This window comes from Crotalus tigris, unplaced genomic scaffold (assembly GCF_016545835.1).
Source record: "Crotalus tigris isolate CLP2741 ecotype Arizona unplaced genomic scaffold, ASM1654583v1 scf7180000019004.2909048, whole genome shotgun sequence".
NCBI classification, from domain to species: Eukaryota; Metazoa; Chordata; class Lepidosauria; order Squamata; family Viperidae; genus Crotalus; species Crotalus tigris.
The window spans coordinates 502,414-646,592 of NW_024097319.1; the positions used below are offsets into that span (position 1 = coordinate 502,414).

The following is a 144,179-nucleotide window of genomic DNA, read 5'->3' on the forward strand; positions in this document are numbered from 1 at the left end:
TAATGGATTTTTGTAGGGCAGCTATGTGGACTAATTCTTCTAGCTCACGGGTGTCAAACTCACCACATGACATGTCTCGATTTATTGCGACACTATTTGCATTGCCGGCAATGGGGCAATTGCCGGCAATGGGGTGGGCACAGCTTCAGTATGATGAAACTGGCCCGCGGGTCGGCAGTTTGACACCCCAGTTCTTGCTTGTCAGTCACTACCTAGCTTTCATTAACTGCACTGTTTGGCCAGCTTTGTAGCGTGCTATAAAAAATTCTTAGGAATAATAAAGTAATATATCACTCTCATGTCAGCTGCACTTACCAATAATCAAGCTCTTACACTTACTGTGAAGAATTGTCCTGCTGACCAGATTATGGACTCAGGTGGACCACCCAATTAAATAGGAAGGTCCCCAGGTGAAGAAAAAAAAATGTTTATAATTATGTTTATAAGCAAGAATCAATATGCTGACAACTGGAGCAGTAGTAGAGAATTAAGCTTTCACTGAAACATTCTTCTGCCTATTCCCTCAAGAATTCCTAGCCAAGAATATTTGTAGTACTTCTCAGTTCATATTATTTCTGAATAGTCATGTTTCCTTCATGCCTTGAGAATGAAAACTGTTCTAGCTGAGCATTAAAAAACAAACAAGTTATCCCTACAGTTTATCATACATTGCAGCATAGAGTGAAAAAATAGATTGTGATATAAACTTCCTTGTTCTAATTTTTAGGATTAAGATTAATGATTGTCAACTGTAAATATTTTAGAAGCAGTAAAATGAGGTAAGAAAATGGTCCTGTCATCAAGCCATGGACTCCCCTTGTCATATTCATACTCATCTTCAGAATATAAAGTTATTTGAGAACTCAACTCTTCATTTTACAAATAAATCTAATGGAGTTCAAACAACACACAAATCAGCTAAGCATGCTTTGCTCAGCCCTCTTTCCCTATCGTATGATGACCTTGTAAAGGTGACATCCTAAGGTAACAGCCTTCTCACAGAACATGCTGAACCTTAATCCCTTTTCAAACTGAAAGCAAATATGGGCTCCCTGCATCTGAATTATTCAAAACTTTAAATGCTTCAGAGTCCAGTATCTAATCATGGTACCTCCCAAGTTATAATCCTGTTATCTAAAGTGATCTATGTACAAACCTCAGTTTCAAACACAACAAAACTGGTCTGAGTGATAATGACAAATCACACTGGTGTTTCAGCATCAAATCAAATGGTGGCTTCCAACAAATCAAGTGTACTTTATGTTGCCAACCAGAAAATAAGTAAACATAGTCATTAAACATGAATCCCAGTGAATTACTACTATAAACAGATAATGATTCAACTGATTAAAAAGGTGATAGATATTTCTTCCACATATATGTGAAGGAAAAACCCCAGCCTTCTTGGGAGTAAGACTTACCAGAGAATATTTTCAGACTTACTGCTGGATGAGCATAAAGGCTTTAACAGGGAAAGGCAAGGGAAAAAGTGAAAGCAAGCTGATAACAAAGAGAAAACAACCAAAAGGAAGTGTTATATAAAAACTATTAAACTCTACCAACCGTTCATAAAGAGGCCCAGCCTTAAAGTAGCTGATTTCCCTGATGAGCTGAGCCATCTCTTCCAACAGAAATGCCAAGTAGAAAGCATAGGAGCCAGCTTCTATCAAGAAAACCTGCTGCTTAAATCTGGGGCTGGGATGGCATTCTAGATTGCCTACTTCGGAGGGTACAAGAAAAGGACAGATAGTAAATTGCTACTACTAACATGGCTTCTCTCTTTAGTTGGAAAATGTACTTTGACAGAAGCATCAGAGTGGGTTACACCAGTGGTTCTCAACCTGTGGGTCGGGACCCCATTTGGGGTCGAACGACCATTTCACGGGGGTCGCCAAACAACGCTGTCCGCCATTTTTCCCCCCTTTTCTTTGGCCATGCCCCTGGCACCCGGTGATGTATAAGTGGTTGGGGGTCACCACAACATGGGGAACTATATTATGGGGTCACGGCATTAGAAAGGTTGAGAACCACTGGGTTACACTGTTTTAAAGCCCTGCTCCTGACAACTTAAAGGGGCTGGTGTGAATTAATCACTCTCCTCCTTTGACATGTCCAACATTTGTCAAATTTGCAACTGTTTACTCCTGCCTATCTGCATAAAGAGGTAATGAAATTCTGTAGTTTAGTTATCTGGTTAGGGAAAATCTACATTTTTAAATATCTGTGCAAAGGAAACAAAAATTAATGTGTCAGCCTTATTTTTAAGAGAGGGATTCTCCAATGAAAAGCTCACTGTATAATGAATAATCACTCTTCCTTTTATTTCAATGTCATAACAGTACAGTCAAAAATGTCAAACAGATCCTATCAGGCATTTTAAAACAACCATAAAATGGTAGGAATGTACACGAAGGATTATTATACATATAACCATGATTTAACTAAATCAGACTATTTATAAAACCATAATGCACTAGAAATAAACTTCTTTTAAAAAGCATCCAATCCTCATTTTCTTTAGGGAAAAAGTATTGTTTGCTTGTCAGCTAAAAAATTTATCCATGCAAAGCATATATATGTGTATGTGTGTGCTGTGTTCTCAGGGATTTCCATTCTCAAGTATTGCAAGTACGGGAATTGGCTTAGTAAAGATGATAATTTCAATTTAATCTTATAATTCATAAATGTTTATTGGATTAAATAGAAATATTGTTTGTTTTTAGAATCTTAATAATATGGAATACATCTACTTCAATTCAATGAAGGGCCCAATCTTTCTGCTTAAAATTCCCTATCTTAAAACAAACATTATTAAGTTTTTCAAAGGCTTATTTGTAGAGAATGGAATCATCCAATCCTTCTCATCCGTATAACACCAATAGACAACTCAGCTCAGATATATCCAGAGTATTTGAACTATTTATAAATCAATAACTGAACATTGCACATCTACCAGGACTGTTTTAGAGTAAGTTACTTCCACAAGTTGGATTGGACAAAAGAGGAAAAACACAGCACAATTTGATAACAGATATTAAATCATTCATTTAATCAATGTACAGAGATAAATTTCAACTACAATGTATTTCTGGACTTAAAAAAGAAGGGTGGATTTGATTTTTGTAAGGAATGGCAGAACTGGGCATGGAGTGAAAATTATCTTTACTTCCCCCTTTTATTAGTATATTATTATTATTATTATCATTATTATCATTATTATTTTGTTAATCTTCAATTTGAAGATGGGACTGGTAAAAACTTAACAGTTCAAGTCCTAACCAGGGACCTAAGAACTGTTAAGGTAGCATCCGAGTATATAGGCCAGTGGTGGGGAACCTATGGCACGGATGCCAGAAGTGGCACTCGGAACCCTCTCTGTGGGCAAGTGCGCTGTTGCCCCAGCCCCGCCTTCCCCACGGCCCCCTCACCAGCAACCTCTCCGGAGGAAAATTGCTTCCGGGCACAGCCCACGCGGAGCAGCACAGCCAAGGACATGGCAGCCGGGCAGCAGGGACAAGACTCCGCCCTCATACCCTGTCATGCGCAGATGATGCTGTGAGGCATAGGCGGAGGGCGGAGCTGCCATGGCGCTGCAGGGCCGCCAGGGCGATCTGCGGTGGGCCGTGAAGGCAGTGGGTGGTCCTGCGGGCGGGCAGGGGTGGGGTGGGAGCAGGACTGGCACGGTGAGGGGCAGGGTGGGGGTAGGGCAGAGGGTGGGGCAGTTTTTGGGTACTTGGTCTCTAAAAGGGTCGCCATCACTGATATAGGCAGTTCCGATATTATTATTGTTGTTGTTGTTGTTGTTGTTTTCTCTGTTGCTTTGCAAGTACACTGAATGCTTCTATACTGGAGACAAATTCCTTGTGTGTTTAATCACACTTGGCCAAATAAAGTATTCAAAAAGGGGGAATCAAAATTCCTACTTAGCCACAAGCAAATTAAATTCAACTCCCCCCCCCCTTGAGGGTTGTTGACCCTTATCTAACTCTAACCAGGTGCTGACTATTAGTTGAGAAGATTCCTGGGCATAGGTTTTTAGCAATAAATCAGTTTAATTGGACCTTCATGTGTAGATCAGGTCTTTCACACCCCGCAAGTTTTAATGTTATGTAATTCAGATTTAATTTTTTTAAAAAAAATCTTTGCTTTTTGAATCCTCACTTGTCAACATTTAGAGCTAGAATCCACGAAAAAATTCCTTTCTTGAAAACTTTAACTGTTGTCCCTACAGAATGTTTGAGTTCAACATACACACACACACACATATAGTGTATATAAATGAATTCTGAATATTCTGCAGAAATATACACTGCCAACAAAATACTATGTAGAATTGTACGTACACACATCTCTTTAAAATAGAGGGTAAGATAACTGCTTCAAAGTTTATGACTTATAAGTTACCTGAATACATAATATAGTATTTTATTACATGCAAGAAAAGGGGAGAGGGCATAATGCAAAGCATTTTAAGTCCCATTTAGTTCAACAAAATATACTTAAGCCAGTGACCCTATACATTCACAGAAGAGCTTTGTGGAACTTTCTGCAAGCAAATACCTGATATCAGTATATAAACCTTTCAAATGAAACCCGTAATTAAGTCTGACTGGATTATGCAATACATTTGAAAACTAAGAATTCTGATTAACCATTTCTCACAATTAATTTAAGGTCAAAATGCTTCTGGGATTTTAAAGACAAATTTTATTTATAGCATTTTGTTTTCCAATAAATATAGTTTAGTGGTTATATCTTAGAATCTAAGTAATATAAAAAGAAAAAAAAATTCAACTGTTCTTTAAATAAATAAAAAGTAGAGTAAATCCACAGCAGAAGTATTTTGAATATCAGAAAAATGCCAAAGGGGATGTCAAAATAAACAATACAAAGGCATGTGCTATGTGAATATCCAACTACACAAAATATATATTAATGTTATTATTAATATATATTATTCATCATCCAACTACGAGCTAAAACAAAATGTATTAGATAGCAGGCATTGTCAAAATCAGATGTGTATTTCACTAATAGTTTTAGAATTACATTATACTACAAATATGTATTGTTTATGTTTATCAACAAAATATGAAAGAATTTACATCTGTAAAAATTGTAAGATAAGATTAGATAGATAGATAGATAAATAGATAGATAGATAGATAGATAGATAGATAGATAGATAGATAGATAGATAGATAGATCTGTATTCCAACAATGGTGTTATTCGTTGATAATTCAGAAAGAACCAACTAAAACCCTAGATGTAATCTAATACAGAATCTAAAATAACTTTAAGATGGCTTTAAAGCCAGTTTTTAGAAAAAACATTTCAAGATAATCTCTCTTGCTAAAATAAATGAGCTTTTTATTATGCTATAATGCAATCAACTTGTGGGACAATACCATCACTAAAAGCATTTGTCTGTTGAAAATGTGATTTTAATAGGTATTTATCTTACATAAGAGCACAATACATACACCATATTCTATATAGAAATCTCAGATGATACTAGCATAGGTATGATGGGAAAATTATGGATCTCAATACTGTCCCCTGAACCAGAAAACAGATATTATCCATGGCAACTGGCATTACATTACCACACTGAAAGCACAAAGATTAGAAGATAGGCAAGGCAAAGACATAGGGTAAGAAAAGGAAGCTTCCAGGAAGTGTGGGAGTGAGAAATGTGGTCATTGCCCCGTGGGTTTTTTTTTTTTTACATCTTAACATGATGGCTTTAAAAAATATATATCTATATTCGAAATTAAGAAATGGAACAAAAACATGGTAGTGTAAGGATTGCAGATAAAACCAGATTTAACAAAGCTAGCCGTAAAGATCTTAACCAATTTACCATAATGTAGGGTTTAATTCTATGCACAGGATCATTTTTAAAAGATGCAAATTATCTTTAAATGTATAGTCTGATACCTGGTAATACTTAACACAAGAAAACAAGTTACATACACACCCCAAACTGCTGTTTGTTTTGCTAGCTTCCTGCTTTAGTGATACTTAACACTGCATGTACATAACATCAATGATGCATCTAACCTATTTAAGTCTCTGATAAGCTATTACATTATCAAAGGCTTTTTAAAACCACTAAAACAAAAAATATTATGAACACTAGTAAGGCATTAATACAAGTTGAAAAAAAAATCCAAGATTATACTACAGCTTTTAAGTTGATGAAATCAAACAGTTTCAATCCAGCTTTGTTTTTTTTAAAAAAAGCGATTGTCACAATTGAAAAGGGTAAAAAGAACACATCAAAACAAACTGTACAAAGGCAAAGTAGAATAACAAAATATTTTACTAAAACATAAGATTTACAGAAGATTTTCCAGACAAGCCATACAAAATGGTCACAAGCTTTTTCTTGAAAGTAAGATTTTTTACACTTGACAGCAGAATCACAATATTATTAGTGAATGGATGTTTAATGTTCCCATTTTTTTCAAACAACCAAGCTACAGCTAAGTTAGACTTGGCTAGAATATAACTGGTTAGCTGCTTTAACCAATGCAATTAGCATCACCATAAAAAAGGGAGGAAGAGCCCACACAATTTGAACAAAAACCCCTGCAGCTAACCCTGACTACTTTCATTCACAGTGCTTACACTTAATTCATGATGGGAAAAAATCATTAAAAGCAGAGGTGTGCTACTGCTTTTAAACAATTTCACAAACAATCCTGATGATATTTCTAGCCTCTGCTCATGCAGAACAGGAGTGAATTAGGACAAGACACAGATTTGCTAATGTGCATTTAAATCACCAAAGAACTGATGTCTGGGTTTTTATTCTGTAAAGTTTTCTAAGACTCTGTCCATTACGTGAAAACAAAAAAAGGAAGAGGTCTTGGCAGAACAGGAAAAAGTGATGCACACTAATTTAGAGCACATTTTAAATATTATTCATGGCATATAGCCTAGTCCATGCTCTGGCTGTAAAAACAAAGGAAAAAAAAGATATATTAGTCAAAAAAGTAAGATAGTGAAATTTAAATATATTCCCTTTGTTCCAACCCGTTTATTTGATTTTGTGAAAATCTGTTACAGTATTTTATCACTATATTATCAGTGCTAAGAATAATCATATGTAATAAAAGATCTATGCCATGAGTTTCTTCTTTTATGAATTGATAGTGGCTTTTCCATATTCACATTAGGCATGTGATAACTACTACTGTCTGTTATACAGCATTTATCATAATTAGTTGTGGTAAGTGTACCTCATTTGTTACATTAATGCAGTACCATTTGAAAGAGTAATTTATCTATTTTTTTTTCTGGTATACATGTTTATTCAAGTATCCTTAACAAACTAGCTGGGAAGTACGCTTCAGCAATGGAGGCTAGGAAATAGGCAGAAATTATGCTGAACCAGATATTAGTCGTTTATTTAAAAAAGTTAACTGCTTGTATGCATATCTATAATGGAATGGAATGGAATGGAAAGGAAAGGAAAGGAAAGGAAAGGAAAGGAAAGGAAAGGAAAGGAAAGGAAAGGAAAGGAAAGGAAAGGAAAGGAAAGGAAAGGAAAGGGAAGGGAAGGGAAGGGAAGGAAAGGAAAAGAAAGGGAAGATGAAGTGTAGAGAGAGGACCTACTCTCTCCAAATCACGAGAGAGAGAGAGAGAGAGAGAGAGAGAGAGAGAGAGAGAGAGAGAGAGAGAGAGAAAGAGAGAGAGAGAGAGAGAGAGAGAGAGAGAGAGAGGTGAAAAGAGACAGATAGATAGATATCTTGAAGAAATACTGTTCTTAAGTGTGGGAGATTAAAAGTTAAATCCTTGCATACTTCATTGTCTGCTGTTTCCAAATAAAACCTTCAATGGCCATTAATGATTTTAACATAATTAACTCTGAAGACCTAACATTTGAAAGCCTTATACACTGGTCCCAATAGAAATTTTCTTCTTAATTATACCTTTCAAAGGTATAATTAAGGGTGGGCCTACTGAAATTGAGAAAAATACAGGATAAAATGTGTATCAAACCTGAAATTATTTTTTTTACATTTCTGAACCTCCCATCATCCCCCAGAGAAGCCTAGAATGAAGATACAAGACCTGTTTCTATGGCTTGGACTTCATTGGTCTTCCACTGCTCAGCTACATCATTTGCTAGTGGATCATCTGGGTTGGGTGCGCTTAACAAAGCCTGGATTGATAGCAGAACTGTACGGATCTGCAAAGCTGGAGACCATTTATCTGAGGAAGCAAGTGAGAGGGTACTACAGCAGCATTTCTAACAAAGACACTCTCTTTCTCCCACCCCTGCCATCTTAGGAAATCACTGAAATAATTTCTGAATATCTTCACAATGTGCTAAAAGAAGGTATCATTGTAATAATGATTCCAAAATGCTTACCTTTCAAAATATCTAAACATATTCTTCCCAATTTGTCTACATTAGGATGATAAATTTTGGTCATGAAACGTACTTTCGGAGCTGCCATTGGATATTCTTCTGGAAGGAATAGTTCAAGTTTAAATGTCCCACCCTCAAAGGGGGAATCCTGTGGCCCTGCAATGACCACATGAAAATAACGTGCATTGCTTTCATCTGGTTCTGCCTTTATGCCAGGAACAGGTTCTGCCAGCAAGCGCTGGGTTTCCTGAAAAAGAAGAAAACAAGACAGCAGTTATTGATAAGAGTTCATGCCTCGAAATGTCACATGATTCAAGGATAAATGCTGCCATTTCCTTATCTCTTCCCTCTTCCACTGGAAATGCAGGGTAGTCTGTTGGAATTACTGGTAAAATCTTGACTCAACTCATCTATCAAAGCTTTTATTTAGGCTTTCAAGGAAAGTGTCTGTAATGCTTTTGTCTTCCTTTGGGCCCAACTTTTTTTCTTATAAATTGAACATTTTTTTTCTATATATGAGATCTTCTGTTGCTGTAAACACCTGCTCAAATTGTCTTCAATCAACATTCTACATAAGATCTATGTAACCTTGCAGATCTTGCTTTGGATTCATCTGGGAGCATGAGACCAGTGACTCACTGAAACTTGAAAGCTTTGGAACTAATAACATGATTGTTTGCACACTAACCAGTTGTTGTTATTTTGGAAGTGAATTTTCTACCACACTAGATGAAATTGAAAAACACTAGTGGTGCTGCTCTGTTCTTACTCTCCTGATTAACAGAAGAAACAATCAGAACCATCTTCTAACAGGGTACTAAGAAAAGTATTTTTAACATCCATGGCTAAATATGAAGTTTTTAAAACAAGAACTATAGTTTGTTTTGACAAATCAGGCACCATTGTGTCATCAAATTACTTTCTTATGCCCTTTCAGATCTGTTTGAAAAACAAGTCTACCGAGAATTGAAAACATGTTTTATAAAATTTCCATTTGCTGGCATCTGTAAAATTTCAGATATACTTTGATAAAGCATAGAAATTGATTTTGCTAAACAAAATAAATAAAATTTGAACTGCTTATTTATGTAATAGTTTCTATACAGAGAGACTGCGTGTGACAATAAAAATTCAGTAGTGTTATCCAGTATAATGCTACCTCACTTACAGTATTATATTTTTCCATGCTTGTCTCTGAACCAACTCCATCTGTTCTGTGATTTACAAATGATTTCTTAGTTTGCAAAGTAAAACCACCTTTTATTACAAAAAGTTGATGTTTTAGTTTCTTTGCCCCAATTTGATTAGTAAAAACAGATCTTTATCTTACAATGAAGAAGGATCCCAAAATTTGCCTAGGTTTGATGTGTTTATTTTAAACCAAATGGATATTTTATCTTAAAATACCTGAATCCAGTTTTGTTTTTTAATATTGAAAGAAAGAGATCTACAGCCTCTTTGGTCATGGCAACTAGTTGAATACAGCACTTATACTTCCTACATAATTTATACAGTTACATATTACAAATATACTAAGTATATACAATACAATTCAACTTCTTAAAGAAGTACATTAAAATTAATAGGAATATGGCATAATTCAGATTCAGAGCTAGAAAGTCATCTCAGAATAGATATATCTGTCGATGCCTCCTTAAAGAAACTGCATGTCTTTCTGTGCCTATAGAGTAATTGTGTGATCCCATGGAAATACATATTTGAATTATAGAGCTACTCACATGGTACGACAAGGTGCACTGAGACAGATATGTCTCCCTAACTAAAATGTGCATTTTCCTGGGTTGCATGAATGTTATAATGCCCTAGGAAAAAATACATTTATAAGGAGATACTGATAAAATGTGGCATGGACACCCATGACCATTCTGAGGCCACATCACATCCTTAACAAATTACTTTAAATGCTCCAATTTTCTACTCTTTTTCACAGGCCCAAGAAGTTCTCACTGAGATGGTTTGTCTTTCCTTTTCTTCCCTTCTTTCTCCTTAACTTGTGCACAAGTTTTTAAGTTTACGCAATATGGATGGGTTCATAGGTTTCCTTAACTATGGTTTGTTACTAAGCCATTTCTGGCTTAGTTCTTGCAACATGCTGTATAAGAGTAAATAAACCTTATTTGGCTTAATACAGTGTCTGAATCAAGGCTTTGTGTCCTTTTCTTTTACTGAGTGCCATCAGAAACAAAAGTAATCCTCTTCTTTATTAGCTTTTACCTAAACAGACTAAACATTCTATTGAGTGTCTTGTCACCCCCTTATTATTCTCACAGTACTTTCTCAAGTCCAATCCTACGTGATTCAGAATACAAGCTATTTTTTATTTTTATTTAATAAATTTAATAAGTTAATAAAATTAATAAAAATTAATAAATAAAAAAACTCTTTTTATGACCCTGTAATCCCTTAATTTGGGATAGAGTTGGGGCAAATAACCAAAACAAAACTAATTTAAAAATCCTTACTCCAACAAATTTCAAAATGCTACAGAATGGACTCATTCAATACCTGGTCCAATGTCTGGAGAAGAAGGAAATTTTCAAAAAGTCTTATAATAGACCCAAATGGTCAAGGAATCCAAATCTCCCCCCCCCCCCCCAAAAAAAAAAGCTGCAAAGGAAAAGGCCTATCTCCTGGATTCCATCAGATGGCACTGTTTCATGGAGCACATAAAACATCTCTAGATTTTATATGACAGCAGATACAATCAAAGATAAAGGGATAAGCTGGTCCTTTGCCTAAAAGGGTTTTATAACCAGAACCCTAAATTGCATCCAGGAGCCTACTGGAAGCCAGTGCAGTTTGCAAAGTGAAGTTACATGAGTGCACCATGTGTCTCTGCCTATACTACTGCATTCTGGAACAGTTGTAACTTCTAAATAATATTCATGAGCAGCACGTTGCAAGAATTTAAATGGAAGGTCACCAAGGCACGAATGACCGTGGATATTAATCCAAACATATTTATTTCATTTATATGTCAGCCATCTCACTGTCAAGTGACTCTGGGCAGTACAATTGGTGCACAAAATGGATTTGTACAAAGGAGCTCCTTACCACAGCTACCTGTTCTGCAAGTAGAACAAAAAGCTCCACAAGGACCCACAAGTTGTGCACTGGTTTGTCTAGGGAATGTTAGTCCATTCTGAATTAAAGATGGAAGGGGGTGGGATCTTACAACCCAGATCGTGTTTTTCCTCATCCAGATCCCCATACATATTGTGACAACATCAGTTGATTGGCCCAGTACAGATATGTATACTTAAGTATCATCAGCATAATGATCATTCCTAATCCCATGCTGACAAATGACATTAAACAGTGGCTTGATATAGTGTAAAATATGGTCTAGAGCTAGACTTTTCTTTCCCCACCAACTGAAACTAGCCCAGATGGAGAACTGCCACAATAGCATGCTTCCCACTGCCAATCCTAAAACTAGTCCAGAAGATATAATTGATGTTTTCAAAAACTACTGAGAGATCCAGGAAAGCCTGGACAGATGCATTTTTCCATTCCAGTCTTTCCAAAAATCACCAACAAATGTGATCAATCTCAACTTGGTATCCAGGTCTGAATCTTTACTGAAAAGCAAGATTAACTTGCTTTCCCTAAGGTCCCCAGCCACCTTCTCCTTGCAACTCAGCTATCTTCTTAGCACTTTCCCTGTAAAAGGAAGATTACAGAGAGAACGAAAATTGTCCAGGACCATTAGACCAACCATGGTTCATTAAGGAAAAGGACTACTGCTTCTTGAAGAGTTGGCAGGACCCCTCCCTCCTTCCCTCAGAAATGGATTCACCATTACCTGAATCTAATTATATATTGTCTCCCAAGAGACCTTTACCAACTGGGAAGGACATGTATATACCAAGTGGCCTGGTCCATTTTTTCAGGACCAACAAGCTTGAAATCTTTGCAGATAACCAAGCCAGATCATGTCTCAGTGAATTCCACACAACTTGATATCTAGAGTTCAGCTCAGAGCAGATTGAAGTGACTTCATCTGATAGATGCCTCAAATAGTCCTCATAGTGGCCTTGCAGATGTTCCCTTAGCCCAGGAGTAGGCAACCTCGGTCTTTTATGACCCTTGGACTTCAATTCCCAGAATTCCTGAGTCAGCATAGCTGACTCATAAAAGTGCCAAGGTTGCCTACCCCTGCCTTAGCCCCTTACACAGATCAGTTCACTTTGAAGACCGCCAGCTCTGCAGATGCAGTAAAAGTGGAAAAATATTTTTTTGCCAGTCTTATCACAAGGTAATCCCTAATAAAGGTTTTTACCATGTAGTACTGTATTTACTTATTAACCAAATCTTTGGACATTAACAAAAATAACTTTTAGTTGCCCAATATAATCCCTTAGTCTCTTTTCACCACCATTTGTTACTTGAGCTCTTCTTTCCATGCCTCTTTGTAATTTTTAAAAGAGAGCTATTATTAGATCTCAGTCAGGAGTCAAGAACTTGATTATCAAACACTATCATACATGGTAGTCACAGTTCCAGATCTTACTTCCTGATCAATCATTAGCTCTTTTTATGTCTCCTTTTCTGTCAGATTCTTAGTTCTGCATACCTTTAGAGTCACTGAAGCATTTCCAGTTACTGGAGTTTCTCCTAATTCATTCAGAAAGTATCTGAAGACAATATTTTCTATTTATTGAAATATATGTGCACACATGTCAATCCTCATCTTATTCTGATTGCAGCAGAGATGTTTGAAGTGTCTTAAAACATATTTTGTCATATCTATATTATTTCATACTTAATTATTTAACAAATAATCTGATCAGAGATTGAAAATAAAAGTTAACAAACTACCTACAGATGTTTATTATCTCCAAATGTTAATGAAATGCAGTTCCCATTCTCTCTTAATATTGGTCATCCTAATTGAGCTTGTTAGGAACTGGAATTAAATAATATGTGGAAGGCATAATATAGCCTATCAATTTAAAATATAGTATCAGGTAAAACTATTATGTTAATTATGTTAATGAATCCAAAAATTCTAGATATCTATTTATAAAAATACTTCAAAAAGGATAAAGACACTTGAAGACCATTTCTTTAAAACTTCCAAAAATTTATAGAACCAGTTTTACAAATGCATTTTGTTACTTTATTAATGCAGACATTAAATTTCTGCCAGTGGTAGAAAACAAATGTACAAACTGTTACTGGTCCAGGAATGATAGTACTGCAGTGCACAGGCACAGTGAGAATATAGCAGTAAAAATCAGAAAAAAGTTTGTCATTATAAATATGCAAGAGTTCTAGAAAATTTTAACAAAACTATCAGACAATCAGACAATATGAAGTAGCCATCAGACCCATCCTAAAATCCCAATTAAAGAACTCAGTTATACAGCATATATTTGAACATACTGAATATAGGGCAAATGCACCCCTTCTTTGTATAATTAGTTCCAAACAACTCTGTTTTTTCCTACAATATTTAATGGAGAATTTGCTATCCTGTAGTTTAAATTCATTATTTTTTTGTCGGATCCATCCCAGTCTTCTACTACAAAGTATCATATTTTTTCAACCTCTTTTCACAGAACATTGTTCTAGTCCTCCAATTATTTTTTCTGTTGTCCTCTGAATCTGGTCTACTTTTTCTGAAACTATTTTACAGCACTGCAAACAATATAGCACATAGTACAGGGGGTTCTCAACTTATGGCCACAATTGAGCCCAAAATTTTTGTTAAGTTAGAAATTTATTGAGTTTTGCCCCATTTTAAGACTTTTGTTAACTGAATCACTGCAGTTGTTAAATTAGTAACACAGTTGTTAAGTGAATCTGGTTTTCCCATTGACTTTGCTTGTCAGATGGATGCAAAAGAGGATCACGTGACCCTGGGACACTGCAACTGTCATAAATGTGAGTCAGTTGTCAAGCATCTGAATGTAAATCACATGATCATGGAGATACTACAATTGTTATAAGTGTGGAAAATGGTCACAAGTCACTTTTTTCAGTGTCGTTGTAACTTCGAACCATCACTAAACAAACTGTTGTAAATCAAGGACTACCCATACTCAAAGCAGATCCAACCAATATAGAATAAAAAGAACTGTTATCCTGTAATTTGAAGACCATCATTCTATTAACCCAAAACCTGCATTTGCCTCTTTTGTAGACATGTCAAAACACCCACCAATATTCAGTTTGTAATTAATAATTATTCCAAGTGACCAGGTTAGATATTTCCCATTCTGTGTATTTCATTATTGTTTCCTAAGTGAAGAGTACTGCATTTATCTCTTCTGAATTTTATTTCTTGGATTTTTATTAAAGTTATTAGCTATCCCATTCACTGTTCAGTAACCTGCAAATAAAATATATTCCTTCATCTCCTCATCCAAGTCATTAATAAAAATGTTGAGAAATACTGGACTCTTAATACTTGTCAGCCCTTTGAGATAAGCCACTTCAGGGAATAAAACACCTCAGAGATTACAGGAATTCTATTTTACTGTTGCAGGGAATAACAGAATCTTGAAAGCTTGCAAGAGCTTCCCTCTAGCGCAGACATGTCAAACACAAGGCCCGGGGGCCGGATGCGGCCCGTGACATGGTTTCATGTGGCCCGCGAAGCCATCCTGGAAAGAGTGAGGGAATGGCCCTTGCTGCCTTGGCCCTGGCCTAGACTGCCCTGGAGCCAATGTACAATTTTGTAGTGGCCATCTATGCTGAAATGTATTCAATCTTAGCTCCACAAGGCCATCTGGAAACAGTGAGGAACCAGCCCCTGTCACATTGGCCTTGCCCCCTGGGCGCGCGCTGGGGAGGTGTCTCCCTTTGTGAGGAATGAAGAAATGTACCATTGCCTGGAAGTGGCCAGCAAATGGCCCTCACCTACTTCACATATCCGGCTTGATGGGCTCCGGGGGAGGGGTTTCAGCAGGCAGTGGGGCGCTGTCCTCACAGCGCCGAGGCTGAGCTAGCGGCACAAATTCAAAAATAAGCGTGCCGCCGCTCAGCCCCCAGCCTGCCTGATTTCAGCAGGCAGCAAGGTGCAAAGCCGGTGAGCTTCACACTGCTCAGCTCAGCCTCTCGGCACTGTGAGGGGAGCACCCTGCTGCCTGCCGAAACCGGGCAGGCTAGAGGTTGGGTGGCATCGCGCTTCTTTTCGGATTCGTGCTGCCTGGCTCAGCCTCTCGGGACTGTGAGGAGAGCGCCTCGCTGCCTGCCGAAACCAGGCAGGCTGGGGGCTGGATGGTATTGTGCAGGTAACATCGACTTTCACATTGCTCATGGCATTCCCTCCCCCAAAGCCCACCAAGCCCGATTTGTGAAGTAGGGGAGGACCATGTGCTGGCCACTTCCAGGTAATGATGCATTTCTTCATTCCTCATGAAGGGTGACACCTCCCCAGCTGTGTTTCTTGCCTGTTTTTCTCTCTCCCTCATCTCAAATATTTTCCCACCACTCTGTTCTAAGTAAGTAAGTAAGTAAGTAAGTAAGTAAGTAAGTAAGTAAGTAGAGGGAGGATCTGAGGGAAGTCCTGCCTTGGTCCTGCCCTACTGCCCTTTCACTCTTCCCTTGCCCCCTCCTCCTGGTCTATCCTGGGGGTCTCCCATCCTATTGCTAAAGAAGCTTTGGAAACAAAGCCAGGTCTCCTCCCATGGAGAGAGACTAGACCTCCCTCTGACTTTGTCCTCATACCTATCATGAGCAATCTGGCTAAGGAGAGCAAGCACAGCAGCAGAAGCCTTGAGGAGGAGGTAAGTGCAGCTGGGCACCCCCTTGGGGTAGTGGGGCTGGGTTTGGTGCTGCAGGTGCTTGAGGGCCGGGCTAGGCATTTGACCTCTGCTACCCAGGGCTCCGGGAAGCCCGCGGCACCATCCAGCCCCGCCTCACATGGCCTGAGAGGAACAGTGAGGCTCTTCCAGTGGCTCATGCCTTGGCGCTTGCCCTGGTCCCACCCCCTTCTGCCAGAGACCCTCAGATCTGTCCCACTCCTGCACAGGCCCCCACAGGCACCCTTGACGCAAACGATAGAGAACTGGCCACGCCCACCCAGTAGGCCACACCTACTCCAGCCACGCCCACCCAGTAGACTGCACCCACCCTGGCCACACCCACCCGACCCCTCGAGGACAACCGCAATGCTGATGTGGCCCTCAATGAAATTGAGTTTGATGCTCCTGCTCTAGCACTTCTTATATCAGACAGAATCAAGACAGAATTATTTCTATTTCTCACCCTCCTTCCTTTCCTATGACTGAAATGTCATTTATTTTCTTTTACTAATCATTCTAATGACCTATGGGTTCCTTGTCAAAACTATCTCTGCATTCTACACCATCTCACTGAAGAAGCACTGATGAGTATTCATGTTTGGCATGTCACTCAGCTCATACTCAGCTCAGCCAGTTAATAAAAAAAAAATAGGGATACATTGTCAAATGCTTTGTTGAAAGCATTCCAATAATCTACTGAAGGAAAAAATGAAATATCTGGCAAGACTAGTCCCTTGGAAAAAATCATGTAACTTCTGGTCATTATTATCGCTTAGTTTTCAAGATGTTTACAAACCAATTTCTTTATACTTTGCTCTTGAATTGTCCAGATCAAAACATAAAACTAATGTATTTGTTGGCTGGACCATTTTTTTACAGCAAACATGCAGTATTCCATCATCTCCTTTCTCCTCATTCTCAGTGTAGGGCATGAAAGATTTTGACACTACTTTTAGTTTTGGAATGGCAAGCCAGAAAGAGAATTGAGATAGAAACACTTGAGAAATGTAGCAGCAAATGTGAGCCAGTTTAAAGAACATATAAATATTGAGGGAACCCATGGTATATTGATACCGGTATCTTCCCTTTTCTTTCTTTTGCCAGGGTGAGCTAGATGCCTTGTTTCTACTAAACCTAAGAGCTTACATCTCCTGGGGAGCATTACTGCCAAGGGGAATTGAAATTATGCATTTTTGGTGGACTGACACAATTCCTCCTGTGCAAGATTGTTCTGATTTTTGAAGATTAGTCAAATGCAATCCTTGCAGATCATGATGGTAAGATGGGAATTATAGCCAAGATGGGACATTTAAAGAAATACACATGGCTATCTAAAATTCTGAATGTCTCTATTCTGATAGTTAATTGTGATTATTAATCCAATATCCGGTTTGTCCGGATGCCTCTTTAACTAAACCTACAATTTGAATGAAAAGGATACTTTCCCAACTACAATATAATACTAAATTCATCTTTGCATTGAAGGTTGGTCTAGACACAGAGATAATGATAATGTTTGGCTAGGTAACATACAACTTTTTCTTGGTGGAGAGCAATGTTTAAAGTTATGGCACTAAGGAATGTTACTTCATGCAGGGAGTTCCAAGCTGACTCGCATAAGAGTTCAATCAGGGCTCAGGTTATGACTTGAAATACTAGCTGAAAGCCCCACAACAGATACTTCTGGATAGCTGTTAATCTTAACAGGGATCACTCCCACTTAGGAATCTCTTGATGTAAGGATGATGCCAAGCAAGGTCCAATGCTTCCTGGTAATAGGACTACAGGAAAAGCTGATACTTATGCAAGATCCCAATTTATAGAAAGGTCAGGATCTGGGGAATGGAGACTGATACTGCTGATATTTTTGGCCTGTCTGCAGTTAGCTTACTATATGAGCAACTAGTATACACAAATAGAAATTCTTTAGAATGCTAGCATGGCTTAGATCAGCGGTTCTCAACCTGTGGGTCGCGACCCCTTTTGGGGTCGAATGACCCTTTCACAGGGGTCACCTAAGACCATCGGAAAACACATATTTCCGATGGTCTTAGGGGAGAAGCGGCACCTTCCGAGCGGGAGCTGGCACTCCGGCCACACCTCTCTCACGTGCGATAGGCTGCGCTGCGTGGAAAGGGGCTCCCGCGACTCCGCTGCTGCGATGGCTGGAGGGGCGGGCAGATCCCGGGGGGCGGTTGGGAGAGGGCAAGAGGTGCTGGGATGAGGATGGGGGGCTCCAGGTTGGCGGGTGTGAGAGGACAGCTGGTGGCTTCGAGGCACGCGGATCCTCTGCATGACTTCAGAGGCTCCAGAGATGCCGCCGCTTGGCTCTCCACCAGAGCCTCCCCCCTCCCCGGGCAATTGTGCGGAGCTGCTTGTGCATCCTTGGCAGCGCCTCCCCCTTCAATCTCCTTCCTTCTCCATCTCCTTCCTTTCCCCTTCAATCTTCCTTCCTTCCATCTCCATCCCTTCCCCTTTAATCTCCCTCTCCTTCCTTCCTTCCCTTCCCCCTTCAATCTCTTTCCTTCTCCATCTCCTTCCTTTTCTCTTCAATCTTCCTTCCTTCCTTCCTTCCTTCCATTCTAACTCCATCCCTTCCCCTTCAATCTCCCTCTCCTTCCTTCCTTCTTTCCTTTCCCCTTCAATCTCCTTCCTTTCCTCTTCAAACTTCCTTCCTTCCTTCCATCTCCATCCCTTCCCCTTCAATCTCTCTCCTTCCTTCCTTCTTTCCTTCCCACTTCAATCTCCTTCCATCTCCAACTCCATCCCTTCCCCTTCAATCTCCCTCTCCTTCCTTCCTTTTTCCTTCCCCCTTCAATCTCCTTTCTTCTCCATCTCCTTCCTTTCCCCTTCAATCTTCCTTCCTTCCTTCCTTCCATCTCCATCCCTTCCCCTTCAATCTCTCTCCTTCCTTCCTTCCCCCTTCAATCTTCCTTCTCCATCTCCTTCCTTTCCCCTTCAATCTTCCTTCCTTCCTTCCTTCTTTCTTTCCCCCTTCAATCTCCTTCCTTCTCCATCTCCTTCCTTTCCCCTTCAATCTTCCTTCCTTCCTTCCCCTTCCCTCCCTCCCAACATTTTTGCACAAAGAAGAGTAAGCTTCTCCATCGAGCATTGCTATATTGTTATTAATCACTATGCTTTAATTATGTTCAATTCGTAACAATGAAAATACACCCTGCATATCAGATATTTACATTCTGATTCATAACAGTAGCAAAATTACAGTTATGAAATAGCAACGAAAATAATTTTATGGTTGGGGGTCACAACACGAGGAACTGTATTAAGGGGTCGCAGCATTAGAAAGGTTGAGAACCACTGGCTTAGATAGTTTTGCTATTGTACCGCAGGTTAACAAAATGTCCACTCAATCTCCATGCATTTAGCTACAAAACTAGGTTTTGGGTAGATGAATCCTCTTGGGTGATCCCATTGCTAAAATGTGAAAGATTTTATAAGGTCCAAGTACCAGGGATTTGTGGACCAAAGAGTGCTATTCATATCAGCACCATTCTCAGATCTTACAACAGACTTACAAGCCTCAGGCTTAGTGGAACAAGGATTATGTCATAAGTGCTAAAGGAAATATGTTAGTCTAATCTCTAGAAAAGAAGCATGAAATAAATCACTCATTCTTAAGATTGGTGGCTGTCACTCAGAGATCCATTCCTTTTGGGAAGAGATATTTTTCTCCTCCAGTTGTTTCCAAGATTTATCTACGATAATACATAAAGTTTGGCCAGACCATCAGCAGCTCTTTTAGTACTTGGGACATAATTCACTTTCCACTAGAGATTCATTCAAAGTAAACAAGTACTGCCTGACTGAATTTAAATATATGCAAATTCAAACATTTATTAAATATTTTGGAAAGTAAAGTATGGGGGGAACCTAACAACAAAAAACAATAGATGCATATGTATGGTCCCCAATGTTTTTCAAGAAAAATCATATCAAGAAAAATATTTAATATTTGGCATTTCCTATTGCTTTTCATTCAATTAGGTATAGCATTCCCCTACAACAGATCTCATATCATGGCATCTTCCCTTTCTTTGTACATATTGTTTAAACCATTAAACCGGAGAGCAAAAATTATCATAATACTGCTATAATGCAGACTTTTGGTTAAAGTGTTGAGATAAATGACATTAAAAAAACAAGTATATTGAAGGACAGTTTAATTTAAATATTACACTTTAATATTATACAAAGTCTAATGTATTAAATGACATTTTCCTTCCTTTCTATAATTAGCTGCAGATTTGCATTATTAACTACAATGGCTAATAATTAAATATAACTCTGAAATGCCAATGTAGTATTTCCAAATAACACCTAAATATATGAATAGTTTGATCAAGCAAGACAAATCTACCAAAAAAATCCCAATCCTTTCTTCAACCCTGATGTTTTCTTCTCAGTTTGGATTAGAACTAATGTTTGAGATATTTATCTGCTTGATATTGAGATATTTATCTGCTAGATCATCTGCTTATTTTAACATTCCCTTTCCAAAATGGTCTACAACAGTGGTTCTCAACCTGTGGGTCAGGACCCCATTTGAGATCAAACAACCATTTCACAGGGGTCGCCAAACGCAGTCCGCCATTTTTTCCTCTTTTCCTTAGCTGTGCTATTCCTTTTTATTCTATTGGCTTTTGAAAGCCAATAGAATAGACTCTCTTGAATAGAGTCTAATTCTATTGGCTTTCAAAAGCCAATAGGAATTGTCCAGGCTGTCTCTGCCCTGCTGAGCCCACCAAAAGTCCCATTCTGCAAATGGTGCTGCACCAGTTGAGTAGTCCTCGACTTACGACCGGTTGAGTAGTCCTCGACTTACGACCGGTTGAGGGTCGCGGCATTAAAAAGGTTGAGAACCACTGGTCTACAAGAAAGCTACAGGAAGGACATTAGAGCAAATAGACTTTGCTTGATGTTGCTCCTTTAGTGATATTGATGATTATGAACTAGTTTTATAAGTTACCAGTTAAATCAAAACAAATTTACTGATTGTTGATAAACAAAGTTCCAGTTTCAGTTTTAATTGATGTTTTACTCCAATGAAGAGATATTTCATCACTAAAGCTGATCCTTCCCAGAAAATTCACTCTAAAATAGAAACTGATTGATTGTATCATCTTGGAGAACACCATAAGACTACAATGTGTTAAGGATTTTAATGTTATCGAAGTACATTATCATTTGTATATATGTGTGCATAGTTCCTATAACTCCCAATAACCACCAGTAAAATCATATTACTAAATTTCTAATTATATTTATCAAACAGCCATAGAGCAGAGGGAAAGGTGAAGAACTTCCACCAGACAAGGGTGGAAGTAACTTCTCATACATCTGCCTTGCTTCCTTGAGCATAATTGAGTCTTTAGGAAATATTCTGGCCCTATCCACCAGTGAAATGCATTTCCTTCAGCAGAATCACTTATACCCAACTTAGCTAGAGAAGTCATAAGTGCTCTATTAACACTGGAACAGATTTTCATATTCAACTACACAAATCAAAATGCTACAAATGACAAAATACATATAGAACTGACAATTTGTAAGTGGGTTTATTTTAAATCAAGTGCTTAACAGTTAATTCACCTTCATGGTTTTAAAACCATACATTAAACTATACATTACAGTCTGCAGAAAATGAATTATGCCACACATAGAGGCATCAAGAATCAGCCACAAGATGCCTGCATTGAAATGAAAATATTTTAGCCTTCTATCCAAATCTGCATTTACTCAAACAAAAATACAGAAGGTGGGGAAAGGAGCTGCAGGGCAATTTGGCAAGCGGTGGAAACACAATTTCTTAAGGAGGTATTCATGAGTCATCGCTAAACTGACCATCTCCTCGTGGGAAGGGAGAGCACGCTCGCTTCTCCCTGGATTAGCTGTTTGTCGGAAAGAAAAGAGCAGAATTATTTCGGCGGCGAATGTAGATAGTGTATATCAGAGTTCTGGGGAAGCAGTTCAGCTGAGCCGTTTCCACCCGCCTGCCAGTCCGGCCCGCCCCAGGTCATGATACCACCTCCTCTCTTCGGCCGCAGAATAAACGAAGGAGCGGGAAGGGCGGGGACTGAAGGGCGGGTGGCTCGCGCAGTAAAGGTCCGTAAGAGGGGACGACGGAGAAGGAGGGGAGTGCAGCCTCCCCGCCTGCAATTTCCATTCATTCCCGGCAGGCTGAAGTGCCGAGGCCTCGTCCGCGGCGCTCCTTGCATCCGTCACGCACCCATCGGCCGTCGCTCCTTTGCACATACGCTCACGCGAGCGCGCACCTCGAATGGCGGTGGCTGCTCCTGCCGCCGATCCCCCGCCCTCGCCCCCTGCAGCAGCGGCGCGGGCAAGCAGAGTGATACCACTGCCAGTCTCCCTCACCGGAAACGCCGCGCCCCCGAAGCATTTGCTCCAAGCTCTCCCGGTCACGAGCTAGACGTGGGGCCTACCTCCAGCTGCCGCAGGGAAGGAAGGGAGGAGAGGAAACAGACGAGAGGAGAACTAAAGCGAGTACCTTAATGATCCTGCGGGGCAACCCGGCCATCTTGTCTTATCAGGATATAGTCTCCGCTGGACCTCGACTCCGCTCGGGTCTTACGCGCTACCGGAAGAAGCCCGTGATTCACTTCCCGTAACGTCACCGCAGCACCTCCGGGGGCGAGCTGGGAAGTGTAGTGTCAACTGCTAACAAGAGAGGATGAATGAACTCAGTCGTTCCCTGAGGGAGAGGACTCAAGAAGGCGCGGCTGTTAGTCTCCCTTAAAGATGAGAACCATTGATGCGTCTTTGCTTGAGAGAAGGCCGTTCTGCATTCTGTTGCCTAAGTCAAAGCAGCAAAATTCCCATCAAGTGAGAGTTTCTTTGCCTGAAGATTAAACCATGGTTGTTTAACCGTTATTTGCTGAATCAATTAAAGTTGGCTGGATTCACACAAAAGAATAAAACACTAAACAACCACATAAAACTTAGCACTGCTGATTTTCTTTAGGACCTAAAGGGGTGTCAAACTGCCGGCCCGCGGGCCGGTTGCATCATACAGAAGGCTGCGCCCATCCCAGCTCCGGCAATGCAAAAAAAGTTACAATACGTCATGACACGTCACGTGACGCAGCGAGTTTGACACCCGGTGGACCACCACATAATCAAAAAATTAAAAAAAATACATAAACATTTTAATATGACTCATGGGAGAAAATATTAAATGTCTTTTTTAAACTTTTATTATGTTCACTACCAAATACACAGCATATTTATTTCCACTAGATCTACCTACAAGATAATATTGCATTGTTCTCCCTCAGTACACAGGTAGATCAATATTCTTATGCACCTAGTATTATCAGAGTTGGACAAAAGGAAGGCATGATCTTTTTGTCCTCATGTCCTCCATTCAGCAAGCACAGGCTTAAGATCAAATATTGTCAGGCCTTTTAAGTATCTCTTCCGCAGCATCTTTTCACTATGATACAATGCTTCCCTAATGAATGCTAATGGAAAGTTAACAAAGTTGGTGATTTTAATTTGTAGATTAGTGCTCTGGAGACAGCTTGCCCTATTGCCTAAAATTAATAAGACCTTAATTAGTTACAAGCTGAACACTTTTGATACTAATAGAAGAGAATATTTGTAGCTCAGGGTTGAACTGTGGAGTATCTTTTTTCGTTGTTTTCTTGCAGACATTCCATTACCCAACTAGGTAACATCAGTACTAGAAGGGAGTAAGGCTTCCCTCTATTTACATGCAAGACTTTTGCCTATTAATTGACTCTAGCATATTCTTGCAATTAAAAAACTGATGCTGGAAAAAGTAACTTCATACACGTGTAGGTCTAAAATAAATATTTCATTTTCACTATAACTTTCCACAGTTTTCCTCAATTTTGTTGTGGATGCCAAGAAAGTTAAATTGTGTTCCACCTACCATTTGTCCAGTTTTCCATATCCTTTCTTCAGATATCTGATAACTTTATGTACACTTCAGTGATCATGTAGATAAGTTGAAGGCCATCAGTTTAACTGTGCATAAAGACAAATCATATTAAATATCAGTGCTGTATCTCTCTTGCTGTAAAAGTCAGTACATAACTATTGCCATTCAACTGCATCCTAAACTTGCATCTTGAGGCAGCTGTCTCATAATGCCTATTGGTAATTTAATATTGTTCTCATATTGCACTTGTACTGAAAGCAAATTCTTTCATGCCTTCATATCTCAATGGCAACTCTATTTTGGGTGTCTCTTCTGAATCCAAGACTGGAATGATAATTATCTGATCATGAGGCTGCCTTAGAAATGGAGTCCTTCACAAATAACTTCCTAGTTTCCTACTCCCCCAGTAGCTGTAAAATGTTGGTATTATTATGAAAGATTATCCAGGAAGGTTGCTTTGTGATACTAATATTTAATACAATTCTATATTAAAAATTATAGTTGAATCCAAATAAATTTGAGAAAATGTGGGATATCTGTGTTTCTCTTTTGCTATAATCTTTTAAAATTACAAATCACTCCTTCCTATTCCAGTGTGATGTTCTCCTGAAAATGTCTCTTACACTACAGTGAGGTTTTAAAAACATTCTAGAAGATAACAGCAGCAAAACACTTCCACACGGCCATGTTAACATATCCATTAAATCAGTAGCAGCTGAAATTGAAGCAGATGTTATGTTTTCTCTACACAAACTTTTTTATGTAGAGAAGAAAAACTTTTGTCACATGGACTGAGAATTCTGGCATCTAATTCAGGTCTAGGATGGGGAAGGCTGAGCTATAGTCATATACATGCTGAAGGACATGCAAACAATGCCTTGCCTCAGCAGGAAGAAGCATCTGGCTGATTTTATGTGGGCTTGGAAACTAATTGGGTCAGGCCTGTTTAGTATTTGGATCATCAGGAAAAACTGGACTAAGGAGAAAGAACTTTCAGAAGAAGAAAGCAATAAATTATTTCTGTACTGTTGCCAAGAAATTGAAACAGCCATGTCCATAAAGCCACCAGGAGTACAGCTTTACCCAAAAGCAATGTTTAAAGAAAGTAATGTGCAATTCAGCAACCACATTATAAAACCATCACCTATGTATTATCCAAGGTGAAAAATCACCAATCTCTCTAACAATACTAGGAAAAGTAGAGCCTCCATTCTATAGTACCATATTTCCATTGCATTGATCACAATGTTGCAACTCTCTGCCTGAATGACTCAGCTCTGCCTTGTGCTAAGTAGACAGAAAGGACTGCCAGAAACAATAAATAGAAGATGTCAAAATCTGAAGGATGTTGGATGTGGGGCTGGGATCTTTGCCCCATCCTGTTTACAAGCCTGTTTGATCATAATTCTACCTTTATATTACAGATTTTGATCCCTCTATGGACATCACTACAAACAGTTCTTAACCTCTTAGCTTGTTAGTATTGATTATTTCATGACCATTGCTTGATTTAATTTGTCACAAGGTGTTGGAAATAGAAATAATGCAAAATGTTTTGAAGAATACAGGTAGTCTTTGACTTACAACCAATTGTTTAGTGATCATTGAAATTTACAACACTGAAAAAAGTGACTTCTGGCAATTTTTCACACTACTGCTGCAGCATTTCCATGGTCATGTGATGAAAATTCTGGCATGTATTTATGACAGTTGTACTATCAGGGTCATGTGATCACCGTTTGTAACCTTCCCATCTAGCCTCCGACAAGCAAAGTCAATGGGGGAAGCCAGATTCACCTAATGACTGCATGATTCACTTGACAACTGTGGCAAAAATGTTATAAAATGGGGCAAAACTCACTCAATAACTGCCTTACTCAGCAATGGAAATTTTGGGCTCAATTGTGGTTGTAAGTTGAGGACTACTTTTATTTTGAAGAAAATTGAAGGCAACAAGCAACTTTACATTGCTAGACAGATACAAAATGCACTTATAATTATAAATTTAAGATAAAATAGACAATATTTTAAAAAGCAATGATTTATTGTCCTCCTGCAGCCTTCACAGCTGTAGATGTATTGACAATTCTCAACAACTCTAGACAACTAGACTAGAATTGTGGTTCCATATATCTGCAGTGTTAGGATGCAGAAGGCTGTTCCATTCACTAACATTATCCATAAACTACTATACTGTAAAAAGCGCAAGCCATGATCTTGTTCTATCTTTTTGTATTCTCACCAAGAGAAAAGATATCCTCATCTGCAAAGTATTTAAAACATCTTAAAACACAGGTGTCAAACTCGCCACGTCACGTGACGTATTGTGACATATCGCGACTTTTTTTGCATTGCTGGCAATGGGGTGAAACTGGCCTGCGGGCCGGCAGTTTGATACCCCTGTCTTAAAAGGTTTATAAACCTAGAATAGAATTCTATACATGATCGTTTGAAAGTAATTTTTACTTAATTCATAACAAATTTCATGGTTAATGAATATGGGTTTGTAATAAAATGTTAGTGAAGTATAAGCTTTTAAGAAGTACAGACCATTTCCACTGATTTAATTTTATTATTTATCAAATTCAGATACCCAGAAAGCATAACTTGCCTAGTAATACTACCCCATGTGTAGAATAGACCTAATGATTTTTGCAAATCAGTTAAAGAACAGATGTCCTGTTAATAATTAAACACAGTAGGTGTGTATTTCTTTTCTAGGAAAAGGTTCTGTTTATTTATTTTCTAATGCATGAATATAAAACTCAGTGTCCTTGCATGTCACCAATATCAATTAGTCTGCATCAATATTCATGGGCCACTCTCACAGAGGTAATCAGTGAAGTCGGGCTAAAAGGGGCCTATTTCTTGCTTTGGTACTATTTCTCCATCCCTACGGACATCCTATTATTCTCTTTTTATTGTTTTAGCCTATCATGGATGATTTCTGATTTGTTCTAAATTCTAAAATAGGTTGTCTCCATATCTTTCCTAACTGTTTTAAAGATTTTTTTGGTCTATGTTTACATATTATAGTAGCATTGCTCTTTTATTCTGGGCTTCTCTTAGGCAGGGCTTTTCAACCAGTGGTACGGGTACCACCTGTGATACATTGGCACCTGGCAGGTAGTAACGAGCATCCTAGAAAAGTGATAGTGGGGGAGGGGAATGAGCTGGTGGCAGCACCGCACAAGCCTAAGCGAGAGATGGCTGGAGCTGCAGGGCTATCAGGGTTCAGCAGAAGCGCCAGGATCAGCACCAGGCTCCAGCTGGAACTCAGTGCAGATCCTGGTGCTTCTGCTGAACCCTGAAGAAGCACCAATCAGCTGGAAAGCAGCACTGATCCTGGTGCTTCTGCTGAGCCCAGAAGAAGCACCGATCAGCTGGAATGTTGCAGCATCTCCAGGGTCTTGTGATTTACATTCAGATGCTTGGCAACTGATTCATATTTATGACAGTCACAGTGTCCCAGGGTCATGTGAAGTGACCAAAACCTGCTGCAACCACCCAACAGAGGGGGAAATAAAAACCAAACACCCTCCCACCCCACCCCCGCTGCCAATCCTCAACAGAAATGCTCACAACAATGAAAACCTCAGACAGGAAGAAGAGCGCCACCTGGTGGGCAGGCAGGTGTCTTGCTTGGCTATGGCTTGGGGGGCACTTTTTTCAGTGCCATTGTAACTTCAAACAGTCACTAAGCAAACTGTTGTAAGTCGAGGACTACCTGTACTTTATCATTATTATTTTTTTTGGTCATCAAGTTTTTTACACCTTGCTGGTGTGAAATGTTGCCATATCCTAAAAGTGATACAATGGGTGAAAAGGTTGAAAAGCCCTGCTCTTAGGAACCAATGACACTGCAGGGAATTGTACTGGACAAGATCCTTTTTGGAAACTTGTCCACAATATTGGATGTGCCACTTTCCAATTTATTTCTCCTCTCCTCCCACCTAGTACTGCTTTTCTCTTTTCCTTTACACAACCGTTTCTGGATGTTCTCCTTCCATTCTGATATCTGACAGCACTGGAATATTAAGCCTGTATTTTGGCAAATAAATCTGAAAACAGCCAACCATTTCAGCCATTGAGTATTTTTAATGGCTCTGAATTTGGAGGACTTTTGCATTGTGGGTCCTAGGATATTCGTCTATGGTCCAACAGGTCAAAAAACAGACTTAAATTAAATGAACTCTGTCACTGATTTTCAGATTCTGTCCAGGTTTTCCCAAACTAATTTGGAGATGCTAAGGATGGACCCTTCAGATGCCTAGAATTTCTATATTTTACAATTGCACAATTGTAAAAGTCAAGAAATTGACTTACACTCTACCTTCCAGGGTAGGAAGGCTTTAAGCCTATCAAATATATATTTTTTGTTAGACCCTCCAGCCAAAACCAGTTATAGAACATTATCTATTTGGAATTAAAGAACAGGCAGTTAGGTCTCAACACAAGCCTATGTTATTGCTTTGCACTATCATTGACTTGAGCTCACACTTTTTTTCACATAAAATTAGTTTATAGGACCAAGTTATTAAGTGGTTTTCCCCCCAAGGAGAATTTGTGTTGAAAATATTCCTTGCTGATTTCACATATAGAATTAACCACTTGTTAAATGGTTCAGTAAACTATAGTTGATCTAGTTTACACACAATATAATTACCTCAAATTAGCCATTACAATTTTAGTCTAGCATATTCTAATGATCGAATTTATATGTATATGACTGTGTGTTATGTATACCAAAAACTGGAATCAATAAACTACTGTTAACTTTATCATGAATTAGTATCTTATGTGACTATAACCATAGTTTTCTATTATTCCTGTCAAATAACTGGAAATCAGAAACTTCACTAGTATACTAGAACTACCCAGAAATTTATTGGCAGTTTACTTTTTGAAGTTGTCCAGAGTTTCAGGTAGGAATCATTCCCAGTCCTATCCGATGACACCCGAGATTGAACTGTTCTTCTGTTTTCACACAACATACCATACAAAACATAGACTATGATTCTGAAAGAAGAAAGAAAGGAAAGTTTGCGTTGATAAACTATGAAAAAGAAACTAATCGGAAAGATTCCTGTACTAACAGCTATCATTACCAATTGGACAGCCTCCTCTTCCGAACTACATTTCCCAATGTCCTTTGGTGGATCTTGAGAGGTTCCCGGAAGTTGTTCTGAGAATTCGTCTATGTCAGAAAGATCCGGTGTCCTCTTTTTGGTAAGCTTTTCTGCGTTATTTGTTTTCCCCGGATTAGACTCTTGGCTGTGTGGCCACGTCCTCTTGCGCCCTGATATAGAAACTTTAGTTTATGCCGCTTAAATAGTGTAGTACTGGTTATCTGGTATTCTCCACGTGTTGACTGCAACTTCTACGCTTCTCATCCGAATCTCCCGTTCTATGGCACTCCTAGTCCAACACCGTTTACCACTCAGAGTGGCTGGGAGTCGAGCGGCATGTACATTAAATAAATTATTAGTTAGCACCACATTTGGTGGCTAGTTTATTTTTTTTACCCCGAATGATTGATAAATACCAGAATCAGGTAAAATCAGTAAAAGGAGAGCAGTAAGTCCTAGCAGACAGTTATTTCTGCTTTTCCTGCTGTTTAAGCCAACTTATTACAAAAGCTTCAAACTAATTGCATCAGAATTTACGATATAACTTATTATCGTAGACTTAATTGAATTTAAATATCAATGGAGAATTTAAATATCATTTTAAGTAAAATACTATAAAAGCCTATAATTCATATTATACCTGTTTGTGAATTTAATAGTTTAATTCTAGACCTGTTCATAGTGTTCCATTTCACAGCTCAAGACACAACTATGTTAGAGCATAGTTGTGCTCTAACAAAGCTAGTTATACTAGCTTTTCTAGTATAAATTTACCCAAGTTCCAAAACAGTGATACACCTTCTGCTTTCCAGACAGCGCTCACTTATAAGATTTAATTGATCCAGTCACTGTGACCAGCTGTTAGCAAGATTTGGAATGACACAGGTTTCTCACTTCTGCCTTGAGATCTTTCACTGAGAATTTCAAATGATACTAAATGGATGGCAATAAGAGTCAGGATTTTCACATTTCCCACAGATACTGTATGGAACTACTTTCCTAAACTACTTGTCTAATGATGCTTCTTTCTCTTTTCACGGTTGGCTTAAAATATTTTTTTGAACAAATTTTTGTCTGTTTTAAAATACTAAAGTAGCATTTTTTACTTTTATTATTTGATAATGCATTAATAACATTAGTTTGTTTAAATCACTTTAAAAGCCATATTGGAATAAAGATGCAGAGAGAGCCAGTTATGTAGTGGCTAAATGCTGGACTGTTAATAGATCTAGCTTCTAGTCCTCCCCTAGGCATAGCAACCAGCTGAATGATTTTGGGCCAGTCATCTCTCAGCCTAAGTAACAATGACAAATTGGCTGAAAAACAAAACTATATGTCACACCATGCATGTGTCACACCAAGAACTAGGCAAGCTCAATGTAAAACAAGTGCATCCTGCAGATAACTGGGACAAATATTAAGAACAAAGATGAATGCAGGAATTGGGGTGGGTGGATGGTAGAAATAAGTTGAAAAGTAATCAAGTTGTGTAAATTCTGCTTAGTTTGGGGGCTGGTGAAAGACTAGGGATTTGAGCACTATTTAAAGCCACACCATGGCAGCAATAGCTATTCAAGTAATATTTTGATAAAGAACAGATCTATTATTAATATTTTCTGACTATTATTTTCTTTTTTAACTTTTCTTTTATAGTTTGGTGTAGTAATTAAGATACTGGCCTTGAAAAGGGAGAGGGTGTCCCATCTTAGTCAGGAAAGCCGATTTGGTGACTTTGGGCCATTCATTCTTTCTCAGCCCAAGTGCAGTCACATAGGGTCATTATTGTGTGGAAAATAGGAGGAGGAAGGAATACTGTATTAGGTATGTTCACCACTTTGAAGTATTTATAAAAATAAAGGTAGGATAAAAATAAATAAAAATAGTTTTAATAGTTCTAATATATTTTTTAATAATTATCATATAATGGTTTCAGATAATGACTGTTTTATATTACTGTTTTACTGGATTCTTGTATGCACAAGTCACTTTTCATGAGATGAGCAGCTATATAAATTTGATTACTAAATAAAAGTTAAATTTATAGGGTAGGCACATGAATACTGCTATATTAAATGAGAGATAATAACTTTTGGCTGTTCATTACAAAAAGATTAAATAGAACTGTTTAAAATAAAGGGGAAAGAACAGGTCTTGCATGGTTTATATAACTTTTGGTTTCTCCTTATTTCTGCAATATCCTAATTCTACCTTGGAAATGTGCAGCTTTCAAGCAGTGCTTTTTAGCCGTAGCAATTTTCAGGTAGTGTATGTGGACTTCAGCTTCAGAATTCCACAATCAATATGGCCATTGATAGTAATTATGGAAACTGAAACCACATACCTAGAAATTTTGAAGGCTGGTTCAGAGGACTATGACTAATGAAGTCATAATCGCTAATGACTGTGAGTATGAAGAAGTTCCCATCTATGGAATTAAAATAATAAATTATCAGGCAGTGATTACACTTTGTATTGTTAACTGCTCCATAGTAATGCATGGAACAGCTATTGAAACACTGGAGAAATTGACTTGTTATTGACTTAACACATTTAAGCTAATGAGCTATCTTTCAAACAGGAATGAAGCCTGAATTGATTTCTTCAATTTCCACTCTCTAACCTATTACCCTGGCCACAGCCTCAAGGAAATCTGTTTTACATTTGGCAACTTTCATCAGGAAGCCTTTGCTAACTGGTAAGCATTATGCATTCTCTGTGTTACTAGCTAATTGGATACCAGAATACTGCTTCTTTATGGGCAGGAGAGTAGTGACCTTACATTTACAAATCAACAGCCCATTCCAATCTTTCTGAAAAATGAACATTGGCCATCTGATAAACCTCCATGTGGTGGCCTTCCTTTGCTCAAGAGACAAGACGTTACCTCCATAAAACTACGTTACTTGACTTGGGTAGGAACAGAAAGAATTTACTTTAACATAAATTTGATTAAGTCCTTTTCTGTATAGTAGTAGTATTCAGTTTATGCAAGAAGAAACAGTTCTACTATTTTTCTGATCTTTGCTTAGTTGTCAGTGTCTTTACAGGCAGTCCTTGACTTATGACCACTGATTTAACAACTGTTTGAAACTATGACAGTACTAAAAGAAGTGATTTACAACCAGTCCATCACAATCTCCCTGTGGTCACATGATCAACATTTGGGCATTTGGCAACTGGCATATATTTATGAAGCTTTCAATGTCCCATGGTTACACGATTACCATTTGCAACTTTTCCATGGGATTTCCACAAGTAAAATCAATAGGAGAAAGCCAGATTTGCTTAATGACTGTGTGATTCTCTAAATGATCACAGGTAAAAAGGTAAAATTAGGTATGATTCATTTATCAAACACTTTGCTTAGTGACAGAATTTCCAGTCCTAATTGTGATTGTAAGCTGAGGACTACCTATATTCATGGATAAGGAAATATAATGGCATTTTGGGTGATAAGAAATATAAATTCTCAGAACTACATCAGTAAAGAAGAACAAATAATGCAGCTTCAGTGGCAGCTGTTAGGTATAGCAGATGAACAGAAAAAGAGCCTTGTTGGTCTTTCTTTTTTTCAAAATATAGAGCTCAGTACTAATGAGTGCTATTGAATGACATACACTTAGATTCCCAATGTGTGTCATTTGTGTAGTCTTGCCTTAAATGTCCATGAACACGTACATCCCTTTCCCACCTCACCCTTTTTCTGTATGTTTAAATCAGCCCTCCTCTACTTGATGTCTCCAGTTCCCATTATCCCAAGGTACCAAAGTTGAGGATTATGAGAATTCCAATCCAAAATATTGGAGAACACCAAGTTTGATAAAATTGCCCTATAGAAGTCCTTTTTCTTTTTCTTTTGAAGCTGTAATTTGATTTACAATTTTTGTATAGTGAAACAACTGGATTTATGCCAGAATTAAAACCCCTAAATTTATCATCAATTCCTAGATTAGCACTACAATGTATAATCTTTGTGGTATTTTCATTCCCAGTGTTAAAAGAGACTGACAATCTAGTGTGTAATACTATTTAGCTCCTGTATTTGCAGATGCAGCCGTATTTCATGCCTGCCCCAAATCTACGTATTCACCACTTCCTGATGACTATAACTGGTTAAGTATTAACTATTCTATATGTTATCACTATTAATTTACCATGCTAACATTTGTAATAAATGGGCTGGTAATTGAGCATCGTAAGTGTGCCATCACAATATCCCCAGTACACTGCAACTCCCTTGTCTTATGTGTGGGTTGAAGACAAATGCAAAAACTGGTGTGTGCCTTTGTTTTAAACTAACCAGCCTGATATATTGATTAGGTTTAATTAATAATATATATTACTTTAATTTCTAAACAGGTAAGAATAGCAGCTTTTTCATAAAGGTTATTTAAATTGTGAAATAACTATTCACTAGGACTGCAAATCCTGCAGAAGAGTTATTCATAATATGTGGAAGAGCATACAAAGGACCTGTCTTTTTTGGTTCTGTAAACTGCTTCCAGCTGTTTCTATATGTACATTGTTCTTTAATTATGAAAGAGAAGTGCTATATGCAGTGTTTCTAGAAGTTGGTTTACAAAGAAATTGTCTAGCCTTTCTGCAAATTTATATATTAGGGGTAGAATGTAAGCAGATCTGATAGAGCCAGTATGGTCCACTTTTCAAGCTAACATACTATTATCATATCCCCTGAACTGAAATATATTTTATTCTGAGGCAACTTAGAATGTTGGGGAAAATTGGCTAGAAAACTGACACAAGTGCCAAAAAATCTTGAATAATCCTTCAAATGTTTTATACAACGTTTGATCTCCATTTTTAATTCTATTACTGTAGAAGTACTTTCACTAATTACTTTTCAACAAAAATATTGAATTTTCTTCTTGTTCTTTGTGTTATTTCCATTATATTGCAGGGTACACAATTTTGCATTTCACTCACCACTTCAGTCTGCAGCATCAGCAAGGCATATGCCTATGGCTGTCATGTCTTCACGCAGGCATTTCATCCATCCAACAGAAATATTGAATATGGCTGTTTAAAAATTTGTTATTTTATCTTTAGAGTACAAACAGCATTTATGTATGTACACATTTAGCTCCTATGCAGCTTATGTATTGCATGCTTGCTTGTTTTTTTTACCTTTATTAAAATATGTTATTGAATATATTTTGGCAACTTCTAGTCTTGTTAGTGTCTGTTAGTTAAATATTTTATAGCTTATGAGCATCATTCAAAATAATTACTGTTTAATATATTTTCCTTAAATTTTAATTAAAGTATTATCTCCAATGCCATCATTTTAAAAATGGTAGGAATATTGACATCTGCTTTATTTTTTAGCAAAGTTGAACTTGCTATGACATCAGATGGAAAGACAATTGTTTGCTATCACCCTTCAGTGGACATTCCGTATGAGCACACAAAAGTAAGTTACTGAAAATTGCATCTTCCTGAAATTTGTTACTAGTCCTAGGTAATCTTCCTCATATATATGTTGCTGGGTGTTATCCCTTAATAAGAATGTGATTTACAAGATAAGATCATAAAAGGTAAATAAATACAGGAGGTAGCAGAATTACATTACTGGATGACCTCAGATACTTTGAGCTACCTTCAAATAAAGGACATAAATACATTCAGGTCACATAGTGGGAAAATGATGCTCTGGAATTGGTAATATAAGTACTATTTAAAAGAAGGATAGTATTGGCGTTAATCTTAAATATTGTTTAAGATCATTTTAAAAGGTGCAAATGCTTTCATTGATTATGGATTACCTTGAGTACAGTTGTAAATGATAAGTTGTAGTTTGTTCCTTCTTTAAAGTTTGGAGTCAGTTATGCTAATATTGATTGGAATACCATTTAAAGAATAATATTTTTATTTCATACACAATTATCTTATGAATTCAGTGCCACAAAATATGTAATTATTGACTCCCATAGATTAAAGGGAGTAGGCAAAGAGAATAAGCAAGTCTTCCAGATTTAAAAGCAGCATATTATGGCTGCCCATTGTTGGAAACAGGATGCTAGGCTAGCTATAAACACTAAGAAAAGTTTTATAAAAAGCCCTTCTAGTAAGGTCTTACTAGAAAGGCTTTTTACAAAACTTTTCTTGGTGAATATTAGTGCTAATAATTTTGCTGTCTTGCATTCCTAGCCTCTGTTAACTGTACTACAGTGAAATAGTGCCAGCTCATCTGGATGTGCAGTGTTAGTAAATGGAATCTTTTTGGAGAAATAGACTTTTAGTTCTATTTCATAATTTGTATGATATGTACTTTGACAGCCCATTCCACAACTAGACCCAGTGACCTATAAAGAAGAAACACATGAACAAGTCCTGAAATCTAAATTAGAAGAAACAGAAGTCTACAAGAATGAGCCCACAATTGAGACACTTAGTAAAATGTTTTACACAACCAAACATCGCTGGTATCCTGTGGGACAGTAAGTATTTATGAAGGTATCAATTGTCAAATCAAAATGGAATGTAATTACAATACTTCAAGTTCTTTCTTGGTGCATTTATTGACTGATTAGGATTCAAGGATTCAACCCTTAGGTTTATACCTTCTTTGAAAATGATGGAGAAGAAGTGTTTGGAATTTGCATAAGCAGAGCATTTCTCTGCTATTCATTAAGACAGGCAGATTTTTTTTTCGTTTTTCTTTTTTTTTTTTTTTTTTTGTAAAAATTTTTATTTTCAACTTTACAATACATAACAATCTTACAAATACTTCAGATAAAAAATAAAACAAATTGATATACACCACATTCGGTCTTGCCCGCCCATTTCCCCCCAAACCGCATCCCACCTCAAACCAACTTACTTCTTTCCCTCTTTTTCTTCATTCACCCCCTCTCCTCCTTCACCTCAACCTTCCTACTTACTTCTCACCTTCTTCTCCTCCCTCTTGATGCAGTCTAGGGGAAATGCCCGAGCAGTTCCTCTCTCAAAATTAAAACAATATTATATACAATAAGACTATTTCTACTTTATCTGAACTACTTAAACTTCAACCCATCCACCCCCCTCTCCCCACCCCCTCCCCCCCGACTTCCCAGAGCAAAATACAGGATTATGCAAACATATTAAACATAATCTATTTAAGTTTACTAATTATACAATGAACAAAATCATAAAAACCCTTAACTCTCTTCAAACTTTAACATCATAAGTTTATAAACAAAATCATTATCATTTTTCTGTGTGAACCTGAAAAACCCACAGCACTCGTGCACTTACAGTTCCTCACATTTCTGACCCTCTGGTTACCCTATGGGTACATTAAGGAGGTTGAATGAGCTTCCATGGTGAATCTGAACTTAGATTTCTATGGTCTTAGTCCAGCACCTTAACCACTGCACCAAAATTGAAAATAACTGCACATGCATCTTGGATGAAAAGTATGTTACATTGGATCAAGAAATGTTCTTACCAAATGTCTAAATACTGGAAGAATTTGGGAACATCTTATTGCGAGCAGATATCAGCAATACCTCTAACATTTAGATTCAAGAGTTAATAAACTGTTTTTAGAAATTAAACCATGCCATTCAAAGATTTTTTTTTAAAAGGTGCAAAATTATTTGCCATTACTAAAGCAGTGTACCTTTCTTTGGATTCAGAAAGTCCAACTACTGTTCAGCATTTTCTAAAATATAGGAGGACTATGTCATGCAAATATTTTGCTTTTTATTTTCAGGTCTTGGAACTCTCTTAGGAATGTGATAAGTGAAAATGTGCATGCAGTTGTGCTTTTCTTCCTAAGAATTACTTTTGCCTAGGAATAGTTTCACTAGCAAATTTTGTGAGAAATATATTCTGGAGAACTTTTAGTTTTACATCTCTATTTTTCAAGCTTGGAACTAAGAACAAGTATTTATGATTGATTGCTTAATGGAGCATTTTGTTCCATAGCCACTAGGCCAATAAATTCCTGACAATGAAATTGCTTCCCAGTGGAAGTAGTGAAAAAGTATCACATGACTGGGGCCTGTACTTCTTTGGGAAGTTGGTATGCCTGTAGCCCAGTTGATTGCACATGAGATGCATTCTAAATGTCTTGGTGTCAATCAAATGCTCATAAAGGAGTATACAGCTTTGGATAAGACACAATTTGAGGAAGTTTCAGGGGTGTCATTGATTTCTATTAGGTGTAAGAAAGATCAAGGTGTTGAATAGGATGTATTCATTAATGTACTTTTATGCTTAGAATGATCAAGCTTCCTTTCAGACCCTCAGAACTAAGAAATACGTGGTGATTCATCCAGCAGATTTTTTTATTATTCATTACCTCTAGACAGAATCTTGCCAAACTAAACACTGTGCTATTCAATCCTATACTCAGGGAACTATTAGGGAAGGGCTCTCTTCACTCTCTTTCTCTCACACAAACTATCTGAATTGAGCTTTCTCTTACTCCTCTGGAATGTATACCCTCCCTTCTAGGAATCTGGATCAGTACAATTTACTACTATTCCCTTAGAATATGGTCCCACAGATTTTTTTTTAAAAAAGAAATAATATTGACATGGAAGTCTAACTTTAGCAACATAAGCAGAAAGACAGATAACAGAATTCCATTGTCTAGAAAGTCTAGAAATAACTAGGAAAATCTTGTTTCTTTTTTCCCACCAGACATTTCAGTGAAAGTGGGAATAGTGCTGGGTATGCTTTGGTGAACCTCTGCCCTTACGAATGTTCCAAGCAGGGTTCAGATTTTAAAAATATGTTGAATTCTTCTACAGCTGGGAGTTACTTTTGCCCTTGAGCCAAAACAGTAGATTTGTTGCATGATGAAAGAAACTGCACAAAAAAATGTTTAATTAGTGGATAAATAGAACATGTCTTTACTGTCTTCCTTTATAAAGATAATGTTTTCAAACATAATAACATTCTTAATCTCTTAAAAAACAAGTATTTAAATTATTTGGTGTCTGAGATACAAGCTTAATATATCTTCTGGTGTTTTTTTTTTTTTTTTTTTTCATTTAGGTATCACACTAGACGCAAGAAAACTAATACTCCCAAAGACCGATGAAATTACATTTGTCTTTATCATCATGGAAAACCACTTTCTATAGATGGAGGATTCATTTCTAACTAAAACCTTGTCAATTTCTCTAGATAATTTATAGAATCTTGGGATTCTGATTTATAAAATCTAAGGATATGCAAAAGAAAAGTTATATTCCCAAATATTGCTAGTTTAGTTGAATTGGTATGTGAACCACCAGAGGGCACCACTGTACAAGAATTCAGATTTACTACACTTTGGGGAAGGGGGGAATATGTGGCTGTGGGCATATGAGAGTGCATGTTAACAATATGCAGCCAAAACTAGAAATAAAAACTAAATAATAAACTTTATGAAAAGTATCTTGAGGACCTTCATTTCTTGTTACCCAATAGAAAAAATGTTGTGTCTCTATGAAAATAATGACCAGATTTTCCATTTCAGAAATTTTAGTAAAGATTGTCAGAATCAAAATGACAGAAAAAATGTACAGTATCAGTGTAGCCTGCTTTGGGGCACCAAATTAGTGTAAATTACACCAAATTAGTGTAAAAATTAATATAAATTAAAAGAATAGAAAGTAAAAGCCCTTTATTCTCCCTTTTTAAGAGATTCTTCAAAACTTTAAGAAGCCTCTTTTGTAAATTCAATATAGGAAAATTAACTATATTGGCTTATTGTTTCTATTTTGATTTATTGTTTCTATATCCCTTTTAATTATTAAAACAGCTGGTTACTTTTATATATCTAATGTAATATCTCTTTACATGTTGTTCTTGTAGCCCATCATTTGTAAATCCACTTTCAACTCTGTCAGGCAGAACTTGTTCCTCCTCCATAACCTTATTTAGGTACAGCCACTCCATAGAGGCAGATGTTTCTGTTGACACTATCAACATCGGAACCCTTTTTTTTTTAAAAAAAAAAAAAATACTTTCAATATGTCCAGCGTTAGAATATTTTCTTCCATTCTGTAATTCTACAGTCAATTTCATGCCTTCTTTTCATTATAATCGTGTTCCCTCGTGCCCAATTTTTAAAATTTTATTTATTTTTTTAGAAAATCAGGCATTTTTCCACAGGAAATTCTTTATAATTAATTCCAAAATCTTATTTCAAATTTATCTGGACCCTTAGTCCATTAGTAACTTTCTAATATCAAACTGTAATCACTCTTTTCCTACTTTTTCCCAAAAAAGTTTTTTTAAGTTCTCAAATTAGTAGCTAAAACTTTCTTTTGCTAAGGACTGAAGGTAATTAACTCACTGCATACTATCAAAATCATTAATACAAAGACTTAAAATAGCTGAAAAACAGTTAACAAACAATTTATGAAAGTCTAATTTAAAAGTATGCAAACTTAGTATCTTTTCGAAGATGCCAAACCCAGTTTGAGTAAATTAACTATTCCTTCATCTCCCAGATTTGAGTGATCTCAAATCCTTTCCTTGTCTTGGGCACAGTTGTTAAGTGAATCACTGCAGTGGATAAGTTAGTAACCCAGTTGTTAAGTGACTCTGGCTTCCCCATTGACTTTGCTTGTCAGAAGATCACAGAAAGTGATCACATGACCCTGGGATGTTGCAACCATCATAAATATGAACCAGTTGCCAAGCATCCAAATTTTGATCACGTGACCATGGGGATGCTGCAACAGTCGTAAGTGTGAAAAATGGTCATATGTCACTTTTTTCAGAGAGTTATAACTTTGAACGGTCACTAAACGAACTGTTGTAAATCAAGGACTACTTGTACAGGAAATTGCAAGAGAGATGTTTGTCCTTCAAACAACTCTTGAACTCCAGTGGCCTTGCAAGCATTTCTCATGCCCAGAGGGAGGAAGTGCCAGAAATCTGGTGGCAGGAGAAAACACAAAACTATTTCTGAGAAAGAAATGGTCTGACTTTCAAACACACTTTTCAGGATCTTGGAGCATGTGGAATACTTACCCAGACATCTGCTCCATTAAATTTGGTGCAGTTTGCTTTGGGGCAGACATCTATTTGACTGTCATATGAAAGAAGGATGGGCACAATTGTGGATTCCACACCCACTTTCAACTACCTCTACTTTGTTCCAGCTTTGAGTGCACATGTGATACTATACCAGGACTGAAGAAGCTTCTTAGATGAAAAGTAAAATGTCTTCAAGGAAAAAAAAAACCCAAGAAAGTCTAGTTGTCTTCTGAAAAGCACCTTTGGGACAACTGTGATCTGGATGACTAAGAATCTCCATAGATATTTTACTATACCAGGAGTCTCCAAAGGGTACAAGAAGCATTCTGATTAAAATGCCCCAATTAGCAGTAATTTTACCTATAGCATGATTTCAAAGTTGACTTTTCCTGAGCAGTTTTAATATTTCTAAACTAAAAATTGGCTTGAGGTCATCAGTTTTTACTTTCTAATCAAGCTCATGAAGCTGATTTAGGGCTCATATATTCTTGAAAGTAAAGGTGATCATAGAGATTGGGGCTAAGCTTTGCAGTATGTCAGATTGGCTTTTTAGAAAAATTAAAAATATAATAAGTTGATACAGAGCCTTGTGGCCTTAAGAGTCATGTTGTAAATTCCAGAATTAACTTGTAAACCATGGTTCAAACCATGTGGTTAAAAGGTTGTAAACCTTTCGAATTTTCAAAATTTCTGTATCAAATATTACCTAATATTGATCTGATCTTACATGATCTGTCTTCCAGTTACAGTAGTTAAATGCAACAAAAGTATTACAATAGTTTATTTATAAGAACATGTCACATTTTAATATTCAAAAAGGCTACAAACTTTTAAACACCACTGTACCATGCTAAGCCCATGCTGAATTATCTATGTGATCTGAATTATCAGAATTGTGTGAAAAGAGGCTCTGATTAAAAAGCGGACTGAGCAATAAGAAGTGTGAGAAAAGAGTAAAAGTGCCTCTCAGTCCAGCAGTCCAGCATCTGGCAGCTGTTTTTCATTAAACAAAAATATAGGGAGACGGTTATGTAACTTCTTACTTGACTGTCTCTTAACTCCTAACTTAGTAGCATGAAGTCTCAAAATAGCTTATATACCAAGCAACTGTCAAAACACAAAAGTTATTACATAATCATTATAAGATGATCCTTGCATAACACCTGTGCCAACAAGGAAAAGAAAGCAAAGCCAGGAAAACAAAATGCTGAAGTCATGGACGTGGAACATCCATCATCAACAAGAAATATACTTTGCCAACCTCTTTCAGTCAAAAGCTATTTGCACTCTTACACTAACACAGAAAGACTCTTTTGAATAATCTGATTTTGCAAACTAAAAAAAAAACCCCATGGAAAAAAACCCTAGCTCTTTAGTACAAGTTTTCCTGGAAAATAAGAGAAATCTAAACCCATGCAGCTGGAGTTACTAAAAGCATAATTCAATGGCAGAGAATGTAATTGAGTGCAACAGATTCCAAGAGCAGTCCCTGCTGAGAGATGAGAATCCCCTCCGGAATGCAGAAGAACTGCTGCTATTCAATGTTTGACTTTTTTCATTGTGTTAATCCATAATGTATTATGTGAACATAGTCATTGCTTAAGTATACATACAATCGTTACTGCAGCATGTGTGAACTTACCGCAGTCAATTCTGCAGACTATAACAGCTTCACTCCTCTTGTCCCTATCTGAACTGATGTACAGTAAGTGATAAACCCTGCAGCAGATTTGGCAAAAGAACTTTTAATCTCCTATGTATTTATCTGGGAGCCAATTGAACCAATTTACCCATCTTTAAGAAATCAAATATAAAATTGGATTCTGTCTTTTAGAAGGGGAAATAATATAGTCATCAAAGGAAATTCTGTCATTTGTTCTAAATGTATTTAATTTTTAAGAGTGCACTAAAATACTAGTTTTTCTTACATTAAATTATTATAAAGATAAATGAAACAAACAGTAGCCTTTCTTTATATACCAGAATGCATACAAATATGTAAAAGGCTTAGCAAATCTTCTCAGTTTCATTTTCTGAAGCATATTTACAATCGTTTGCCATAATTTGCAAGAAGCTTAAACCTGATTTTCCTGTTTCTCAATCCAGAGAAAAGACTGTTTAAGAGGAAGACGAGATGTAAATAAAATGAAATCACTTCTATGCTGTAATTAGCTAGGAAGAATTGGAGATACAGTAGTAATGCAGTTCTTGATACAAACATGCATTATTTGTGTGTCTGTATGGATTATTTATCCATGGATTAAATAAAAATTCATCTGAACATACTATGTGCTAAATTCTCCCTGAAAAAGTAAGCTTACACGGGATGTGTCGGTTGTTCCTACGCATGGAATGCCTGTTGCTACTGAAGGCTGGGGTATCATAAGCTATTGTATTTGGATAGGAAACAAATAACATCAATAATCCACAATTTACATATTAGATTACTGAAACGTGTCCAGTGAAGAGCTGCTTTTCAAGATGATTTGTGAACAAAAATTAGTTGAAGATCCATATAAGCATTTTACAATTGCACAAGTTCTTCATTATGGCTGAATTGGTAGCAGCACATAGCTAATCTTGACTGAGTCCTATTCTCCTGCAAAAAAAATGTAAGCAGAATCAGTATTTGAACTGGAGACTGTTAGGCAAAAACAAAAAAGCAAAACAAAAAAGCATCCTGGAAAAAAAACCATAGCAAACATTTTCCATATTACAGTTAAGAAGATTACATAGATATGTGCAGCTGGAGGGAATTTATTTTATTTTCTCATTGCAAAGTATGGGGCTCTTCCCCCGTGTCTTTCACAATCAGTATCATTGATTACTCTGATAAGTTCAAAACTGCAAAATCCTAATGCAAAATAAAGGAGATTGGAGAAAAAAGATCAGCAAAACCCAACACTTTCAAAGTTTTTTTTTGAAGTTTTCATTTGCTAAATATTTCAGCTTAGTTTATTTATATTCCCTTCTGATTGGGAAAGTCCCTGAAAAAAAACCCACAAAAACAACCCTTCTTAGGTCTACCTATGAAAATTTTTTAGCTGCTACTACTGTAATCTATTTCTAAAGTCAGTGAATTCACAAGGTGAGCAGGGGTCTTTTTTCCTTCTAACTTACCCAACTTCACCATATTTTAAATTAGCACAAAAACTAATTCCAATCTGCATGGGTGCCGTTATGTAAAACTTGGATCTCAAGAACTATGTTGGCTCAAATGGGGAGGGAGTGGCACGCAATACACATCCTGAATTCTCAGAATTGCTCAATTTCTGCCTGAATTCTTAGAATTGCTACTTTAAAAAATAAAAAAGAACTTTCCATCTAGTTGTCAGATATGTATAAAACTCTTATGGAAATATATACTAAACTAAACCAAATATAAAAGTAAGTAGGAACTCATTAATTTCCCCAAATATCACAATTTAGACTTTAAATTGGGAGGTGTCAATTGATGTTTACAGGTTGTTCATATTTTGAATTATATCCAGATGTAAATAAATTAATATGTCATTTAAGATCCATACATTTTGCACAATCATTAGCCAAAGTTTCATCTTCATAACAAAATATGTAAATTAAATTTCTAGTATCACTCCAGGAATGTTCATAGTTTATAGGTAGTCTTTTTCTTGCCTGAAGTAACTTTAATTGGACCAGCAAGTGCCAATCACCTGTTTGAAAAAACTAAAAAGAATCTCAACCCTTGTTTTGAGAAAATCTTAAATCTGGCAATTAGTAGTCATATTGATGGGTATGATTAGCAAAATAATGTCATCCCACACTTCCATTTTAGAAGGCATTGAACCAATGTCAACAAATGCTGCATACATAGTTCCAGCAACCATGCTTCCTCCATCTCAGCACAGTTAAAGAATTTAATGCTAACACAGATGTTCAGTTTGTAGATAGTCCTAGTTTAAACTCCATGCACTGTAGTTTAACAGGATTTCAGATAAGATAATTGGAATGTATTCATTAAATTATAAGATGGACTTATGACCAAAGTAAGAAATATAAAATGCATATTTGCTTTCAACATTCATACTTTTAAAAAGATAAATAGCAGCAAGTTAGAATAACAACTGAATAAGAGCACAAGAGTTTAATATTTCCCTCCCCTGCTTCAGTCCTGGTAAAAATTATTCATCTGGAGTTTTGTTTAAAAAAGTGAAGAGTGGATTCCCTTGACTATGTTTCCTTCACTCCTACCAATGCCACCAGCTGTCAGGAAAACATCCACCAACCATTCTCTTTAATATGAGATGGGATGGAACTAGATTGCAACTAGAACTGGGGGAGAGGCTAAGTTGGGCAGACTAGACTGTCAGTACTGGTCACCTGCTACGAAGGGTGATCCATATTTCCAAGCTGGGCACTGGCACAAAGAAAGAACTTGGCTCTACCTTCTGCCCAAAGCAAAGCAGCCCTAGAAGGCAGCAACCAAGGACTGGAGAAGGGGGAGTTACTCATACCAGCCTAACCTTACCAATGCATCTATTACAAAGCTGCCATGGCTGGTTGCCTCCTTAAAGAGAAAAATCCTTCTTTAGCACTAAAATAGTTAAGGAGACTTTAAAAGCCTTAAGTATAGGTTTTGTAGTGCTATAGGACAATTCTTATTTTAAAAAAACTTCTACTTCTTCGCCCAGAACATTTTTGGACTTTTTTATTTGTACACGTTTAAAAATATTTAGCTTTCACATTTATTCAAACATAAGGAGTAATAAAAAGAAAGAACTCCCCCAAATTGCTTTATCAACCCATTAAAAAAATCAGTAAAACTTATACAAAAGACCAAAATTGTTCAGGTAATAGTTTTCCTACAACATTCTATGGACTTTGATGAAGCAGGATAGAAAGGGTATTGACATTTTTGAACTTTGATGTTGGAGAAGATTCCTGAATATATCATGGATATTCAAGAAAGCAAACAAATTCATTCATTCATCACATTTATATGTTTTGTGCAAATACAAAAAAACCTAGTTATCTGGAACAGTTTATAATGCTGGGAAAGGTGGAAGGAAAGAGAAGAGGACAACCAACAACAAGGTGGATTGATTCAGTTACAGTGGGAATGGATTCACTGTTGGAAGCCCTGAAGGGACAGATCATCCCGGAGAAGATCTGTGTGGTCACTAAGGGTTGACGCTGACTTGATGGCATATTTTCAATCAATCAAAGTATATAGAGTATAAATTAAATCTGATTCTATGATAATATTTACAATACATGTATTATTAAATGCCTCAATCCTGCATCCAAAGTTTGGCTACTTAACAATGCAAGGTCTTAACTGAACTAGGCTTCTATTAAGAGACATGTATATAAAATTGCTGACTACATGTTTAGTAAAATGCTCATTAAAGCTTGTAGACACCACTTAGTTTAGGAAAATTCAGGTAAATAGAAGAATTGCTATTCTTTCAGAACTGAAGGCAAAGAATTTGTTGCCAATGATATCCACTTATACCAAGGTCTTTATTGTGTTGAAGAGTCTAAGTTTATAACAATACAGGAAGACAGAAGATCAAATTCAGAAAGTTTGAGAGACATTAACATTGTAACTCTGGACAAAATTGAATCACATTTACAGACCTGACACAATCTCAATATATCGAAGTATCAAGAACTGGATTTTCCAGTAGTTATTATGTTGGATTAACTGTTTTTCTCTACCTTTAAACACTTATGAAGAAGAAAACAGGACACAAATTATATTGCCATTATGCTTAACCCTATAATTGGTCTAATGTAATTTTGTTGCAAAATGATCCAGCCATCATTACACTGCATTATAATTCTATAATTAAATACGAGGAATAGCAGCTTTCTTAAAACTTTGAGTAAAGTATGGCTTGCCATCTTAAAATAATCCTTTGGGAATCTTTTTGTAACACTACATTAAGATTTGCTCTGTAATTGACTTAATATGGCCAGGGTTTAGGCTGGTAACTGGGGCATTCTTGACATATTACCTGGGACTCCTTTGGCTGGTATTTCCTGATGTCTTCTGCCACTTGTAGATTGGATCTTTGTCCTTCCGGACTCCTGTACATGGCCAGAGGGGAGGCAATTACCTAGATCCAAATAGTCAATACCTCACAGTACTGCAAAAGGGGTCCTGCCAGCACCTAAAAAAAGAGGGTGAGATATGCCTCTTCCTTAGGAGGCCCTTTTTAGACAGAGAGTTATTAAATAACTACTGACCTGTTTCCAATATTCCCTTTTTAGGAATGGTTGAGGTAGGGGACCAAAGAGGAAGCACCCTTTATGCAGTTTTTCAGTCATGTTTCAGGCCCAGACATGAATCTGAGAGGCAGTAAACACTCTAGATTACCTTTGTCGGAATCTGGACTTCTCACTGGCCTTCAGTATAAGTTTGACTTAGACATGAAAGAAGATGATCAGGGCTTTGAAGTTTTTGGTATATCTCATCCTGTTATTAACACTACCCATTTTGACTACCATAATGTGCTGTACTTCAAGTGTATTTAAGGATCACTCAAAAACTGCAAATAAACCAGCATGCACCAGCCTGTGTGCTCTCTAATTCCTCACATTGGGATTGAGAGCACATGACAGCTATGCACTGGCTTCCAGTAATTGTCCAGGTACAATTTAAAGTGCTGCTTTTGATCTATAAAGTCCTCTATGGCTTGGCACCAGATTACTTTCAGAATCATATTATCTAACTAGAATTGGCCCAATAAATAGAATGTGAGTGGTGCTGGTGTAGAAATTATGTGTGTTCCCTACTTTTACATGAAGGTGGCCAGGAAATGAGTGCTACTTCACAATGGCATTTTTGGCCCTTTGAGGTCTTCCAACTGATTGGTTCCCACCATTGCTTCTTCTGCAGTTTAAAACAGAACTGTTTTGTAGAGCCTTTCTTACTGACACTGTTTACTTTATATTTTTTTCACTGTGTTTTATTTTAATTAGGGCATTTTGTTTTTATATATCTATAAAATCTGTGAACGAGAGCCCATTTGGTGTAGTGGTTAAGGCATCAAGCTACAAATCATGAGACCATGAACTCTACTCCCACTTAAAGCTTGATATATAGTTGCATGTGTGTACACATGTGGCAGCATGTGTGTACATGCTGCCACATACCTATGGTGTGAAGGGGTTCGTGGTAAATGCAGGTTGCAGATAGCTGCAGATGGACTGATGCATACATCTCCTAAAACCCAACTGCAAATTGTGCATGTGGATTGATCCAACTTTGTTTTGTGCTGTTGGAGCGACCCCTAACTAGAACAAATATTCACAAATATATAAATGCTCTAGGACCGTGGTGGCGAACCTACGGCACACGTGCCACAGGCGGCACATGGAGCCATCTCCAGTGGCACGTGAGCCATTGCTGGGCCAAGCTGTTCCCTCCTCCTCTCCACACATGCGCAGCTTTCTGCGCATGCGCAGTCTGGAATAGGCGAGGCTATAAAAACAGGAACTTTCCGCAGAAGCAGCATTTGCTGCAGATGAGAGAGCGAGCATGAGTCAGAGTGGATAGTGAGCGAGCGAGCATGAGCCAACAGCAATACGTTTCAGCAGCCGGCCATGCAGAGAAGGAGGATGAGGGGCGGGGGGGGGCAGCAGACCGGTAGTGGGGGGAGGTGGGGGGGCTGCCTTGCCTTGTGTAAGCCGCCACTGGCGGCCAAGCAATAATGGCGGTTGGGAGGGGGGTTCCTTGCCTTCCCTCATCCACGTGTAAACTGGCGGCCGAGCCAAAATGGCGGCCAGGGGGGGTATTCCTTGCCTTCCCTCGGCCACATGTAAGGCAGCAGATATCATTCACGGCGGCTAGAGGGGTACTTGCCTTGTCCTCATGTAAGGCGGTGGTGGCTGCGGCCTGACACGGGCAGGTGGGATGGCGAGCGCATGCGGCATCTCCCATCTTCCGCCCAACCTTTGTGTGTCACACATCAAGTGTCAGACAGCACTGTGAAACCAACCACAAAAATGTTGCCCAACTTGGTGATAATGAAAGTTTCTTCAAGGTAAATTGAGGAGCTATCATTTCCAGCATCTTAGTTTTTCCAACTATCTTTCCAGAACGAATCATCTGATAGCTGCCAGTTTTAAAATTTCACTTGCATAGCATTGATGGGGATATTATCAAAACGGCCATGTTGTCTGGAAGTGATTCTCTTTTTCATGATTTCCCAAACAAGGATAAAATTATTCAACACATCTCTGAGATACCACTGAGCAGAAATACTGTTAAAGAGTCCAGCACATGGCAAGTGATGTTAGTCAGCAGCTCAACACTGACTTACAAAAGGCAGCCTGTTACTCCATGTACTTGGATGAAAGCACAGATACCAATAACCATGCAAGGCTGGCAGTAATTTTGTGTTATGCTGTTGGTGACATCATGAGAGAAGAGCTATTGAAACTGATGTCTTTGCCTGAAAGAACACAAGGTATAGATACCTACAATGCTGTGAAGGAAGCTTTTTTATCATAAGACATAAGACCAGAAAAGGTGGTTTCAATTACAAGTGATGGAGCACCTTCTATGGTGGGGGCAACATCTGGTTTCATACAGTTATTTCTTCAAGAAACAAAACATAAAGTAATTTAGTTCCATTGCATTATACACCAGGAAGTTCTTTGTGCCAAGGAAAGCAACAAAAAATTTGATGATGTCCTCAAAAACGTCACAAAAATAGTGAATTACATCATGGCTCACGCTCTGAATTGTCGACAATTTCAAGTGCTTCTTGAGGAGGTTCAGGCACAGTATGATTGTTTATTTATGTATAATAATGTCCGCTGGCTGAGTAGAGGGCGAGTCCTGGAGAGATTTGTGGCCTGTTTGGATGAAATTCAGATGTTTATGCATGAAAAAGAGCAAGAATATCCACAGCTCACTGATATGGCCTGCTTACCAACCTCATGTTTTTTACAGACTTTACACACTTCAATCTGCTCAACAAACAATTACAAGGTGCAGGGAAAACAGCAGAAAGAATGTTTTGTGATATCAAAACATTTGAGAGAAAACTGCAGGTTTTTGAAAGAGATCTTGAAAGTGGGCAGCTGAAATATTTTCCTAGTCTAAAAGTTCATTTAGAAAATTCTACATCATTTGCAGACAATCCTACAAGCCATCAGGAAATCTGCAAGGAATTTTCTAGCATTGTAGCAGCTGCAAAGGTAAATTTTAGTAACAGATTTTCACAGTTCCATAAGATGGAGACAACCCTGTGTTTTCTTACTTCTCCAGATAAAGCCAAATTTGAAGAACTTGATCTTTCCTGCTTAGAATGGTTAGATTTAGAAAATCTAGAAATGGAGCTACTGGGATTTCAGGAAAATACTATCTGGAAAAATAAATTCTGTGACCTGTGTGAAACACTAGAGAAAATGGAAGGGATGACAAAGGACACTCTTCTGTTTTAACTTTTTTTCCTTGTTCCTTTTTGGAGTTTTCATCCTGCTTTCGTGAGAGGGCAGCGTTTGGGAGGGGGTGTAGCTGCCCTTCTCCTCCAAGCCATCAGCTGAGCAAGACGCCCGCCTGCCCACACTCTTCCCCACCCGAGGCTTTCATTGAGGATTGGCGGGGGGGGGGGCTGTTTGGTTTTTATTCTCCTCCCATCTGCTGGGTGGTTGCAGCAGGTTTTGGTCTCTTCTGTCGTGCTTTGAGGTTATCCATGAAGCACATTTGTTTTGGGGAGGGATCCCCACTCTGGTTGCTAAGCTTGCTGAAACTCTCTTCCATCTCCTCACCGGAGCCCCCGTCTGCAACCAGCCCCTGCCCCAGCCTCACATTGCATTGCCCCACAGCAATGGCACCCCTGCCTTGCCCCTTGCCTTGCCTCATCTCACCCTGCAGGATGAGCTTCCTACCCACTGCCCCACCCGCCAGAGAACCCCTGGATCTCCCCCAATCCTGCCTGGCCCCCACAGGCATCCCTCCCCAGGAGCAACATCGAGGTGGCCATGTCCACCCTGGCCACGCCCACCCACGCTGCCATGACTACCATAGCCATGCCCAATTGGTGGCCACAACCCTGGCACCAGCAATGCGTAAGTGGGTTTCGGGTTGCAGTTTGGGCACTCGGTCTCTAAAAGGTTCGCCACCACTGCTCTAGGAAGAAAGCAATGGCAAACCACTTCTGAAAACCTTGTGAAGAAAACTGATAGTTGTCCAGGCAGTCTCTGAAAATCATATACAACTGAATGGTAGAAAAAAAAAATCTTTCAAGCATTTTAAGTCCTTAATTGGATTGCAACTAAATATAAATGTAATAAATAATAAACATCTGCAACAGCTAGCTGAAAATATTTTTAAACGAAATCAAAGAAAGTATTCTGAGAAATAAATATGTAAATGAAAACATAATCTGATCCTAATGAAAACAAAATCTGATCCTAAATATTTACTAAGACGTTCACATGTATTGAGCTCACATTGAGTTCATACTCAATAAGGACAATTTAATCTTACCAAACATTACTAATTTTTTTTCAAGATAAAGCAGAAGGATAATTAAAAGCAAAATAATCTCACACTAGAGAATTTAAATACAGTCACTTCTAACAGGCATACAGAAATTCAAATTCAGAACAAATTCTCAGAATAGTTCAAAGAATTACTGGGAAATATTTTAAAAGTACAGTTTATTTATTTAGAAAATGTTCAGCTTGCCCTCTTAATACATGAACATGCCCTCTTTTTATATCAAAGGACAAGAATAAAATAAAAATATAATTGAAAACATTAGTAAAATTATTGGAGACAAAAAGATAAATATAGCAGCCAATAAAACTAAATGTTTACAACAAAAAGCTTATCTAAATTAACATGTATTTGATGTTCATTTAAAAGAGCCAGACCCGGATCTGGTAAGCCTCAACTGGCAACTGCCTCCAAGAACCATGTCTTCAGGAAAACCACACAAGTGTTGATGTGTGCCAGACCATAAAAACTAGTGTGTATACACAAAGTGAGAGAGATTCCTTTAAGTATCTGCAGTGCAACTCACAAAGATCCTTAAATGTTCAATACTAATTACACACTACAATCAGCCCTACTGAAGATTGTGATTTTTTTATTAAACAAGGCAGAGAATTACTGTATAAAAATAAGAAACTTGAATTTTTCCTGCAAACAAAATGTTACATAGTGCAGTTTCCATACAATTAGTGGTACATGCTTTTTATAGGTTTAAATCCAAAAATCATACTAATGCTAATTAAAGCCATTGACATCAGTTTGTTAATCTAAGACAAAAAAATTAATGTATAATAATGAGCTAAAATAGCAATAGCATTTAGACATATACCACTTCACAGTGCTTTACAGCCCTCGGTAAGTGGTTTACAGAGTCAGCATATTGCCCCCAACAATCTGGGTCCTCATTTTACTAACCTCAGAATGATGAAAGACTGAATCAACCCTGAGCTGGTGACAATCCTGAACTGCGGGCAGCCGGCAGTCAGCAGAAGTAGCCTGCAGTACTGCATTCTAACCACTGCGCCACCACATAAATTTATGTGCAAATGTATAGATATGCCCTAGTCCTGGTATTGCCAATATGAAATCAGTCTACTTATGTACTGTATCCACCAGGCTCTCTGACCATCAGATTTCTTTTATATTTAGAAAAAAAAATCATTTTTTAAAAAGAAGAATTGTCATGCTCTGGCTTCATCTTTATTTTTAATCAGGCCTCTGGTTCTAAACGACAACAGAAACATTCTTAGAAACTGATAGGTCAGTGAAATGAAATCCAACTACTAACAAAAAAAAAACCCAAAACTTCCAGGTGCTCTGTTTCCAACCATTTTAGCTTAGCCTATTACACAAACTCATGCGGTCAATTTATCTTTCAGCATGTCATACAAACCTGTAACTGAATAAACCATTATCCTGTTAACCATGGCTAAGAGTATTCTGTAAATACGGCCACTACTTTTACTATGTTTAGAATAGAGGATCGTTATTGTTTCCTATAACTCTCTTAAATCATTTTCAGAACAAAATAGTTTTGGTCAGAAATATTAGGCAATATAATATTAATCTTGATCACTACCCAAGCCTGTTATTTTGGGTTATATAATTGATCCATTGTGTTTATGAGGATTTACTTGTACGGAGTAATCCAATAAATATGGGGCATTTAAAATGTTGCCCATTTTAATCCCTTATTATAACTGTATGCATTAACCCCATTCCTTCTTCTCTGGTCAAGAATAGCCAGGATCTCGGTTCGACCAACCTTCAAGGCTATTTCAGGCCTAATATTTTGCTTAGAAGCAACGCGCGGTCACATACTAATTTTAGGTGGTCCGGAAGCGGCTGAGGATGTAGGCAGTAAACCGCTCCCAGGCACTGACGGTAGGGCAGCATCGAAAGTCAAGAACTTCGTCCACCCTCCGCGGACAGGTCCCTTTGCCCCTCTTGTGCCCACCCCAGAAGCGGCACAAGCCCTTCTCGCGTTCTCTATCTCGGAGGAATAAGCGTCACAGATGCCGAGCGAGCCTTGCTTAGCAGCCCGTAAACAGCAGGAGTCGGCCGTGCATTCAGCAGCGTCGCTCCGTAAAGAAGCTCGGCGGAGGCGGTTTTCCCTGTTTTCCGGCGGCGAAGACGCCTTTTGTTTCTGCTCCTGCCCCGGCTCCCTCCGGGGAAGAAAGAGGTGGGGGGGGGGGAGAGAAGAGCCAGCGAGGAAGGAAGGAGCGGCTGCTGCAACACGGCGGCTCCATTTCAAGCAGAGGCGCGGGAGCCGGCGGTCACGTGACGCGATTCCTGGAAAGTTCTTGGAAAGCGGCCTTTGCATTTTTTACCGTTCCGCGAGTGAAAAAAAGCAAAGCAAAATAACCGCGGGGAGAGAAGACGGCCGAGCACCGAGCGAGGCACCCCGACGCTGCGTCCAGATCGCTTGCAATGTGTCCCGGGGGAGGGGGGGACTAAGGGGGGGCTCCACATAGTGTAAGCACGAGGAACCTGTCTCTTCCCCCCGCACCAAGTAGTAGGTCGCTTAGCCTCCCTGAAATGGAAAAGGAGCAAAGACAGGACAACGCTCGCCTCGCCATTATTAATCCCAGTCATGACATTCAACCGAGTCACCCCACTTTCTGAGTTGTTTCGGTATCGGCGCGCGCCAGGCAGCAAATCTCGCCTGCCGGCCGCGGCTCTTCGCTCCTGTTTACTAGGCGTCCACGCGTCACATGAATATTTCCTGCTGCGGGTTGGTAGGATAAGCTCTTGTAGGAGAGCATAACCTGAGCTGGCCGGGCCGGGGGCCACTCGCCCGGCCTTTCTCTCGCTCTCAAGCAGCTGATGCCGCGGTGGTCTCCCCCCCCTCTCTCCTTTGAAACAAAAGCAGGGCTGGTCGCCGTGGCGAGCCTCCCAACGGCCTCTCCGTTTAAAAAGCGCCGCGCTAAAGAGACCAGCATCCCGCCCTTCTGGGTTTTGCCGCGTTTGCTGGCGAGGCCGAAGGTAAGAGTTTGGCCGGGTACACACGATTCTTCGCCTCAGAGCTGCCCACCGATTATTTCCTAGACAGCAGCCGCTCTCGGTGTGCATAGAAAGGGAGGAGAAGGCGTGCACCTTGGAGGCAGCCGGTAAGCCATCCTCGAAATTCCTGGCCAGGTGGCGGCAGGGCGCTTTCCCGGCGGGTGCTGTTTCCCCTCGTGTGTAATGGGGAAGTCAGGACAATAAGAAGGAGGCAGAGAAAAACGGACGCCCTTCACCCACCCCAGCAACAAACGGGACGCCTTTCCGAGGGATGCTCCGTAAGTGAACGTTCGGAGTGGCGGATTTCGACGGAGCCTCTCGCCGGGCCCTGGTTCTCCTCTCTTGCAGAGCTGCAGGTCCCTGCGGGCGGCGGTCAGATGGGCTGGGGCAGCAGCCAGGAGCTCTGGTAAGGGTCCGGCACTCCGTACTTTCCTCCTCACGTCGTGGTCTCTGCCCCCAAATGACCCTGCGCTCGGCCGAATCCTCGGATGGCGCCGACAGGGCTGGGGCCGAGTGGGAAGCTGGAGGAGCCGCGGCGGAACCTGCTGAAAGGGAGCGCCTGGACTCTGCCATGCGGGAGTTGAGATGCGCGGGTAAGCCAAGCGCGGGGAATGAGAGCGTGGGAGTGGGCACCCGTGGTTAGATTGACCCGTGGGAGAAAAAAATAGCTTGTCTCCTCCCTGCATGCAGTGTTCGTAGGAACTGGAGTGATATTATTGTGTAGCATCATCAGCGCTGATGGAGTTGTGGGATGAGAAAGAAGACCCTCGCCATTAAGCCCTTGAGAGGTGGAGCCCTAAAAGCCGGCGCTCCGCAGAATCTGAAACTGGACGACAAGGTTGCAGTCACGACTCGAAATGATCGCGCTTCGAGGGTGGAAAGGCGGTGGGGCTGAGCCCAAAATTATTCCCTAAAACTAATGTGTTTACCTCCCTGGAAACCCCTGCAGAGTTAACTATTTTTCTACGTTATTCTTTGATGCTAGTTTTAAGTCGTTGCTTGCGTTTGGAAACTGCATTGGGTTTTCAACTTTTCTTTAATGATCATTCCGACTTAAAGTAACTCTCAGGAAGCAGGCAAAAAATCCTGTCTGATGGAATAAATAATAGTTTAAGGTTCTGGGAAATAAGAAGGAAGAAACAAGTCCTGTTGTTTCTCAGACCTGTATGTTGGAGCACTGTGCTGCAACTTCAATCCATCTTGAATTTCCACATTTCAGATTAGCCAACATAATTAGGTGTTCATTATCAGATACATTGTATAATCCTGAACTTGTTCTCCCACTAGTAGTAACACCTCAGAATTTAGAGACTAGTAAAATGCAGGGCAGAATTAGGAGTAAATCTCAAGCTACATAAGACTTCTAGGAAAGCATTTCTGTATTAATAAAAACAGGTCAATTTGTTTAGGATAGTGATCAGAAATTCTAATAAGAATTCTTTGAAAAATCTTTTAGCTTTATTCACCCTAGGCTTTTTATTTTACTTTTACTTTTTATATTACACTTTTAAAAAGATGTCCCTTTTTCACTACAGTTTTCCTATTTGGTCCTGTATTTAGTTCTGAGACTAAATTGGTACACTGCAAAACTATTACTTTTAGCTATTACTCCTGTATTATAACAAAAAATTATTCCAATTCTGCCAGGTGATCCTAGGAGTTGTATTTTAATGCATGTGGAGACAACCATCTTGGACAGGCTACTTCAGTTATTAAATGAAAGGGATGTTCTCTTATTCTTTGGGATTAAGAGAAAGTGTTGATTTTAGGATTTTTAGAATCTAAATTTTGCCTTGTTCTAATCTCATGTTTCACATATCTGCACTATATTTGATGGCTGAAGTGTTATAGGATTTTGTTTGTTTGTTTAGCACAGCTGTTAACAAAACAAGGCTATTGAAAAATGGGCAGTCTTAAATCCTGCTGATATACGTACAGCATTTTTGCAATACAACTAAGTATATTGGTTCAGAAATCAACCCTATGTAGTATAATGGTATTTATTCTTAAATAGATACATATCATATTCTATTTGCAAGGTATCTTTTCTGGCCTTCTGGGGCTGGTATTCAAAACAGAAAGTAAAAGTGAGAAACTGCATTAGTTATTCAAGGACACCCAGGAAGTAGTATTAGAATGTTAAGTGATTTGAATCATTTGAATGCATTTATTATGTTGACTTTTATCAAAATTCTCCAGTGCAGATAATTACGGGCACTGGACTATCCTCAGCTTCTAGTGGTATTCTATCTAAAATATGCTGAAGATTCTTAACTATTTTTGCTTTCTCTTCTATTAGGATGGTATTGGGGAAGCATGAGTGTTGCAGAAGCAAAGGGAAGATTACAAGAAACATCTGAAGGGACTTTCTTGGTCAGAGACAGCTCTCACTCAGAGTATTTACTTACTATTTCAGTCAAAACCTCAGTAGGTCCTACAAACTTACGAATAGAATTTCAAGGTGGTAAATTCAGTCTGGATTCTGTTATCTGCATTCGATCAAGACTCCAGCAATTTGACAGTGTGGTTCACCTAATTGAATATTATGTCCTTATGTGCAAGGATAGAAGAATGGTTTCTGAAATACCTTCCAATGGTACAGTCCATCTTTATTTGAACAAACCTCTCTATCATTCAACACTGTCTCTACAGCATCAGTGTAGAGTAGCAATAAACAGATATACAAGTAAAATCCAGGAACTTCCGTTACCAACAAGATTGAAGGAATTCTTAAAGGAATATCGATATCGGGTATAAGCATCTACTCAGCCTCATTTTAAGGAAACAGGACCTGAATACAATTTGTAAGAAATCAAAATCTTCAGCTGCATGAACGTATCATGTAGGTCACTGTGAAAATGGTATGTTATTGTGTATGTTTGTGGATTTTATAGAGGACTTGGATTTAATGTTCACTATTAAAACTTTGGTGCTCAGTAAGCTCCCTGATGCTATTAGAATTACAAGCTGGGGAAAAATGTGTTTCAGTGGGAAAAAGTGCCTATAAGAGAATGGTTCATTGCTCTTTGATACCTATGCACTCACTTTGTTCTTAATATAAATGAGGCAGTTCTGTATGGTTCTCTTACAGAGAGCCATCTTGTGAAATATTACTAAATCCCAATTCAAATGATGTGGCTGCCCTTCAAAATAACCTCTGAATAATGTGGACCAGTCAGTGATACCATGGGTACCTTAAAGTAATCTGTGGTGCTCATTCTGAGAGATATTGCATTCATCAGTATTTTGAAAGATTAAGAAAGATTTGCTGATTCCTAGTGAACATTTACAGTTGACTGCTCTCCTCATATCAGAAGGGCTAAGGGGAGGATAGGCATCTGGATTTCAGCAGCAAATGGCTAACAACTCTGCATTTAGGTCACTGTAAACTTTTTATGAAGTTACAAAGGGAACATATATTTTGGGCAATAAATTTCCAGCTAGCATAAAAGATTGGCATAGAAGAGGCTAGTGAGATTCACTGTCTGAGATTAGATCAGTCTAAAGCTCCTGATTATGTTTTTTGCACATTATTAATTATAATTTACATATTAATAAATAGCAAGCTTTTATTTCCTAATATTATAGCACTCGAGTGTTTTCTTATTAAAAACTTATCTAGCAGTTCTACCTGCTTATGAATACATGAAACTTTTTTTTTTTTTGTGCCTTCAAGTCCACGTTGACTCTTTGCAACTGCCTAGACAAATCTTGCAGTTTTCTTGGCAAGATTTTTGGGAAATGGTTTGCCACTGCCTGCTTCCTAGGGCTGAGAAAGAGAGAGAGAGACTGAGCAATGGTCACCAGTTGACTTCTTGCCTAAGATGAAACTGGAACTTACGGTCTTCTGATTTCTAGCCTGATGCCTTAACCACTACATCATACTGGTGCTCTTATGGAAGCTACAGAGCAAATTTATCCATTTTTATTCAGAATATGAGCTTAGTATTATAACAAAGTTCTATTTGAACAGTCAAAATGGGAGATTTCTAGGTAAGGTATAAGGCAGTCAATCATACATGTGCTCTGAACACTCTGGGCTGGAGAGCTGCAACAGTCTCCCTTATACACTTAGATCCCAAGACTACACAAGCCCCACCCCAAGCCTTCAATATGGTCTCCACAAAGCCTCCCTAAATAATAACTTTAATCTGAGAAAAATGGGAGTATGGTATACATGGGGAGTAACCATGTCAGATGTATGTGTTTAAATACAGTTTGTTTGGTCCTGATCCTACAGAGCTAACACATCTCTGAAAGGCCAGAAGCAGCCCAGGCTGCTAAATCATTCTTGATTTAAAAATAATTAAAAAATGATTAAAAGTAAATCTTACTTCAAAGTAGGGGTGAAAAAGCAAAGGTCACATTATCACTGTTAAAGGGACTCAGTGAATACATTAGGGCAGGGGTCCCCAACCCCCAGTCTGTGGACTGACACGGTCCACAGCATTCCAACAACCAGTCCATGCAAACAAGCGAAGCAGGCAGCATGCAAAACCATACCCCCCCCCCCCAGTCCGCGGAAAAACCTTTCTGCATGGAACTGGTCCCTGGTGCCCAAAAGGTTGGGAGCCACTGAATTAGGGTAAGGTACCACAGACTTTGTGGTATTTGTGTTACCACAGACTTTTTAGTCTAGATCCCTAACTTCAATAACAGGCTTCCCTTGAATGAGACTTTATAAATATCTAGACTGCAGTCTTGCAGTCATTTCAATCCAAAACAATAGCAAATATGACTAACTTCTACAATGTAGAATTTTTTAGTGTTCTTATTTCCTTGAAATGCAAGTAATTTTGCCTTTAAAAAAAAGACTATTCAAGCCTATAACTATCCAATTTCAGACTGTATTCAGTAAATCAAATTGTAGTGCGCTTATACTCTTAATGTGTTTCTGTGTTCAAATGGACTTTTCAAAATTGTACAAGCAATATTTGTACAATATTGTACAAGAGCAAAAATTATGGCACCAAGTGTATTCATACTGACATTTTAGCAGTTAAGTTTGATTAGTTTAGTGATAGGTAATAAAGTAGCTCTAAAAAACTAAAATTCTTCTCCTACACATTGCTTCAACACTCTTTTAATACTATCCAAGCTAATAGCCTCAACTACATCTTATGCCATAATCCCATATAATAATTATGCATTGTGCAAAAAAGGATTTCATTTATTCTGTGCTGAAGGACTTGAATTTTAATAAAATGAGTAAAGAAGAAAAATATCCTCTTTCTTTAATTCTTATATACCACTACACAAGTTCTCAGCAGTTGGTGGATGCAGTCATAGAAACTTTTTGAAACTTAATTTTAAAGTTAGTCTTTATTCTGTTTATTCAAATAAGAAAAAAAAACATCTGGGGATGCAAAGAGCCAGGCGCACATTAGGAGCTAAATTTAGGCAGGGCTACAATGATATTCATGTCTAGAAACTGAGGCCATGCTCACATGATTATTTGCAAAACTATCTTGTGTAGATACATTTGTTGCTGTGGGAACAACAAAAATGGAGATACGTAACGTTATTGAAATGTTTCTTTTACATCTATTCTCTCATTTCGATTTTGATATATTCAGAATAAATATGCTAAAATTATTTCACATGTTGCTGCACATTATATTTTGCTTGTAGGTGGCTGTGGTAGGAAAGTTAAGATGTCAGTACAATGAATGTGGGACCAATTTCCTCCGTTTCTTCTCTCACAAAGACAAAGAATCCAAATAAAATAAATTAATCCAAGAGAGGGAGAGAGAGAAGTTGAGATATGAAGTAAGCCTCTATAGCACACGTCATCTCTGGACCACTCATCAAACACTTTGATTTGGCTCAGTGAGCTGCAGTGGAATTCTGGGAACAGCAAATGGGTTGCTGGGATAGTGCAAGTGGCCTTTGGATTGCCCATTGATATAGCAATTTATTATCTCCTTATTATTGCAAAGTCTGTTCCTAATCTTTTGAATTGCATGTTGAATCAAAAGTGGAAGACTATCTCTTCATATTCTTGATTTTTATAATGCTGGGATGAAATATTTTGTAGTCTTATTCTGGTAGTAGTGAGTTAAAGGTACTGTGATAACTCCAGCACGTGGGGCTGACTGTCAAGCCATGTTAATCATTGGTGTACCATAATGTGTAGCCCTGCTCATATGTAGATTCAACTGCTATGGCTGATTAAATAGTGTTTTAAAATATCCTGGCTTAGTATTTGTGTGAACTATCTAAGTTTATTACCGTACTAGCTTGGTGTCATTATGCTGAAAACTTAATCCTTATCTTTATTTTACTACCACTGAGAGAGTCTATTGTAAGGTGTTGGATAAAATTAGATGTGTTTCTAAAGAGACACAGGCTTCGTTTTTGTTACCTTTGGGCTGAAATTGTGAATGGAAATCAATTGCAATCTAAACTTAGCTCTAACAGAATATACTAGAGTGCATATTTTTTGCAAATTATGCACCAACATAATTTAGTTTATGTTATAATCTAAAGCAGAGGTGTCAAACTGCCAGCCCGCGGGCCAGATGCGTCACAAGGAAACCGCGCCTACCCCATTGCCAGCAATGGGGAAAAAGCTCTGATACATCGTGCGACATCACGTGACATCAGGAGTTTGACATGTCTGATCTAAAGAATGAATTCAGAAAACATGCTTAATATTATAATTCTTTTATTTAATCAAAAGCATTATCTTCTAACTAATGTTTCTAAGCCTCTAATGAGGCTTTGAAACATTAAAGATGATCACCATTCAATATTTAGCATTCCAATAGTTAAACTATCTCTTGATAGTAGATTAGTTATGGTAAAATTTTTCCTCCAATTTGAAGGAACAACAATTCTAAATATGTACTGATGAAGCAAATATAATTCAATGCCATAAAATATATTTCCATACAATGTATATAAAATCAATCTATAAATGCCTTCATGTATTATACTAAAATACATTTTTGCTTAACTATGGTTATTATGATTTAAAAACATACAACTTACCTCGTAACTCAGTGTGACATTGAATTCAACCTATTTTATTTCAATTCTAAGATATTTAGTAAATATCCAATATTTATTATGTAACTACATTAAAAGAATCCTGAAAATTATTATATTTCAGTGCAGGAAGCAATATATCTTATTGTTAAATCAACTTATACATATTTCAAGTTATGCATAAATACTGATGAATAATTATTTCAGTTGTTGTATCTTGTGAAAATGCTTTTAGCTTGTTCTGTTAGATAAAATACTATATTAAAACACTTTGAAAAACTAGAAAAAATACCCTCTGGAATTCTGGATCCATTGGGTTCTAGATCCATTGGGTCCAATGGAAAATTCTATGGAAAGGTCCAGGACATTCATGACTTAAAGTGCACCAATGAAATGATTTTACCAAGCCAAAAGAAAGATGTCATCATCTTCCATCTTCAGAAAATGTCTCATCTTCTCTGAAGTGACAAATAGTCACTATCTAGGTGCATGGGGTCACAATTACTTGCAATAAACCTACAGTGGCCATGGAGGCCATTTATTCATAAAAATTATTGCAGTTCCATTCTCCAGGGCATGGAGATTGAAGTCCTGAATACTCTTAACAGTATCCAGGAGCTTCTATAAGGCTATTGCTATACCATCAGCAACCTTAGCTTGTCTCTGTAGAACAATTCTTCAGACATTCATACACAGTTATCTCTGGAGCAGTTTTCATCACTGCGAAAGTCTCATGCATGACCATGGCAATCCATTCTCATTGGCCTTGCCATCTCTGCTGCAACACTTGAACTGGTTATATATTCACTTGGGCTACACTCCTGTTACTGCTCAGCCATGTTTCAGATGTGCATTCTCATCTACTACCAAACCAGAGATAGATGCAATCTTATTGCTCACAGAGATGGCTTTATTAGCAGAAGCCAGAAAGCCTAACAAATTGGCCACCTATACCTAGGCTTGGGTCAAACAGCTTACAAATAGGGTTTGTACTATGGGTATCCAAACTTTTGGCTTGTCTTGGCCACATTGAGTGAAGACCATCTTGGGCCACATATAAAGTATATAATATAGTTAATGTATATAAATAATAAACTTCCTTTTTTTAATGATCTTATGGGGCTGCATGGAGTCCATGGGCTGCAGGTTGGACACACCTGGTCTATATCAATAATGCAAGCCCACTATCTCTTGCCCATCCTGGTGCTAAATTGAGCCCTCATTGTATTTTCTCCAGAGGCCAACAGTGGTTCCAACCATCACATACTTCACCAGCCTTTGCCACCATATGCAAGGCATATCTGTGCACCATGCCTGGTCTGAGTCATTCAACTACTTACTCAACACATTTCAATAAGCCAATTATTGCCACAAATTATGTAACAGTCTCTCCATTGACAAATCCAATTCATACTCCTTCCTTTCCTGGGACCTTCCAGATAATAGTATGCTAGATTCCCGATGCCCCACATATCTCTCATTCAATCTTCTTCTGGTCTCATCATGAAAATGTACTCAGTCTGGTTAGATCTTCAGCTTGTCTCATCTTCCCTAGCAGACTCAAAACTTCTGTCCCACTTAAATTGGGCATCATTGAGCAGTGTCATCCCTGGAAACATACAATCTTCTCTTGCTGCATCGAGTTAGCAAATGCTTCCTCCTGTGCTTCTTCAAAATGATTCCACTCATCCTATCAGGACACCTTGAAAGACCATATTCAAAACCCTACTCCCTCATGAATAAGTAGACTTTCTCTATAGCACTGACCTTTGGAACATCTTATCCTGAGAGCTGATCCTGACCAGATGGTATTTTGCAATGATATGAAAACTGTTTGATGCTGCCAAATCTTTAAAGCTTAATTCTGCAAGTTATTCTTGAATATCTTTTATAGGTTGGAGGTATGTTATTTTATTCTGTTGGGGGAGGATGGAAATTGTGAAGTTTTATTGTTACATTTTTGCATATTGGTGGTATGGAGAATGCAAAAATACTGCTAATATATAAATCATAAAATCATCATATGCTTTGCTAATGATTTATTTCTTAAGAGAGTTCTCCTTAACAATGAAGTTAATTTCTGGTTTTAAGAACCTGGCCAAATCATGATCCATTCTATTCTTGTAACCTTTCTAACTAAAAAAACTGAATTTGATCTCTTGAATAATACTTCTAAAGCTTCAGTTTGGAGTCACAAATACACTTCTCGCAGATGACTGCAGCCCATTATATCAACTGTTAGAAGAAAACATAATTTAGTGATAACCAGTGTAATGTGTATAGTATGGTCACACCTTAGTAGTGACCAGTGACTTGATTCTTCTTGAATTGCTATATTGCTGCAGCACAACTCGATAACCACAACAAAGCATGCAAAATTACTTTACTGCCATCTAGTTGTCATCCTGATTGTTGCACCACAATATTTTAGCCCTACATTCTTCTGGATTTATTCATATATTAATGTTGATTTAGCAATATATTTCATCAGTAAATATCAAAAATTAAATTTCAACTCATTTCAAATGCATGGTAATTGTAGAGAACTTCGGGAGGGTAGCAGCAGAAACCCTTTTTCCAACCTGAAGAAAGATAAAAACAATTTCCAGCTTCTCTGAGGATCACGCAATTACAATTCGTAGCATATTCCACGGAATTCTGGGAATTGTAGTTTCGACATATTTAGATTCCAGGCTTTTAGCACGTTTTTGGTCGTAATATGATTTTGAAATAAGCTTCTGTTCCTTTTCAACTTTTACCAGCAGCCTACGCATCTAATCACAGAAACAACCGTTCTAATTTCAGATTGCTCCACTCTTTCCTCTAAGAAGCTTGCATTCCTATCTTAAAGGCGAAGGGCAAAATGGCGGCAAAAGGATGCAAGAACTTCCGAGTCGAATCGTCGCGCAAGTTTGGTTCAAGCGCCCGCCTTTCTTCGAGGTCTCTCGCTTGTAAGAAATGTGGGAAAGGAGCACTTCCTGTTTAGCGATTTTCTCTCCAGGAAAAATGGTGCAGGAGGAGCAGTTCAGAATTACGCCTGGAGTTAATAAATAACATTTCCGCCTCATTTTGTAAGTATTTTAAAGAAACAGTTTTTTTGTTCTTTTTATTGTGCTGATTATATAATTCCCAACGGAGAGTTTTCAGAGCAGTTCGATTATTTTCTTAGGCTTTATATAAACCTTCTGCGACTTCATTTCTCTGCAGTTTTTCTTTCTGGGGCAATGTTCTGCAGTTTTTACTTTAAAAATGTTACTTTAAAGAATTACATTTTGCAAGTAATGGCTTTCAGTTGTGAGTAGACTATTATTGCTGCATGCATAATTTTTAAGAGAAAGAATAGCATTGTCTGAAAGCTGCTTATATGATCGTCCAAAATAAAATGATTTGAGCATAGTTGGATTCTGGATATAGGGTCTAAAAATAATTAAGACAAAATAAGGAAACCTGGAATTCTTCTCACTTTGTTAATAGAAGGGTTTGTGGGGAAAATATGTTATCCTGGAGTTCATGAAAAAAGATAAATCATGATTTATTCAATTTGCATGGCCTGCCATCTCATCTAAGTGACTCTGTGTGGCTTACAACAAGTTAAAAACAATCCAATAAAAACACATTAAAATCAATATACATACATACATATTTAAAAACAAAAAAATGCTACAAGAGATGTAAATATGTTGAACTTCTTGCATGATTACCCAGACCATTTAAATAGTCAGATCTGGCTTAATGCTTCTGCTATTTTTTCTCAGATTGCTTTTTTTTTTTTTTGTAATATTTTCTGCTGTTTGATATGTTGGTAATTGTAATTATTTTCTGGAACAGGTCCCCTTAGAGCTTCTATTTAATTTTGTCTTACAATCCTGCAGGTTTTGTTTGAATAGTTTTCCTAAAGTGGCTCACATCAATCTATGGAAAAGCAATGCTCAGTTGGATGGTATTAACATTGTGTCATAAAACTGAAAGTTTTGAGAAAATCAGGATTAAATTAAGGGGTCACTGTCAAAAAATGTCAATATTTCTTAGAAGACACTGAAGTGCTTCTTCTAAGGTGCTCCAAACTTGTTGCTACAATAATATAATTGTTGACTTAGGTTTCTGCCAGTAAAGAATATTAAACAGAATCTGTGCTAAAGATCTAGGTCAGGGGTGTCAAACTGCTGGCCTGCGGGCCAGATGCATCATAGCGAAACCGCACTTACCCCATTGCCGGCAGTGGCAAAAAAGTCACGATACGTTGTGACACGTCACGTGACATTGTGAGTTTGACACCCCTGGTCTAGGTGGACTGTGGAGCACAAAAGGATATATATATATATATATATATATATATATATATATATATATATATATATATATATATATTCTGAGGTATATATAGGTCTTTGGTTGTTCGGGTTTTCTCCCGCGTAAAATTGGAAGTGTCTTGGCGACGTTTCGACGAAGTCCCATTCGTCATCTTCAGGCTGGTGTTTTCAGCTTCGTGCTTCGAGGAGCACGAAGCATGAAGCTGAAAGCACCAGCCTGAAGATGACGAATGGGACTTCGTTGAAACGTCGGCAAGACACTTCCAATTTTACGCGGGAGAAAACCCGAACAACCAAAGACCTACATACAAACACCCGCGAAAACCTCAGAAAACATATATATATATATATATATATATACACATACATACATACACACACACATGCGCGTGCGCGCGGATATACAGTTAATAATCCAGTCCCACAAGATTTTATAAAAAATATATTTAAAAAGGATGTTTGCTATTTATATACATTAGCTATATTATATATTTTATATGCTGTCCAAGACAATTTCTCTTCATTCACTATAGCCCATCAAGTCAAAAGGTTGGACACACCTAGTTTATAGATTTAAAAATAAAGCTAGAAACAAATTAGAAGATGAAGCTTGTTCAGCTAGTTCCCGTCAAAATAATACTATATTTTAAATCAGGTGAATTTCTAGACATTTTTCAAAGAAAATTATGTTCAGAAATATTGAACTTGTTGCAATACTTTAAGAGAAAGGAGGAGCATGAGACAATAATTGGATTTACACACTGTACTAAGCTACTCAAGCTTTTAGAACAAATGGGCACATTTTGAAATCTGAGTATATTAAGAATCCTCTCACAAATAACTGATGGGCGTGGTCAAACCAATCAGCCATCTAAAGAAACAAACTGGTGTGGCTACTTCCCATTATTCCTTTAGTTCAATGTTTCTGCAACTTTAAGATGTGTACATTTCAACTTCCAGAATTCCTCAGGTAGCCATGCTCTTAAAATGTTCTCTATTTAGCTTTACTTTTTTCTTAAAGGCAGGTCCACTGGGGAAGTAGATAAACACTGGATTGCAGTTGACTCTTTATCATTTTTTTTAAATGCAAACATTACAAATTTGGGGGGATCTGTGTGTGACCCTAAAACACCCTTGGGATACATGTTTTAAGTGGAAGCTTTGTTTTGTAGCACAATAGCTTTACATTTTCTTTATATTAAAGTAAAATAAAAATAGGTGGAGCAGCTAAACAGCCCCATGCTGGCAACCTAACTGTTAAGCTTTCGGATGTTTAATTTATTTGCTGAATAAACTACAATCAACTAGACTTTACATTGTTCTGTTATAGAACCAAACAGATCACATGATTTTTGTAATTTGTAAATCTAGTCACTTCTCTTTGTTGGAAAGAGCATGTGTTGTACACACCAAAGCCATAGATGTGAGTCTTTAAAACTTACATTTGAACTGAAGAAATCATCTTAAAACATAAAGTGATAAATCATAATCAGCTTAAAGTGATAAATCATAATCAATGATGTCTTTGTATTTTTGATATGTCCTAATCTTTACAACAGCTACCAGTGGTGATGAAATATTAAAATACGGGTCTTCTGGGTCTTTTGCAATATGCCTTTCTCTCTCTCTCTCTCTCTCTCTCTCTCTCCCCTCCCCTCCCCTCCCCTCCCCTCTCCTCCCCTCCCCCCTCTCTCTCTCATACACACACATTTTACAAATGCCTATTGATAAGATTCCAAAGTGACGACTTCAGAGTTGGCCACTCACATATTTTTTTCTTTCTTAGGATGGATGCCAGAGACAAGCAGGTTCTGCGCTCCTTGCGCCTGGAGCTGTGTGCAGAGCTGCTGGTTGAGGGCCTTATCATTCAATATCTTTATCAAGAAGAAATTCTAACAGACAATCATGTGCAAGAAATAAGGGCCCAAGTTACTAATCAACGGAAAACTTTGGTGCTTCTTGACATCCTTCCAACAAGAGGGCCTAAGGCATTTGAAGCATTTCTAGAATCCTTACAAGAATTTCCATGGGTGAAAGAAAAACTTGAATCAAAGCGCAATGAAATTATGCTACTGACTCCTGCAGGTAAGATTTGTTTAAGTAATTAGTAGTTTGAGAATGTAGTTCTTATTATTATTAATAATAATAATTACATTAGAATTAATATCAGGTTATTTTTTTTTTAAAAAATGCACAAGTAGCAGCAGTGTTGATTTAATATCTGGTGTCTTACCTTCCCCCCCCCCCAAAACATGTTCAAGGTCTGCAACAAAAATTGTTCCTGATAAAATGTTCTTGAGATACAACATTGCCATGTTAGCTGTGCCTATCAATAACTACTTAAAGGAACCATATCATTTGTACACTCGTGGTAGTTGCATGGTCCTAGGGAATATATGTGTGTTGAGTTAGAGAGATGATAAAGAAATGGTAAGGTTTAATTCAAACATGCATTTCTTTGGACCATATAATTAACAAAAAGCATAATTTATTTAAGGATCTAGTGATAGGTACAGTAATCATAGCCACACCATTTATGAAGCCTCTTTCCTGCTTTGGATGCAGTTTGAATATTTGTAATATGTACTGGTTTGGTCCATAGTAATTATGCATCTTTCAAGGATGAATCTGAAAGGAGTTTTATGGTCCTTTATTTAATTTCTGCTTTGCAAATATGTTAATCTTGAGTATACATATTTTGAGTGATGAATTCCATAAGCCATGAATATAGTTTACGTACATGTCTTTCAGCAGAACAGGTCACCCACTTGGAATTCTATTAAGTGGACTGCTATGTGGATATTGTCTGTAGAGTTGTGGCGGTCTAAAATGAGTTGGTGAGACTTTATCTTTGCTGACATTTGTACAGGTCCTTGATGGTGAACGCCTCAAGTAGTGCCAGATTCAATCAGATCTTCTGAATGAAAAGTTAGTAAGAGTTGTTAGGAGATTCTGGATCAGTAGAGACAGGAATCAGAGGCCTTGAATTAATAATAACTGTGACTTTAGCCAAAATGGTACTCAAAATATCATAACTGAGCTGAGCGTACCTCTGTTTGACAACATAGAGACCAGGATATAGTGGGCAACACCAGTCAGACACTTTGAGGTCCCCTCTTCCTTTTCATATCTCCAACATTGGTTTGATACTCCCTTACACATTTTTGACAGTTTAGTCAGTATCATATATGCTATTAGTATATCATTTTATAGAAGTTCTCTCTTAAATAATGTTAATTTAACACCAGTTTCCCACATTTTCTGCCATATATTCATGTTGTCAATCAACGTTTACAGCTTGTAAAATTTTAATATAGGGCTGACTAGATATACTAACTGCATTTTGTTCACTCTTGTGTGGTTTTGCATTATTGTTGGCCATCGATGGTTAGGAGATAACAGCATTCTTTGATTTCTTTTTTGGTGATGCAAATTCTGCATATCCATTCTCAAATATATTTTCCATGAACTACCTTGTACAGGGATTACATTTAGAAATTCCTTCCTTCTTATTGATTCTCTTGTTCTATGGATGCTGTAGTAGAGCAGCGGTCCCCAACCTTTTTGTACCAGGGACCAGTTTCCAGGAAAACATTTTTTTTTTTTCACAGACTGGTGGCGGTGGGGATGTGTGCTTTCACGCACTATCTAGATTCCATGCATGCGCAGATGAAGCTTCACTCGCTTCTGTGGCCCAGTTCCCAACAGGCTGTGGAGCAGTACTGGCCCGCAGTCCAGGGTTTGGGGCCCCCTACTGTAAGGCAGAAGTTTTTAACTTGGACCATGGAGATTTCAAGGGGACTGTAATCTTAGATGGGGTAAAATTATATTCATTAAGCTCAGACTAATTTAGCTAGTCTTGTTATTGGTTTAATGGCTTAATAAAAACCTCATATTACATTTTTTATTTTTAGTTATTTTGGTTATTTGAGCATAGTTGGTTTCCCTAATTGATTTCCAATAGCTATACAGTCCATGTATTTTGTTTTAGATAAGTTTCTCTGAGAGTGGGTCTGTAGGTTTCAGCAGAGTCTCAAAGCACAAAAAGATTAAGGACCTCTATTGTAGAGAATGATTCTTCATGCTTGAGAGAAGCTATTGTAGGTGCAAGGTATGGTATGACAGAACTGCAGGGATACTTTCAGGATTTGGGAGAGAGTATCAAGAAATATACATGAGATGCTCCATAGATCGTAACAGAGTTTACCATTTTAAAAAACACAAAACAATGTGAAACAAGCTAATGTTTAGATGAGATGTTAAAGATGAGAGAGATTTGAGGGCAGGTTTTTTTGCATAGATATTCCATGAACAAGTTTTATATACTTGGCAATGAATTTTTACAGTGTAGGAGGAATTCTGGCTTTGTAAGCCATGCCATCTGTGTCTATACACATTGTTCTGTATGTTCTGACCTTGAAATGTGGTTTGTAGAATTCTGCTTAGCGGAAACATAATGCCACTATTGTAGTTATTTATATTCATCTCCTGATGCATTCAACCATGTTGCTTACAGTGCTCTGGTTGGTTGCAGATATATCCCAGTACAACTTAGTGATCAGTGTAAATCTTTACTATGTTATATTGAATGTACATGTCAATCCACATTAGCTCTATACTATCTTGAGCATTGCAAATCCAATTTGGAATAGTGTTTTCAGACAGCTGGGCCCTTTTTTTTCTGAGAATCAAGCTTACATAGTATATTCCTTATGTATAAATAATTTCATATAAGTCTCTGCTGAAGCATGTGAAAAAGAGACCAAATTTGTTTGTGTGCAATATAATGAGGGAAATGAAAGCATGAGCATGTGGGACTTAGAGCTGTTCAAAAACTTATAATGAAAGTTTCCACATTTCCCATTTCCCTCTATTCTTCTGAGCATTGATGATTGACTTATCAAAGGCATAATATTTTCATTCTGTGTTCAACTGTGGTGTTAACATGTATCAAATAGACAATACCATTTACAACCTGTGCAATTGCATTGTGTACCAGCTGAAGCTTCTGAATGCCATTAAGGGCAGCCACATGTAGAGTGCATTGCAGTAGTCCAAATGGGAGGTTGCAAGGGTAAGAGTGAGCATAGCCTTCTGATCCATAAATGGATGCATTTGGTGCACAACCCAGAAGTGTACAAAGGCCGTCTTCACCACACTTATCTCTTGCTCTACCACCAGGAGACATAGTCCAAAATGTTTCTCAGATTGTATACCAAATCTGTCTGGGGCAGTGCCATCCTATGCAGTATTAGAGGTGGAAAAACCTTGGTACCAGAAGGCCCAAACACTCAAAGTCACTCAGTCTTGCTTGGGTTGAGCTGAAGACCCTTGCGCCCATCCATGCCTCTACAGTCTTCAGGCATGGAGGTAGGGTGTCCACGGTATCACTCAGGCAGCCTTTGGTAGAGATATAAAACTGGATACCATTAACATATTGATGATACCTCACCCCAAAAGTCAGATGAGTCACATATATCTGTACTGACCCTGGTATCTGCAAACGGTTAGGAAATACTAGCATTCTTTGACTTCGTTCTTTAGTGAAACAGATTCTACATTCCCAATCGCAAATGCATTTTTCATGAAAGTTACAAAATTATCCTTCATCTCTTGCTTCTTCTCTACAGTGTAGTGAAGCAAACTGGGAGAGAACATGTTTCCTGTTGTGAGTAGTTGGCATCTAGGTAAATGAACATCCACCTACTGTTAGAATAATCTTTGAAGAACACTTATCCATTGTTCAACCATTATCTTACAATTGTTAGCTGCATAATAGTGTCTTTCATGAGATAGGAGGCCCATGCTTGTGCAGCTTCTGCTTCAGGAAGATCTTGGCAGCTCCTGCACTTCTTATAAACATATTTGATTACAGGCATTGCTCTGCATAGATAATCCTTGAATTACAAGTTACGTTGGTACTGAATGAATGGTACATATGCCCAGTCCCTGAAGTGACAGATGTTGCACCCCCCATGCTTACTGGATCAGGATTCAGATGCTTGGCAGCCTATTTATACTTATGACTAAAGGGGCACTTCAGCTCCCCCCAACCTTCTATCTCCCATCAACTCTTCCCTTTTTGGCTCCTGTACTCTGCTGCTCCTGCTGTCCCTCATTACACCGATCTCAGCTGACCTTTCCTGTCGTCTTGTTTCTGTTGCTGCTGAGGCATGCCAAGCCTGTCCCTTCACAAAACAGCTGAAGATGCGCACAGCAGTTTCTTCCTGAAGATGTGCACAGCAGTTTCATTATGAGACTGGGGAAGAAGGCTTCACGTGGCCAACAGTTGCCTTGCAAATGGCCAGGTCGCGCATGCCTCATCAGCAGTGGCAGCAAGAAGGTAGCGAAGATAAACTCAGGCAAAGGCAGGAGTGCAGGGTAGCAGGGGCCTTGGACTGGAGAATGGCTGCGGCTTTGCGATTCTTTGCTGGGTCATGTTTGGGGCTTCCTGGGGCAGTTTTAACTTTGCATCCTGTGGTTGGAACTTCCCTGGGTAACTGAGCCAGGCGGGGGCTTCTAGGAGCAGCTGTGGGGAATTACTTGCATGCAGCTTGCACTGAGCTTTCCAGGGACTCCTCTTCCCCCTTCTCCTGAGGCAGTGATGGCAAACCTTTTAGAGACTGAGTGCCCAAAATGGAACCCAAAACTCACTTATGCATCGTCGAGTGCTGGGTGGGTGTGGACCATTAGGTGGGCGTGGACAATTGGGTGGCCGTGGCTGCAGTGGTAACAGCAGACTGGGTGGGACTAAAAAGTTCAATCAATCAATTCTAACTTTGCAAGATCTTTTTTTTTCCCGCGAGAAGTTGAAATTGACTGATTGAACCTTTTTTTTTTTTTTTGCACACAGCAGCGGAGACCTAAAGCGAAAAGGTTTTATAACACCCAGCTGAAGGCCTAGGACTGAGGCAATGGCATGTGTGCCCACAGAGAGGGCTCTGAGTGCCGCTTCTGGCACCCGTGCCATAGGTTCGCCACCACTGCCCTGAGGCATCCTATGCTCCTAACTTTACTGCACTTCCCTTCACTCAGAGACTGAAAATCCTACTTAGATTTTGGCTCCTTCTGAGCCAGGGGTCTGGCTGAAAAAAACTCTTTGCCAAGGATTTAGCTCCATGCTTGATTGGGTCTGCTTGCATGGGGTCCTCTTGGCAGGTGACAGCGGCTTGCAACCTTCCATGCCGATTTTCCCATTTACTTTCTGTTAGCAGAAATTGCAAATGGTGATCACATGATTGTGAGGAGCTTGGTAAATGCAAAAAAATTGCCAAGCTCCACTATTATGACTGTGCTGGTGGTGGTGCAATGTTTTCCAAAGGCCAAAAGTGGTCTATGGTCCATAGAGTACCCTTTCTGATGCTGTTATAATTCCAGACCATCATTAAACAAATGGTCATAAGTCGAAGACTACTTGAATAGGTATGGAAATAATTGGAATATGCCCAACAGATGAGAGCGTTTCAATCCAACAAGAGATAACTTAAAGCTATATATTACAGACATTCTTTTGTTCTATTTTATTTAGATTATAACTGTTAAGACATATAAAGAGTAGTTACGTATTTCCATAACCTATGGCCCCAAAATCATTTTAATTTTCACTTAAGTTACATTGTCCAAAACTAGATGGTTAATTAAAGCATCAGTATTTCAGCTATGAGATTGCGTAGTTCCCTGCATTGTATACTTGGCTAAACAATAAAAGCAACAGAAAAAAATGTGTGATGCTCATAAAAATCTTGATTTCAGGTTAACAAGTAGGCTTCAGATTCAGAAAGACTCCAGTTATCAACAAAAGATTTCTAAGCAATTTCACCTCTGTTTGATCCATCTAGTGCAGTGGTTCTCAACCTTTTTAATGCCGTGACCCCCCAACCGGTCGTAGGTCGAGGACTACTCAACCAGTCGTAAGTCGAGGACTACTCAACTGGTGCAGCACTGTTTGCAGAATGGGACTTTTGGCAGGCTCAGCAGGGCAGAGACAGCCTGGACAATTCCTATTGGCTTTTGAAAGCCAATAGAATTAGACTCTATTCAAGAGAGTCTATTCTATTGGCTTTCAAAAGCCAATAGAATAAAAGGGAGTAGCACAGGTAAGGAAAAGGGGGGGAAAAATGGCGGACTGCGTTGTTTGGCGACCCCCATGAAATGGTCGTTCGACCCCAAATGGGGTCCCGACCCATAGGTTGAGAACCACTGATCTAGTGGATATGTTCACCATGTCATCATAAAAAGCAGTTTCATGCCTAGTGTTAGACAATCAGGCAGTAAGATGACTTCCTAAGTGAAGATTTATTTGGAGGAATACTGGCAAAGACATAATAGTCTGAAAGCCTCTGCATAATGTTTACAGTTTTTAAGAAAAGTTGTGGCTGTTGGCAGAAATATTTAATTCTTTCTAGGAACAGCAAGTTATAATAACTTGGATGTTTCTGTAAAATGATAACTGTGTGCTGTGGGGTGGAGTTAAGTTTCCTGTGGGATGTTTTCTTTCTATTTCTCTCCTTTTTTCTCCATTTGTTCTGCTCCTAAATACTACCTATACTGATGTGAGTTTAGATTTAATGCTGAGAAAAAAAGTGGATAGATCTATTCATGATGAATGTTCCCCCCTATATATACATATGTTGATATACAATCAATCATATAGGAGAGTAGGAATAGGAGTAGGAAAGCAGTTTTACCCCGTTCTTCTTTCCTGTTTTTGATTTTGGATTAGCTTATTCATAGAGCTATTTTTATCTGAAGGGGTATTCAGTCAGATTTGACAGATGATCTTTAGACAGATAATCTTAAATCAGAAGTAGGCAGCTTAGCATCTTCCAGATGTTTGTCACTACAGTATTGATCGTCAACCACAGCTGTCAGGGGATTTGGGAGATTACACTTCAGAGTTAGGTAGAGGACATTATTGCATATCCATGGCCTAAAACAAAGCATTTAAAAGCATGACTTGTGCCATATTTGAATGAACATATGATTCATAATGCACTAAATAATAAAGTTAGTATCTAATTGTTGTGAATATGGCCTGGTGCCAATCCCATACCAGGCTGGCTGTCCATACCCTTTCAGCTGGAAGGTTGGTATTAAGGCTGGGAAAAGAATGGGATTACTGTTTTCCCTGCAGTTTCTGATTATAGAAATGGCTTCACATTTTGTATTTTGACCTTTTGAATGTCAGAAGGACTGCACAGTTGCTGTGTGAGAGGCTAGTCTCTTTGGGCTCTGTGTGTCTCTATGGCTATGTGCTATGTGCACATGCTCATATATTGAAGCTCTTATATCTCTTTGAATAGGAACGGTGCATTATTTTTATTTGCTTTACTATAAATGCAAGTTATAAAGACTACATACTAAAGGCCTCCTTTTACGTATGACTCTGTCCTCTCAGTTCTCACTTTTTATCATCTTGGATTGATGGAATTTTATATTTTCTATTCTAAAAAGAAGTTGTTTTTCAGTGCCTATGATCTCTATTTGAGGTACATAAGGAGATAGTTCCCTGGGCAGGATTGCTGAAAATGTAGGTTACCAATTGCCATCCAGCACAGTGAGAGAAGGCTAAAGCAGAGTTTCTGTTGAAAGATTTGGAGGTCTTCTAGAATGCAGAGCAGATTCTGAAGAAAAGTCCTACATTCCTGCCATTTTCTTAATTTGCATAATCTTTTGATGAATTTAAAGAATGCATTGCATTGCAGCCTGAGAAATGCTTCTACAAAAATCACATCAAAATCACCTATTTTGTTATTGTAGATTCTTACATGACTAGAGTAGATAATAACTAATATTTTTACGTTTGATCACCTGAAGATTATTAGCTGAATTTGTTATAAGGAAACAAAGACTATGTCATATTTGCTTTCATATTTTAAACATTTAATTTAAATATATAAAATATTACATTTTTTAAACATCCAGCAACATAAGACTGCCTATTATTAAGCCAAATAAAAAGCAAGAACTAATAATATCCTACCAATGCAGGGGAGGAGTAGTGGGTGGTGGTGTTTATAGTAGAGTATGTTTGAGGAAGAGGGTGTATTTCCTGATAACAGGTTCAAACCTTCACACACAGTCATGCTGCCACCAACCTTGAACTCTGATTTGAGCGGCCTCCATGGATCAGGGATGACGTAGAAAGGCTTCTACAACTATGGGATGTGATGGGTGTATTCGCTTAATTCCTGGAGTTCTAATCTGGAGTTCAAGTGATGTTGATCAAATATGAGTTGTTTTTTTTTTTACCCATGCCAAGAACAGTAAAAATCATTTCTAATTCCTCTATACTGTATCTATTCAGTTTATATGTTTCCATAAAATCCATTTTCTTTGCAATTGCTTTTCTGTCTTTCACTTGTTCTTTTTTTACACAAGCAGTTGGAGACACAACAATATATTTTTGCTAAAATGTAATTTGACATACGGTCATCTGCTGTCCTTTTGGTGAAAATTGGAAGAGATTTATCCCTATTAGCTGCCAATTCTTCATTTTTGTTCTCTTTTACTGGATTACTACAGAAAATGGTTGAATACCCAGCATTATAAAAGTTGTAATATAATGCCAACCACTTTCTTTGACAGTCTAAATCCTTTTAGAGACCGAGTGCCCAAACTGCAGCCCAAACCCCACTTATTTATTGCAAAGTGCCAGGGCCGCATCAACATTCTGGTGCCCTCAGGGTGGGTGGGGTGTGGCCCACTGGGTGGGTGTTGCTGCGGTGGTCACGGCAGATGGGGTGGGCATGGCTGGGGTGAGTGTGACTACCTTGATGTTGCTCATGGGGGAACGCCTGTGGAGGCCGGGTAGGGTTGGGGGAGATATAGGGGGTTCTGTGGCGGGTGAGGCAGTGGGCAGGAGGCTTGTCCTTGGGGTGAGGCGAGGCAGAGGGCAGGACGGAGGTGCTATTGCCGCAGGGCAAGGCAAGGCAGGAACCGGGGGGGCTACTGTCTGACACCATCGGCCCCCGCATACAAAGACCAGTGAGCGCATGGGGATTGATGGTGTCTGTTAACAGCCACTGCCTGCCGCCCCCTCGACCGGCGCATTTTGGGACTCCGCAGCCTACTGCCAATACTGGGCCAGCCCTCCAGCAGCAGGTGGAGTAGGGGAGCGGGGAGGCACGTGATGCAGACTGCTGGACATGCCTACTTCGTCTCATCTGTTTTTGCTTGCAGGTGAAGAGCAGGTTGCTGCTGGTCATCTCCTTGGCCCCTTCTCAGATCTTGCCCGTGGCGCGCATGTGGTGCCTGTTCCCTTCGCACACCTGATGCACCTTGGCCCCGCCTTAGGCTGCCACCGCCAGCAGCTCACACAGGTCTATTAGGCTGCTGCCGCCACCCAAAGCACCTGGCCCGCACAGCACAAAGGAGGCGAAACAGCCGGCTAGCAAGTTTGAGTAGGTGTAGAGCACGCCCAGCAAGCCAAAGGCCACCCCGAGCGGGGAAAACTGGATCCTCATCGGCGCCATGGCCCCCCAGTCCCAGCTAGGATTGCATATCTCCCCCCATCTCTTCTGGGCCTGGGCGGCCATGACACCAATGGGGATCCTGCTTTCCCCTCTCAGAATGGCCTTTTGCCTGCTGGCTCTGGGCATGCTCTACCACCTCTATGCGGGTCTTCCTAGCCAACTTCTTTGTCTCCTTCGTGCTGGGCAGGCCTGCAGCTCTGGACGATGGCCTAATAGACCTGTGCAAGTGGCTGGTAGTCACTGTAGGTACCGAGGTGTGCGAGGGGAATGCGCTCCACCCACGGGCCAAGGGCAAGACCCTCGAGGGTGCTGAGATGATGACTAGTGGCGACCAGTTCTCTAACCAAAAAGAGATGGGACGGAGTAGGTGTGTCTGGCAGTCCACATCATGTGGTCTCCCGATTCCATGTGCTACTGGTGCCGCCACCGCTGCTCATGGAGCCCCTGCTGCCAGATGCTGTTGGCCCTGTGTGCGCGCCTTGGGGGCTGCTGGGCTGGCCAGAGCCAGGATGGCAGGGGCCAGTTCCTAGCCATCTCTGGGGCATCCTTGGGGGACCAACACTGCTTGCTTGCTCACTTCCTGCTTCCAAACGCCATATGCTCGTTACTCTGGCAAATTCTGCTGAGGTGACGGTGCATGTGCCCACAGAAAGGGCTCTGAGTGCCGCCTCTGGCACACGTGCTATAGGCTTGCCATCATTGGTCTAAATAAAACTTAGGTAAGATTGAGCAGTTTGGGCATGGTTTTAGTACTACAATTACGTATATTTCAGGGATATCCTTGGTGTTAAAATTTTGAATAGAATGAATAAATGGTTTTCCTGCCCAGAAGTGTTAATCTTTTGTTAACACCTGTAATACTAAAGTAACCTTTCTTTTATGGTTTGGAATCTTTTCCTCAATGATGATGGAGCAAAAAAACTATGTATTTCTTCATTGCCTCTTGACTACAATATTAGGTTTTTTTAAAGTGTGATTGTTTTCTACTTGTTCTGCAGCAGTTCTCCACAACCTTTCTTTTCTATACCTGCTGTATTTAGGTGAAAACTGAATTTTTTTTTTCTTTGTCAAACTCTGAAATAGTGAGACAAAAAATATTTTTGCCATTGCTTTCATTTTCATTTAGATAATAGAGGATTTTAATCCCCCTTGTGTTGTCAGTCTTTTGACCTTTCTGAATTTTATTAGTGATAAACTTGCCTTCAACTGAAGATCATTTATTTGAATTAAGATAAATTTCATGTTACAGCATCTTTGCAGAGATATGTTCTTGCTCAAAAACAGGAGGAGGGTAACTCAAGAGAGGAATTGGTCTTTTTTGAGGCTTTCTAGGTTGCTAACACTGTTGTCAGACCCAACTTTGAAGATGCTAAGGAGAAATCTTTCCCTTCCTCTTCCTCCCCTACACTTTATTTCAAAGAAAAAAAAACTTTGGAGCAATCGAGCAGTAAGGATGATTTCTTTTGTTTTTTTCTTTTTCTTTTTTCAGTTATCTATTAGTGGCTTTAGAGTGGGAAAGCTTTTTAATTAGCTTTTATGTTAATTAATTCTGCCTTATTATTGCTGGTTTGACCTTGAGGTAGACAGTTTTCTTTGTCTGCAATTTTCTTTTTTCTTAACTGAGCTTAATTGATAGGCTATTTCTATTACCCCAGTTTTTGCCATATTTATTGCCTGTGTCCCTAGTGTGTTTTCCATTGCTTTCACCAACTCATTCGCTGTTGACTAGCAAACTCCCTGTTCTACTTATTTTTGAAATATTATTTTAGTTTTAAAAATATGAATGGGAGCCTGGCATCCTGCAAAACAAGCATGATTTCACGTTCTACAATGATTTTGGTCCTTGGGTAGGTCTTCTCCCTCAGGTTAAAGTGAATTGCCCAAGGTCACTTGCCTAAGGCAGGACAAGATTGATAGTCTCCTAGTTTCTAATCTTCATGCCTTATTTAACTATCCAGCATAATACAGTGTTAATTACTTTGAAGATATTCAGTATGTGTATTCCTGGGAAGTCTGAATTTTAGTTAAAAAGAGTAGGTAGGTGGAGAGACAGGATCACAAAACAGAAATACTCTTAATTTATAATGGTTATAGTTTTTAGATCTAAAACACACACAGAATATGACTCTGTCTTGTATTAGTCAAACTAGGTGCTTTATAATGAAAGCATCAGTTAAATTCCCTAAATATTTCTAGGAAAATATAATCAAAACCATTCTAGGCAAATTCATGCAACTGTAGTGCTTTATCTTCCAAATTCTGTTATGCTTTTAATGCTTATTCTGAATAATAAGAGTTTTCTTTACTAGGAACGGAGATATGCAGTCTTCAGGCAGCTTATATTTTAATTGTGACCCTGTTTCTAGATTGAAACAGTAAACTGAATGGCAGAAATTAATTTCTGTAAAATTTGAAAACTTTTCTTCATGTCTTTTACTTTCATTGTTCATGAGTTAGCCTCCTTTTCCCTCACTAAATATGCTTTCTATAAATTTTTCTATTAGGTGAATAACTTACATAAACAATTTTTAAATATTAATTTTGAATAAGTAATCTCAAGATCCTTATACTCCAAGATTATTGAAAATTAAACCTGAGATATTTTCTGACTTGGTTTGGAGAGGGTAAAAATCTGGTGTTCTCAGCCTTATAAGTTCTTTGTTTACATACTCATAAGATCCAGTTTGGACTTGTGGTTATGGCACCAGGTTAGAAAGCTGGAAATTCAGAGTTTAAGTTCAGCCATGGACATGAAAGCCAGCTGGGTGACTTTGGGCCAGTCACTGTCTCTCAGCCCAACCCACCTCACAGGTTTGTGGTTGTGGAGAAAACAGGTGGAGGAAGGCATGTTGGATATGTTCAGTGCCTTGAGTTATTTGTAAAAGTAATAAAGGCAGGATCAAATAAATAATAACCTCAGATTTCTTCTGTTTTCAACAGCTCTCACCAGATAATCAATTTTGTTTAAAAAAGGGCACAATCCATTAAGTTACTGATGAGGAAATGTGTTTATCATTATGTTCTGTGTCATCACTTTGTAGCATATAGTTTTAATTTATTCTCTGTTTTTGGATATTGCAAATTAAACATCACATGCACTGCTGCCCTTCAGAGAAGGAGAAAACTAAAAAATAACATTGACTTCTGATTTTATTCTCAGAAATACTAGAAGGCAATTAGAAAAAAATTATAAGAATTTTATCTTTAAATTTATTGAATTTTAATCATATCCTGATTAAAAAGCATTGATACTAAATCAGTGGGAAATCAAATAATTTATGTATCATAATTGCTTTTCTGTTTTCACAACTTCTACATTTTTCACAAGGGCCCTCTACAATCATGCAAAATTACTTGCTATAAGCTATTTTTCAAATGTACTCAGTCTTTATAAATATAAAAATGGAGACCTGGACATAGTTCAATATATTTAGAAAAGGAGGGGAAAATGGCAATATCTTTATAAATAACTCCCAAACGCACGTGTAATCAAATCCCATATTTATGGTGTGCTTTTTTTTTGTCCTGTGTGCATTTTTCTCATTCTCCAGCAGGATGACTGTAGAGTCCAAATGGATGGGTTCTATGACGGCCTTCCTGCCTGGCAGACTGGGTAAAAACTTCGGCCACACCCCTTCCTTTGGGCGTGACCCCAGTTTTGACTCAGTCTCGAAGCCTGGTACAAGTGCGAGAGGCAGCTCTCAGAACCAAACGAATTTAAACTCAAAGAAAACAGAAAAAAGGAATCCCCTCTTCTTCCATTTGCAAGAGAAACTTCCTGGCAGCGATTAGAACTGAGAGAGGCAGCCAGGATCGGCGGACTCGTGAGTGGGGCTAGCTGGGGAGGCTCGGAACGGGCCGGATCGCTCACCCTTTCTTCCGGCCCGCCGAGCAGCTGTTTGGCGCGGGGGATCTCACCGGGTTGCGCACAGCCCCCCGGGCCCTCCCAACAGCTGAGCAGCCTGGCCGAGGGAGCTGAGCGCCGCTCGGCGCGAAACAGCTGAGCCGCGCGGGAAGCGGCAAACCAGGTTGCCGCTCGGCTGCGATCAGCTGAGCGGCGCGATAGACAACGCGGCAAGAGCAAAGCCGGCGCTGAATTTCCTTCTATCCAGAGGAAAGGCGCAGCCCCCTCATGACTAGAGGAGTCTTCCTGATTGCAAAAATCAGGATCCGCCATTGTTTTTGAACCTCGTGGATTCCCGGGCTTCCATTGGGAGGCGTGGCTTCTTCCCCATTCGCCATTTTGGAAATTGAGCTTCCCGCCGTTTCCCCTTGGGGGCGGGGCCATCACCCGGACTCCATTTTCCGGCAAACAAAGGGTTTTTTCCCTTGCAAGGATCTGAGGTTGCCCAAGGAAATTGAGACAGAGGAAGGAAGAGGGAAAGCAAAAAGAATCGTTTTCCTATCGTGGTCTGTTGCCACAGCCAAAGACTGGGGGAGAGAGAGAGAGATATAAACTGCACCTTGTCTGGACTAGGTGAGGAGGTGAGGAGGAATATTCTTCACTAACTGTTCCTATAGTGGCCTTTAGTCACTGCCTGGCAGGATCTTCTGTCCAAAGAATCCTGTCTGTCCGGCCATTGTTTGTATAGGCAGAGGAGGGCACAGTCCCAAGATCTGCCTCTGATCTGCGTACCTTATTCCCCCATCCCAGGCATTTCCTACTCGGGGTGTCTGGCACAATGGCAGACAATGTCTCGTATTCAGTCACACAGGTCCCTCAATTGTCCCCCCCACAGCAGCAGCGAAAACGCAGATCCTCTGAATCAGAGGTGGGGGGGAAGAAGAAAGCTAAAACAACGCACCTTACTCAGAAGGGACAGTCTAAAACGGCTGAGCGAGAGGCTTTGAGGAGACATTTGGCTTTAGAAAGACAAATTAGCAGGGCACAGAGAACCAAGGCCAATGGGACAAATTTGGTTTCCCCTGTCCCAGTGGCGGCACCCAGCACAGAACCTACTGCCGAGGAAGTGCTCAAGACTTGGTCTCCTCCTGGGGAAACTGAACAGTTAGATTCCTCCAATCCCTCCTCACCAGCTTCTTCTTCCTCACCCGACCACACTCCAGCGCCTCACCCCAGCGACAAAGCGCAGGAGAACATATGGTCGGCACAATTTCAGGCATTCATGCAGGATGCATTCTCCCAATTCATAGCTTCCAAAGGGCAAGTGGCCTTTCACACACCCCGTAAGGGACGAGCTAGGCCACCCCCTACCAACATCTCTGAATCTTCCTCTCAATTAGGAGAGGTGACTCAGTAGATCTTGACATGTCAGACATGCCCCTATCGGAGGACGAGGAAACCGCACCTGAGCAGGAGACGAGCTCTGGCCTCTTTAACCCAGCGCTCCTAAAATCACTCCTGATAAAGGCAGTTTCCACAGTCAGCCTAACATCAGTACAGGATGAGAGGCCATCGACAAGCAAGGAGGCCAACCCTCTATTTGCCAAAAAGATCCCACAGGACAAGTACATTCCATGTGCGGAGGTCTTCATGACCACGCTGGAGGAACAATGGTCCTCACTTGCAAGCCCACCGGCACCTAACAGCGCGGAGAGGAAGCTTTTCAACCTATCTCCCTCCTTCTCTAACATGTTAGAGGTTCCCACTGTAGATAACCCCTTGATCTCATTATTCTCTACCTCCGCGATTCCAGGAGACATGGCGGAGGTCTTGAAACCTGAGGAGAAGAAATTTGAACACTCCTTCCGGCGTTCCCACATGGCTGCAGCCTGGGCGGCCAGAGCAGCCACCTCATCATCATTCTTCGCGAGGGCCTGCATCATGTGGCGGAGGGAACTGCAGGGCACGGTGCCTCCAGACCAGGTCAGAGTACACCAGACATTGGCCAAACTCCTCGCGGCCTCTCAGTTCATGTCTGACGCTTCACTGTACGCAACAAAGTATGCGGCAAGAGCCATTGCGGCCACAGTGGCCTCGCGTAGGCTACTGTGGCTCAAAAACTGGAAGACAGACCTGAGGTCCAAATGGCGTCTCTCGACGTCCAAATACAGTGGAGAGGCCCTATTTGGTTCCATTCTGGATCCACATGTCAGCGAAGGCAGAGACAAGAAAAAAATACTAGTACATCCATCAAAGAAGTTAGACAGGAGAGGCAGTCAGGACTTCCGGAGGCAGGGCTCCCGCCCAGGAAGCCCCTGGGAATGGAGGCAGCCCTTTCGAGCAGGGCAATCCTGGGACTGGCCCAGAGGCTCACGATCCTTCTACCCGAGACAGGATCGAACCCAGGATCGCCAAAGCCCGGGAGCCAGGGGCCAGTTCCAGTCCAGACGCCCATATAGAGGAGCGGGAGGCAGATCCTTTAAGCGTACCAAGTGACGCCAAACAGGATACACCCATCGGGGGTCGGTTAGGAAATTTCACCGAGGTCTGGGAACAGACCACTACCGACGCCGGGGTCCTGGAAACGATCAGGCATGGCCTGACCTTAGACTTCTGTTCTCCCCCTCCAAACCGGTTCATCAGATGTCCCATCTCCAGAAGAGCACACAAGACCAGGCTGATAACTTCGGCCATAGATCACCTCCTGTCAATTCAAGCAATAGAGAAGGTACCAAAGGAAGAGGAAGGAAGAGGATTTTATTCTATCCTCTTCGTTATCCCAAAGACATCAGGAGGGTGGAGAGCAATCTTGGACCTGAAGGGCCTGAACTATTTCCTAAAGTACAGGAGGTTCAAGATGCACTCCTTAAAGTCCATACTAGCCAGCGTCAGGGAAGACGATCTACTATCCTCAATAGATCTCACAGAGGCGTACCTACACATCCCCATCCACCCCAGCTACCGGAAATTCCTCAGATTTACCTACGCGGGGCGACATTACCAGTACAGGGCATTACCCTTCGGACTGTCGTCAGCACCAAGGGTATTCACAAAGATCTTAGCTGTACTAGCGGCCCATCTCAGGTTGATCCCGGTTCGCGTCCAGTTTTATCTGGACGACATCTTGATCCAGTCCAGATCTCGGGAACAAGCAAGGGCAGATCTCAAGACCACAATCCGAACCCTACAGGGGCACGGATTCTCGGTCAATCTAAACAAGAGCCACCTCATTCCCTCGAGGAGACTGCAACACCTGGGCGCGGTGATAGACACGTCACAGTGCAGGGTATTCCTTTCCCAGGAGCGACTGATCAGCATATCCAAGCTAATCCACCAAATTCAAAGGATCAGGAGAGTGCCCTTGCTACAACTCTCGAAGCTCCTGGGGAAGATGATATCTTGCATGGGCATCATCCCATGGGCAAGGCTACACTCGAGGGAGTTGCAGTGGTTCCTCCTACCCTACCAGAGGAGGAACCTCAGCACCTCCAACAGGAGTGTGCTGGTACCAGCACAGGTGAGGAAATCACTAAAATGGTGGCTATCCCCCACGACACTCAAGGGGAGCATATTCAGGGAACCGAACAGGGTCACACTCACGACAGACGCGAGCCTGGTCGGATGGGGAGCCCACCTGGGAACACAGATAGCACAGGGCCAGTGGGGACAGAAGGACCTGTCACACAGCATCAACTGGCTAGAGCTCCGGGCCATACACCTGGCCCTCCGCCATTTCTCACACCTAGTAACGAGGAGGCACGTCCTCGTACTCACAGACAACGTAGCAGCCAAGGCACATGTAAACAAGGAGGGAGGAACGAGATCAGTGGAACTAATGAAAGAAGCATTGGTTCTGGCTCGGTGGGCAGAAGCCAATGTGAGTTCAATCAGAGCGGAACACATCTCAGGGGAAACAAACACCCAGGCGGACTCCCTGAGCAGAGCCAAGGTGGACCAGTCGGAATGGCGTCTGGACCCGGCTCTCTACGAGGAGATCTCCCGGAGGTTCGGACAACCGCACCTAGATCTATTTGCCAACCACAAGAACACACAACTCCCCAGGTTCTTCTCCAGATTCCCGTCCCCGGGATCGGAGGGAACGGATGCTCTCAGGTGCCGGTGGCCGGCGCAACTCCTGTACGCCTTCCCACCGCTGCCACTAATACCGGCAACCATACGCAAGATGATCGTGGAGGGCGCAGAAATGGTCTGCATTGCCCCTCACTGGCCACGGCGCCCGTGGTTTGCCGACCTCGTGGACCTTTCGATATCACCTCCGTGGAGGATTCCCCGGACAGGGTAAAACTCAGTCAGGGCAAGCTCGTACACCCAGACCCCCAGTGGCTACAACTAGCCGCTTGGCATTTGAGCGGCAAAGCTTAACAAAACAATCTTATTCTGCAGGGGTGATATCGATCATACAGGCATCACGAAGAGCGTCCACTAATAGGATTTACGACGCTACATGGAAGGGATTTTGTAGGTGGTGCGCTTCGCTTCACCTAGACCCGACCGCAGTATCTATCCCCAATATACTAGATTACCTATTGGAGGGTCTTAATAAGGGCCTGTCAGTCAATACTATCCGCAGACAGATATCGGCCCTCTCAACTGTACTCTCCTGCGACAACTTAACGTCCCTAGCACAACATCCAGCGATTAATGCCTTTTTAAAAGGGGCATCTAACACAAAGCCCCCAGTCATACACAGGTACCCGTCCTGGAACCTGCCTAAGGTCCTTCTAGCCTTGACATCAGCACCCTTCGAACCTCTTGAATCATGCTCACCTCCATCACCTATCACTGAAGGTAGCTTTCCTTGTGGCAATTACTTCAGCAAGGAGAATCTCAGAACTAGCAGCACTGTCAGTAAGGAAGGATCTGTGTACCTTTTTCAAAGACAGGGTCGTTCTTAGACCAGACCCGACCTTCATCCCGAAGGTAAATAGCATCTTTCACAGATCTCAGGAACTTACGCTTCCTGATTTCTGTCCAAGACCCAAACATAGGCTAGAACACAGATGGCACAAGCTAGACGTACGGAGAGCACTGTGTTTCTACGTGAAACGCACCTCGGCTTTCCGAAAGACTGAAGCATTATTTGTGTCCTTTCAAACATCAACTATGGGAAAGAAGGTATCTTCTTCCACCATAGGCAGGTGGATCAGAGCCTGCATAGCGCAGGCCTACGTCTCACAGGATTTGCCAGCACCCACCTCAGGTGACTGCCCACTCAACCTCGGAGCGCAGCCACATCTGCGGCGTGGCTAACGCAAGCTCCGGTGGAAGAGATTTGCAGGGCCGCAACCTGGTCCTCACCTTCGGTTTTCATTCGACATTACCGTTTAGACTCCCTAGCAGCAGCAGACGCGGCCTTTGGCAGAAGAGTTCTTCAACAGGTCGTATCTGCTCAGAGTTCGGTAGCCTAGACTTTCCCTCCCAGGGGGACATGAGGGCTTTGGTATGTCCCATCCATTTGGACTCTACAGTCATCCTGCTGGAGAAGGGGCGTTGTCTTACCTGAACGCCTTTTCTCAGCAGGATGATGTAGAGTCCAAGCCCACCCAGAGGATAGGTCTAGGCAGGGATATAATAAAGATATAATAAAGAGCTGCAATGTTAATTCCAACAAAGTTTCTCGCCTAAGTCAAAACTGGGGTCACGCCCAAAGGAAGGGGTGTGGCCGAAGTTTTTACCCAGTCTGCCAGGCAGGAAGGCCGTCATAGAACCCATCCATTTGGACTCTACATCATCCTGCTGAGAAAAGGCGTTCAGGTAAGACAACGCCCCTTTTCTTTCCAACAACTGCATGTCATATTTTGCTTGTCGCTAGACAAACAGTGCTAGAGAAAAAAAGCAGATATTTTATCAACAGAATTCACTGAATTGAGTACCCATCATTAGGAAATAACCCTAACTGTTAAAAATATGTTACTACAAGTTTCAAGAAAGAGTATGCAAAAATGCAAGGAAAAAAAGAAAATTCAGAAAAGCAGCCCCAATTGATCAACAATAAGAAAGAAAACAGAAAACAAAAAGGGGGAGGGCAATGTAAACGTAAAACATTAATGAAATCTGTAGCAAAGAGAAATATAATACATTTTTAACCAGATAGAAAAGTTTGCATTATCTCTTGAATCCAGTTCTTAATATCTAGACTTTTTTTTTGCAATTTCTTAAAATAATTACTTTGGCAATTCCCCATGACAGATATAAAACACAATTTCTCAAAAACAATTAAAATCCACATTTTTTGTAATGTAATTCAATATAACTTTTTTAACATTAAAATATTTCTCCATTAATCTACAAACATATATAGAGAGATTTTAAAAAAGAAGCAAATACAGAAATAATCTTAACTTTAAGCAAGATCTGATTTATAGTATCAGCAAATAGCAGTGCTTAGGTATGTAATTATAGCTTTACTAGAAGAATCACAATGAAGAAAATATTCACTAAATTAGGCTGCTCTTCTGTTCCCATTGTAAATACTACCCATCACTACTACTATTTTTTAAACGCAAACTGAAACTTGCAGAAGATACTCTATAAAACTACAATTGTGCATCCTGTGTCTTGTGATAAAAAGATACTATAAAGCCTTTAAGGAACAGAAAATTGTTTTAATAAAAAACAGCTTCTGAGTGTTTCAGTAATGGTTAAATTCCAGGACAGGTGTTGCATATATCCCTGCTGAGAATGATCTGGCTTTTTTTCTTAGAAATATTATTGTACAATTCAAGATTCATGGAAGTTGTCCCCAATTGATTTTTTGTCCTTCTGCTTTAAATTCATAAAACTTGCACACACAAAAAAGACTGACAAACAAATATCTGTCTATCATTCTGTATTCTTCCAGGTGGAGATTTTTAAGGCTGTGAGATATACTTCAGAATTACATGAGATAATGGTTTTGAGATCTTCATGCTAACTTCAACTACTCCAAATGGTAAATTTGAGATTAACAGCATTAGTGATATGGCATGGTTTATTTATAAGCTATTTCTAAGCATCTGAGTAAAGATAATACAAAATGTACCTATTATTTGCCTTTGTTCATGTACCCATTATAGCTGGATTTTAAATTAAAATCAAATGTACTCCCCCCCCCCCCACATCCCATCTGAGTCAACACCCCAGTAAGTGCAGAGGACAAGATTAGCTTCCTCACTCTCCATGGGAGCATGAGGAAATATGGACACTTCCATTAAGGAGAAGCATATCCAATATAATTTCGCCTAAAATTGCAGAATCTGTCTAGTATATTGATTTTTTCCCCATTGGTGCATAATTCTAATATTGTGTAGTAGCAGATGACAGCACAAAAATATGATCGAGGGAAACCAAATGTTTTGAAAAAGTATTTATGAATAGCAAAACTAAAACCTGGATTTTTGAGCTGAATTAATTGCTCATGTTTCTGGGTTCCTCTTCCTTAATTCATCTCCATTTGTATCTTGCATTGTTGAAGTTTTGGACTGGCAGATTAACAGTATAGTTTTTGATTTTGTTGTTTGTTTGGAGAACTTTGATTTGCTTTATTTTTCTTTTACTAACATAGGCTTTTGAATTCAATCGTAATACATCATTTCTTTACTCTATTAAATATCGGAAGGAATGTAAATACAGATCTTTTCGATGCCCAGAACATTAGAATAGGTGCAAGATGATTAAAATATGTTTAAAACAAAAAAGAATGTGGCTTTTACTACAAAGTAATTTTTTTCACAGCTGTCACTTAATCCTTTTATGTAATTCAAACTATTTTAACAATAAGACTTTTCCAGGAAAACAGGAAACAGCATGGATTTCAAATCTCCCCTGTTTTAGTTTACAAAATCCCTGTGTTAATTTAATGATTGTATTGTAGAAAAAAATATCTTCGTTCCCTCCTCTTTTTTCTTAGAATACAATCTCTAAGAAATCCAGAGGGCTACAGAATGCTGAAATACTTGTGTTCAAAAAAAAATATTCTGATACTCCCTTTTGAGCTTTTAAAAAGATATTTTAATATGTTTAAAAGCAGTTGAACAATTGAAGTGCTATTTTTTTTAAAAAAATGTTTTTACTCAGTAATTAGATAATAATACTTTAATTAGGAGATTAAAATGAAAGACTGTAGAAACAAAGGTAAAGATTTTAGGAAAAGTGTCTTAAGTTATTGTCATGTGACATTCTTTATAAGAATTTTAAAAACTTTTAAAAGTTTATAGTCATAATTAAGATTTGACCTCCAAGTCTTATTGGGAATTTGGAGTTCAAACAGATTGGATCCTGAAAAGACGCAAATCATATTTACTATTTATTTATATTCATATATTTCTCACAATGTTCAAGACAACGTATGTGGCTCTCTTTAGTTGCTATTGATACAACTCTGTAAATTGTATTAGGCTAGAGAGTATGATTGACTCCTTCTAAATGTTAATTTGAATCCTTGTCTTCTCAGTCTTAACTATCACTATAGAGCAGGGATGTCAAACTGCCGGCCCGCAGGCCAGATGCGTCATCCAGAAGCTGCGCCCACCCCATTGCCGGCAATGGCAAAACTGTCCCTATACATCACGAGTTTGACATGTCTGCTGTAGAGTATTGACATCCTTACATTTTATTTGATAGGAGCTTGGTTTTCTATTTATTTATGCAGTTATTCATTTCAACTATTGCTAATCAGTTTTACTATGCATTTTCAACCAGATTGCATTCATTAACTGTAGAATTAGCAATCAAGTTGTGGATTCACCAATGGGTCAGATCATAGGATTCTTCGTGAATGTATCAAATATCATTTCTTTCAATGTTGGATTACTATGTTTTATTTAAGTCCACAAAAAATGTAAATTATACTGTGAGATGTTGTAGGGCCTTATTAAAAAGCAAATATTTAACTCTTTTCTCTCTATATGGCTCAAAAAAGATCACCGTACTATCTTATCATCTTATAATTAGAATTTAGTTTAGGTTTCTTTGCCTGCTGATTTTTAATCCCTGATCAAGAAGTAATACTTACCTTGCAATGGTGACACTTTCACCAAACCCTTCTTCTGTGACTGGTAGAATCTTTGCAACATTTATATCCATTGCCTCACTTATGAGTCCATGACTGCTGTTTGTTTTTACCACGTCGACTTATTTCAATCACGCATCATTAGCAAGCAGTGAGCATGACTTCCAGGAAATTTCACGAGGTTCATTATTCCCCAGTCATTCTGAGCAGGAAGAAAAGACAGTAAATGAAATAGCATAAATTAAACTTAAGAAGCAGACGGGAACTGAATGGTTTAGCCTGAAAAGCACCTGACAATTGTTGCAAAACAGTGATGGTCAGCTATGAGTGTTGTGCTATTGTCAGCTGGGTATCATCTTTGGCAGACATACCACATAGCCTAGCAGTGTCACTTTTAACTAAGCATTAATTTTATGTAGAATGGGAGAATCATTTAAAAAAGTAAATGCAATTATTAAGATGTGGGTGTAGCAGTTAGGTGCTGTTTCTCCTATTAAATCTGTGTCTTTTTCCAGTTTTCATTTTGGCATTCCTTGTTTCCAGTTAATAAATGTATTCCTCCAAATTCTTTTGAATGGTAGCTTATGCACTGTCAGCAATAGACCCCTTGGACAGCATTTCACAACTTGGAGCATACCCAACATACTGCTGCTATGATCTGTTAACAGGATGCTGGAAATGCTGATGTTGTACGCCCAGTTAATTGCCCCTCTCTGAATGGGTCGAGTTGCCCCCTGCTTGGGCTCTTAATATGACTATTAAGAGAGGATAAAGCAAGGTAAAGACAGTTTGCTGCTCTTGCTTCTTCTTTCTTTCCTATTAATTAAAGAATGATAAACAAAAAAATAGATAATACTGCAGTAGCAAAGAGCTTATTCAAAGACATAATGTGTCTCTGCTAGACTGAGGACTTAAGTTCTCAATGATATAAACTTTTTTTCTGCTCAGTCTTAATACACCAATATGAGACACTGCTTTGCCAGGTGTAAATACCGGACAAGCTATCTGCATAATCTTGGGAGATAACAGCATTATATAACAGCTCCAATAAATGGCAATTATTTTTTTTACTAGAATGAACAGCTGTGACAGAAAATCAAAGTATGACCTCAGATGTTTTAAAGCTGTTATCCATGTACCTGTTTGTTTAGAAATAGTCTTAATGAGAAATCCTTTTTGCTCTACTGTGCTTTTGCAAATGTTCCATTCATACATTTGAGAGACTATAAATAAAAGAAAAAAGAGTAGGATGAGGATTAAAATTCAAGCCTTTTAAAAAATATCCAGGATGAAACAATTCTAATAAGAACATATCCATATGGGTGGCATTAATGATAAATGCATTACATGCAAACAGTCCCTGGGTCAGTTGCCTACATTTTGAGGTAAGGATGGGAACTCTCCTGCCTAAAGGCTTGGAAAACTTTTAATTACTTTTACTAATTTTGCATTAGATAGACCAGGGGTTCCCACCCGGGGATAGGAGACAATATTCCAGGGGGTGTGAAAACTTGGGTTTAGAAGTTTCAAAATTATAGTGTATATGCATAATTCATTATTTCAAAATTTTGTAAGGGGTGCATGAATATATCAGAAGCATTCTAGGGGTCCGGGGTATAGAAAAGGTTGGGAGCCACTGAGGTAGACCATTGGCTAAGAGCAATTCCTCCTAGAGAAAGTATATGTCATCAACTTGATGATACATTATTATCATAATTAGGCCAATAACCTATGCAGTAAAGGGGATCTTCTAGATAAATACAACCATTTATTTTATCTTTTACCCAGTTTTTGTCTTCTATTCATTCTGTGTTAGCCAAGAAAGCTAAAATTTTCATGGATCTGTCTGGAAAATCTGAAAACCACACTTTAAAAGAGGTAGAAAACAAGTATGTCCAGTTAGTATGACTAATTCCAATTAAATTTAAGTGGTACTCACCCTAAGAAAGTAGTCGTGACAGTGATGTCAGTGTTAACTGTGGAATTACTCTCGAAACAAGTTTATCATTTCATAAATTGCCAGGAGCAGAAGCAGAACAGAACAGGGCTTTCCTGGAAATTAAGTTAAGTGGTTGCTATAGCTGCAGTGCTTCAAGGAACATACAGCCTTTTAAGAATCACTGGAGACATTCCCACTGTTAGCACCGATAGTGGCTACTATTACAAGCATAACCTCTTTTCAACCAGTCTGCTTTTTTATTCATGTGTCTGGCTAATGGTGGTGCTGCTTTCGCAACCAAAATTAGAAATCAGTGCCCAGATAAAGGCATAGAAGATGGAGCCAAGCCAACCATCTTAACGCCTTCAGCATTATTGCTTAGTTCTCTGTTTATCAGTTTGGTTTCCATCATTTTCTTTCATAGAATGCATAACCCCCTTAACTGCATTTTTTTTTCAGCTCCCCCACAGCGCCCATGGAAAAACCAGTTCTGAGCTTAGAAAGGTTCAGGTAAATTGAACCAGATTCAGAAAAGAGCAGTAAGAATATTCAGGGCCCTGGAAAGTGTACAACTTATGGAAAGAGGTTGCAGAAATTAGGAATGCTTAGCCTTAAGAAAAGAAGACCCAGGAAGAGTTTTTCAGATACCTGAAATAGAGCCATACAGAAAAAAAAATCAAGGCCTGGTTGAATGTTTAAGAAGTTCTTAACAATAAGAAGAGTTTAACAGAGGTGTACAGAGAAGTGATAGGCTTTGTTGGATGTGTTTAAGAGGGTACTAGAAAAATTTAATTTGGTTTCTTGTACTGAGAAGGAGATTGTACTGACAAACTTGTGCTTGTCAGCTGGGAGGTCTGGCGACGGCTGCCGGTCTCCTTTGCCACCCTGCCCATCCTCGACTCCTCCGCCCATTCATGTCGAGCCCGCCGGGGTTTGACAGGGAGGGAAGGAGGAAGAGACTTCTCCTCCTCTCCTAAGCTTCAAAGCACAATCGGCTTCCCAAGGGCGCCATAATCCTCATGAAAGCAGGGGGGGAGAAGCAAAGGGGGCGAGAAAGCTCGCGGCAGGCTCAAAGAGCACCTGGTAGCGTTGGTGACGAGAAATTCCCCACAAACCCAGGGAAGGGGTGGAGAAAAGGAGCCCCCTTTGGGAGGAAACCGCCACCTTCTTCTCCTTGGCTTTGTGCTCTTCTGTTTCTCGGCAGCCGGGTTGCCAAGCCTCTGCTGGCTGGAACTTCCTTTTCTTCCCTCCCTCTTGGTCTCTTCCTCCTTCCTTCCCTCTCCCATTGTCCCTTCCTTCCTTCTTTCCTTCCTTTCCTTTGCCTCCCTCTTTGTCCCTCCTTCCCTCCCTCTCTCTCCTTGTCCCTTCCTTCCTTCCTTCCTTTCCTTCGCCTCCCTCTTTGTCCCTCCTTCCCTTCCTCCTTCCCCTTGTCCCTTCTGTCCTTCCTTCCTTCCCTCTTGTCCAGGATCGGGGCGAACCTCTACAGCTGATCCGCGCTTCTGCAGAGCAGCCAAAAAGCAGATCAGCTGTAGCAGCTCTCCTTGGCTCCTGTCCCACAAACTTGCTCGAGCTTTGCTAGAAAACATGTTGCTTGCTAATTTAGCAGAAGCGCGAATCAGCTGTAGCCCAGCGCTGATCCTGGGGCTTCTGCTAACTTAGCAAGCGGCATGTTTTCTGGCGATGCTGAGCAAGTGAGCTGGGTGGAGCACTCCTCTGCCTTTGGCAGCCTGTCCCCCTCCCCTTGTCCCTTCCTGGGCACGGAGGGGGGGAGGAAGGAAGGGACAAAGAGGGAGGAAAGTAGGGACAATGAGAGAGGGAAGGAAGGAAGGAACAATGGAAGGAAGGGACAAAGAGGGAGGGAGGGAAGGAAGGGACTGAGGTGAAGGAAAGGAAGGAAAGAAGGGACAATGGGAGACAGGGAGGGAAGGAGGAAGAGACTAAGAAGGAGGTGAAAGGAAGGAAAGAAGGAAAGGACAATGGGAGAGGGAGGGAAGGAGGAAGAGACTAAGAGGGAGGTGAAGGAAAAGAAGAAAAGAAAGAAGGAAGGGACAAGGGGAGAAAAGGGAGGGAAGGAAGGCAGGCACCCACCCCAGTCCCATCCCAGAGACCTACAGATTCCCCCCCCCACACACACAGGCACTCTGCAACCTGAGTGATCAGCTGGCCACGCCCCCTGGCCATTAATCATGTGACCCTGGGACACTGAACATCGTAAGTATGAATCAGTTATCAAGCATCCGAATGTAAATCACATGACCCTGGGGGTGCTGCAACAATCATAAGTGTGAAAAATGATCATAATTTGCTTTTTCAGTGCTGTTTTAACTTCAAACAGTCAGTAAGCAAATTGTTGTAAGTCGAGGACTACCTATACTTTCCCATTTTTTCCTCTTTTTTTGGTTCACGTTTTTGATACCCCCCAACATGAGAAACTGTATTAAAGGGTCGCGGCATTAGGAAGATTGAGAACCACTGGTCTAAGGAGTCATAACTTGATCATTGCTGCTGTGGGTAGGTTTTGTGTAGAAACATTTTGCTAACATTATGAGAAAGATATGTATTATGCTGTTTGAAATACTTTACAGCAGTGTTTCTCAACTTTGACAGTTTTAAGGCATGTGGACTTCAACTCCCAGAATTCCACAGCCAGCATTGTTGGCTGTGGAATTCTGGGAGTTGAAGTCCACATGCCTTAAAATTGCCAAGGTTGAGAAACACTGCTTTACAGAGTAACAATGGTTACTCAATTCCATAAAGAAAAAGATGAATGAATACTTGGGGGATGCTTAATAACTTTCTTTTTAAGAATTTTGATTACAATGGTAAAATTTAATACAAACTAAACTTTAAAAAATAAAAGAGAATAGGAAGAAGAAAAAAGAAGAAACAAGTATGAATACAGTAAAGTAAGTAAATAAGTAAATAAAGAATATACTAAAGAATAAACTCTGACCTTCATCACAAAAAGTATAAACACATTTAGTGACTCTTCACTCCCTCTAGGGTTACAAACATTTATTACTTCATCCCATATACCATTTATTATCTATAAGCAAAACCATGAAACATTTTTTTCAGTCCTGGTGTCAGCAGAAAGTCTATAAAGGGTTGGCAGAAATAATAACATATCTTGTTTTAACATTAACCAAAAAAAACAGGGATCCCCAACCCCCAGGCTGCGGCCCTCTACCCAGCCTTCAGCCATTTGAACCGGGCCGCCACAGAAGTGGTGGCAAGAGGGAAACCATATCCTCTCCCTCTTCCTGCTGGTCTGCAAAGCCAGAAAAGTTGGGAAACTCTGAAATAAACGATCTTTATATTCCTCTGTCTCACTTCCAACAGACTCAATCTTTAGCTCATTTAAATGTTATGGGATTTGATTTCTCTTCATTTCTTCTTTGCCCCATTGCACAGAGTTCTTCAAGGTTTTCACAAGTCTCTTATAGATCCAATAGGACAAAATTATTGAGGTCACTGTTTTGGTTTGTCATTTGCATTTCTCTTTTAATTTTTAAAACCTCAGCTAGTTTCTTTTGTAAATCCAGTGAAACATCCTTTTTCTAATTCATTCTCTTGGCTTGTGAATTGTAAATCTACTTTGATATCTCTATACAGTATTGTCAAATAAAAATTCTTCTACATCTGTCATTTCTTTCATAACATCTTTATGAGCCGTGGTGACACAGTGGTTAAAATGCAGTACAGCAGGCTACTTCTGCTGGCTGCCGGCTGCCTGCAGTTTGGCAATTTGATTCACACCGGTTCAAGGTTGACTCAGCCTTCCATCCTTTCAAGGTCGGTAAAATGAGGACCCAGATTGTTGGGGGCAACATGCTGACTCTGTAAACCACTTAGAGAGGACTGTAAAGCACTGCGAATGGGTATATAAGTCTACATGCTATCGCTATCTTTTGGACGTAGTCTATTCATGGAAGCAGACATCATTATTGATGTTATTGATGTTGCAGCTACTATTTTCTTATTCCATTCTTCAAAAGTCTCCTTCAATATTTTCATTGTTACACTGTTTTGCAATATTTTACAGACTTGAGTTCTTTCCTCTTCCTAAAAGCCTTTGTCCCCTCTAGTGTCCGTGTCATGAAATTGCTTATCTTTGTTATATCTTGTAAAAACCAGAGCAGAATCTATTTTCCATCAAAAGGTGTTCTTTATAATCACAGCTAGTCCTTGACTTAATACAGTTCATTTAGTGACTGTTCAAAGTTACAACGGTACTGAAAAAAGGGACTTATGACCATTTCTCACACTTACAACAATTGTAGCATCCCCATGGTCATGTGATCAAAATTTGTATGCTTGGCAACTGATTCTTATGTATTATGGTTGCAGTGTCCTGGGGCCATGTGGTCACCTTTTATGACAAGCAAAGTCAATGGGGAATCCAGATTCATTTAACAACTAACAATATGTTACTAACAATAACTGCAGTGATTTACTTAACGTGGCAAGAAAGGTCCTAACATGGGGCAAAACTCATTAAACAAATATCTCGCTTAAAATTCATTTAACAAGCATCTTGCTTAGCAAGAGCTATTTTGAACTCAGTTGTGATTGTAAGTTGAGAACTATACAATTTTTTATAATAAGTTTCAATATTCCAATTTTACTTGGACTTCTAGTCTGTTTATAACTTTCTAAGATCAGAATCTTATTTAGTTTTTTGCTGTTTATTCTGGATTCTTTAAATTCTTAAGCTTATGATTAAAAGTTTGTTTCCTTTAGGATTAAAGCCAAGTTTACTTGGTGTTTTCAAATTTTTAAAAGAAAAGGTTAGAGCAGTGGTTCTCAACCTTTTTAATGCCGCGACCCCCAACTTGTCGTAAGTCAAGGACTACTCAACCGGTCGTAAGTCGAGGACTACTCAACTGGTGCAGCACCATTTGCAGAATGGGACTTTTGGCGGGCTCAGCAGGGCAGAGACAGCCTGGACAATTCCTATTGGCTTTTGAAAGCCAATAGAATTAGACTCTATTCAAGAGAGTCTATTCTATTGGCTTTCAAAAGCCAATAGAATAAAAGGAAGTAGCACAGCTAAGGAAAAGGGGGGGAAAATGGCGGACTGCGTTGTTTGGCGACCCCCCTGAAATGGTCGTTCGACCCCAAATGGGGTCCCGACCCACAGGTTGAGAACCACTGGGTTAGAGGTACTTAATCAAGTGATAAGAAAGTAAGGTTTGCAAACTTACTGGCTTTTAATAGTCTCCAGGGTTGCAAGCAAAATGGCGAATATCTCCCAGCACCGAAACATGTGGAAAATCACTGTCCTGCAAGGACACCTGTCCAGGATATGCGGGCATGTGGATAATCTCCCATCCTCTCCTTATCCAGAGAGGTTCCAAGGAACTATTCTGCTTACTGGTTTCTTGGTCTTTGCTGTGTTTGTTGGCTCTGCTTTCAAAGAACCATCTTCAGTTCAACGTACTTCCCTTGGAAGTTTTCTGGATGCTTAATAACTTTGTAAAATACTAGAGGCAGGCTGCTTTTGGCTTTCCAGTTATTTTCAATAACTCTTCCCATAATATGTGACTATGCTAATTAAGTTAATCCAATTTATCTACAGTAGCACCCCATTGCTTATCCTGCCTTGAAGCAATTCTATATCACTCAAACCACAAAGCAGAAAATGAGTGTCAAATTTGATAAGCCATCCTATACAGTAGGGATCCCCAATCTTTTTGGTTCTGTGGACTGGTGACAGCTGCTTCAGCGCTTTTTGCAGTGGGCGGGGGGGGCGAATGGTTTTGTTCATGCAATCTAAATCTCGCACCTTAACAAATGAAGCTTCACACACTTGTCTGCCGTTAACAGGTCACGGCCCAGGGGTTGGGGACCCCCACTGTATATTGACACAATTGCTATTTTAGAATGCATGTGATGGGAAATAACTTGTCAAATTCAATTTGGGCGTCTAACCAGTTCTGGCTTTTAAAGTACAGATATAAAGAGTTTTTAACCTTTTTATTACTTAATTGAAATTATTTAGAACTTTTGCTATCCTATTTCATTATATTGAATCAAAACCATGTGGTTTTGACTTTTTCCTTTTAGGTTGGTGGTTTCCCAGAAGTTGTTGTTGTTGTTGTTGTTATAGTTTGAAGGGACCTTAGAGGTCATCTAGTCTAACCCCCTGCTCAGGCAGAAAACCCTATACCAGTGATGGCGAACCTTTTAGAGACCGAGTGCCCAAAAACTGGCCCTGCCCTGCTCCCATTCTGCCCCCCCCCCATCCACCACCCTGCCTGCCAGCAGGGCCACTCACCGCCTCCAGGGCCCGCCACAGATTGCCCAGGCAGCCCAGCAGCACTATGGCAGTCACGCCCTCTGCCCACGTCCTGCAGCATCAACTTTGCACGATGCAGTGTGAGGGCAGAGTCTTGTCTACGCTGCTTGGCTGCCATGTCCTTGGTTGCGCTCCGCATGAGCCACGCTCAGGGGCGACTCTCCTTCAGGGGGGCTGCTGGAGAGGAGGGGGTCACGGGGGAGGCGAGGCTGGGGTAACGGCACGTGTGCCCACAGAGAAGCCTCCAAGTGCCGCCTTTGGCACTCGTGCCATAGGTTCGCCACCACTGCCCTATACCATTTCGGACAAATGGCTGTCCAGTCTCTTCTTAAAAACTTCCTGCCTCGCTCTGTCTGGATGAAATTGAACAGAATTAGGTATGATATAGAAGAAGTGCCTCTGCCCTGTATGCATGAGGGTGGAAATATTCCCCTTGTTGAGATTTTGGTCCTGATATGCAAACAATTAAACATATTGTGCAAGATTGCCTGCGACTTGCGTTTTCTGGTTCTCTAGAAGATCTTCACAAAGTAACGCCAGAGGCAGTCACCTGGATAACTAAATTGGACCTCCAGTTATGAGGCCACTGCCATACTCCCATAGAAGTTTTGTATATAATTATGTGGATTGTATGTATATGCTTACTTCTCTTCTGCCAGGTTCTTATCATATGCTAAATAATAAATATGATTATATTGAATACTTTATTTGGCCAAGTGTGATTAGACACACGTCTATATTGGTATAAAGGTCTGATCTACATTTTGTTTCTTAAACTAATGCTTTAGGTAAGCATTAAAATATGCTGCATTTTTCAGAAGAATGTATCTGAGCTTTTCCCTTTCTTTGTTTTAGATGACCAGCTACTCAGATTTCCACAACAGATTTTGAAGAAACTGCCATCCGATCAACAGATTAGTAAACTTGCTCAGAGACTTGGACCTGAATGGGAGTGCATTGTATTATCTCTTGGCTTGAGCCAAAAAGACATTTACTGTTGTAAAGTCAACCACCCATACAATATCCAATCACAGATTGTAAGTGCCTTCATTTTATGGAGGCAGCGTTTAGGGAATAAAGCTACTACGGAGAGTCTGTGCACTGGTTTGAAATTTGGAGAAGTAGATTCTTCAGTAATCCAGCAACTGCTTCAATGAGCTTCTAAACTGGATTGAATCGAACCAAAGGCCCATTCCATATTCTGTCTCCACAGTGCTCACTCAGAAATTATGGAAAGTCTACATCTTGGCATGACTTTAGCAACTACCCAGTATTCTCACTCACATTGCCTACCAATTGGCTTTAACATGCGAATGTTGATTGTTGCAGCAGGTATATTGCCATCATGATCAGTGTTGGTAACCTTTTCCTCTATGGAGTCTCCAAATGCCATGCCTTCATATGGCAAAGCCACGTTTAAGATCAGATACTGTGGAGGAGGTTTTGGTATTGCATGAGATCCTATCGTGTGGATGAGAAATTAGTGTTGACAACTGTACCAAAGCTGTGCAAGCCTTCCACAATACCAAAGCACTCTCCTCTTGACATTAATTACCTTTATTAATAGCAATAAGTTGATCCAGTAGCAAATCATAAGGAAAGGGCTGTCATCACTGAAAGCTACCAAGGATAATAGTCTCACTAGTAGAGATACAAGGAAACAGAGCAGGTACTGCTTTTTTAATGTTAGTATCTAGGAATGTTACAATGTCCTGTTTATTTTTAAAGCTTGCATATTGTGTATTATTACAACCATAAAAAAGAACAGTCCAAAAAAGCTGCATTTTGTTATATGAACTCTGATTACTTATTGTGTAAGTTAACTTAAGTCATGGATTGGATCTGATCTTAATTCTTGATGGTGTGCACTGGAGTGGTCATATTCTATATTTTAGTATAAAAAGATTAATAATACTGATGTATGCTTTTGCCTGCAGCTTCATCTTAGACAAAGCGTTCTCTGCATTTCCTGAAGTTAATGGATCTAAGTTTGCCTATCTTTGCATGTGTCAAAAAATCTCCCCAAATTTCTAATTTAAAAGCAAGTAGTGATGAAAAGCATACTTTTTCCAACCTATTTGTGTCATTTTCCTCTGGATATGTTCATTTGTGATTCAATAATATTGCCAAGTGTTTTCTACTTACTGGATTGAATTTTGCAGATATTCCTAAAAGCCAGTGTTCTTATTTGATTGCTGTCAGCTTTCATTCCTCTTTAAATCACTTACCACCCAAGGATTCTCTAATCAAGTAGATTTTTTTCTCTAGGAAGTTGATCCCTTGTCCTCTGCCTTCTTAAAGATTCTTATCAGAATTTGTATACATTTTAATTGTCCACTACTACCCTGACTCTCACCATCCCACTCTTACCTGTTTCTAAGATTTGTCATATTTTGGTAGATTGTAAAATGTCTCATTTCATTCTCCCTTTGATTGTATGGCCTAATAATTTAGAAAAGATGTTTATTTATTTAGAATACAGTGGGATGTGAAACCCAGTTCCCTTCCAATGCCTCAAAACTCTGTTTTGAATCTGTTTCTCCAGAAAGCTAGCATTATCACCAAGGAAAGAGTTGCAATAGTCAGGCCAAAAAAGACAAAAGGAAACTTTAAAATGCTCTGGTGCCATACTCCTCTTGCATAGTAAGAAAAGGAAATTAGAATTAAGAGTTCAGTAAGTTTGCCTTCAAATTAGAGTAATCTTTATGCTAATCTTATTTGCTTTAATGTTATTTTGAGGTTTGACAAACTTCATTTGAACAGTGGTATGATATTTTCTGATTTTGATTACCTAACCTGGCCTTGTAGTGATTTCTGGGGGGGGAACCCACTTATTTAATCTTTTAAATTAGTAAATGAAACTCTTAACAATCAGTTCTGCCACATTCAAGGATAAGTTTGAATCATTCAGTCATTTTAAGTACTTTTTTCCTTTGTACAAAACTATTTTAATCTGTGTTTAAAATTTTGCTTGTACATTTTCCATTATGGATCTCCCCCAGACGAACTTTCTCCTATTGCTTCCTGTCCTCCCTTCAGATGCCATGGAGAATAAATTGATGTCCTCTTCCCTGCAGCAGCTCTTCAAGTATTGGAATATTGCTGTCGTGCACATCATCTACCTACCTGATGCAGGTGGCAGCTTGCTTTATTAAGCACCGGAGTTAATCTTCATGCCTTGAGTGACCATTTTAGAACTATATATCCTTGGCATCATCTCTAACATTTGTGGCTCATCCCTTCTAAAAAATCCCACCTACTCACCATGATGAGGCAGCAGAGCAGGACTTGTGGAGGCCTTGCAGATGAGAGTTATAGAAATAACAATTGCAGCTTTTCCTTCTCTGCCCATTCTCTGGAGTGAATATGCAATATTTCATCATTCTTTTTACATCATTTTATTGCAAAACAATATGAGTTCTTCACCCATATATGGCTCACTAATAGGTTAATACAAAGTAGTTCCAACGATAAATTATTTAATTCAAAAACAGATCTCCTCATTACACCATTATTTGTTCTTCCTGCCTTCCTCATCTCCCTCTGAAGAAGTGATTCAGGTGCGGATTCCTGTAAATGACAGGCCTTTTCAGGCCCTTTTTGAGGTTAGCAAATCCATATGTGCTCCATACATTCTTAAACTTGTGATTTGCTTCTTACACTGAACTACTATTCCAGAACAAACATAGTATATAGATAGTCTTCAAATTACAACAGTTCATTTAGTGACTGTTCAAAGTTATTATAACAGCACTAAAAGAAAGTGACTTATCACCATTTTTTGCACTTAAAACCTTTGTAGCATCCCTATGGTCATGTGATCAAAATTTAAATGGTTGGCAACTGGTTCATGCTTATGACTGTTGCTGTTTCTCAAGGTCATGTGATCACCTTTTGCAATCTTTTGACAACAAAATCAATGGGGAAGCCAGATTCATTTAACAACCATGTTACCAACTTATCAACTGCAGTGATTCACTTATCAGCTGTGACAAGGTCGTAAAATGGGGCAAAATTCACTTAACAAATGTCTCACTTAACAATAGAAATTTTAGGCTTAATCGTGATCATAAGTTGAGAACTACCTGTAATGGTAGCTTTTCTCTGCCCTCTCTGTAGCTGTACAGTAGGCAGCTCTTCACTCTATGAACACCTCTTCATTCTGAGTCCAAAGTTCCCACCCCCTTCTAAAGCAAAGTACTGCAGCATATTACTTCTACTCTCCATCATAGATTTTTAACTGCCAGGCATGTGACTTTGCCTCAATCCCAAAAGAGGGGCCTATTCCTCTTTAGTTGCTTCATTGATTCTTAATTTTATTTTTTTCACTGCAGGAAGCAGACTGGATAAAATTGGGAGAGGATGTTAAGGCAGCTGCCATTTTTAGTTCTCCCCTTTGTTCCCCAGGAAGGAGTGATGGAAAGCTGAAGGAAGGGAAGGTGAAGGTACTCATCGAGCACATTACAAAAAAATGCTTTGGAAAATCTGGAGTACAGGATACAAATTTATTTATTTATTTGATTTCTATGGCAGCCCATCTCAACCAGTGATTCTGGGTGGCATGCATCTTAAATATAAAAATAATTTAAAGCAAAACAGTAGAAAATATATATGGCACCAAATAACACTATTACTATAGATATTAAATGGGACTCGGGCACACAACTGAGTCTTCACAGCCTTGCAAAAGGCCAAAAGAGTTGGGGTCCTCCTGATACCTGGAAGGTGAATATTTCAGAGGGCAAGGACTAGGGCAGAGAAGGCACATCTTCTGGCTTCTGCCAATTGATATTCCTTGGCTGACAGGACTTGCAACCTGCCTGATTAAATTGAAAGGTAAAAAAACTGGGAGAAGATGGTCCCTTAGGTAACCCAGCCTCAAGATATGAAGGGCTTTAAAGATGATAACCAGCACCTTGAATCACATGTGTTGAATACCCAATATCCTTTACTACCTGTGCACCAGTTGAAACTTCTGAATGCTTTTCAGGGACAAACCCCATGCAGAACACTTTGTAGTAGTCTGGATAAGAGGTCACAAAGACATGAGTGACTACGAGCAAAAAGATCTTTAAAGGACTGAGCTCCTTCAAAACATTCAAGTACAACAACAGAGGTAGAGGGCTATTCAAATTTTTTTGAACTGTGGACTGGGCAGCATACAAAACAAGGAAAAACATTTTAGAATCTGCACGATAATTATCTGTAAAATAATATATACTTGCAGATTAAATTATGGGACATTAAGCTTTTTATAAAAGTATTGGATTGTAATAAACATTATAATGTACTATGCAGGCTCAAAATACATTGAATTGATAGACTGGAATGATACCATTGTATAAATGTGTCAATTTATGGTGTTTTTTCTTCGAAGTGGATTTTAATGCAATTCATTTAAAGAAATAATTTCAGTTGGCAAGTTACTGAGCAAATATTGACTACATCATCTGTATCTATAATGGCGATGACTAGATTCCATTAAACATGGCATGTTTATCATAATGACATTTGCCAAAGTACTTGCAGTTTATAAAGCATGCTATGGTATGTTCCATTTCAATGTTAACTTGCTGATTATTTATAAGAACACATTTTATTTGGACTGATTGCTTAGCTAATGCCTATAGATTTTTCTAGTGTTCGTTTTACATTCTCCCTAATGTAGAATTCTTAGCAATCATTCATAATCAAAAGAATCAACCAAAACCAACATCTTATTTAGGATTCTATACAACTCTATCACTATGGGGATCCTTATGGTGTGCAAGAAAACACAAAGTATCCATGCCAGTGTACTTTTTCCTAGGATCCACATGAAGCCTTTTCAAAATCTTGCACTGAATGATAAGAATTAAATGTAACTTTTCCATATAATGTTCCAGAATGATTCAAAATATAATGCTATGTGACCTTACATTATTGGGGAAATGAAAGAAGTTCAGGTTAGACAGTGGACCACTTCCTCTGGGTGCTACCAAAGCTTGTGGTTTCTGTGTTGTGCAGATGGGAAGATCATGCAAATGTTATTGCTGCCATGCAAAGTGTAGATCAAGTATACAGGAGCAGAAAAAAAATAAGAGAAGACTTCTCTAAAATTAGCATTAGTTTTTAATTTCCTCATTGCTGTTTTGTTGAAATGTCACTGCACATAATGGGGAAGAACTGAGCTGGTAAAGTCAAGCATCTGTTCTCCCTTGTTTATATTCTTAGAACAGCAGGGCATGGTGTGAATATTTTGGTGCACTATGTGCGTCAGTGTTTCTTGGGGCGCTGCATGTACTGAAGATTGAAATCTGAGACAGCAGCTGCAAAAACCAAAGGAAGATGCTGATAAACCCTTGATAGGGCAATTTCTGAACTAATTTGTTATTTTAATATTGGCAGTTAAATATCAACTGATGCTGAGATATAAGATATGGCAATACAGAAGAAATTCCAGTATATTTAGAAGGCACCAGGTTGGAGAAGAAGATTGCTTTACAGAATTATTTTTAGCTCAGCATGGTTTAAAATTCAATGTTAATAAAGAGGCAGTTAAATGAACGAATAATTTTAAATTAGTATTCTATGTGACTGCTTAGAATAATGAAAGCATCGCTGCTGTTTTTAACATTAACTGTTAAATGGCATATTGATACCATTCTGAATAACTTGATTTTTGTTTTGTCCATTGGTCAAAAGCAGTTTTTGTAATGTCTATTTCTGAGACTGGTAGTGTCAACAGCATTCATTTATGCTGGAAATGTGTGTTTTATTCTTTATTAGACTGTCAGTTTCAAGTGTAAATTTTTTTTAAAGAGTTTATTGAATAACAAAAAAGAAAAAAAGAAAATAATTAAAAACATTGAACGTGGTAAATCAGCATTTGACAAACATCTCAGTTCATATTGACATTAATTACAGATAAAATTCTTTGCAATAACATCCTTCTAATTTCAGTCTTAACTTATCTCATTACAATAACTTCCCTGTTTTTGTTTTTTCCCCACCATCTATAGAATTTATTCCGTATTTGGTAAAAAACTGTTTCATCCTGATTTTTTAATCTTTTAGTTAACCTGTCTAATTCTGCGCAATACATAATTTTCTGAATTAAAATTTCCCCACTAGGTACAGCCATAGCTTTCCAGTTTTGAGCAAATAATATCCTTGCCGCTGTAACCACATGAATAAATAAATACGTATCCTCTTTACTAACATTTTTTTCAAGGATTCCTAACAACAATGTCTCAGGTTTGTACTGGATGTTTAACTTAATCATTTCTGTCACCCATTCCCAAACCATATGCCAGTACACCTGTGCTTCCTTACATGTCCACCAAATAAGTTTCAAGAGTAAATTTTGATGTAAAAGGTGGTAATGATGCCTTTCCCAGGAAATGCACAACTATAATTTTATCAGTAAGAAAAAAGAGCGAATGGGACAACAGAATTCTTGTAGAAAACAAAAGAGACTTTTACAAATTCCAAAGGGTTTAGCAGAGAGATTTATTGCGCAAGGTTCAGAAGCAGTGAAGACAAGCAATTCTGAACACTGAGGGAGGGTTCAAACTACAGTTTTATACATTTCTTTTCTCAGGAACAAAGGGACACACATTAGTGATACACATTGTAGTTCTTTAGGTTAGTTTCTCACAGGCAGACAATGGTCGGTTATGCTACATACATTGTTTCCAAGTGCAATGCGCATTTGGTTAGTCACAGATTGCTAACACAGCTTTATTCCAGTAATTATGCAGACACATCATTGTTTTAATGATTTTTCATCATCATTATTATTATTTTACATTATTCTATATTATTCTACCTTATTCCCCCCTTTGAAAGTTTTCTTGCTTAAACTTCCATCATTCTACCTCTGATCAGGATCTTTAGTGGGCACCATTTTGTATTCCCATAAAGCTAACATTGTTTCATGTTTTGCAGTTAATTGGGCTGTACATTCTGAGATTCTTCGAATCATTATTATAACACAAGGGAGTAAGCAGGGAATCAAAATACATCCTAGAATTAGCAATACTGCTATAATTATGATGGTTTGTAGGCCTGGTAACTTTGGCCACCATCCTGCAAATATGTCTTCCAGATTAAATCCTTTCCAGGTTTGCACCGGAACATGAGCTAGTTTGACCATTCTGTCTGTTATGTCCTTCAATACTTTTCCACTTTCATCTACTTCGATACAACAGCTTGTTAGGTTGAATTTCCCACATACCCCTCCTTTGGCCAACAGATAGTCCAAGGCTAACCTATTTTGCATAATATATGTCCTTGATTTCACATTTTCTTTGGCCAATTCAGTTAGTCCCTTCACAGTCTCATTAGTGATTAACTGTACCACCACTTGTAACCTAATGAGCCTGTTGAGCATATAAATAGGGGTACGGTATCCATACATTCCATCCTCAGCCCAAGTAGCCGGGCCATAAACTAGGATAATGCGGCAAGGTGGCCATTCATATTTTTGCCAAGTGACTCCTGCACATTGGGTGTATGTACTTGGTTCCCTTCTTTGTCTTATATTGCCAACTTCATCAAAGATGGGAACTCCAAGAATTTGCTTAGTTTTTAATGGTAACAGGAAAAATCCTGGTCAAATTATTCCCAATACACAAGATCCACACCAGTTCTTAGGTAGTTGTCCATATGCCATTTTTCCGCAAATCCAGTATATTTCATCTGGAGTTAGCCAAAGGAGACTGATATTTGTGGGGTCTTTTAGATATGGCATCCCAGATACGTTAATAAGGGAATAACGATCCATAGTAGTGGTTTTGTTGGTTCCAGACCACCGTTTACTGTTTTCCCAAGTCCCTGTGCATAGGAGGTCACCTATTGCTACACAAGATTTTGTTTTGTTCCTTGAGTAACATACATGTCCTACCAAGTTAGAAGTGAGAGTCCAATCACCATCTTTCCCGCTTGTATAGTTAAACTATTATTCTCAGACATTTCTAGTACCGTGGTATAATTTAACTCTTGTGCCTCCCATGGCCATTTTTCTCCCATATTTGTTCCACCACACACAAAACAGTTAGACACGCCTAAAGTATGGACAATATCTTCAGCTAACTTAATAAAGGTATTGACTACCTGTCTAGGTATTTCAGGTATATTTGTTTTCTCCATTTCCTCATAATATGACCAGAATAATGATTTTTGTTCTGATCTTTTGGTCGCAGTTATAATTTTGATTTCTACCTCTGATATTGGGTTGTAGCTGTTGGCATCTATTCCTATCCCAAACATCCAGTTTTTTCTTTCCCATCTATTTTGTTCTAGGAACCAACTGCCATTCTTGACTGTGAGAGTCACCAAATTACAGTTGTCCTTCCACAGGAGTCTGCTTTTGTATTCTTTTCAAACAAGATGTGTTCCATCTCCTTCGGGCCTTGGGTATGCCACTTAATAGATGACCACCACTTACATTTGATCATGGAGACTGCACATCCATCTGGTGGGCACAAGTACTTATGGTTTGGGATATAGCTGTGGATATAACCGATCCCTCCACAACCATATATTGCAGCCCAATAATTAGCTGCTTTACAAACATCAAAGGTGACGCTAAAACTGGAGTGTGGGTTGAATTTCCATTGGGAGATCCCTAATAGTGTCTGGTCCCTAGAGCTACTTCTTGTTTTATGTGTTTGGATCTACAAGGCCCAGCTGTCAGGATCAGACTTCGGGTTATAACACTGATCTTAAACCCCTTTTCTACAAACTTTATATGTAGTTCTATTGTATGTACAGGAGCTAGGGGAACTATCTTGGCACCCTTCTGGTTTCATTGTATAATAAATCAAAATCTTAGTTATCTGGCTTCCTTGTTTTGTAATCTTGATGCAGTTTTGACAACCCTGGTTCCCCTGTGTTTTTGTTCTTTCTTTGCGTGGGTATGTTCCCCATATTAAATAACTAACAGATATTACGAGCTGTAGAATCCTCATATCTTCCACCGTGCGTAGAGAGACAGCTTCCAGGGTGTCTCAGCAGGGTTCATTGTTCATACCGTGTGTTGAGAACCCGTTGCCGGTAGGATTCGACAGGGTGTATTTCTTGTAAATTTCAACACCAAAGGTTTGTCAGTTTTCTCCACCTTGTAAATTACTGGATCAGCAAGTGCAGCTGCTTTCAATCTACTCCAGTGGATCTAGGACTTTCCCTCCAAGGTTTTCACTGCCAAAGGAGAACACATGACAACAGTACATGGTCCTTTCCATCTTGGGCTCAAGGGGTCTGATTTCCAGTGTTTCACCCTGGAAATCTCCTGGTTTGACCCCATGTGTTGCCATGACCACTGGAGGGGGTTGTTGTTCCATCATATAATGGCGCAAATTTGAAACAGCTAAATTATGAAGCTGTAACTGATGTAACAATTTCTGTTGGTCTATTCCCCCCTTATGAACCAAGTCCGGCCAGCCCTGACTGTCAGGTTTAAATAGACAAGGGGGACGGCCAAACATGAGCTCATAAGGACTAAGTTGTAATTTAGTGCGGGGGGGGGCAGTCTGATTGCATACAAAATCATAGGCAAAACATCTGGCCAATGGAGATGAGTTTCCAAACAAAATTTGGTAATAAGGGTTTTAATTGTGCGATTAGCACATTCCACCCTTCCAGCCGATTGGGAGTGAAAGCTACAGTGAAATCTCCACTTAATTCCTAATGCCTGGGCTAAAGCCTTGTTAATTTGTTGTACAAACTCAGGGCCATTATCTGATGAAATCCTAGAAGGGTAACCAAATCTAGGAATAATTTCTTTTAGAAATATTCTGGCAACCTGTATAGCTTTCTTATTTACAGTTGGAAAGGCCTCAATCCACCCTGAATAGGTATCGATTATAACTAACAGGGCTACATATTTCTTACTCTTAGGCATATCAGTAAAATCAACAACGACATAGTCCATTGGAAAATAATATGATATGTCTATTTTTTTCTGTGAGTATGGGGACTAATTCCTACTTCATCTAAATCTGTGACCAAAAGCAACTGCTATCCAGACTAATCCAATTGGATAGGGTTAAAATATAAACTAAACTAGTGAGAGTGCTTGCACTTAAAGCGGTATATAAGTCTCATAAATAATAATAATAATAATAATAATAATATTCAGATTAAACCGGAAGGGCTATGTGTTGTTTAAAATATAAATTATCGCAGACTTTTTCTTATTTTCTTCTTGTGATAACACAGGAGCATAAACACCTGACAGTGGTTTGTTAACTGTGGTTTAATATATAATATAAAACAATACAGAATACAAGATAGTTATATTCAAACAGTTGAAGTGAGCAAGCAGGTTCCAACTGCTATTCTTCTCAAACACAGTCTCTTAAAGGGATACTACCCCCAAATACTCTGCTGACTCATATATATCACTTCTACTGATCAGCTACTAAATCATGATTACCTTGACACTCCTCCCATTTAGAGCTGAATGGCTGCTAGTCCGAAAGCCTTTACCCAATTTTGATGCTTGTCTGAACTCAAAGGCTTCGTTAATATATCAGCCAAAAAAATTTCAGAGGGCTAAGGCTTTAACTTTATTAGTTTATTCTTTACTGCCTCTCTTACACTGCAGTATTTGATATCTATAGGTTTACTCCTGCTTCCAGCATGTCCTCCTATTGCCATTCTAATACATGCAACTTTATCTTCCCATACTGATATAGCCCCTTTTTTGTCAATTTTTACATCTTTTATTAGTTGTACATACCAAGTTAATTCTGAACACGCCTCTGACAATGCTATAAATTCAGTTTCTTGCAGTTGAAAGTGCCACTGAGGATTGTTTTCCAGATTTCCATCCAATTACATTGCCGGCAAGTAATATTACAAAACCTGTGTTTGATTTTCTATCATTCATATCATTTGCCCAGTCACTGTCTACATAGCATTGTAGCGATAGATTATTTGATGGTCTTATCCATAACCCTAGGTCCATTGTTCCTTTTAAAGATCGTAATACCCTTTTTATCCCTACCTGGTGTTGTTTTGGTGCTGACGTGTGTCTACTCAAAATGCTAACTGCACTGATTATATGAGTCCGTGTTCACTATCGTGTTCACTGATTGATATTTCTCTTTATCATATTCTGTGTCATTTTTCATCTCCTCATTATTCTGGAAGCCTAAAATCATAGGAATAGATACATTGTTACATTCAAGCATGTCATGCTTCTCCAATAGCTGTTTTATCTTTTTTGTTTGGCTTATTATAAATCCTCCATTTTTTAGTTTTTGGTATCTCTACACTCAGGTAGTACTTTATCTCTCCTAAGCTTTTTAATTTAAACGTCTTTTCCAGTTGTCTGGTAAAAGAGTGGGCCTATGAATGATGTTTTGTAATTACATATATATCATCTACATAGGCCAACAGCAAGCGTTCTGCACCCTCATATAGCGCAGTGTATAAACAGGGATCTGCTTTACTGCTTTTAAATCCTAATTTCTTTAGAGCAGTGTCTAGGCACTGATTCCAGTTCCTAGCTGACTGCTTAATCCATAGATGGCTTTCTTCAATTTGTATACATATCCAGGTTGCTTTGTTTCATATCCTGGAGCTTGTTTTAAACACATAACACCTTTTTCAATGTTACCCCTAGTTCAGGTACATAGACATTTCCTTCCCCTTTTACTGCTGACCATTGTCCATTAGTGAGGCTAACAAAATCCTGGTTAGTTGGTCTTAAATCAATAAATGCATGTGGGTTTGCTGCAACATGCTGGCTTGCCCCGCTGTCTGGTAGCCACTTGTTGCGCGTGTTTTTCTTCATTGCTGCCAGAGTAAATAACGATCCATCTTTAGTTGGTTGCGTAGTTTTATATCCTGGTCTTGCTGTACCTCTATTTTTCCTCTCTGGACAGCGTCTTTGGAGATGTTCTGTAGAACCATACACATAGCAACGTTTTACAGTGCAAACGGTCTCAGCTCTTCTTTTTTCTTTCTCTGATGTTGCTATCATAGGTCTGGTTTGAGCATTTTCTCCTCCCTTTCCTCAGTGCCTATCCAACCGTTTCTGTTCTTCCTCAAGTAACCGCCAGTTGAATATCTCTTGGTTAAATCCTGTTCATTCATGGATTCTAAACTTGTTACTAGAATGTCCCATGAATTGTCCAATGAACTGAGCATCAAGTATACTTTGTGTGCCTCAGAAAAGGTCATTCCTCTTTCTTCTAATTCTAGGAATGTTTTTCTCATGTCCTGCAAATGCTTAGACATGCTCTCTCCCTGTATAAGTTGTGCTTTATACAGTCTCCTTGTCAACATTATTTTACTGCCCGCAGTCTCTCCTATATACACACTGCACAAAGCCTCCCAGCACTCTTTTACAGATTGGAGACCTCTTACATTTATCAGTTGGTTATCCTCCAAACTCAGAATAATGTTAGCTAATGCTTTCTCATTTTTTCTTTGGTTCCCTTCATCCAGTTCTGTTGGAGGATTAGTAACTATTATCCACAGCTCCTCTCTTCGTAGATACATTTCCATTTTTAAACTCCAGGAGAGGTAGTTCATTTCATTCAGCCAGGATACCACAAAGCCTCCTCCCATAACATCAACAGAGGCCGTTTTTTTACTTCTACCTTGTATAACTACAAACCACACTCAAAACCACAATGCCCAGTTCCTTTGACTCTGGTCAAGTTCTCACTTGTTTTCTCTTGGCTTTCCTTCACTCTGTGTTTTTATTTCACACTGGGCTTTTATTCATTATGGGCCTATAACCTGTTGTTTAAAATATAAATCATTGCAGCCTTTTTCTTATTCTTGTGATAACACAGGAGCATAAACATCTGACAGTGGTTTGTTAAAAGAACTGTGGTTTAATATACAATATGAAACAACAATAATCAAGGAGCATACAGAATACAAGATAGTCAGTTATATTCAAACAGTTGAAGTGAGCAAGAATGTTCCAACTATTATTGTCCTCAGATACAGTCTCTTAAAGGGATACTACCCGAAATACTCTGCTGACTCATTCTCTATATATCACTTCTGCCAGTCAGCTACTAAATCAGAATTACCTTGACACTGTGCACCAAAGGTTCAATCACTTAGTTCTTCAGTGTCTCAAGGGACCCCAAGGAAGTACTATTTGTAGATAGAACATTAAGGGGAGGGTCTTAGTAGTCTCTGAGCTTGGTTGTTTTCTTATAGATGTTTCATTACCCAAACTAGGTAACATCATCAGTGTTAGACTATTAGAAGAAAAGAAGAAAATTAAGGGTTTACTCTTTTGATCCCAGCAATTGAAGTAAACATGCAAGGAGGTTCCATGAAGAGTGAACACCTAACTAACCAAAGAAAAAAAATAGGAAAGAAAATAAACTACTATGAGAAATGGAGTCAAGAAAGTTTCCGCTTATAGATAAATTGGAAGAAGCAGATGTTTATTCACAATGAAAATATTCCAAAAGTTGCAAGGAATTGTCTTTGTGTAATACAAGGGAGAGAGTCATAGACGTAGGGTAGAAACAGCCTGAGGAGCTGTAATGATATAGACACAGGGATACTTTAGTTGAATTGCTTCCTATAACGTGCATTAAGATTTAGATCAAGGCAAAAACATTTGAAAACACTCTCACACTAATATGAAAAAAAAATCACAATCTCCAGACTGCATCTATTCAAAAGCAATATAATAAGCATCTGAAGAAAGAAGAGAACCTAAATCTGCATTGTTGTTAATTGCGAAGTCGTGTCCGACCCATTGCGACCCCATGGACAACATTCCTCCACGTCTTCCTGTCCTCTACCATCTTCTGGAATCCGTTTAAGTTCACACCTACTGCTTCAATGACTCCATCCAGCCATCTCATTCTCTGTCGTGCCCTTCTTCTATTGCCCTCAATCTTTCCCAGCATTAGGCCCTTCTCCAGTGAGTGCTTCCTTCTCATTAGGTGGCCAAAGAATTTGAGTTTCAACTTCAGGATCTGGCCTTCTAAAGAGCAGTCGGGGTTGATCTCTTCTAGGACTGACTAAATCTGCATAGGAATCAAAATATTGCCAAGCAGCTGAAAAAGCAAACATGATATGAAGAAAAGGAGAGGGAAGGGGTGTTAAAAAGTATAAAATTAGCCTAAGATGGTCTTGATTTAATCCATGTGGACTATATTTAGCTAGGATAAGCTTATGATGCACTAGATTTTTTTTTAAGGGAAATAGAAATATGTAGACATGTCTTGGATGAACTAGAAGTTATTTCTAAACATGTTAAAATGATGAGCATTTGACAGCAGTAATAGAGCTCAACTTGATATCACATAACTAATTACAGATTTATTATCTGGAGATTTTTTTTATGAAATAAATTGAATGCTTGACAGTACAGTTCACACACATTATAGCAATGCCATGTACATTTACACATTTAAAGGGACTTACTTCCAAACAAACATATGTAAGGCTGCAGTTTCAATGAAGCAGAGAGTCACTGAAAGAAGATGGGATAGATATATTCCACATGGAAAAAGCTAAGGTGGAAATTACATAAGAAATTTATTTCTTCTGTGAAGCGACAGGGAACTCTAGCAAAAGTCTTCCCTCCACCCCCCCACTCTAGTTTCAGGACCTGCCCCTATCTTTTCATACTATTGTTTTTGAAATGATTAACTTCCATTGTGAACAAATTATTAAAATGCAGCTGGGAATTCAGAGAGTTCCCATCTTGTCCTGCCTCATAGTTTCTGATCTTTACTCTGAGGTTCAGCATTTTTTTGGTCATGAACAGAAAGACTATTTTTAAAATGCCCCACCCAGCAGGTGGCCAGATTTTAAATTTTATTCTCTGAAAAAACAACAGTGAATTCCTAAGAGCAAGGAGATGGCCATGGCATTGATTTGATGCTATTTTATACACCGTCTGATTGGTCAGTGGAGAAAAGGCTGAGAAGTTCTGACTATCAATGTGACAATGGCATTGAGGACATTTGTGGGCTACTTGAAAAATGGATTCCTCTTGCAGTTTACTGTGGAACAATCCTATTCCGACAATAACACTAATTTTTCCCCTTACCTCCACCACTTTGTTCTTATTTCTTCCTTGGCAAGCTTTAGGCAGCATCATTAGCTATAAAAGTGGCATTTTTCTCTTATTCCAGCAGCATTCATAGTACTGCCAAAAGGTTTTTCACAACACATTTTTCCACAATGTGCATAAAAGTATGTTGAACTTTTGTTCTTATTTGCTGGTTTCTCTATACTTCTCAGTGCCTACATTTCTCAGTTTCAATCCCTTCCCCTAGAGAAAAATACCTGATTACTCAGCTGCTATTCAGTTTCAGTTACCCATTTCTGCATAAAGTAGCCAGTTTTATAGATCTTATAGTGTCCATCTGCAACATCTCTAGACTATTCCAGTTCTGGCATCTTCCCATATATATTTCACTTCCTTTTTTTAAAAGATGGGAGATGCCCAAAATAGCCATGTGTCAACTGTCCCATTAGGTGAGATAGCAAAAGAAACTCCTGGGACATTTTTTTTTTTTTACCAAGAGTATAACTTTACTGAAGATTCCATGTGGTTGCAGAAGAAGAAAAGTAAGTTCTAACGATTTAATGTGAAAACAGCATAGGAAAACTTTCCCTTTCTCCCTGGACATCCCATTGTCCATTGTCCACCAATCATTTGCACACTCTTTGTTTTGGGAACGATCTGTCTGCCTCGGAATACCCCAGCTGGTGACCTTGAGGTGTTGGGTCAGTCTCAGGCTTCCAGTCAGCACACTTGCACTCCAAATTTCCCTCCCAAACTTTCCTTACATTCCAATGCCTTTCCTCCCCCCTCCCATTATAGTTGTCTGATTGCAAGCGGGAGTCAATCATGACACCTTGAGAGGAAGGTTGACAAACCAGGCTAGAAAAGCACAATCCTGTAATCAAACCCATCCGATCTTACTGTGATGCACAGCAGTAAATGGATGGTTTTCCCATTGATCTATTGATGAACTTATGGAAGATGGCAGCTAAGCCAATGGAGAAAACCAATATCATGCCTCAAATGAGTGGCAGACTGCCAAATCAGTACAACATCATTCAGTCACAACATAGAAGCAACAAAGGCGATCAAAATAAGAAAGCAATTTGCAATGTGGGCAGCAAGTTTTACACTAGGACTATTTTGTGATGAACTCAAGGATCAGTAGATAGGACTTTGAGCCAATAGTGGGAAAAAGCTATTATAAATAAATAATAGCTATGAGGAAGTACTCATAAGATATTGGCTGTATGTGCTTGTAGTTTGATCATCCTTCCTTCCTTCCTTGCTAAGTACAGCCATTTACATTATTGTATTCTGAACTTAAACATCAATTATTTACTAGATGTGTTTATGATCTTAGCTTTAGGCAATTTAGTGTATGTTGGCAACAACAAAGCAAGTTGTTGCTGCTGCTATGCTGCCAAAACAGAGAATTTGAGGCATACTCTTCTGCACAGGCCATATGCTACAGATTATCTGTTGTTTAAGATTATTATGTCTCTAAATCAGGAAGATTTAGACAGAGGTTGTAAGTATTGGATGGAATGAGGAACAAGATCTGTTCTGATCTGTCAGTCAACACTCTTTTTCAGAAGATGACCTATTGAACATTTCCAGGAATAGCTGTGCCAAGCTTGTCAATTGCTTTCTTGGAAATACACTCAAGAAAAATGGCTTTAGGCCAACAGCGATGGAAAGAAATCCTGGACTGGATTGAAATGTGACAGTAAAGCTGATATGTTGACGTTTGGAGCGGTGAGAGGATTAGTAATTTTCTTAAGAATAGGATGTGTTTTTCAAATTCTTTTCATAGAAAGATCATAATTACTACCTATGATAACAAGAAATGCCATACCTCTTATCTCACACTATTGCTTTTTATATTCCATGAAGGAATATAAAATATAATATAATATACAGCGGTTGAAGGAGGAAAGAAAAACATTTTATTCCCAGTATTGTTATTACCATCACAAATTTAGGAAAACAGCATCTTTGACTATTTAGTTCAGTATGGAAAATATTGGACATGGTTTCATCATCAATGACTAAGATTTATTATGCTGCTTTAATCAGGTTGCAATTTTTTAAATTTTTAATTTTTTTCCCTATTGAATCAGCCTAATAGCCTTACACTTTTTTCTTTATTCTTAATTATTCTGAAAGCAATATTTTTAATTGCTAAATTTATTATTTCTGTTATTAGTATCAGTTGCCTTAACCTCCCAGATGAAAAGACAATATGTGTGTATGTGTATGTTTGTGTGAATATAAATTACTTTGCAGCAATTATTGAGACAATTAGAGCAGGGGTCCCTGGCCCTGGCCCGCTACCGGGCCTTCAGCCATTTGGAACTGGGCTGCAGAAGTGGCAGACGAGCGCACTTGTGCAAATGGAGCTAGGTGCATGTGCATGCTGGCCCACTGCTTGTGCAGAACCATCCCCTCTCCCCACCTGCTATTCTGCAAAGCCAGAAAGGTTGGGGAACACTGAGTTAGAGGAAAACAATAAAAATACAAAAAATATTCTGATAGTTGACACAAAGTGCAATGATGAAATATATTAATTAGTAGTGTAGAGAAAAGCAACACATACCCAATTTATATTATATCCTTTTCAAAAATCTTGGATATATTCAAATGTGATAAGCAATTGTTTTATGCTAATTATCTTTTGTTGTATACTTTTGCTTTTACCTTGCATTAGAGGTTCATATTAGTTTTTATGGAAGCAAAAATAAAGGAGAATGGAGGAAAACAAAAACAGGCAAATTATTACATACTTCCAAATAAAAATACAGAGTAATACAGTCACCTTAATCAGGAGAACTTCAAATATACTGGACTACAAGTCACATCATTCACTGCTAGTGAAGTTAACACTTAACACATCTAGAAAGCACTTTGCTGGGAACAGTTGCCCAATCAGACATCGAATTATACACCAAAGCAGGATAACTGCTAAAATTACCAATAATAATTCATATTTATATAAATTATTTATATAAATCCTTCACTTCCTAAAATGGGGAAAAAGTTAAAAAGTGACGAGAAAAAAATAACTTCTGGGTTTCTTCAGTACAAATAAAAATATATAATAGAATAACCTACTACTTGAAATTAAAACAAAACCACAAAAATACCATATAAAAATATACAATCAAAATAGCATTAGAATTATATAACAAAATCGTCTCTTTTTTAGCTTCTAACTTTTCCCATTTTGTTCCTCTCCCTACTTTTGGTTATTTTGTACTTTATCTCTCTTTGAAACATAATAATGTTGATTTTTAAAAAACTAATCCTGTAGCCTTTGGTGTATGCATATGTGTGCCATCTTTTGTTCATTTTTGAAGTAATACAATGGTCAAGTGTATGCCATATTTTTTATTTCACCCTGTGCAACTGTGTACCTATGCTGTGAACTAACATTTGTCCTCAATTCTCCCGTATACTTCACTGTGAGCTGGGCAGCCCCCAAGATTTGGAGCTTTATCTAAAGTATCTGCTTTTGCAACATGAATAGCATAAGACAGTGATGGCGAACCTTTTAGAGACCGAGTGCCCAAACTGCAACCCAAAACCCACTTATGTATCGTCGAGTGCCGGGTGGGCGTGGCCCATTGGGTGGGCGTGGCTGCGATGGTAACGGCAGACTGGGTGGGACTAAAAAGTTCAATCAATTCCAACTTTGCAAGATCTTTTTTTTCCGGCGAGAAGTTGAAATTGATTGATTGAACCTTTTTTTTTTGCACATGATGGCAGAGGCCTAAAGCGAAAAGGTTTTATAAAACCCAGCTGAAGGCCTAGGACTGGGGCAATGGCGTGTGTGCCCACAGAGAGAGCTCTGAGTTCCAGCTCTAGCACCCGTGCCATAGGTTCGCCACACAGGCATAAGGTGATGTCCTTTGGAGAATCCAACCATGCAAATGAACTTTTAGAAGAATTTCTACAACACAAGTCCCCCCCAAAAGAAAATAATGTTGCTCTTTCTTCAGTCCTGCTCTGGAAGGATGAATCCAGGAGAGCTGTGAATACAGAGTGCTGTGGCAGAATACACCAAAAGAAATACAGTAGTACACTTTCCCTATTGGATTGATTGCGGTCTTCCTAGATTCTCACTACAGATATTCAGAAAAGCTTTAAATAATGGCTACTATAATTTAATCATATAACTCTTGTTGGCCTCTGTATGCATTTGCTTCTGAACAACAATATAAAAAAGGTTAAGTAGGGTAAGTTAGAACTTCACTCAGGGAAAAATGAGCACATAATAAGAAAAATGATTTTTTTCTGATGACTTCCTCTCATAAGCAGTGGACTGCAAACTTCCCCCTTCCCTGTGAAATTCAGTGGAGAACAGAGTCAGAAAAGCCATAATTGAGAAGCCAGTGTGTCAGTATGTCATTTTCCTTATTATATTTCTTAATAGTAATCACTCTATAATAGGATGACATGATCAGAGACAGAAAAAATGAAAAGTTTGGCTATTCTTGGGAAAGGAGAATTAAAGGCAGGATTAAAGTTTACCAAATGTTTAGCTGAAAGAGCTTTGCAATTCCTCCTCTAATACATTAAAACCAATTAAATTATTTCAAACTACCAACAGTGAAGAGCCTGAATAATTTGATTCTTTTGAAAAATTAGCATAATCTGTTATAACTGAGGAGCTGGAAGGCAGGACAAGTTAAGAGTTCTCTTACCCTGCAGGTTATGGAAAAGGTAGGCAACATATGATTGACATATTTTGTATCCTAATGAAATCTGGAAAGTGGCAGTGGCATTTTTATATATCATAGTTTCTAAACCAATGTTTCCTTACCTGGTGTATGTAAAGAATTTCCACTATTTTATTTATTATTAATTTATTGTAGATTTTGTTCTCTATTTTCAGACACTTTAATCTCCCAAAGCAAATCACATCAATTACAAAAGTGAGACAGACTCTGAGTCCATCTTCACATTCATGTTGCTAAAAAGAGATGGAGATAGAGAATGGAGGAAAGGGGAATGCCAATTAACTTGGTCTCCAGACTGATGGAGAGAGTCAAGGGTGCCATTCTTCAATCTTTCATTTACTGTCCAGGTCACCTGGGATTTCTGGAAATGTAATCTGGTCTACATTGGAATTCTGAATGTCACTTTGGTTGTAACCATGTTGAGAGTATCATGCGTCAATGTATGTTGTTGTTAGTTGCGAAGTCATGTCTGACCCATCACGACCCCATGGACAACGTTCCTCCAGGCCTTCCTGCCCTCTACCATCTTCTGGAGTCCATTTAAGCTCACACCTACTGCTTCAGTGACTCCATCCAGCCATCTCATTCGTCCCTTTCTTCTATTGTCCTCAATCTTTCCCAGCATTAGACTCTTCTCCAGTGAATCCTTCCTTCTCATTAGGTGGCCAAAGTACTTGAGTTTCAGCTTCAGGATCTCGCTTGATCTTTTCTAGGATTGACTGGTTTGATCACCTTGCAGTCCAGGGGACTCGCGGGAGTCTTCTCCAGCACCATAGTTCAAAGGCCTCAATTCTTTTGTGCTTAGCCTTTCTTATGGTCCAACTTTCACAGCCATACATTGCAACTGGGAAAACCATGGCCTTGACTAAATGTATATGTAAACGTACAAACAAACTAAACCTGAAAAACATCTACTTTCAAATAGCTGGTTATTTCTGAAAATATCTCAGATTCAACCAGCTGGGCTTTTGGTAAGAGCTCCCAGAAATATGTAAAAAAATAATTCTTGGCAGGTGATATAGAAATGGCTGCCATTACCTTTTTTCAGTTTTTCAAAAAAAAATCTTCCAAGTCTGGTCTGCAGCCCAGAGATTTGTTACTTCACAGTTTTCATTTCAAGTTACTAGTTTGCTTCAACTTTGATTAGCTTTTAAAGGTATAGATACTGCAGTATAAATATTCATCTAAAGAGGAATGCCATGCAATATTGTGTTTACCAAAAAGGAAAATCTCTTTTAAGATAAGCTGCTACTCTAGGGAAGATTAGCCAGAAAACATTTTCCAAGAATTACTATATTGTAAGCACAAGCTTACAAGTGTAAGCTGACCCTATTATCTGAAGGTAAATAATCAGGAAAAAAAATGTCTTTCTTTTATGCAAATACAATGGTTCAGCTTTGTTTTCTGAGCCTTGTGATCCTACAACATTTGCAAAGTATCATGGAACTGAATTTGACAACTGCTTGGCTAACATAGAGTTATGCTATACTTTACTTTGTGATGATTTTCTATTTTTTGCTGTGTTATGTTTATCCAGCTTTCTCTTAATAGGCCACAAGACACACATTTTGTACAAGAAAGTAGGGGCAGTGCTATGAGAGCTTACAAACTAAAATTTCACACAAGGGAAAGAATCTGTGTTATCATTACAGTGTTGTACTTGGACTTTGGAAGACCAGTGTAATAATAAATATTATCAATAATGTTAAATGATTGTTATTAAATTGTTAGATTAAAATTTTATCTATTAGTTGTATTTTTATTCCATCTTTCATTAGTTATATTTCTATTTTCTGCAAGGAACTTAAGGAAATATACAAAGCCAGTTTTTGATCTCTATAACTTTGCCTCTTGATTAGGAATTCTGAATTATTATTACTATCATTTGTTGGACAGTCAGCCAAATGTTTAAACTAGATTTGGCATTTTTATCCAACTATCAGCTCCTTCCAAAGGACCTGGGATAGGCAGATGTTGTTTAATGGTGTTAAAGATATTATCCACAGGATGTAAGTTATTCCAAGCAAAACTGCCTTTTGCAATTGACTAATGAGGATTTTATCAATGCTTATAGTGTTCAGGTGGTACTCCAGCTGTTTTGGGCCTGTACCCAAGGCACCTAGAACTATTGATACTATCTTTGTTCTACCTTTATTTGCATGTCTTTGTATTCTGTGTTTTTCCCAGTTCTTTCTCTTCCCTTTTGCTGTCTTCCAGGTTCTATCAAGATTTTTTTGTCTTTCTTATTGACAATTGTTAAGTTTAGGGTGTTATGTGACAAGTGTTTTGAATTTCCAGAGCACTTTACCTTCTTCATTTTCTATTACTTTATCTATTTTGTGGTCTCTCCAGTTCTTGCTTTCAGACAAATATTATTACTATTATTATGATTTGTCTCACAGTTAACCATATGCTTAGGCTGGATTTTGCATTTTTATCCACCTTGTCTTTCCAAGGACCAATAACAGGTTTTATGGGTGAAAAAGTTTGAAAATCCTTGAACTGGAATATCATTTTTCTCTCACTTGCAGCTCTTTTTAAAATAAGCTTATGGCACTAAATAAGCATTTCTGAAACTGTGTAAGTATGATTAGGATTTGAAGAAATATAGGGTACAAAGGTGCTGGAAACATGAAGCCTTGCTGTGTCTGTAAACACAGCAGAGGTTTGCTTCCCTCCAACTTATCCTGCAAGGCCATTCAAAAGTGCAGGTCCTGGAAGTTCACTTTGTGCCCATTTCTAATATAGAGTGAATTCTTAATCTGCCAGCAGACTTCATCTAGATCAGTGGTTCTCAACCTTTTTAATGCCGCGACCCCCAACCGGTCGTAAGTCGAGGACTAAACAACCGGTCGTGAGTCGAGGACTAAACCGGTTGTAAGTCAAGGACTACCCAACTGGTCGTAAGTCAAGGACTTTCCCTGCCCAGGAGCGCTGCGCATGCGTGGTGCTGCCCCCTGCGCCGGCTGAGGCGTAGCTGGCAAGGGGCAGCGACGGTGCAGGGTGACCACCGGTTGGGCCACCAGCTGGCCCAGCCCAAGGGAGGTAAGGCACCCGCTGGGCCCCACGCGTGCCAGCAACCCTCCCTGCGCCCACCGGCCTCCCACCTCCCACCCCTGGCCCTCTTTTACTTACATTTTTAGTAGTTGCTCAGCAGGGAGGGGTGGAAACTTCCAGACAGCTCGCCTTCGCTGCAGACAACTTGCAGCACCGATTGCAGAATGGGACTTTTGGCGGGCTCAGCAGGGCAGAGACAGACTGGACAATCCCTATTGGCTTTTGAAAGCCAATAGAATTAGACTCTATTCAAGAGAGTCTATTCTATTGGCTTTCAAAAGCCAATAGAATAAAAGGGAGTAGCACAGCTAAGGAAAAGGGGGGAAAAAATGGCAGACTGCGTTGTTTGGCGACCCCGTGAAATGGTCGTTCGACCCCAAATGGGGTCCCGACCCACAGGTTGAGAACCACTGATCTAGATTAAAGTGAAGAGGAAATACTTTTCTGATTTAAGGAGCTAGGAACTTGGAACTTGTCTAGTGACTTTAATTCTTTTTCTTTAAAAAAATAGTGATAATAAGAAAATGTTTGATTTGGGAACATTCTGAAATAAATAAATAAATAGTCAATGGATGACTGAAGAAGAAAATAGAATAGAATAGAATAGAATAGAATAGAATAGAATAGAATAGAATAGAATAGAATAGAATAGAATAGAACAGAATAGAATAGAATAGAATAGAATAGAATAGAATTCCTTATTGGCCAAGTGTGATTGGACACACAAGGAATTTGTCTCCTGTGCATTAGCTCTCCGGGTTCATACAAGCAATAAGTGATAAATCATGATCATAATCATAAAATACAATTATCTTAAATCATAAGATATAACCCTCAGTGATAGTCATAGGATATTAAATAAAACAATTAACATAAATCATAAGATACAAACAACAAAGTGACAGTCATAAGATGCTAAAGGAGTAGGTAATAGGAAAAATGAGAAGGATAATAGTAATACAGCCCTACTATGTGGTTTGACATCATAAGGCATAAGATAGTGCCCAAGCTAGAATAATAATTGTAGTCTTCAATTTTAGAGCATTTGGTGCTTACAGTCTGATGTGTACTAGAGTACTGAAAATATTTGGAACCAATAAGAATTATATGAGAGGATAATGTTTATAACTTTTCATATCTATCTGTCTGTCTGTCTGTCTGCCTGTCTGCCCGTCTGTCCATTCATCCTTCCTTCTATCCATCCATCCATCCATCTCAGTTGCTCTGGAGCCTGTTCCATCTGTAATCCTTTTTTGAATCTGGAAGAGGAGGAAGAGAGGTTCTTGCTCCTTATGAATAACAGATTGGACTGTGTATGAATAACAGTTGGAAGGGACCTTGGAGGTCTTCTAGTCCAACCCCGGCACAGGCAGGAAAGCCTATACCATTTCAGACAAATGGTTGTCCAATCTCTTCTTAAAAGCTTCCGATGTTGGAGCATTCACAACTTCTGGAGGCAGGTTGTTCCACTGATAAAGCTATGAAGCTCTCCCACAAACCATCATGCAATGCATCGCTCTAAATATATCCTCAGTAGGATGTCTGGGAGGGAGCTGTGACATTGATCTTTCAGAGTGAACATGCCTTTAAAATAATCAGCTGATGGTACGAGTGACAGCCTTGCTGCCTTTGTTAGTGTTTGGATACGCCCGGAAAAAGCCTCCAGAATACGATTCTTTTAGGACATCCTAAGATGAGCTTTGGAAGAACCTGTAATGATTCTGTTCAGGAGAAAACTAATTTTAAACCTATTATTTTTTCAGATTTCATCTCTTTCCATCAAAAACATATTAAACACATGTTTCCAATGGGACCAGCAAAAACCATCTTCTATGGCAAAGAAATTTGTCCTTCCTGTCATTCAGGGAATATATTAGTTACCTGAATGAATCTTATCCTTTAATGAGAAAATCTAGTCTAGGTTAGGTAGACATCATACATTGTATTATTCTTTCTCCATTGCTCCACTTGGCTGCTACCTTCTCCAGATCCACTCCAGCAATCATTACAGGAGTAGCTGTTTCCTTCTGACTAATGATGGGAGTAACCCTATGATTAAAAAAAAATCATCAGCCCCTTTAAACCTAGGCCCAATGGATCGTGTGATCCTCAACGCAAGATAGTGTTTTATACCGCATCATGATATACATTGGTGTGCAAGAATTACACATATGCCCCTTTAAGCAAGTGGCAATGGCTTGTGTCTGATCAGTACTTGAATGGGTACTGATTTGGCCATCAAAAGAAGGATATATGTTTCTTAGCAGTTCCAGGTAGTTATAATATACCATATCTTTCAAAATTCCTGGAGCACCGGGAAAGTACCTGAGGATTAGAAAAGGACTGATGTGGTTCCCATCTTCAAGAAAGGAAAAAAAAAACAGACCCAGGAAACTATATAGACCAATCAGTCTAACATCAATACCTGGAAAATATAATAAAAAACAGATCTGCAAACAACTAGAAGCAAACAAAGTTACTGTATAACTACCATGTTTTCCCGAAAATAAGATCCGGTCTTATTTTTTCTTTGCCTCCAAAATAGGCACCAGGTCTTATTTTTGGGTTGTGTGTGTCTTTTCCACTCATCTTGCGGCAGTGACACCAACAGCCGTGCCCAGCTGGCTCACTTTTTCTGCGGCCAAAGGAGCAGCTTCATTTTGCAGCTGAGAATGGAGCTCTGGCCTGCATTTCAGTCAGAGGCCTTTCCAAAGGCCTTTGCAGCTGAGAACTGAGCTTCCATAGTTCAGTTCTCGGCTGCAGAGGCCTTCCAGAAAGGCCTCTGACTGCAAAATGCAGGCCGGAGATGCCGTAGAAGTGGGCCAGCGAGGAGAGGCAGGTGTCAATTCATGGGAGGCCTAGTAAGTGGATGCGGGGCACATGGGGCAGCTCCATCCCCCACCCCAGCTTGATTTTTAGGGGTGTACCTTGCACCAAAACTAGGGCTTATTTGGGGAGTAGGGGTTATATTAGGCCCACCCCCAAAATCAAGCTAGGGCTTATTTTCGGGGTAGGTCTTACTTTCGTGGAAACACAGTAGTGGCCAGCACGGGTTTGTTGAAAACAGATCATGCCAAACCAATCTTATTTCATTCTTTGATAAAGTGATTAAATTAGTAGATCATCAAAATGCTGTGGATATAGCATACTTAGATTTAAGTAAGGCATTTGACAAAGTAGACCATAACCTACTTTTTCGTAAACTAGAAAAATGTGGAATAGACAACATTACCACCAGATGGATTTGTAGCTGGCTGACAAACCATACTCAATGAGTAGTCCTTATTGGTACTACATCCACATGGAGAGAAGTAAACAGTGGGGTACCACAAGGCCCAGTACTCTTCAATATCTTCAAGAATGACTTAGATGAGGGAATAGAAGGGGAACTCATCAAATTTGCAGATGACATTAAACTGGTAAGAATAGCTAACACCCAGAAGACAAGCTCAGGATCCAAAAAGTTCTTGACAAACTTGAACAATGGGCCCTATCCAATAAAATGAATATAAATGTGGAGAAAAGTAAAGTTTTAAAGTTAGGCAGGAAAAATCAAAGGTTTAAGTACAGATTAGTTGAGACCTGGCTCAAAATCAGTAACTGTGAGAGGGACCTTGGAATCCTAGTGAATGATCATTTGAATACGAGCTAGCAGTGTGCAGCAGCAGCCAAAAAAGCTAATACAATCTTGGATTGTATAGGCACAGAATAAAAAAACCAAATGTACAGGTATAGTATAGGGGGTACTTTGCTCAATAGTAGTAACTGTGAGAGGGACCTCAGAGTCCTAGTGGACAATCACTTAAATATGAGCCAGTAGTGTGCTGCAGCTGCCAAAAAGACCAACACAGTGTTAGGCTGCATTAACAGAGGGATAGAATCAAGATCACGTGAAGTGTTAATACCACTTTACAATGCCTTGGTAAGGCCACACTTGGAATACTGCATCCAGTTTTAGTCACCACGATGTAAAAAAGATGTTGAGACTCTAGAAAGAGTACAGAGAAGAGCAACAAAGATGATTAGGGGACTGGAGGCTAAAGCATATAAGGAAAGGCTGCTGGAATTGGGTACGTCTAGTTTAATGAAGAGAAGGACGAGGGGTGACATGATAGCAAAGTTCCAATATCTCAGGGGCTGCCACAAAGAAGAGGGAGTCAAGCTATTTTCCAAGGCGCCTGAAGGCAGGACAAGAAGCAACGGATGGAAACTAATTAAGGAGAGAAGCAACCTAGAACTAAGGAGAAACTTCCTGACAGTTAGAACAATTAACAGTGGAACAACCTGCCTCTAGAAGTAGTGAATGCTCCAACACTGGAAGTTTTTAAGAAGAGATCAGACAGCCATTTGTCTGAAATGGTATAGGGTTTCCTGCCTGAGCAGGGGGTTGGACTAGATGATCTCCAAGGTATCTTCCAACTTTATTATTATTATTATTATTATTATTATTAGTAGTAGTAGTAGTAGTAGTAGTAGTAGTAGTAGTAGTAGTAGTACTGCTTTATAAAACCCTAGTAAGACCACACCTGGAATGTTGCAACCCATTTTGGTCACTATACTACAAAAAAGATGTTGAGACTTTGGTAAAAGTTCAGAGAAGAGTAACTAAGATGGTCAAAGCCCTGGAGACTAAAGCATATGAAGAACAGTTGCAGGATTTGGGTTTGTCTAGTCTAAAGAAAAGAAGAAATAGAAGTGACATGATAGCAGTATTCCAGTATTTGAGGGTCTACCACAAAGAAGAGGACATCAAATTATTCTCCAAAGTACAGAGGCAGGACAAGAAACAATGATTGGAAACTAATCAAAGAGAGAAGCAACCTGGAATTAAGGAGAAACTTCCTACCAGTGGAACAGCTTGTCTTCAGAAATCGTGGGTGCTCCTTCACTGGAGGTTTTTAAGTGGGCACTACACAGTCACTTGTCTGAAATGGTATAGGATTTCAGATGCTCTGGGGTGGTACAGAGTATGAAATGTTACTCATGTGCATCACAGTTCTGGGTGATGAAACATGTTAGTGATTCCAGGAGTTCCACTATCTTGGAAAGAGACCTTGGGTGCTTACAGAGGGGACTTGTAATGTCACATGTATGTTCATGCTGTGAAACTTCATTGTACAATTGTCTATCAATGCCATAAACATAACGTCTTGTATCCCAAAACTATATTTTCTAGGTGTTAGAAGACACAGTAACACCACAACATCATCACATAATTGTGCAAGTGATACCTAGGGACAAACTTCATGTTCTTCATCATTTGCAAATAATTTCAGTTGTTTTATCATAATAATGTTTCTCACTGTTTGAATGACTGTTAAGCAAAAGAAAAACAAACACGAGTCATTTTTAAATAATGCATAATTAAATATTTTTAAGAAGATAAATAAAAATTAATACTTATTTAGTTACCGCCCTCCCGTGATCAAGTGGGGGTCCCCTCTGTGCTTGTCCCCCTACAGGTTGACTTTCGACCCTTTCCAGGGTCCCCAGTGGTGCGAAATTGGACATGGAAGATGGAGCTCGCCTTCCAGCATCCGCAGCAGCTATGTTAGCAAACCGGAAGTCCTACATATACATTTTCTTGTATCCAATACAAGTCATTATTGGAACAGATCCATTAATTTTAACAATGGCATATTTTATTATTTGTAACAAGTTCTCACTGGAAGGAATTCTAATCTAGTCCTGCATCCAGTAATTCTAGTTTTTGTGGAATGCTATTTTATTTACCATATATGCCGGCATACAAGGCGACCTGGTGTATAAGACGACCCCCGTCTTTATCGCCGGGCCGCATTCCTAAAATGTCGTCTTATACGCCGGAAACTACCAGTATTTCTGGCATATAAGACGACTCGGCGTATAAGACGACCCCCGTCTTTGGCGCCGATTTCAGCGCTCATGGAAGTCGCCTTATACGCCGGCATTTACGGTACTTTGCATCTGTCTTTCAGTAGTCCAAACTAATCAAAAAATAGGTTGATCAATAATGCCTTCAGGCTACTAGTTTCTCTTTCATTCCATTTTGCATATGCAGAAACTCCTTATTTAATATTATATGTTGGCAGAAATAAAAAAAATCTTCACATTAATTCTGAAGATCTGAAACATGATGGCAACATGGATGTAATTTGTGGGCTCATCCCCATATTTTTCTAATTATAAAAAGAAGATGTCTACCTGTTTCTACTATATAGGTTGTGTCCTCATGATGTCACCTTCATCCCATCCTTAGTTTACAGTGCATTTCAATTTAGGATGAGTGTTTTCCTTCTTCTCCTGCACACATTTTGCATATGAACCAACTCCAAGATCTCTAAAATTGTCTTTGTGATGCTCCTGTTGTCTATGTGAGGATGCTGTGGGCATACTCCCTCCCTCAATTCAGATTTGCATTCAATTTCAATTATTAATTGATTTGAGCTGAATTTGTAATTCAGTTGAAATTAATGTTTCAATTTGATTTAGATTTGTAGTTTGAGTGGTTGATTTAGACAGACAATTTGATTTGATAAAACTTTCTGAGATTGTACAAAAGATCATTAAATCACTGAATGAATTTTATGGTAGCTGATTGAATTTAGTGCATCAGTTCTGAAATCTGATTTTAAGATCCAATCAAAGTAATAATTGGAACGAATCCTATGTGAATTTCTAAACTGAGCCTTCATAGCTGTTCTATTCATAGTGAAGTATTGTGTTCTGACCCAAGTCAAGTAGGCAAATGCAGGCACCAATAAAGTATTTTATTGAATTACTAAACCATGACAGATGGGTCTCCAGGGATGTTGGTAAACCTTCACTCCATTTTTCTCCACAAAACAGCTACCTACAATCAATGTAACGCAGTCCCACCAACTGAGTCCACTAGTCACCAGCCCCAAGCTTTCAAACAGGAAGAAAGTCCAAGTTCACAAACCATTTGCAGAGTTTGCAAAACAAGGTCTATAAACCAGAATTCAGAATCAGAGTCTGCAAAGCAAGGTATGCAAATCAAAAGGCTGAAACATGAGTCAAAGTCCACAAATCATGGTTTCCAAAAGTCAGGGGAGTGTGTGTTGAGACAAATGGTTGTTCCTGACAAATGCACCCTCTCCCGGCCTCTGGTTAAATCACTGAGCCAGGTGTTCCTTGTAAGGAGGAGAGGGGCACCCTCTTTGCAAACAGCCTCATTGACCTCCTCTGAGCTTCCCTCCACTCCACTCTCTGTGCCTGTGGATCAGGTGGGGGAGGCAGCTGTTCCTCATCAGAGAAGATCTGTTGCATGTCATCGCTGCTGCTTCTCTGTAACTGATCCTCCTGTATATCCGTGAAGGCAGATGGCTCTTCATCCAGTCAACCACTTTCCCCAATGCTGGAGGTGCCTGAGACAGCATCGTCCTCAGTCCCCAGATTCTCCAGATGTTCCAGGGGAGACGTGCCATCCCCATCAGATGTTTCTGGCTCCAACTCCTCCTCTTCTGAACCAGAATCTGATAGAGCCATGACATATTGTCTGCAAACATGGTCAATAACTTATAAAGGAATTAAATCCTGCAGTTATTTACTCTCTTGATATAGTGATGTACTTAAATTGTCTTGGCTTTGCAAGATTTTTAGTCCCATAAATTTAGATTTCCTTTAGTATTCACTTATTTATGAAATGATAACTTGAGCCAAGATTTCAGCTCTTGGCTGCTTGCATTCTTCCTAAACTGTATAATATGACATGGGAAAAGAGAAAATCCAATTGTCAAATAGGTTTCATTAGGAACTCTTATATTCTTTGTCCTAAATCTAATAAGTATGTCTGTGTCATAAGGATCAAGTCATGTGAGTCACCACAAAGTGGTTGTTTTTGCATATGCAGCACTTCCATATGGTTTGGGTGTGGCGTACAGAACTGGCACTTTCTGGTTTTGGTGAATGAGTCACTTTATTTGTTTACCACAAGCTGGGAAAATGTAAAACAACAAAACAAAGCAAGTATAGAGATTGGCTTGAAGTTAATACCTAAATAGTTTTGTAAGATGTAAGAAGTTCAGAGAGGATCTTTTTCAGTTGTATCAGAAGGTATACATAAGGGGGTCTTTCAGGAAAGCCACAGTCTTCTACTGTTGGCAAGACAAGTTCCCCCTCCTGATCATATGGCACCATTATCAGGGGCTTGCAGCTGAAAGCAATTATAGTACATATTATTGATTTACTTGGGGACTACAGCAGACAGGTCAAACACAAGGTCCAAAGGCCGCATCTGCGATTGGCCAATATTTGGCCCCCGGGGATGCCCTAGAGATGGGGAGGGACTGGCCCCTGCTGCCCTGTCCCCAGCCCCACCCAGCCCAGCAGCCCCCAAGGCACATGCAGAGGAGGTGGTGAGCGCGCAGGGGCCGATGGCGTCCAGCAGCAGGGGCTGCATAGCCTGCTGTGAATACCGGCCCGGCCCTCCAGCAGCAGCGTTGCAGCAGCAATGGCAGCATGCAGAGTCAGGGGGCACATGATGCAGACTGCCAGACACACTTACTCCATCCCATCTCTTTTTGGTTGGAGAGTAGGTCACCACTGGTTACCTCAGCTCCCACGTGGGTCTTGCTCTTGGCCTGAGGGTGGAGCGCATTCCCCTCATACATCATGGTACCCGCTACAGCCACAGCTGCCAGCCACTCGTACAGGTCCATTAGGCTGCCATCCGGAGCTGCAGGCCTGCCCAGCACGACGGAGGTGAAGCGTTCGGCTAGGAAGCCCCAAGTAGAGGTGGTAGAGCATGCCCAGGGCCAGCAAGCAAAAGGCCACCCTGAGCGGGGAAAGCCGGATCCCCATCGGAGCCATGGCTGCCTAAGCCCAGCAGAGATGGGGGGAGGCACGCAATCCTGACTGGGACTGGGTGGCCATGGCACCGATGAGGATCCGCCTTTCCCCACTCGGGGTGGCCTTTTGCTTGCTGGGCATGAGTGTGCTTTACCACCTCTACTCGAGCTTACTAGCTAGCCTCTTCGCCTCCTTTATGCTGGTGGGGCTGCTGCTCCAGGAGGTTGCTGTGGCCTAATGGACCTGTGTGAGCTGCTGGTGCCAGTGGCCCAAGGCGGGCCCAAGTGCATCGGGTGCACGAAGGCCACCGGCAAGATCTGCAAAGGGGCCAAGAAAATGACCACTAGCAACCTGCTCTCCAACTGCAAACAAAAATGTCAAGCCCCTGGGCTTGACATGAGCTGGTGGGGGACAGGGAAGAAGCAGCCAGCAGCCGGCTGACTTCCGTATGATGGCCCTGAGCACTGCCCAACTCCCGAAAGTCAACTGGGAGTAGGCCCGGCATCCAGACATCAGCAAGGAGTCAGTGGGACCGCCATGCACTGCCCAGCTCCTGACAACCAGCTGGGAGTTGGCCCAGCGTCTGGATGTCAGCTAGGAGTCGGCAGAACCGCCATGCACCGCCCAACTCCCAAAAGTCAGCTGGGAGTCAGCCCGGCTTCCGGGCATCGGCCCAGCTTCTGAGAAGCAGCTGGGAGTCAGCCCGGCTCCCGGACATCAGCTGGGGGTCAGCGAGGCTGCCATGCACTGCAGGCGCCTCCCTCCGTGTCTACGGATGCCAGGAACGTCCCTACCATCGGCTGGACATTTGGGGCAAGCCAGCCGGACGGCAGGGGGACTGCCTCTCACCTCAGCCACATCTTCCTCTCACCAGGCGCAGGGGGGAAGAGGCAGAATGTTGCCTGATTGCCAGATAGAACAGCTGGAACTGCAGAGGCTGCTCTGGTGCATCTGGAGGGGGGGAAAGTGGACATTGAACTATGCCTTTTATCCATACGGACCAGATGCTGGCTTGCTGATTGGGGTGGGGTTGGAGGGTGGGACATGTCTATGTAAAGCGCTGGGAGCAATTCACTCCCAGTGCTGACTTTTTCTTTGCATGAAAGTTTGCTGGTCACTTGTTCCCTCTGTGTCTGGAGTTTGTCGGCAGCAGGCACAGGACAGCTGACAATAAGTCAGCACTCATTATTTTCCTGTTCCCTTCTTACTGCCTATCATGTTTGACTTCTACTGAGATGGCAGAGGGTAAATAGGAGACTCCTCCGGTGGCAGATGAGGCTGACCCGGCTGGAGCAACAGGGCCTGAACCTGATGCCCAGAAGGTGCAGCCAGCAGTCAGGCCTAAGGTAGTGGAACCATGGCCTGCAGCCCCTGCAGGTGAGACCCAGGGGTCTGGGGCTCCTGCAGCGTTGGAGGAATGGTGGCACAGCCCTGCATTGGCCAATCTGGAGCCTGAAGGGGTAGCTACACTGGGGCTCAGGGCCCCTTTGATGGACTGGTGGGAGAGACAGCTGATGGGAGAGGATGAAGATGAGTGGAGCTATTCCTGGACAATATACAATGGATGTTTTGAGGGACTGGTTCAAGGAGGTAGGGTACCAAGACACCTCCTCATGGCCAAGACATATGGCTACAGGAGAGGATGCTTCATGGCGTCGGATGGAGGCACCAGCCAGACATCCCGTCTCGGGCCAGTTCCGTCTGGCTAGCCTGTGACTGTGAAGTCCTCCTGCTCCAGATGCCTCCACGGTAGGATGGTCTACTCTGGGTGCACTGCAGGCGCAGTCCCAGCCTGCATGGACAGGCCAGTCGGCACCCAATCCATGGGGATTGCCTGCTGAGAGGGGCTTCGACCAGCAGGATGTGGGTTCTGGCACCCAGGGCTCACCGCCTATGGCCGACGCAGTACAAGGACCGGGCCAACCTATGGGACCTTGGAGTCAGGGGATGATGTGGGGGTCACCACCCATACCTATCACGTTCGATGGACAGCTGGATTGCCTGGCGATGTTCTTCAGCCATGTAATAAGCCACCTGGATCAGAATGCTTGTCTCCCAGCGGGCCATGGTGGTGGTGGTTACAGCAGGACTGCAGGGTGAGGCAGCAGCATGGGCATCGGATCTATATAATAACCATGCCCGGGAGCTGGCCGATGCTGGGCTTTTTCTGGACGCATTGCATTCCCCTTTTGAAGACGCCTCTGGGTCCAGCGGGCTGAGGCGGAGATGCTGGTGCTGCTGCAGCGTGGTCGGCTTGCAAGTGATTACATCCGTGACTTTCAATGGCAGGGCAGCTGCATTCCTGGCCAGAACGCCTCCTTGTCCACCATTTCCAGGCAGGTCTGGACCAGGAGTTGCGCCAGGCTTGTGTGTTTTGGAGAGTTCCCAGTCATCTTCAGGAGTGGTTCCGGGTGGTCATAGACATGGACACCTGTCTACAGGAATTCCAGGGGAAGGGAGAGGAGCCGGCCATACCACGAAGGTTGGTGGAGAAGCTACGGGAGGAGGAGCGAAGGGTCCAACTGGCCGGTTTGGACTCCTCTGGCCCTTCCACCAGAGTGCCCTTCCACTGTTTTCGATGTAACCAGCCGGGCCACAGAGCAGCGGACTGTCTGGCCCCGAGCCCACAGGTTCCTTCCTTGACCCCTGGAAAGCCTACTCCTAACGCTAAAAGGACACGGGACAAGCTAAGAGCAGCGCAGCAGCCAGAGGGGGTCACATCTCAATGGTTGCTCCTGGTGGAGGAGGAGGAGGCAACAACCGCGACGAGATACCATCTGGCGGCTGATGACAGCGAGGACGAGGTAGTCAATGATCCTATAGTAAGTGAGCTCATAATGCCTTTCGTCCTACCCATTACACTGACTAATCCACAGACAGGGCAACGAAGGGGTTACCAAGCCCTCATTGATTCCGGGTGCACCCTGTGCTTGATGAGCAAGGGGATGGCAGCGGAGAGTGGGATCCAAGTGCTGGCTGGCTGGCTCACCCTATCCGGTTCAAGCAAGTGGATGGGTCTCTGTTACTACTCTCATAACAGAACCCGTCCGGCTGGAAATGGGTACTTATTGGGAGATCCTCTGATTCATAGTCATTCCGTCTATGACTGAGGCAGTGATTTTGGGCCCTACGATATGGTGGGAAGGGGGATACCGGAGGCTATGTATCGGGGTGGGTCCCCAAGCCCCTGGTCAGGACTCTGGGGAAAGGGGGGGCAGAGTGCAAGGAAAGGGAGGCAGAGTTGATGGAACCTAGGGAGGATGCCCCCCTCCCAGAAGTGTACAGCGATCTTACTGAAGTCTTCAGTGACCAGGATTGCAACTTCCTGCCACCTCACCGCACCACTGATTGCGTGATTGATATCATACTGGGAGCCAAATTGCCCAAACCCGGATGTACACTATGACGCCCAGGGAGCTGGAGGAGTCACGTCGTTATATCAACCAGAACCTGGCCTGGGGGTTCATCCAACCAGCTTGGTCACGCATAGCTGCCCCAGTCCTGTTTAAGGAGAAAAAGGACAGTTCCCTTCGGCTCTGTGTGGACTTCTGAGGGTTTAATGTGGTTTGTGTAGAGCACCTATACCCGTTCCCGTTGATGAAAGACCTCCTGGCCCACTTGGGTACGTGTTCACGAAGTTGGACCTGCGGGAGGCCTATTACAGAGTCCATATAAAGAGCAGTGATGAGTGGAAGACGGCCTTTAACTGCCTGCTCGGCAGCTATCAATTCCGGATAATGCCTTTCAGCCTGCAGGGGGCCCCTGTGGTGTTTATGCAACTTATTAACCAGGTGTTGTACGAACACCTATACCGCGGGGTTCTCGTTTATTTGGACAATATTCTCATATATACGACCACCTTGGAGGAACACGTCCACCTGGTCAGGCAGGTACTGAGGAAACTGTTGGATGCCCACCTCTTTTTGAAACTCTCCAAATGTGAGTTTCACTGGGCCCAGCTGGATTACCTGGGGTATAGAATATCAGGGGACGATGTGAAAATGGACCTTCATAAGGTGAGAGCAGTGTTGGACTGGTAGGCACCTCACACTCGTTGCCAGCTGCAGAGTTTTCTGGGCTTCGCCAATTTTTATAGGCAATTCATCCCTTCCTTTGCCACGATAGCCCTTCCCTTGACTGACTTGCTGCGCACAAAGCACACAGCGAGTAAGCCATGCCCTGGACAGCTGCTGGATTGGACTATGGCCTGTCAGAAAGCGTTCGAGGACCTGAAAGCCCTGTTTGCCAAGGAACCGGTCCTACTCCACCTGGATCCTGAAAACCCCTTTGTAGTCCAAGCTGATGCCAGTGATGTAGCTGTGGGGGCCGTGTTGCTACAACAGAACAGCCAAGGGTTGTTGCAGCCATGTGCGTACACGTCGCGGAAGTTTTCAGCTACTGAGCGGGCATGGGCAATTTGGAGAAAGAGGCCTTTGCGGTGCGGTGGGCTCTCTCAACATGGAGGCATTTGCTGGAGGGGCAACAAAGCCGTTCGAGGTGTGGACAGACCATAAGAACCTCGAAGTTCTACAGACACCAAGACGCCTGTCGGCCAAGCATGTCCAGTGGGCCCAATACTTCTACCGATTCCAGTTCACCCTGAAGTATGTGCCAGGAGGAAAGAACTTCTTGGCCGACAAGTTGTCCCATATGCCCCAGTACCATAGCAGGCGGGAGGAGGTTGTACAAGTGGTTATGCCTCCCTACCAACAGGGCGTGGCTCAAGTGATTCCTCGCTGGTTGGCAAGTGATCTGAACCAGGAGCTACAAACGGCCATCCAGAGCAATCCCTGGTTGAAGGCCTCCTGCCACGGAGGGAGGGGTTGGCCTGGAAAGGCAACAAATTGTACGTCCCAGAGGTGAGTGATTCTCAAGCAGCGTCACGACGCCAAACAGGCGGGCCATTTCGGCTTCCTGAAAACATTACACCTAGTGCGGCATCAATTCTGGTGACCTCGGCTTAAGGTGGACATAGAGGCCTATGTGAAAGGGTGCCACGTCTGTGCCACCGCCAAGCCCTGTACAGGAAAGCCTCTGGGCTTATTGCAGACAGTAGCAGACCCAACCCGGCCATGGGAGGATATCGCCATGGACTTTATCGTAGAATTACCAGAGAACCAAGGGTACACAGTTATCTGGACTGTTATTGACCTGTTCTCCAATCAGGACCATTTTATCCCGTGCAAGGGGCTAACATCAGCCCGGCAATTGGCCAGGTTGTTCGTCGAACATATCTACCATCTCCATGGGGTGCCCCGGTGTATTATATCGGATCAGGGAGTGTAGTTTACAGCACAATTCTGGCGGGACTTTATCTGGTACATAGGGTCGTCCCAAGGTCTCAGCTCGGCATACTACCCCAGTACCAATGGAGCGGCTGAGCAGGCGAATGCCATGGTGGAGCGCTACCTACGATGTTACATCTCCTACCAGCAGACGGACTGGGTCGATCTGCTCCCATTTACCGAAGTGGCCTACAACAACACTGTGCATAGCAGCATAGGGTTCGCTCCTTTTCGGGTGGTGCATGGGGTGGATATCGTCCCTATCCCTGAGTGGCCCCAAGGGACCCCCTTACCCTGTACACCCCAGGAGTGGATGGCATGTTTGGAAGACCTGTGGGGAAAGGTAAAGGAAGCATTAGTGAAAGCAGAGGCGTAAACAAAGGCACAGGCTGATAAAAAAAAGGGCAGAGCACAGACCCTTTCAGGTGGGTGATTGGGTGTACCTGTCCACCAAATGCCTACATTTGGGGGTGCCCTATAAAAAACTGGGCACCAAGTATGTAGGTCCTTTCCAAGTGGTCCAGGTTGTTAACCCAGTAACCATAAGGCTGCCACTACCTCAGGCCTTTGGGAAGGTGCACCCTGTGTTCCATGGGAACCTGCTAAAACTGGTGAAAGGATCCCCCCAGGGGCCTGTAAAGAAGCCACTGAGCCCGGTCTCTGGCAACCAGTACAAGATACAAGAGATCCTGGACTCCCAGATCCATCACAAACAGGTCCAATATCTGGTCAAGTGGAAGGGGTACCCTCTCTCAGAGGCATCGTGGGTGCGGAGGGGGGATGTCCATGCCCCGCGGCTAGTGCGGGCCTTCCATTGCCAGAACCCTGGAAAGCTGGGAGGTGGGTCTGCGGAAGGGTCCAATAGAATTGTTGTACATTCACCTACTTCTGTTTGCCTTCTAGGTGGGTCCCTGGTAGAAGGGCCCACCTGTCAAGCCCCTGAGCTTGACATGAGCCTGTGGGGGACAGGGAAGAAGCAGCCAGCAGCCAGCCGACGTCCATATGATGGCCCTGAGCACTGCCCAACTCCCGAAAGTCAGCTGGGAGTCGGCCCGGCATCCGGACATCAGTGGGGAGTTGGCGGGAATGCCCGGCTCCTGACAGCCAGCTGGGAGTCAGCCCAGCATCTGGATGTCAGCTAGGAGTTGGCGGAACCGCCATGCATCGCCTGACTCCCGAAAGTCAGCTGGGAGTTGGCCCGGCTTCCGCATGTTGGCCCGGCTTTTGAGAAGCAGCTGGAAGTCGGCCCGGCCCCCGGACATCAGCTGGGGGTCGGCGAGGCCGCCATGCACCGTGGGCGCCTCCCTCCATGTCTACGGATGCTAGGAACATCCCTACCAGCGGCTGGACGTTTGGGGCAAGCCAGCCGGATGGCAGGGGGACCGCCTCTCACCTCAGCCACCTCTCCCTCTCGCCGGGCACAGGGGGGAAGAGGCAGAATGTTGCCTGATTGCCAGATAGAACAGCTGGAACTGCAGAGGCTGCACTGGTGTGTCTGGAGGTGGGAAAGCGGGCATTGAACTACGACTTTTATCCATATGGACTGGATGCTGGCTTGCTGAATGGGGTGGGGTTGGAGGGCGGGGCATGTCTATGTAAAGCCCTGGGTGCAATTTACCCCCAGTGCTGACTTTTTCTTTGCATTAAAGTTTGCTGGTCACTTGTTCCTTCTGTGTCTGGAGTTTGTTGGCAGCAGGCAGAGGACAGAGATAGGATGGAGTAGGCGCATCAGGCAGTCTGCATCATGTGACTCCCTCCTACTGCGGCTGGAGGACTGGTCAGGTATTTACATGGGCTGCAGAGTCCCCAGTCGAGGACCAGCAGGTTGTGGCTGCTGAAAGACACTGCTGGCCTTCATGCGCTCACTGGCCTCTGTGTGCGGGGGCCGATGGTGTCATGCAGCAGCCAGCCCGGGCCCTGCCTCACCTTTCCTTGCCCTGTGTCAATGAAACCCCCAACCTGCCCCCTGCCTCACCTCGCTTCACCCTGCAGGACAAGCCTCCTGCCCACTGCCCCACCCACCAGAGACCCCTGGATCTCCCCCAAGCTTGCCTGGCCCACATAGGCATCCCCCCACGAGCATCGTCGAGGTGGCCAATGAAATGAAATTGAGTTTGACACCCCTGGACTACAGGGTCATAAAAAGGGAGTTTATTATTGATTTATTTATGAATTTATAAACCACTTCAGTCAACAACTCTAAAAGTATAAAGCAGCAACTGTGGGAACCAGTGCAACAATACATAATCAAGTAACCTATAAAATAACAACTTTTTCACATTTATATCTCACCTCTTGCACAGAATCTTTAGAGAGAGTATACTAATTAGTTTAGTTAGTTAGTTATATCCTGTCTTTATTATTTTTATAAGCAACTCTAAACAGAAAATATCTTTCCTGCTCTTAGTTTCGCCACAACTACCCTGTGAGATTCCTCCAGACAACTTCTGTGGCTGAGAATAGACTAGATTAGAAGCTGGGTCTCTGTGCTGCTAATCCAACCACTTCCTCATAATTGTTCTCCATTCTCTTCCTGGAGCCAAGAGGTATCAAATTACAAAGATCTCTCACTGGTATGAAAAAACAAGGGGAATAACTGGCAATATATTCACCTTTATTTTTGTCAAAGGAGGAAGAGGCACAGAGTTACAGGCCTTTTAAGCCAATGTTGCTTGGTTTACAGTTCCTTATGCTCAGCTGGTGTTCAGATGGGCAAGAACTGTCTGGGTTGTTCTTCACAAATGTTATAGGCTGGCAAGCATGCAAACGTGCATTATTTGTAGGTGTGCAAATACATCTGAAAACAGCCAAAACAACCTGATTTCCACCCACACACTGTTTAAACCAGGGACAATCTTTATGTGAATCGATAATGATAAGAAAGAAGAAAGAATTATGATATGGCTACAGGGTCATAAAAAGGGAGTTTATTATTGATTGATTTATGAATTTATAAACCACTTCAGTCAACAACTCTAAAAGCATAAAGCAGCAACTGCAGGAACCAGTCTTTCAATATCTAATGGGCTACCACAAAGAGGGGGTCAACCTATTCCTGATGTCAGGTCAAAAAGTAACAGATGAAAACTTACCAAGGAGAGATTCAACCTAGAACAAAGGAGAAATTTCCTATCAGTAAGAACAATTAATCAGTGGAATGGTTTGCCTCCAGAAGTTTCTCACTAGAAGTTTTTAAGACGAGATTGGACAGCCATTTGTCTGAAATGATATAAAGTTTCCTGTTTGAGCAGGGGATTGGACTGGAAGATATCCAAGGTCACTTCCAACTCTGTTATTCTGTTACTTCAAAAGTCCCAACTCTGTTATTCTGTTACTTCAAAAGCTTAAGAACTAATTTTTCTTCCTAATATGTATTATTGGCGCCATCCTGTGGTTAAACCACTTCTGTTAAGCTTGAAAAAGGATTTTAGCTCATGGTGCTTTCTCAAAGGAACCAGCAAGATATACGAACTTGAGGGAGACTTTCCTTTTTAATATGTCTAAACTTGAAGGCATTATGTCTCAGCCATAATTTTTACCCATGATTTAATCTAAATTAATTTGTTAAGATCACAGTATTTGGATCATTCAAATTCAGTTAACTGGCCTCTGAATATAGAACCAAAAGCATCATTGTAGCTTCCGGTACTATTTTGACTCCAGTATAGTATCTCTTGTTGTAGACATGAGATTTTGACTCTGATAAGTTATAACAACTGCATTTCCTATCAATCTGCAAGTATTTCTCAGCCTTGCTTTGAGTTGTGGCACTATCTAGGGCCGCATCAAACTGCTCAGAATGCCTTAAGTATGTGCAAAAGTGGACATTTTATGGAGGTGCTTTTGCAAAATATCCATATTATCTGAAATGACTTTGTCATTTACTTTGACACGGTAGAGATTATTGGAACATGTACATTCTCTTATTTATAAAATGAAATATTTATAAAACACTGCCATTTTGTAATATCTTGAGTTCCTAACACCTATTGTTTTCTTTAAATTCATGAAACAGAAAAATGAGAGGATATGTGCTTGATATTATATTTGTGTAATGAGTTTTGAATCTGTTTATGATATCTGATGGTGGAATATCACTGAGGCAATACCTAAGTAGTTTCATGATTTTGTTTGTCCTCTAGCATTTCCAAGTATCAACTACAAGATATACTGTATCGATGTTGCAACTTCCAAAATTCCAAAATAATTTGCCATGCTGAAAATTTTAATGCATGAAGATGGAGTGTTGTGCTTCATGTAAATTTGTTTATATGTTTGTTTATATTTGTTTTCTCTTTGCTACAGCCATAGAAATATGAAGTTAACTTTGTGAGATGTTCACCTGATTGATCTGGAAATCCAATCCCTTCCCTACTATATCTGTTCTTTCGCATATTATTTTTAATTATACAAGAATTCCTCACAACGTATCACAACGGAACCTTCCAATTAATTATGGGCTTAAGTCATGACTGTTGTAAAATGTGACCAACTCAATTTCATGATACATTTTTTGTGGCTGTTGTTAAGTAAACACAATGGTTTTTAAACAAATACCAAAGTCATTAAGTGTTATTAATTGTTTGCTGTAGGGCATTTTTGCCCAAAACCAGAACTGACACCAGTTTTCAACAAAAATTTAAATTACAATCATGTGACCATGGAATGATGCATACAGACATAAATGCGAGCCAGTTGTTATGTGCCCAAAATGCAAACATGTGACTCTCTCTGTGTATGGGGTGCTATTGGAACTTCAGAACCAGGTCGTAAGTACCTTTTAGGGATTCCATTGTAACTTTGAACAATCGCTAAGTGACCAGTCAAAGTTGAGGACTACCTGTAAAATCTCTGTATTTAATTTGCACTAATAAGCCATTTTTATATTCTATATTCTTTTCTTTAAGCAAAAAGTAAGCTTGCTTGCTTTATTGTATCCAAGTCTAAGCTTCATAATCTTGGGTCACCATTTATTCAAAGTATGCTTAAATCTGAAAGTGAATTGCCTACATAAAGAGCATAATTACTAGTATTATGGAAGGCTTTTAGGCATAATATTATTAATGTGTTGTGAATTGATTTGTAAAAAGATATGTACAGTACTTCATCTGACTATATAGTCATGTCAAGGAAAATAAATTAGAATCAATATGACATCATTACTGTGGTTTATAAAAGTATGTTGTTGGCTGGAAAGTACCCACATTTTTTTTACAGAAAAGTAAAGTTCAGATTGCTATTGCACATATATAGAAAATCTGTTAACAGCTGACATATTGATGATCAGAGAAAAATATAGAAAAATTAAATTATGATGCTTCTTTCAGTCCTAATTTGTTGTTGTTAGCCTAAATGATAAATTTAACGAGGATATTAAGTCATATGAAGGTCTTTCAAAAGATAATCCAAAATGAGGAGACCCAGAATATTTTTGTTTAGTGAAGAGACACTGTCCATTATACAAAGTGCACACTATTATGTTTCTGTAGAATTGCATTAGTCCAATAAAAGCTCAGGAAAGAAGCTCAGAAGGTCAAATGTGGTAGACTAAGCACAATCTCTAGTTTTCATCCCCTCTTAGAGAAGTTAATTATCCATTCTAATTTGATTAAAATCTAGATATACATGCATATTACACAAACTTTAACTTTATACATGCATATTACACAAACTTTTACACGCTTTAATTTTAGATTTAAGACAGAGACAAAAATCAAAATAGACTTTCCATTACTTTTTCCTTAAATTGATATTCACCATAAACTGGAATTATTTTTAAAGCTTTTCCACTACACATGAGAAAAATTGCTACAATCTTCAAAATAGGGAGTGTTATAGATTGCTCAAGTGTGCGTATTTAAAAAAAAATACCATTCTAAAAATATGAATTTCCCAGTCTTTTGAGTTACTGTAGTAGAAATGCAATTCTTAAAATAGAGGTGTCCTCAGGGAGATTTTTAAAAAGATAGGGTGGTGGGCACAATCAATTTTATGATGCAAGAATAAAGGTATAGGACAGGGGTGTCAAACTCAATTTCATTGAGGGCCACATCAGCACTGTGGTGCCCTCAGGGCGGCCGGGTGGGCGTGGACCATTCGGTGGGCATGACTGTGGTGGTCATGGCTGACTGGGTGGGCATAGCCAGGGGGTGTGGCCACCTCAATGTTGCTCGTGGGAGGATGCCTGTGGGGGCCAGGCAGGGTTTGGGGAGATCCAGGGGATCTCTGGTGGGAGGGGTGGTGAGCAGATCTCTGGGGTTAGGCAAGACAGGGGTCAGGCTGCTGCCTGACACCATTGGCCCCCACCCACAGAGGCCAGAGACGAAAGAGGACTGATGATGTCTGTCAGCAGCCACAGCCTGCCGGCCCTCCGACCAGCACACTCTGGGACTCCACAGCCCACTGCGAATATCGGGCCAGCCCTCCAGCAGCAGACAGAGTAGGGGAGGGGAGGAACATATGCAGACTCCTGGATGCGCCTACTTCATCCCATCTGTTTCTGCTTGCACTTGGAGAGCAGGTTGCTGCTGGTCATCTCCTTGGCCCCCTCACAGATCTTGCCGTTGGCCCGTACATGGAGCCTGCTCCCTTTGCGCACCCAATGCACCTTGTTCTGCCTCAGGCCACTGGCACCAGCAGCTCGTACAGCTCCATTAGGCCGCCACCCAGAGTGGCAGCCCCGTCCAGCACGAAGGAGGTGGCAGGCTAGCAAGCTCGAGTAGAGGTGTTAGAGCATGCCCACGCCCAGAAAGCAAAAAGCCACTCCGAGCGGGGAAAGCCAGATCCCCATCGGTGCCCTGGCAGCCCAGTCTCAGCCATGATTGCATGTCTCCCCCTCATCTCTGCTGGGCCTGAGCAACATGGGGTAGACTTTTGCCTGCTGGTCCTGGACATGCTCTACCACCTCTACTCAGGGCTTCTTAGCTGACTGCTTTGCCTCCTTCGTGCTAGATAGGCCTGCAGCTCCCAACGGTGGCCTAATGGACGTGTGCGAGTAACTGGCAGCCACCACTGCAGCAGGTACCACGGTGCATGAGGGGAATGCCCTCCATTCACAGGCTAAGGGCAAGACTCACGCAGGGGCTGAGAAGATGACCAGTGGTGACCTGGTCCCATTGAGACAGGATGGAGTAGGCATGTCCAGCAATCTGCATCATGTGCCTCCCCAACTCCATGTGCTGCTGTTGCCACCACAGCGCTGCTGCTGGAGGGCTGGCCCGGTATTCACAGCGAGCTACACAGCCCCTACTGCTGGACACCATTGGCCCCTGCGTGCTCACCGTCTCCTGTGCATGTGGCTTGGCGGATGTCTGGCTGGGTGGGGCCGGGGCCATGGCGGCAGAGGCCAATCCCTTGTCATCTCCAGGGCATCCCCAGGGGCAAAATATCAGCCAATCGCGGGCTGGATGTGGTCTGCAGGCCTTGTGTTTGACATGTCTGGTATAGGGCTTTGATCACATGGCTGTAGCTGTCATCTTGAACTTTTGAGCCATACTAGAATCCATTCTCTTGTGTCACACAGATGCTTGGACTTCTCAACAACAGGTATTTATACCATACAATGTATTAAAATTTGGAAAGGAAATAAAACTCTATCTGTATTAACAGCTATTGATAACCTGATTGTCCATAAAAGTGTCCAGTATCTTTTCAAAACTATCAAAATTTACTGCCATTACTACAAGCTGGCAGGAAATTCCACCATTTATCTGTGTGCTTTGAATAAATATTTATACCTCTTAGCCCTGAATTTTTCCATATTCACTGGATGGCATCAAGTTCTAACAGTGTGAAAGAGGAAGAAAAACTCTCTCCCTGCATTATCTATGGCACGCATGACCTTTTACATCTATTTCATAATGTCCCTTATTTCCGTTTAGGCTAAGAAGTTCCCATTGTGGTAATATTTCTTCAGAAGACAGCTACTCTAGCCTCTAAGTAATTGGCTGCCTTGATTTGCACCTTTTCTAATTATTGAACTAGAAAACTTTAATTAAATTAACTTGAACTTAATAAACAAGAACATCTATGCAGTTTATCACCTTTGACATTTATTTATTTAGCACATTTCTATTCCCATCTCAGTACATGATTCTGACAGCTTACAGTTAAAACCAATGTGAAACTGCAAAACAATTTAAAATAAAAACCATATAAAACTATATAAAAAAACCATATCACAAAATTCAGAATTCACAGCTGAGAAGAGTCTGAGCCAATAACTGAGTATGGTCGCCCACTCTCTAGCTTCCACTTTCAAGAAGTCTGTCTTTAATCACAGTGTGGCATTAGAGACACAATTAGGGACTTGAAGATCTGATTTTAAAAAATTGATTTCTCTTTCTCTCATATTTATATGATTCTATGAGTTCTAATAGTGCAGACTGGAGGAGAAGTTCAACTGGGCACCAAAAAGAAGCTGTGCCGTTGGCTTGGCTTCAAATAATTTGAGAACTGCAGGTATGCATTGGCCAACTCTTGTCCTAAGGAATTTAAGGATGGCAGATGAACTCTCCTATGCATTTTCAGCAATGTAATCCCTTGGGGTTGGAGATGAAATTTTACTCCCAAATATATGAAATGGTAGACCTGCTCTGTTTTGTGGCTGTCTAAGCTCAGGAATGGCCCCTGAATCCTTTGGCAAATGCCATGATTTTAGTTTTCTAATAACAGTTCCAGCTGATCTTCTTTGCAGTATTGTGTTACTACTCTCAGTGGTCTTTTAAGGCCAATAGGTCTTGAAAGTATTA

General features: G+C 40.1%; 4 protein-coding genes across 7 annotated transcripts; 3 read left to right on the plus strand and 1 right to left on the minus strand.

Annotated features, from left to right (window-relative positions):
* Positions 1–6,308: 6,308 nt before the first annotated feature.
* Positions 6,309–22,832, minus strand: UBE2N (ubiquitin conjugating enzyme E2 N). The gene is made up of 4 exons (XM_039358175.1): positions 22,686–22,832; positions 8,385–8,631; positions 8,084–8,224; positions 6,309–6,961 (listed from the first exon to the last, which is right to left on the minus strand). The coding sequence occupies exons 1-4, from the start codon at positions 22,713–22,715 to the stop codon at positions 6,921–6,923; spliced, it is 459 nt and encodes a 152-aa protein (XP_039214109.1). The 5' UTR covers positions 22,716–22,832; the 3' UTR covers positions 6,309–6,920.
* A 9,017-nt stretch (positions 22,833–31,849) lies between these two features.
* MRPL42 (mitochondrial ribosomal protein L42) lies at positions 31,850–38,623 on the plus strand (the record flags this gene model as incomplete). Its single annotated transcript, XM_039358198.1, has 5 exons — positions 31,850–31,925; positions 33,279–33,342; positions 34,577–34,661; positions 35,528–35,688; positions 38,240–38,623. Coding segments are annotated over 5 exons (432 nt in total), but the record flags the coding sequence as incomplete, so codon positions are not given.
* Positions 38,624–53,261: 14,638 nt separating this feature from the next.
* Positions 53,262–63,613, plus strand: SOCS2 (suppressor of cytokine signaling 2). 3 transcript variants are annotated; one of them, XR_005558523.1, is made up of 3 exons: positions 53,262–54,289; positions 55,996–56,557; positions 63,492–63,613. XR_005558523.1 is itself a non-coding variant. In XM_039358174.1 (2 exons), exons 1-2 carry the CDS (start codon positions 54,157–54,159, stop codon positions 56,451–56,453), a joined length of 591 nt encoding a protein of 196 aa, XP_039214108.1. In that variant the 5' UTR covers positions 53,263–54,156; the 3' UTR covers positions 56,454–63,485. The 3 variants fall into 3 exon arrangements, 1 of the variants encoding a protein (XP_039214108.1); XR_005558522.1 differs by lacking the exon at positions 63,492–63,613 and adding an exon at positions 59,328–63,485; XM_039358174.1 differs by lacking the exon at positions 63,492–63,613 and having other exon boundaries at positions 53,263–54,289; positions 55,996–63,485.
* A 5-nt stretch (positions 63,614–63,618) lies between these two features.
* Positions 63,619–100,807, plus strand: CRADD (CASP2 and RIPK1 domain containing adaptor with death domain). 2 transcript variants are annotated; one of them, XR_005558521.1, is made up of 4 exons: positions 63,619–63,757; positions 66,783–67,081; positions 98,420–99,233; positions 100,604–100,807. XR_005558521.1 is itself a non-coding variant. In XM_039358173.1 (3 exons), the coding sequence occupies exons 2-3, from the start codon at positions 66,784–66,786 to the stop codon at positions 98,719–98,721; spliced, it is 600 nt and encodes a 199-aa protein (XP_039214107.1). In that variant the 5' UTR covers positions 63,619–63,757; position 66,783; the 3' UTR covers positions 98,722–100,807. The 2 variants fall into 2 exon arrangements, 1 of the variants encoding a protein (XP_039214107.1); XM_039358173.1 differs by having other exon boundaries at positions 98,420–100,807.
* The last annotated feature ends 43,372 nt before the right edge of the window (positions 100,808–144,179 follow it).

Bases quoted from the DNA above. Each gene is read 5' to 3' on its own strand.
- CRADD (XM_039358173.1), top strand. From the start codon at position 66,784: ATGGATGCCAGAGACAAGCAGGTTCTGCGCTCCTTGCGCCTGGAGCTG. The intron at 67,082-98,419 runs GTAAGATTTGTT...TCTTTGTTTTAG, and splicing joins TATGCTACTGACTCCTGCAG to ATGACCAGCTACTCAGATTT.
- SOCS2 (XM_039358174.1), top strand. From the start codon at position 54,157: ATGACCCTGCGCTCGGCCGAATCCTCGGATGGCGCCGACAGGGCTGGG. The intron at 54,290-55,995 runs GTAAGCCAAGCG...CTCTTCTATTAG, and splicing joins GCGGGAGTTGAGATGCGCGG to GATGGTATTGGGGAAGCATG.
- UBE2N (XM_039358175.1), bottom strand. From the start codon at position 22,715: ATGGCCGGGTTGCCCCGCAGGATCATTAAG. The intron at 8,632-22,685 runs GTACTCGCTTTA...CTTCTTTTTCAG, and splicing joins TGCCCCGCAGGATCATTAAG to GAAACCCAGCGCTTGCTGGC. The intron at 8,225-8,384 runs GTAAGCATTTTG...TTGCTTCCTCAG, and splicing joins ATGTTTAGATATTTTGAAAG to ATAAATGGTCTCCAGCTTTG.